The sequence below is a fragment of the Apus apus genome, chromosome 2 (genome assembly GCF_020740795.1).
Source record: "Apus apus isolate bApuApu2 chromosome 2, bApuApu2.pri.cur, whole genome shotgun sequence".
NCBI lineage: Eukaryota > Metazoa > Chordata > Aves > Apodiformes > Apodidae > Apus > Apus apus.
The window spans coordinates 8,703,753-8,817,054 of record NC_067283.1 but is presented as its reverse complement, the minus strand read 5'-3'; the positions used below and the strand labels follow the sequence as shown (position 1 = coordinate 8,817,054).

Here is a 113,302-nt window from a genome sequence, read left to right as displayed (position 1 = left end):
GACCGAAATGCTGGTCAGGAAGCATGAGGTGACCTTGACTAGATAATAGAAATTATATGAAAATGAATGCACATAAGAAGTAAAAACAGTTATTCCCGTGAGAAACTGGAGATAAGAGAGGAGGAATGAGTCCTCCAGGCACTAGCCACCCCCATGTAACCATCATGAATGTGGCATGCCCATGCAAAAAGCTTATTATGAAGCTAGGAGGTATCAGGCAAAGTATTTCCACCAGAGTTAGGGGAAAAACTTTGGGAAGCAGCACCTATACATAAGAGGGAAGGGGTTTTGAAGCTGAAGTTTTAATTTAGGATTAGAGTGAGTCTGGTGATGACAGAGATATATGAAAAAAACAGGGGGTTGTGAACTCTGAAAGATGAAGGCTCAGAGACAGGTCTTCTGCTGAAAGGTTGCCTGTCCTTTATGTACATTTACACTGGCCAGACACCCCAGTCATGGAAAAATAAGCACTCATTAATGCATCATGTCTCTCTAGGAATGTCATCAGGTTTCACAGATATATCTATAGTTAATACTTGTTATTTAGAGCAGTGCTTAGCTTGCGCTTACATGTCAGAAGAGATTTTCAGGACTGACAAGCTTAACCTACCTATAGGAGTAGGAGCAGTGGTTAAGGGATGGATGGAGGCATAGGTCACACTGTAGATACCCAGCCAGGTTCAAGCACTAGTAAATCAGGCACGTCAAACCCAAAGGTTAGCTGTTTGGCAGGCAAGAGCTCCAGACACAGATGTGGGGTGAGAATGCAGATCCACAGCCTGGATGGGAAGCCTGGAAGGGTTTGCTTATGGCCACTGTGGCTGCAATGAAGGGGCTGGTGTGCTGTGGGTTAGGAAGAAAGGTTATGTGACCTCCGTGGCAAAGGCACAAGGTAGTTCTGCTCCTGTCCAGAAGCATCCCCCCACTATAGAAGAGGGCACAGGGCTGCTCTCAATGGAGGGTCTGATTTTGGGCAGCTCCTGCATGGAGAAACAGAAGCCTCCGGTTTCTCTCCAGTGTGATGAAGGGTCCTTTGCCTGGCCAAACCTCCAAGTGCAAAAAACCCACCTCAAATATTTGTCCCCCTCCCCGAGCAGGTCTCTGTGCTCATCAGCATCCCTGCCCACCCTGCATCCTGCCCATGCCACTGCCTGCTGTGGGACCTGCTAAGCTCAGGAGAGAGCTCCAAAGCAGCTGGTGGAGAGACCTGAGACTACAAACCCATAATTATTTAAGATAAAATTGCATGTCCTGTTGCCACTTCATTTTCTGTTAGATTTGCTGGGTTAGTGCTTCACTCAGCGGGGGGAAGGGTGATTCCAGGGCAAGTGCAGGCTCCATGTTGGAGCCACAAAGCTGGGCTCCATGTTTGCTTTTCTCTCACAGGACCCATGTTCCTAGCAGAGGGTCCAAGCCCTTTGTCAACGGGGCTCTCCAACCCCTGTGCGGGAGGAATTGGGAACTTCCAATCCAACCACACAGCAGGTGTCCATTTGAAAGCAGCCAAAGGGAAACAGGGTAGGCAGGAGAGTGTCTGGGGCCCTTCCCTCATTGGGAATGTGGGTGGTTGAGCCATGGCCCCACTGCCCCCCAAGGAGGACACCTGCTCCATCCCCGCAGCCCCAGAACCCATGATACTGCCTGGCTCTGCTCATGTCAGCTCTGGTTCCCAATTCACTGTTTCTCACAGTTACTTTTCTCCTGTTCAATAATTTGCTTTAAGATAACCTCAGTTATTATTGAAACAAAACCCTCCCTTTTTCAGCTTCACTCCAGGTAAAGAAAATGACAATTAACCTGATTCAGTGGTGAGTTAATTCATTTAATCTCCAGGTGCCCTTAGTCTTGAAATTAATACCCCTAAAACACCACTAAATAGCATTCAGCTCTCGTCCTTTAATTATGTATATAATGAAGCTCATTTAGAAAGCAGCCAGCAGGATGATCATATTGCAGGCTTCACTCCTCTTTCCCCCTACCATCCAAATCACTTTTTCCAGGTTAGGCTGACACTCAGGACCTTGCCCACCTGCCCTGGATGTGGCCATGCCCATGGCTTGGGGTTGCTCTGCCACCTTCTCAACCTCCTTGCACCACTTGCTGACACCAGTCCAAAAAAACAGCCTGGGACAGCAGCAGGGCCAGGAAATACTCAACTCTGCCAAATGCAGAGAAGAGACAGATTTGGTGGACTTAGCTCATGGTGTGTAAGAATTTTCTCTACCACCTACCAGCAGGTAGAGAGGTTTCACTGGCAGCAATCACAAGTCATTCATATAATCAGAATGGTTTGGGTTGGAAAGGACCTTAAAGATCACCTAGTTCAAATGCTTCTGCCACGGGCAGGAACTTCTCCCACTAGACCAGGTTGCTCCAAACCCCATCCAACCTGGCCTTGAACACTTCCAGGGATGGGGCAGCCATACCATTCCTGGTCAGCCTGTTCCAGTGTCTCACCACCCTCACAATAAAGAATTTCTCCCTAATGTCTAACCTAAATCTCCCCTCTTTCAGCTTAAAACCATTCCCCTCTTGTCCTATTACTACATGCCCTTGTAAAAAGTCCCTCCTCAGCTTTCCTGTAGCCCCTTCACATAGTGGAAGGTGCCCTAAGGTCTCCCTGGAGTCTTCCCTTCTCCAGGCTGAACAGCCCCAACTCTCTCAGCATGTCCCCATAGGAGGGGTACTCCAGGCCTCTGATCATCTTTGTGGCCCTCCTCTGGACTCTCTCCAAAAGCTCCATGTCCTTGTGTTGGGGGCCCCAGAACTGGATACAGTGCTCCAGGTACTCCCTGTGTTAACCTTCCCCCCTGTGGCACATCAGCAAGGCTTCTGCATTCCTCAAACACTGTAACTGAGCAACAAAACTGGACTAAACTATTGCTTTCTGCCTGATCTCCTCTATAAAACCACTGAGTCCTCCATCAAACTCCTTCCTTCCATTAGCAAGGATTACATTAGACCTTGGGGAACCTTCTCCCCTGAGGCCAAAACCCAGTAAAAGGACTGAGGATGTACAGGTCTTATCCTGGTCTCCTTCAGCCTCAGCAAGGACTGTGACAGAGATGGCCAAATGCCCACAAAGGGGTTGCAGCCCTGCAGTGGTGGCAGCACATGGGACAAGGCTGTGCCAGGATGCCCCCACGCTGGAGGTTTGAGCTCCTCTATCACAGGGTGGCACACACAGGATATGTGGGCTCTCCAACCCCAGTGCAATACTCAGCTTTTTACTCTCACTTTGATTTTTGGCAAGTTAAGTATTTCCTTCTGGGGTTACTTTGGATGAGCATCTTGAGCAGGTCACAACTCATGCACAGGTCACCCACCTGCTGCCACCTCCACCTCTGGCACCAGGAGCTGGGTAACTGGCATCCCCAGGTGTTTCACTTGGTGTCCAAAGGTTGCAAGTGCCCAGCTCCTGGAGATGTGTCCTGCAAGGAGCCTTCCTGCTGCCACCCTGTGCTGCTGCAGACCACGCTTCCAGAGCTGGTTGCTTCCTTGACTCTTCCTTAGATTTCTGCCCAAAGACTTTGCTGGGGATGCCACAGGTGGCTGGAAAAATACAACCAAGCCCCTGTTTGGGTTCCACCCCTGTGGGCTTTTGTGAAGTTTGTTTTTCATGTTTGTTGTCATGAGTAACTTCACACCTTAACTCAGGAAGCAAACCCAACTATCTTGCAACTAAAATATCTTCATGGAGAAGGTTCCCATCCCATCTGTTGCCCCCTCTGCACTTTTAAAAATCCAAGGGATTTTAGTAGAGTCTTGGGAATTTTTCATTTGCTTTCAGGTTTTCAATGTTCCAGAAAGCTCACCTTCAAGACCTTGACCCCATGGACAGGAGCAGAGAGGCCAGTCTGTGACAGTCAGGGCTGTTACTGGGGTGGCCATGGGTCTTGGTGGTCTCTAATGTGCTGCCTTGTCATGGGTGCCCACTCAATCTCCTTCAGAGCCAAACTGAGGGGGAAGAAGCTAAGAAAGCAGCAGGTCACATCAATGCTGTATGTGCACTAAATGACCTGTTAGCACCCATGAGACCTCAGCCATCTACTGGGATAGTCATGGGTGAAATTCTCATCTCAAAATGCAGAGTCTCATCGGAAACAGCTACTTAAAAAAGGAGTAATGAAGCAGAGACTGATGAAAAGCCACACTGAGTTGTTCCTTCATTGCTGAGGCTCCATAAACCCTGTTTACACCATGGTAGCTCACAGCAGCCATCTGGTGAGCATGGCCATCAGCTTCTAAAGAAACTGGGTGAGTGATAGTGACAGCACTGGCAGGCTGTGGCCACAGCATCCTCCCACCCTCTCGAGCAGACCTGCAATTGTATCTGGTTTTGCCTGGGCAGTGCACAGCACTACCCTGGACTGGCTCTTGCACAGTACTAATTCATTTACTCCCGTTTTGCTGTATCCAAAGCGTTTGCATCCTTGTGAATGCAATAACTAATAAAGACACAGTGGCATTCAAGCCACCACCATTGTGCTCATTTCTGCGTCTCATTTCATGTTTGTTGCATGAATATGTAGAGTTTGATTTGCATTAAAAAAAAAAAGAAAAAAAAAAAAAAGAAAGGATTTCAATGTGGTCTGTGAGGATGGAAGTTTTGCACTGGAACCCTGCAAGTCCTTTGCTTCCCTGGATCTCAGTCAAGGTATTCACCATCTCCAGACTGCAAACAAATGCACTCATCATATCTGTTCCCTGCAGTTGATTAGAAAAGAAGGAAAAAAGTGCTTTCAGATCCTAATACACATCATTGCAATAAGAGACACAAGGGCTCTTGCTTTGAAATTAAAAGGGCATGAGCCACTCACTAGTTTTCATCAATAATGCAGGGAATATTTTGGATTTGGGCTCATCCCTGCGTTGAGGATGTCATGTCAAGGTTTTGAACCTCCCCAGGACCAGAAAGACAGGAGAGTCAGCGAGGGACATCACCATATAGAGGAAAAAACCTCAGCACAAGACACTCACAAGGGGTTTCAGCAACCAAGATGCTGGCACAGAAACTGTCAGAAAGGATCCTGCCTTCTCCTGGGACGGCCCCTTCATCAGCAGCATTCACAGTGTGAGGACCCATTTCACCTCGCTGAGAGGGGGTAATTATTCCTTGTCAGTTAGACTCAATCACTGAACTCCAAACAGCTGGTGGTAGAGAACCATTTAGCCTCATTTACCACCGTGATGGCCTTTTAGCTCTTCCACATTTCACACAGTCTCTGCCATTTTGCCCATAAATTCTCCTTTCAAAAAAAATTAAAAAAAAAAAATCATAAAAATTTATGAGGCGAGGGGGGGGGGTTGGGGGAGAAGGAAAGCATAAAATGAAGGCAGCTAATAGAAAAGGTACTAAAATTTTCAAATGAAGATGAGGTTACATACCCCCAGCTGTTTGAAGTGCAGTGATTGAGGGTCTTGCTGATGAGGGATGATTACATTCCTCCTGCTCCTCACTCCCAGTAAAGGCGATGTGCAGCCTCCCTCTGGATACGGCTCATTAACAGCAACACAGGGAAGACATGGGAACAACTGTATCTTCCCTGTTTTGATGTGATCCATGAATTTTCCTGACTTCAGTGAAGGAAAACGAGCCCTTTCCAATAATGTAGCAACTTGGAACAGGTGTATAGCAATAGGGACTGGGGGAGGTATCGTTTTGCCCAGAGGCCAGTTTGTGGCAGGCTTTAAGGTGGACAATATATAAAGAAATGATCTCCTCATTCAGTTAAACAGGGTGTGCCTTCCACGACTGTTTTTTTCATGCAAAAATCCAGGCTAGAAACAATAATAATAATAGAAAAGGGACATATTTACAATGCAGGGGTTCTCAAACAGCACTCTGGGCTCTATCAACCAACTCCCAATTAGTTCCCTGAGACCCAGATTTTGCATTGAGCCATTGTTTGCAGAAGCCTCAGTTTCAGTAACAAGGTTAAGAATTATAATAATATAATAAAAAGCATATTAAAGGAAGTTACAAAGACTAGACAGATATCAGGGCTACTGAATATCTGTAGAGAAATCTTAAGTCTATCCCAGAGCAAACTCATAGCAGACCCTCTGTTTTATTAGAGACCCGTCTAAGCACAAAGCAGTAAGGATTCAGATGACAAGTGTTGAGAGTGTCATTTGTAATTTAATTTTCTACCAGCTTTTCTTAAGGTGTTAGGGTTCAGGAAGATATGACACATCTTTAACAATGAGATCAAGCTGATGAAGTGAATTCTGCCTGTGTGCCAAATACTCGGTGGCAGCCACCTCTAACATCAATATTACCTGAGAGCATCCCATGCTCAGGAGTACCCAATGCAGGACTACTTTGCTCTGTGCACCCAGAAGGTGCCCAGACTCCCCATGATGAATCTTGGAAAAAACAAAACTTGCAGACCTCAGCCTCCCTTGTGATGAGGGCTGCAAGAGCAGCCAGACATCCCAACCCCTGAATACCTTGTGAATGCTATAAAAACAAATACAACATCTTCCTTTTACCACCTTCTTTGAAGCTTTTAGGTGTTTCCACAGCCCTCAAGCTCTGCAGAGTGGGATCCACTGTGGAAGGACCCAAGCATGGTGTCATGCACCTGACTTGCTGCATAGATGCATGAAGGAAAAATACCTGCAAAAATGCTCTCCCTGCATTCTTCCTAGCTTTGCTGCAAGTAAAGACTGTATGATGCTCTACAAGAATATCGAAGTTTCAGAAGACAGACAAATTTGTTAGTGACCCAAGAAAACAGAACTGGAAAAGGCTGCTGGGCTATTTAAGCCACTGTTGTCTTTAAAATCCTTTTCATGTAAGTAGAATTCACTCATTAGTTATTTAATGAAGAGTGGTTGTTAACTAGCCAACAATCAGTGGAACACAGGACTAGAATTAGAAGAAATGGAAATGCTCAGCTCTCAAGTCCTTTCCAGAGCATGCCCAATGATGACCCCATCTACACAGAATGATTCTCCCAGGTCAGCATCTTTAATTTTTTGCCAGTTGAAGGCATACCTTCCCCTGGGATCTTTTCAAAACAGCACGGATGGGTGAAAATGTTTAATGGATATTCAGCAGTTACCAGAATAGACGTTTGAAACCAAGGAGCAGTGGCACTGTGTGACCAGTCAATTCTCATTGAACCCATCTAAGGATGTTTTCTGTAGCTTAAGCCCTGCTCTTTGAAAGGCTGAACGTGTAGAGCAAAAGCAGAGAAAATCTTTGAAAGCTTAAACTTTCAAAAAAGCCCTCCCTAAAATAAATATTCACAAGAGGATTTCTACTTAGAATAGTAGGGAGGTGGTTGATACGGTTGCCATTTTGAAGTCTAGCACTACATCTTCATAGTACATACACACATGCTAATAGTTCAATTCTGGAAGTGTCCAACCCATCCATCCAAAAAGGCAGCTGTCTTCAGCTACCTGCAATTAATTCACTGCTCCTTCTCTTTTCTGACTGACTTTTATAGCAAAAATCCTTATTTATTAATACCAGAGTGCAAGCTCTTGTCCTTTGCAAGATTTAAATTTAATCTCACCTCTGTTCCAATTCTCTAACTCATCCAGTTTCTTTAAAATGCTCCTCCTCTTCCCAGCCCTCCCTCATGCATTCTCTCAACATGCTCAGTGAGCACGCTCCAACTCTTCCTGCCCAAATCATTACAACTTAATTAGGGTCAATCAAGACGAATTTCTGAAGCACTCCACCGGGCATCTTAAAACTTGATTTTAAAGGTTTATTTGTACCTCCCCTGGCCACTCCCGTTCCATTCCTTCAACAACTAGTTTTTAGCCCCACTGATTTCCTCAACCTGTTGCAGTTGTCAGCCTTCTGATTGTCAGAACATACCCTTGTGAATCATGCCTGCAGCACCTCACAGAATTGCAGTCTCATCAGCAGGACCCTGTAACTTCTGAAGACCAGAGGGATTGGGTCCTAACCTGATGGTTGATCCTAACCTGTGCTGTGCAATGGTTAACCCCTTCAGCTGATTGCTGAAGGACTGATGAGCTACTTCACTAAAACACAATTCATGCCCCATGACTGCAGGTCGAGAGGCAGGGAAAGGAGATACAAACACGCAAGGAGCCATAACTCATCAGGTTTTTTGGTTGGGCTTTTGTTTAAAGTTCTCTAGAGAGGAAGAGATGTGGAAGAGGTGATGCTGCAGGCACATGGATGGAGTGCACTCCTACTGCTAATTCAAAATAAAATCACAAGTTGAAAACTAAGTTGAAACTTGGTAAGCAAAGATGGTTACTCTTGCATTGCTCACTGTAAGATTTGCTGCATCACAGCCCTTTTATTACCTCTCTGAACTTTCTATGGTCACTAGGATGTCCTCTCTCTGGGTACAAGCAGAAACAATTTGGAGTCTCATCAGTCTGCCCCCAGGTCATGATGCTCTCTTGAGGTCTACCTCCAGTAGTGATGTGACACACTAATAATGCTTCACTGAAAATGTTTATGCTGGATCACAGGCAGCCACTTCCACTGATACCGGGGCAATAGTGGCTTGGTTCTGGTTTGGTTGGTTTTTTTTTTACATTTAACATTGTGAATAATTTTAACAGACTATTTAAAAGCCCTACAAAGTGCAAGGTGCCTGATTCACACCCCTTTTCTTGATACATAGTATGCCAGTGGAATTAGCTCTCATTTATGATGATATAACTGTGTTTAGAATATAACTGATGGTGACCATACTGAGCTTACCGAGAGCTCCTCTTGATATCATAATTTAAGATAGGCAATATTTGAAAGCAGAGATCTTTTATTTGACATGTCAGTACAGCTGCAAAGAAGCAGAAAAGCTTCTACACTCACAAGCTTTCCTCTTATACCCATGTTACAAGATCCTTGTTAGCCTCCAGACCCTCTGGACACTCACACAAGCACAAGGCCCCTTTACCACCACCTCTCCTCATTGCTTGTTTTGCCACCTGGGACACCTTTGCACATCTCTGAAAAAATCACAGAATTGTCACAGTTGGAAAAGACCTCTAAGATCACTGTGTCCAACCACCAAACACCGCCTGATCAAAAAAACAGACACCCACACAACCCACCACCCACTACAGCATGTCCTAAAGTGCCTCAGATACATGTTTCTTGAGTACCTCCAGGGAGGTGATTCCATCACTTCCCTGGGCAGGCTGTTCCAGTGCCTGACCACTCTTTCAATAAATTCTTCCTAATATCTAGTCTATACCTCTCCTGGCACAACTTCAGCCCGTTTCCTCTAGTCCCACCTTTATTTTCTTGAGAGAAGAGGCCAACACCCACCCCCTCATCACCTCCTTTCAGGTAGCTGCAGAGCACTATGAGGTCTCCCCTCAGCCTTCTCTACAATGCTAATGTCAAATATGTGACCATAATAAAAAAGGTAAAAGAATAGAGTATGTGAAGCTTTTTCAGTCAAATTTGAAATTCAATTGGGACATCAAGGAACAACAAAAAAAACATTATAAAGATTGAGTTTTATTGACATATTTTAGGTACAATAAATATCTTTACACGTTAACATTTTAAACATGGCATTCCATGTGAAAAAAACAACAACTCGTACATGAGATTGTCTTTGTGTTCCCATTTTTACATCCACTTAAACAGGTATGACAGAAAGATCTCTTATGCAAGTGGAGGATTTGGTATAGCTCAGTATTACATTTAAGAAATCAGCAGTAAACACTGTGTGCAGACGATGCTGTAGAAAACATGAGGCAGACGAACCCCCAGTGGAGTCAGTATGATACAGTCGGTTGTTGACTTTATATCCTCAACTGCTAATAAACAAACTCTGCAATCCAGATTAGAGCAATACATTTGAAATGATTCTCAAAACACCCAAATATGTACAGTGTTTAAGACTTTACAGGTTAGGAAGGATCACATTCAGTAATAGTAATAGGAGGTAGAATTGTGTCGACAGTGCTCGTATTTCTACGTGGCAATAAATTTTAAAAGTGCTATTACTATAACTGAATTCAAGAACAGAATTCCTGAAAAAGGGAAAAGGACAAAAGAGCTGTTAATCCTGTTTTGCCTGGCTTGCTACAAATGCTAGAGGATGTAAAAAAAAAATGTTTTAATTCTCCAACACAGGTAAAACTGTAAAGCAAAACTGTTAAAGTGATGCTCCTCCAGTGCTTGGGGATGGGCAGCACCTCCTAAGGTGTGATACCTGTAAAACCAACTTCATGAACCAAAGTCTGCAAAGGAAAGTACAGCAAGATGTGCTTTCATCAGAGTGGGACATCTAAGCTTCAGATACCCTCAAAAGAGCTGTAAGCACAGAAAACAGAGCAAAAGATTGAATGCAATGCATTCAGACTTGAAAAAGTCCAGAGAGATGAACAGGGAGTGAAAAGAGCAGTAAGGTAACAAGGATACAAACATCCTTGTGGAAATGGAAAAATGGGGGCAAATGAGGTGGAAATGAGGTCAAGCACAGGGTAGAAGCAAAGGGTACCACAGAAAAAAGGAAAGTTGACTTATTCTAAGGGCACTTTGTAGCAATAAAGTGTGTGTGATGGTACAGAAAACCAGCTGTGAATAAACAAGGGTTAGCATCTTGTCTTTGCTGTATCTGTAAGTGAAAACGGGTATTAATTACAAGTTGAACCACTGAAAGATGTTTCACCAGCTGAAAAAGAAATCCTGCAAATAAACGTTTTCGTTATTATACAAAAAGAAATGAAACTGTAAGGTTCCAAAGTCAGCCTGACAGACACAAGGAGAAAAAAATACAATGCATGTTGAAAACCATTAGATGCACACAAAGAAAATCCTGAACCACTGAACAAACACACCACTAATACAGCAGATTTTCAGTTGTGATCTTCCAAGTGACTACACACAAATTGTAATACAGCTACATGCAACTGTACACAGGTTCGTTTACAGATACATTCTTAATCTCTAATACCCCTTAAAATTAATTAGCTGGTAAAAATCACTCAAGCCAAGTGCTGTTACATTAAGTAAGAGCAGTGTAACCTGTTGAAAACCAGTGCATCTATAAAGCCCATTTCAAGTTAGTTAGAAAAATAAGTGCATCCAACCAAGAAATGCAAAAGCAACACAGGCACCTAAAAGACCCAGTGAGATTAACCTTCCCCTTCAGGTTTTCTTTAGTGCAATAAGGACCACTTCCCACCAAAATAAGCACAGAAGTAGAAAATGAAGGTGTGGTGTTTTTTTTTTTTAAATAAAAAACCCCAACCCTGCAAAAAGCAGTGTTATAAAGAACAAAATGATCCTTCCCAACCATACTATACCAGAAGGTGGTATACGTAAGGATCCAATATGAATCAGTGGTTTTGTACACAAGTCCCTGGGCTCATGTGGATAAGAAGTCATCCCCATCATTAAAAATCAGGTTACAAAAAAACCTTACATAAAATCCTTAGGATTTGATACTAATTGAAGATAAAATACTTTCAAGTATGGCACTTACGAATTAGAGGTGAAGGCATGATTTAAGGTAACATTGAAACAAATGCCCTATGTTACCCTAAATGTCCTTTATAATACAGCTAACTTGCAATCTGTTCAGTATTTGCTCCCTTCACATTTAATTTCTCATCCAACATGCTGCTAAAAAAACCCAACCAAAACAACACAAAAATAAGTATTAAAAAAAAAAATTGTGTCTCTGAATAGAAATGCCTTTTTGACAGTGAAGAGGCAAAGCCAGATCTCTACCTTTGTCTATCATGACTCACATAACACGACACTGTGCCAAGGACAAGAACAACACAATGCTACACCAGAGAACAAATCCAGGGTATTGCCTGAGTTAGACAAAAAACAGGCAAAAAAATTCCCCCCCTCTACCAAGAACTGAAATCCCACACCCTCCCACCCACCCTCTCATCCCAGCTACAAGGGCAACACACCCACACACACATACAGACACACAGCTGCTCTGTGTAGGATGGGAAGCACCTACGGCACCTTCCAGGAAAGTGGCACCATTTCCAGTTAAACAGATCAAAGATACTATGCTTAAAAATGCAAGAAACTCAGCACCAAGTCAAAGCTTTTTTCTTATTTCAAGTAACTAAATAATGTAAAGAAAAACACGATGAAGACCCTTCCAGGTTATTCTGACATAACCTATAGTTTTATTAAAAAAATGTCTGATCTATACCCTGGTAGTGGAAACCTGACATCAAAGAAATGAAATGCCAAGCAGACTGAACATTTTAGTGGCTTTTTCACATAAATTTGGAAATTTGAAGTGAATATTCAGGTTTAAAATGGGGAAAAAAACAGGTATCTGAAGATACTTCACAGAGGAGGTGCCAGTATTTACTTTTCTTTCCCAAAGTTGTATTGGAGATATAAATGGGCCAATATCCCTGTCCAAATTTATTCTCTACCACTAGTGGAAACATTTGCATGGCAGCTCCTCCAGCTATGAAGATGCTATGGACCTCTCCTCCCCCTGCCTAGCACCAGTGACACTGAGCTTTCCCAACACTTCCCATTGTTCCATCACACAGTGTTGTAGGTGCCACACCAGCTGCTAACCAACGTGTTACATGACCAACTCGAATTACGTTTAAAACCAAAATATCCCAGAACTTTTGAGCACAATATTACATGATAGACCTAATTTGTACTTGTACAGCACAACAGAACAACCCTAGAAGTCCCATGCCTTGGTCTGACAGTGCACTGTACCTCCCCTCAAAAGTTAAAGGACAGAGAATTTTTTTTTTAATGAAAAAAAGTAGAACATTCTACTAAAATACCACAGATCATATGGCCAACCCAATCTTTTAGTCAAGGCAAAATACTATTAGTTATAAATTAATTCTCCAGTGCTACAAGACGAAAACAAAATCACTTGAAAAAAAAAAAAGTTGGCTTCATATAATCACCTACTGGAGTTGCCTATTAAAATAATTATAAAATTATGCTAATAAAAACTGTGAACAAATAATACACAGATCAGGATATATGTATTGACTTACTAGCATCTTTATAAAAATTTGAAGATATACACAAAACACATCAACATTTATGGAACTGTATCCATTAAACTTAGATAAGACAACACAAAAAAATAACAAATAGCTAAGATGTGGTTGACTGTAAGCACTTTGAGTAACATTTTAATTTTAAAAGGTCAATATTTACATACTACATTAAATGTCTTTTTTTTTTTTTCATTTTGCATCATATTTTGAATGCTTGATAAAGAAAGAACAAGATAATGGTTGCAACAGATCTTCCAAGAAAGTTAACTTAAGATGTTCAGATTTAACTATATGCTGAAAAAGAACACAGCAAGAACACGTCCATCTAACTTTACCTCTACTTCCTTTGGGTTTTTTTTGGGAGGAGACAACAAATCTAGAAGAGCTGTATCATCCAAACTGATCATTGTCAAGAAACCCACGTTTATGTCAGGATTTGAGAACTGATCAACACGAACATTTTAACAAATTACTAACCTAATTGCTACTTTTGCTACTGAGGTTCTTTTAGATATTAGAGAGATATGGTGTCAACTCAGGTGTGAGTATGAATGTATGTATGTGTATAAAAAATGCATATAGACATACATACATATATGAAGTTTGCATACAGTAAGATACCCAGGTACTGCAAGAAGCAGCCAAAGTAATCACCAGTGATCCACCCACACTGTCTATGCACAAGAAATAATCTACTGCAGCTGCATTTAAAGAGACTGCATCTAGTCATTAAACAGGCATTGTGTACGTGGCCTCCTACACTTAAAGAGATCTGAGGCCATTTCACATCTTTATTCCAAAGCCACATAATTGTCTCAAAAAAAAAAGTTGTGTTTTTTTTTTTTAAAAGCCAACTGAATAAAAATGTTTAAAACTGAAGTTGGCTGAAGCTCAGCCTCTTTGGGATGGATTCAAAACCCAAAGCAGGAGCGTTTCTACAAACTTCTTTGACTTTTGAATCAAACCCATACTCTTAGGCTCCAAGAAACCCTCTAACCCCAATAATGTTTGCTGCTGACAGGACAGCTGATCAACTACAGATGTTCCTACTGCTGAACTCAGCTGCTGGCCTGTCTGCCTTTTGCATCTAACCCAGATTTCCAGACACGCACTATTATCGCTCCACTCCGAGAGGTCTTCCCAACCTTCTCATTATGGAGAAGCTGCTCCATAACAGTGGGATGAGTAACTGTTTAATGACTCATTGTAAAGATAAGCATTTATTTCTTTAAAGTAAAAACTACACAACTAGAGGAGGCAGCATAGGGGTCCTAGTGCTCACGGAGTGAGGAGTTAAAACAGCACGTCGCAGATCCCCTCGCCTGAGTCTTCAGGGTTGGCTCCCACCACGCACGTCCTGCTGCAGCTCATTCGTTCTCCTGGGCTTGGGTCTACCCTGAGACACTAACAGCACTTGATGTATAGTAATTGTGCTGGATGGTGTTAAGTATTCTGCATAAATGGGGAACTATACAGGTGGGTGTAAAACTCACTTCAACACAAAAATCCTCATGATCTCATGTGTCTCATCACTAAGTTGTAAATGGATTTAAAGTCTTAATTATTTGTTCCCAATGCAATTATTTCCAAAGTACTCCATTACTCTCTATTATTTCAGTTAACAAAGAGAAGTTTTGCCTAAAAGACTTTTGACAGTATTTGTTGATTATTTTTTCATTGCTTCTGCTTCATTGAAAATCTAGACCAAAACTGTTAGAAAGTCAATTAGGTCTTTGTGACTTGTTTACTGTTACACCTTCCAAAGGAATAAAAACAAAAAAATCAATGCTACTTTAAATTTCCTTAGTTCACCCTTCCAGACTTGGCATGCCTATTTTGGACCCCATTTGCAGCTGCTTCATTACATACCAGCAGTGTTCTTCTGTGGTCACTCAGGTAACAAACCTAGGTTTCTCTAAGTCCTCCCATTTAAATAGTAGCTGGAGTACTTAAGAGTACCCCTAAAATGAAGGATGAAGCAAAACCTCACAGTCTAAAAACTAAGGAAATGTTCATAAAAATTGGAATCCAATATAAAGATGACATTTTAATAAGTTTATTCAGAAGTAACTGAAAAAATTGTTCCTTTGGCAATACCATCTAGATGGTTCCAACCAAAAGGAAATATTACGGATTTTACTTTGAATAAAATATAAGCTCCATAATGTTTGCACATTATTTCTGGGAACTTCCACGTTCACCAGCAGATTCACAATGCCCTTACGGTCCTGTATTTATTGGGAACAACACATCAAACCAAGTCCTTTCAGTTACGGGTTTCTTATGGTTCAGCATTAGTCACAAAGTAAATCTCAAAGAAAAAAAAAGACTAATAAAAAAAGCATAAGGCAACCATGAAGCTCTAGCCCAAAAGAACTAGCAGGAATGCACCACTCTTCCTGTGTAACGTTTTTTAATGGAGCCACTAAATACCTCTTTTTCTTTGTATCTGGCAATGCCATTTAAAACAATCTAGTTACAACTTGGAGTTCACTACCCCACGATGCTACTAAAGGGCAAAGACCCTTGTTTTTAAAAACCAAGGGAAAATACAGCAGTGTTATTCCTACAACAGGGTTTTACGGTATAAGTGGAGTCAGAAGGGGAAGAAGGAAGTCTGTGTTGGAACAGAAAAATGCAAAGACAGATTTAACATATTTACAAAGATCCAAACTACAGTTCTCCAGTGTCACCTCCAAAGCTTCTCAGCATACTGCTAGTCAGTGAAGTAGCCCACACTTCAATCTACCCAAGAATACCTTCTGTGCTTTCAGACAGACACCAGAACTAATGGGTTTTGTTTAGAAAAGTGAGTTTTCGTTCAAATACCTTGCACTGAAGATAAGAGCAACCATTATCAAATATTCTTTGCTATGAAGAAAGTTTTTAAATCTTTCGATGTAAACGTTCTCTCTCAAGTCACTGTGGTCACACAGTAGGATCTTGAAGAACAGTGTCTACATGCATTGAAAGCATTTGGGGAAAAAAAATTGTAGTTCCATGTGGTTACAACAGAACATGAACAAAAAGAACAGAAATTCCACTCTCGCAGATCCTCTCAAGTTCAGCTCTTCTGGAGGACATCTTGCTGCTTTCTGTAGTTCAACAGAGCAACTAATGACTAAGCTGAAAGGTCTCACAACCCGATGGTTTTGCCACTGTGCTTCCTGTAGCTCCACAGTAGGCTTCTGTTAGTGTCATGGTTTCTCTCAGCAGACATCACTCAACTATCAGCGCCACGTTTATGTGGGACAGATCTATCATGTGCCTGTTAAAAGTTAAAAGAAATTTAAACCTGGTACATAAACTGATTCTAGGGGTGGAGAGCAGACAAGGAGGTTCTAAGAAGGTCGCTAATAAACAGATGCTTGATTGGATTAAGAGAAACATGGAGCAGAGGAGACGGATTTTATCTTTTGAAGGGAGGGAAGGAACCAAGGTGCAGCAGTGCTTAGTTATTTACCTGTGGAATTTCTGTTGAAATGCTAAAGCATGTGCTGGCTCCTTAAATTTTGCTATGGCTTTCCGTTGTTGAGGAAGCATCTGTAAACTCTGCAGAGACAAAAAGACAAAACCTATTTTTAATAATTACTCCAAGTTCTACTTTAAAAAAACCCTCATTTTGCACCAAAGTGATTGAAATTTTGCCACATTTCTTTCCTCAGAAATTTATTTATTTTCTCTTATTGGTGTCCAGGGAATGGAAAGAGACTTCTGAGACCACAGTCAGGGTCCTATCTGAAGATGTTTTGAGGTGCATTAAGCAACTGTAAGAACTGGAAAACCCAAACCATCACTCACTAAAAGCAAGGTAGCAGCTCTTCCATGCAGATGAACCAAACTCTGCAGAGAAATTCCCATCAACTCAATGAGAAACATTCAAGTGGGCAGAACTCAACTTCACACACAAGCTCCTGGAGTCATTCAATGTACATTAAAGGACCAGGACTTTCCAGAGGTTAAACGGGATAGAAAGAGGAAAAGTGGTAGATTTTGATCTGTAGACTGCATATCCTCATACTGTTCTACCAAAAAAAAAGTGGCTAGCTTCTGATGGACAATAACCACCACACAACCCCAATGAGATGGCTTAGGTCACCACTTTCAAGTCCTCCTAATAATGGGAAACCATGTAACACACATCTACCCAGACAAGTCCATCTGATACATGCTTCCCATATCATGAGACCAGGATTTCACAATGCTGTAACTATTAAAAAAACCCTATGCTGTATTGAGGTCTCCAAAACTACAGTATGCCTCAGCCAGGGCTTTGGAGAACTCATGTCCTTGCTCCCAGCTTCAGCAGCAAGTTCAGGCATTGCCAGATGATCCCAGAGAGCAGTTCTGTGGCCTTGGTAATGAAAAGTTATCAGACTTATTAAGATTGAAGTTGATTCTTTGAGTTAGCACTTCGGTTTCAACAGTGTATTTTTCAAAAAGACACCTGAGAAATTCGAGAAGATGAAGTTTTACAGATGAAGCAGGTACACACCCAACACTCAGAGAACATGCAACAAATATGCAGCATCACAGAATATTCAGGACGGAAATATTATGATCCTGTCATCCCACTGCCTGTGAATACAGGCCACAGAGATTTCATAGCAGCTACATAAAAAGAGATCTTCTGAAGGCTTCAATTGTAATTTTGAAGCTCCATGCCACAGTGATTCCAGTATCCCACAAGTTCTGGATATTTAATGGCCTATGCTGTAACACATTCACAACATAATTGTTCTGATTCAGCTTCCAATTGTTCTCACAGCTTCAGATGCAAAATTAAAGAATTACTAACATTCTTCTTTTCTGTGCAGTTCCTACATAAAGCCAACACAGTTTTGCACTGAGTTTCACATATATATATTCTTATATATACACACACATATAAATATGTATATATATACACACACACATATATAGGCACCTTAAAACTATTCTAGATTTCTTTAAAACCTCATGATGGATAACTATAGATACAATTCTCTGCTTCTGCATCTTGCCTGGAACTCAACAGCAACCCCCCACATTTGGATGATTCCAGCACTCCTAAACTTCACCTGCAAGAACTCTGTATCATCAACCAGGCTATTAAAAAAGTACTACATATCTTCAGACAACCAACTATTCCTTCAGAAACCACATACAAACCCACTCGTTGCTGCACTTTAAAGGTGACATACTTGGGAGATTTCTCAGTGAAACCTTTTTTTTAATCCAACTAATGTGTTTCCTCTTCATACAATCTTATGCAGCATTTTTAGCAAGATGTCAAATGCCCAGATGAAATTTGCTATTAAAATTCTTGTAACTTTTTGAAACAGGTAAGACTGATGTTGACAAGATGCTTATTTAACAAGAGTGATGGCACCCAAGAGTCGTATTTTTTTGTATCTAAGCTTGACAGTTCAGATCTAGGCTCTTTCTGTAACTTATCTACCTGTGACTTTGAATTAATATTGGCAGTAGTTACCTTGCACCTTCTTGTAACTGACAGGAAACTTCCCTCTCACCAGGAAAATCACAGAAGTTAAATACTTCTGTCACCCCTGTGATTTCAAAGTGAAAGCTGAGGAAAAGTTAAAGGATTCAGCAAACCTGAGAAGCATCAGCAGGTTAATGTGCACTGTAGTTTTTGGAAAGCTGCTACAATGGAAAGGTTTATCTAAAAGTCACTCCAACTTCTTACTTTCTGAAGTGGTATGAATGAGCTTTAGCTTTAAAAAAAAAAAACACCTCTTGGCAGATTTTTTTTGTTTTTGTTTTTGTTTTTTTTTTTTAAATTATAAAGCTCTTGTCAAGGTTAAGCACATTTTACCACCGAGAATATAATTATGCTGCACAAAGCACCAATGAAAGACCCTGGACAAAGCTCACTTCTGTGATTATCTGCTGGAGTGGGTGAAGGAGGTGCTGAAGTTTGTGCTGTCCTCCTTGACTGATGTTGCTTTACTGTCATTTATAGAACTGTAACTAATTCTCTTGACATCCCTTTCCTGGGTAGAAAAGAACTAAGGACTAAGTCAGTCCTATCACTAAGGACTAGTTTTGAAGACTAAGAATCAATCACAGCCAGTAAAAAAGATTTAGAAACAAATTGCTAAAGTCGAAATAAAAATCTCTAAATTGCAATTAAAAAAAAAAAAAAATGTTCCTTTCAAAGAACTTGAAACTTTTAATAGGAGAAAAACCTGCTTGAATCTCTGAAAGGACAAACATTTCAGAGAACAGAGAGACAAGAGGAGCTGGAAAAGAACCCAGAGAAGTCTCCCTTCAGCTGCACCCTGCACATCCTGCTGTCACCTGCTTCTCTCTCCTCTCCTGAACCACCTCCAGCCCTCCTGCTGGAAACCACGTCAGCCCTCACTCTTTTACCACATGAGATTCTCCCAATGTTTTATGCTCCAGGCCCCCATTGAGATCAATTGATGAGAAGCTCCATTAGTGACCTTTTCTACAATAATTGTGCTATTATTGCATTAATATTCTTGAGATGCACAGAAGCAAAATTTTATTTTGCAGCTTATATACCCATAATGATAATTATTAAGAAACTGCTCAGTAATTAGCATATTAAAACTTACTGATGCAGTGCAGACTTATTAGCAAAACTAGGCAATGTACCTAAATTTTACTACAGACACTTTGGCATGAATTAATAATGTTTATTGACTGATTAGCTTGGGTATTATGTCACAGCCTGTTCTTATACTGTATTACTGTGTTATTTTCCAAAGCAAAAAAATACAATAAAAACATTACATGTTAATACTTAATTGCTTTGGCAACAAGACATCAATTCTTGGATAAGTCTACTGGAAAGCAACTTGATCAGATTTAATTTCACTCATCAATACAGAGAACTGTGGGAACAAATAGCCAACCCATTTGATCCTTCACTGAAACCACTCGTTTCATAGCCCAGAGGTAAGGCAGTAACTTCTATCATCAGGGTCCTCTCAGCAACTGCAGTTAACATGTGTCTGTGTTTTAACAAGAGAGAGAACTCAAGACTGCAAAACAAAAATATGAACTAAGGCCACACAACCAATACTTCTCCAGTTAGAAACCGACTGAAAAAACTTAAATCAAACAGTTTTAAAACAAATTCTCAACCTTTACTGTGCTCAAACTATAGTAGTGAAAATTATGCAGAATCACTTCATGTTTGCTTAGATATGCTAGGTATAAACACCCTATTATTCAGGTATTAGAAAAGTTCTGGTTTTAACAATAAATCAGTAAGGCAACTATTAAGCTAAGTTGATATGAACACCATAGACTTTTAAACACTCTACATCTTTGCTGACAAACACTTAATATCTCAGCATGAACCATGATCCACATTGTGTTTTCAAACAACTCCTCATCACTTGTAAACACGAACATCAATCATTCTGCTGACAAAGATCTCTTGAAAATTTCTGCTCTTACTTTGGGACATTTTATTTGCATTACGATTTAAACTCCAAAATGTTATGCTTAACAACATAGATTGCCAAGCACAGAACAAGTAGGCAAATTTTTGCCAGAGGTCCTGAGCTGCTGCTATCCCACTCTGAGCAGATGGGTTATTGACTGGGAATACAAACTGGTGTTCCACTTCAGCAGAAACCTGAAGCAAAATAACTGCTTCCTGAGGCACTGGGATGGAAGATACAGATCTTGTGTTGAATGGAAAATGCAACAACCAACCAATATTGTATGATCACTTGTGCTTTTGATTTACAGTTTGCCTACAACTGTTTTGACACATACTATTTAATTCAACAATTAAAAAAAGCAACAAAAGAACAGAAGCTGATTTTATCTGCAACTGAACTATATAAACAGTGGCTAGAGAATGAAGACCATAAAAGGACCATTTCTTCTGCAGGCCTATCTTTAGGTCTGCACAGCTACACTGCCCTCAGATTTCTCATTTACACACACCCTGTAATTAAATCTACATTTTTACCATGTCAGGGAAAATAATACTGAAACAGCCTGCATGATAAGAGCAGCACAATAATCTCCAGTTAAGCTTCACTACAAAACCAAGAGCCTTGAGACAAGCAGCATCAATGAGGAGATCTCTTGCAGAAAGCAAACATCTTTGACAGCAAAACTCTTAAAGGTTACAGAGAGAGGAATAAGATAAAAGACAGAGCACTGGGAGATGGAAACCTATCAGGTACGAGTGAGAATGGGGCAAGCGCTCATGTCAATTATAGAAGACACATGGAAAATAGAAGTTTCCTTCTTCATTCATTTCACTGAAGTAAATAAGACTGCCCAATAGACTACCCATTCAGCTCATAGGTTGCTTTGGGAATAGGAGTGGCAGATCATATGAAGCTGTTAAATAGGGTCCAGCAAAAAGAAAGTGTAAACTTTCTCCAGTGTGTGATCCAACCTGCTCTGCAACAAGTTGAATAACAGCACAAAAGATGCTTTCTGAAAAGAAAGATCAAATTCAATTTGTTTCCCGCCCCAAATCAATAAATTCAGACACATCTTTATTATCCTCACAGTTTCCTGACACCTGAAGCACTTTTCCTAGGAGCAACACTTCCAAGCCATTACCAAAAGGCACAGAGGCTGAGGCAGAATGTATTTATTTTATCCTCAGCTGTTGCAGCTCATCTTTTCTGTTCCTCCTTCTTGCTTTTCTGCCACCTTTGACTTCCTACATTCCACCTTTAAAAGTGCACACCCTTCCATCTCCATACGCAAGATGATATGAGAAGAACAGATCTTCTGTCATTGAGATGTGCATCTCAAATTCACATACAGCAGGGCTGAACTGGGCTGGCTTATGATGAAGCTGCTCTCCTCCCAGCCCCAAGGATGAAGCAGGACTGTCCATGTCTTCTCCCACAACCAATGGAGCTGGCAAACACTCTTGGCTGAAAATGTTTTCACAGGCAGAAGACTACACAGGTCATCACAGCAGCCCTGCGTGCCTTGTGTGCCCTGTCACAAGAGAACCACCCTGCTGATCCTGGAGGACTAACCACGTTTTGGGCACTCTCACCCACGCACATTTGTTGTATCCACCAATAAAGCCTTTACACTAAAAAAACACTCCTCGATTTGTCAATGCAGACAGCTGTCTTTACCCAAACTAAACACTAGGTAGCACCAACGCTCTGCAAAGTGAAGAGAAGCATATCCACAAGGCAATTGTTTTCCCTTCTGAGACCAGAAAAAACCCCTACATTAGAGTACAACTCGTATTTGTAAAACTACTCAAGATACAGCTACAGTTGCACCATTCTCAGCACCTCTCAGATACAACAGTGGAGTTTTTTTGAGGTTCTTTTTCCCCTTTTTTTTTTTAACATCAGAATTTATGATCTTAATCTTCACAAAGCAATACTGAGATTTTGCACTGATTTTTTTATGTTTGCAACCGTTTGGTATAAGAAAATATAATTAAAGGTGATGATGAAACACCTCCACATTCAGTACTCAAATTATCTGGAGATCTAGCAAAATGACTCCCTCTACTTGCAACCATCCTAAAAAAAAACAGAAATAAAATCTTAAGGAGGCAGTAACTAGTTGCACACAACCACCTTTATACAGCATAAACATCAAATCTGGATTCAAGAGCACCAAGAAAATGCACTGGGTTTTTTATGACCTTTGCAACTTATTAGTAATCTACTTTGGCAAGTGGCTCTGGATGGATATGTACTGAATGTCACTGCTCCAGAGTGGTCCCTAGGAGGCTCTATTTTGATGGTGTGCTCAGAAATCTTTTGTACCTTCCAACACTTTGAAATGCATGATTTTATTTATAGTATGGAATTATTTCAGATTCAGCACTCAGATTTTACTGTTGGTGTATTATTTGTATCTGAAAGCTTATGCTCTCCATAGAGTCTGGCAGCAAATTTTATGTTGAAAGGAAGCACTTTTCCTGCTAATTTATTCATGTTTGATTTGTAAAATGCAGCTATGACTAAGGGGCTGTTCCTGAAGTCCCAAAGATTTTCTTCTATTCAGTATCTTGAGAATCTTAATAGTATTTTTTTTCTCCTATGTTAATAACAAAGCAGTTTTAATGAAGCAAGTATGAGAATTAGAGAGTCTTCAGCGATTAGGCAATAGATGGTATTTCAAAGTTCCTATATGGGAAAAATTTTCTCCATTCTAGGGTACAGAAGGGAAAAATGGTGAATTTCCAACTTCATCTTCTCTTATGTATGCTCAGCTGTTCTCAAATCCTGCCTCATGGAACCACCACATCAATGCAAGCTGATGGCAAAAGTGGCAACACTGAACACCATAAATTGAAGGAAGTTTTCAACTTCCCTTCTGAAGGTTTGCACAAAGTCCCTGTACCTCAATAGTGCTACTGACATGAAAAAGGTAAAACAAAAATCCAACCCTTCTGCACCCAGAAAAACAAAGTAATCCCCTCTCCACTGATAAGTTAAAGACTTTTTCCATAAACACACTGAAACTTTCTGTTATGCCAGCAAAGATCCTCTTCTTGAGAAAACACATGCACGACAAGCACAGTGGAACAAAATCAGGAGCCAAACTAATTACTTGGAAATAGGAGCTGGTGCAGGTAAATTGCTCTACAGATGCACCAGCATGAAAGGAACAGATTAAGCAGAGGTCCTGTACCGGGTGGGACAAGTGCTCATGATCTTTCTTGTTGTCAAAGAGTGAAGAGATCACTGGGAATTATCTCCTCCCGTTCTTTGGGAGCTATTCCTTAGTGCAGCCGTTCACACAATCATGTCTTGACTGCAGCAAAAATGGATACACAAGAGGTAATATTCAGATTTACCAGCTGTGTCTGCACATCACTGACTCACCTTCCCCCTCTTCTCGGTCGGTGTCTTTTGAACACCATCTGAATCAGCTAAAAATCTATGCACCTTGCCTAATTTGCAAAAAAGCAGCTAGAATTTCTCACTTTGCTGTTTGCTTGCAACAGCCACCTCCCCAAATCCCCCCTATTTCAGTTCATCATGCTGCAAGACTTCATCTTAGAAGATCAGAGCTCTGAGCTATGTAAGATCTTTCTGCTCTGGTCATGGCCATAACCTGTCCTTGCCATAACCTGTTCTCACACATGAAATCCCCAAAGCCCACCTGGCAAGGAAACCTTCCACCCACCACTTGGCTTTCTTCAGTGGCTCACTCCTCATTGCAAGTCACTTACACGAAACGCATTTTCAAAGAAGAATGAGGAAATAACCAAGTAGGATACCCCATCTCTATCAAAGCCTCCTGGCCATTTCCAGTGGCAGGGGAATTTGTACAGCACTGAGCCACTAGAATACCCACTCGTGCACTCCGAGATGTTGACCTCTTTCACAATCTAGCACCATCTGTATAGAAATTATTACTGTGAGCAGGAACAACAAAGATTTTCAAAAATTTTATTTCCAGTTCTTGCCTCACAAGGTACTTAAAATTGCTCCTCCCGCTTCTTCATTCAGTGTTTTAACACTTCTGTGGCACATCACAGTACCATGAAAAAAACCGCAAACAAAAGAGCTAAATATTGCACACGGTGGTCCCAGTCTCATATTCTTCCTACAAAAGGATCACATGTCTCCTGCACACCTCATGATCCACACTTTTGAATTATCCTTCGTTCCTAAACAAGCCAGGACATTTCTAGCCTTCTACCAGTCACACTCTGATATTCAAGTGAGAAATCAGCACAAAAGCCTTCTGCACTGTTAGCTAAATTCAACCATCTGTTTCCAATAATACTTCTACATCTCTGGTAAGGTAGAAATAGATGATGTAGAAACCATAATTTCCAAAGATACAGCTGATGTGGCTGCAAGAATCCAAGTTCTGTAGGGCACAGAGATGTACCAAATCTGACTGGAAAATTCATTATCACTTTTTTCCTATAAGCACACCCTTCTAAATTGACCTGTGATATTCAACTAAGACACCAGAGTTTGGAGTCTGTTATGAAACAGCAAGTACCAAATACACTTTTAGCATAACCTCAATAACTTCTCTCAATTGTGGGTATTTACTAGCACAGTTTCTATTAATTTCCTTCTAATATTCTCTGCAAGATTTAGCAAGTAAACCCTGAATAAATGTGCTTTGGAACTGTATGAATAATTTCTCAGAATACTACAGAACATGAAGGGACAAAGCATTTTGTGAGAGTATTTTTGCTTTCACAAACAAATTAATTCTCTCTGAATTGACAACATAAATAATTCAGCATTATTCCATTTACTAAACTGGGAAGAGGGGAAGCAGAGTGTACATCTTTAGGAGAGCATGTGTTTTGCAACAGAAAGATGATCCCACTCATAAAGAAGTCTTACAGAATAGTTCCAATTCATGCATTGCATTCTTCTGAAAACACTGATCCCCTCAAAAGGAGCACCCAAAATAGGAGTAAAATCAAGGAAAAATAATCCTTGTAATCTGTATGTTTCATTATTCATTGACTGCTATTTTCAAATGTATTAACAATGTCAGACAGAGGCTCCTAAGCCTTTCAGTGCTTAGATTATCTCCTGTTTTCCTCAAGTCAGTTTAACAGTTTCATGAGGCAGTTTACAAACAGAAGCTTCACAATGTGTGTTTGTGTTACAACCTTGCTCAGAGGCCTCACCCTGAAGAGAACTTTCAAAAAAATTTTAACGAGCATCCCTCAAAGGTGACAGTGTTTTCATCTGAAAAATTAGATAGCGATACATGGTACAAAATCTCCTCTGGGTAGTGGTCAGTGCTCTTACCCTGGGACAGCAATGACTGAAGAGGTAAATGTCACAAAAACAAGGCAGTTGCAAGTCAACAATAAAAACAAGGAGAGCCACCAAAAATACATTTGCTTTGATACGATCATTTGGCTTAAAACAACCTCACAGAACAGAGGTGCTCGTTGTCTAAGAAAATAACACAGATAGTACAAGACCTCCAAAATGAAGGAGACTCTTTGCAGCAGGAATGTGAGGATTAGCAAAATCCTACTGAACCTGCTGTGCCGCAGTATCATCACGTGTTTGTCTCTGCTACCAGGTGTAGCATGTGGGAGTGGGGCTGCCTTCAAACATAAATTACCAATAAACACACATTGTATTTAGTGTCAGGGAATTAATTGAGCTTTCCAGAATGAAAGCCTTTTGGCACAAAAATTATAAACTAAGGTTGACCTACCTGAATGGGTCCCACTGACATCAGCAGGTTTTTCAGTTGGACATCAGTAGTTGATGAAGAAAGCCCTTCAACTGACACAATACAGGGCTGAGGTTTGCACTCCACCACTCGCAGGTTCTGTTTATTTGGCATCAAGCGTCCTCGGCCCATCTGGCCTGCTACTCCTCTGCCTCTCCCGTGCATAATGACCTGCCAACAACAAAAGTAACAGTATTTTGATTTACTTACCTAGTGTTTCTGCTCACTGCGTTTGACAGATGATACAAAAGTTGGTGATTTACTTAAAGACTTGATTAAAGTACGTGTTGATTAAAAACAGCTTGTTTCTGTTAGCTGATCTGAAAGGCCACTTATTAACATATTCATCTGCTGCTTGTATAAATCTCTTTTAGAAGGACAGCAAGGTATACATTGGGTTTTTACATATAGATATATATATTGCACTGAGGCTAAAAGCCTCAGTGTTAGCACAGACCAACCATGCACTGGAGGGTCTCAGACCAAAATATATAACATGGTTTTCAACACTGCTCACATCAGCAGCACATGCTCAGCTCCCATATTTTGAGTAGGGCCAAAAAAACTCACTGGTGATCCCTCTCCCTTTTTTCTTCTCAGCCCATAGGTAAATTTAATGTACCCCACAACACCAGTAAACTGCTTCAAGAACCTCCTGTCTCTATTGCTACCAAATCATGGGTTGCTATCAGGATGGAGTACTTGCATATAGCAAATAATTTTAAATCAGTATTTTTTCAAGTCCCTTTCCCCCAAATCCTGTAGGATCTGGCACCACAATATCCTCTGCAGCAGAAAATGTGTGGATTTAATTATTGTAAATTAAAGGTTGAACAGTTGGAGAGAGGAAAAAAATAACAATGAAACAGGTTAAGAAAAATTAAACAGAGTTAACACTTAACATTGAGTTAACAACAGTTTCTCAATTCCTACTTGAAAAGCCTATGGAGGGTAATGACTTTTCACACCCTTCTGCATAAGCAAAGTTTATCCTTACATGAAGCAGGAAGATTATGGCCAACAGTTCAAAACCAAGATATAACTTAGAAGCCAAAATACCACCTATTTTCAGGGAGTGTGTCAGTTTGGAAATGCAGAGATGGCACACACCAGTGACATCTGAATCCTCTCCCTGCCTCCTCCCAGGGCACAATCAGTGCAAAAGTCCAGTTATGAGACCATCAACTATTTTGAGCTATACCAACTTTGAGGATCAACGAAAGAGCATCCTGAAACAGTTTCTGTGTGCTCCTACATACGCAGGAAACGGTCAGAATAAATGCTTAAGCACAACTTTAGAAAAACTCTTGGTTTTAAAGCCAGAAAGCACATTGGATACCATCTACTACAGTAGCTATCTTGGGACACATGCACTTCCCCAAGGAGTACTGTGCTGGCCAGAAAGTCAGAAGATTATACAACCTGCAGGCATCTCCAGTCTGTGCTGGGTACAAACAGGCCTCCCTAGATTAAAAGCTCTATATGCAATTATGCATCTGCTGGGTCACGCAGCCCTGCGCTAGCAATTGACAAACAGAATGCTAATTATTAATAGAGCAACACAGCTAGACAGTAAAACTTCTAGCAGCAATATGCATCTAAAAATCACCTTTTTAGGTTGATGGATTCCCTGGATGTTTTTGACTCCTTGAGGAGCTGGTGAATGGATCTGTGCCTGCTGCTGCTGTTGGTGCTGCTGCTGTTGCATTCCCTTTGTCAATGTGACCTTCCGCACTGGCTGCTGTTTCGGCTCCGGGGGTTGTTGAGGCCGCTGGGGCTGGCTCTCTGGGTGAAAAAAGCCAGCATCCTCTCCCCCCTGCTGAAATCAACAACACAACAGGCAGCTCAGTGTCCAGGCACTGCAAACCCTTGCCCTGAGCAACCTCCTGTCACATCCAGATCACTTGGTACACAGGGAAGACCTAGAGGTTTGCCTGCTAAAGCCAACGGGCAGGCATGTGCAAGGGCTGAGCCTGGAAATTGTGCTTCAGCCTAAAATCAACCCAATGGTCTCTGAAGAACAGTTTATTTTGGTCAGCTTTTATTACAATGTTCAGTAATGTCTTTTCATATACAAAGAAGCAAGGTGTTCTCACTTCTCTTTCAAAACAATTTGCCCTTTCAGGGTTGTATGTGAACTATGGTGTGCATTACTTTTTAACAACTTTTTTTTTTTTTTTAAGAGAGACATACACACTGTAGGAGAGAAAACTGAGAAGGCTGCAAGAACCAGGCCAATAACTCCACTAATCTTTAGAACTTCAGCCTCTCATTAGTTAAAAACTGGTATTTACTTTGAAGCACACGTTTATTCTGCCAGCTTCTATACCAGCAGGCTTTTAAGCAGTGTCCTTGAACACTGTTCACATTTGGAACAGTTTTTTCCCCAAGTTTTGTTTTGTTCAGTTTTACAGAGTTCTTATCATATATATTTGTAATCACAAACACAGTGAAACACCATTTTGGCCCCTTTCCACTGCATCTCAGTGCAATCAAGCACAGTAAGAACATAAACTGAAAGCACCAAGAGAGGAATTATTCCCTTCCACTGCCTCCATGCAACTAGGTCAACTTTTTCTACAAACAGAGAAAGGTGATTCTTGAATTTGTGTCCTGCTACCCAGATCAGCTCAGTCCCTGGAAAACATACCATGGACCAAGAAAACAGCATATCCTAACAAATGATCAGGTACTTTTGCATCTATGAAGTGCATCATATTACTGCAGTATCAACAGCAGTATGTATGTATGCCTTAACTGAACTCCAACTTTAGAACTCAAATACTAGTGAACATAATATCTGCACACAGAAGGCTTTGTCAAAGCCCCTAACCCACCCCAGGTAACCCTGAAATAGTTCTCAAATAGAAGGCATGTCTGGGGAAGCAAACAATAATAATTGTGAAAGCACCTTCAATTACATAGTTTTTTTTCCTTTCCCTTAAATATCCACAAGTGAATATTCTTTTTGCATCTGTACCATGACAAGGAGAAGGCTTCATATTTCTCACGGACAAGGAGAAAAAAATACAAGGCTGCAGAAGGAATAGGTTTATGGTCCAAGACTGAGATTATCTTGATTGAGAGTATAAATTATTAGGTCTCTACCAGGATTACACAAAAGTAAAAAAAAAAAAAAAGGAAACACTTCTAAGGATTGGTTACCACGTCTCCTCCCTATCATATGGAGATAAATAGTCTGGCAGAGGTGATATCTATAGGACAGTCTCATGTTTCTAAATTCACTAGTGCAGAATTCACATCCTTAAATCAATGCCTCTATTTATCCAGTACAGGCAGGCAACAGCTTCTCAAAAACTCAATTCAATCCCAGATGACTTAAAACTCCAAACAAATCAGCTTCATCACCCCCTTGCACCATCTACACCTCAAAAGTGTAATCTGTCATACGGAAAATCCTGCAGATCACTGAAGGGCTTTCATCCACAGTGTTCTAAGTAAGACAGTAACAGAAAACTGCATCTGTTTTTTTCACTTCCAACCAAATATCTATCTTCTGTGCTAAACTGAATGGCTACATGGGTTCATCTGAAATTTTATATAAAAATCATGAAAATTTGAGAGCAGTAACTCGTGAGAAATTATATATAAAGTTTTCCTTTCAGAGTCTCTCTCTTCAGTTGCTGCTTATAAATATAAGAGCATCAGCTCTTTTCTTCTGAAAAACCCAAACGTATGCACTTAAAACCTTAACAGGAAACCAGCATGACACCCTCCTCATTTCAGTATTAGTTCCAATATCAGCATCACTATAAGCTCTGTGCCCTGATCAGATAATTTATGCAACCTCACAGCAGCAGGAAGATCATAGAATGGTTTAGGTTGGAAGGGACCTAAGGAACAAAAACATTTTAGGAGAAATTTACACTTTGGTATTGGTCGTTAAAATCTAATCTCTACTAACTGGCTACTGTAAAAAACAACCATATGTATTTGCAACTATTTCCTTCCAAATGGAAAAGCCATCCCAGCATATCACAGGAAGCATCTGAGAGTGAAGCACTTGGGTACAAAACACAAACATGCTCATTACTGAAACTTCAAAAGCAAACAATAATTTCTCATAAAAGGTTAAGATGGCCAACAACCACCCAGTATTTAACTACCAAGCCAAATTAACACCAAATAAAACTCTGTAAACTAAACACACAAGTATAACAGAGTCAAAGACATAAGCACACAACATTTGTTCACACTGATGAAAAATTTTATGGGATTTGTTCCCTGTTGGGGTCTCAAATGCCACCTCCGGGTTTCACTGCTAGCATCATGCTTCTGCAAAAGTCTCAACAGTAGAAACATTTCCAACTGTTAATGAATTGATACATTCCAGAAATAAGAAAACCTATATAAAACAACAAAGAAAGTCCATAGGGTAAGAAAAGGTCAAGAAGCAAGGTCTGCTTGTTCCTGCAACAAGAATGCAGAAAGGGCAACTGGATCAAGCCCCTTTATACTACTGCTCTGAACTACTACTCTTTGAGATGACAGAGAGGAGAAGCAGAGATGAACCTCCAGCATCACTTTTGAATAGAGGTCAGTGAGTGAGCAACTTTGTGCTCAAGGACTAACAGTGCTCCCTGTAAGCCAGCAAGACAGTGCTTCCTGTGCCAGGTAGCCCTGGCTTCAACTGAAGACAAAATTTGGTGGTCTTTGTAAGAAAATGAGAACCAAGTGCATCTCCTAGGTCATTATGTGCCTAACAGGCAAAATGACAAAGCTTCAGGTAACAGTTTTTAGCACCAACTCCCTTTTGACTAGTTAGACATGACAGTGCAAGGACAAGCACTGTTCCAGCCAACACGAACAACCTGTGTAGCAGAATTTAGTGACAAACTAGACTCACTAACAACATCATCCTTTAAATTTCTTCTATACAAAAGACAATTAGTGGCTTCCTCAGGCACACCAATGAAGAACTAAGTGAAACAAAACACCCCCAAAAGAGCTTTTAGCACCTGGACTTAAAGCTATAAAGCCTCAGAACATGACTTACAGGTCACATGCTCATACGAGAAGATTAACATTTTAGAGGAGAAGATGCAGGACTGTAAAGATGACTGTACAAATGTTGACTCCTGGTTTTCACTCATAAGGTGCACAATAAGCTGCCAGCCAGAAAGTAGAACAAAAGACACAGCAAAGCCACAGACAAGCAGGTAAATGAGCTGAAACTGTACTGCAGAAGCTACTCAAACCAACATCTAAATCTTAGAAGCTAAATTGCTAGCATCTCCTCTACTTAAAACGTCCCAGCTCTAGCTCATTTGAAAGAATTTTTTTCTTTTCCTAAAGACAATTTCTGTACTGCTAACTTTTCTTTAGCTTACATCATTCTCCTCCCCAAATTTAAACCTGCAGCAATAGGAGGTATCAAAACGTTGTCTTCTCTTGTCAAAATACACTGTTATCTGACTTTTGCTATAACATTTTGGGATGTACAGGGCAACACTAATTTTTTCAGAGATTCATCTATCCATCATTCAGGCCTGCCTCATGCAATTTGATGCACAAAGTGCTGAAACCAGGTAGAATACTTCTTACTCCACCACAGAGGCCTGCAGTTGATTGATAAAAGATCTGATTTTATACCATTTTCCTCTAAAGTCCTCTGCAGAGAAGTGAATTTCCCTTCTTTCTCTGCAAACGAATAAAGGAAGAAATGTTTTTGCTATTGTCTACTGCTTAGATCTTGTATTACAAATAATTCTGAACTTCAAGTTCTGAATTTCCAAGTTTTATAAAAGGTCCACTTTCCTAACATGCAGCCAGAAAGAGGTCTTTTGGATGAAACTTTAACATTATTCAGTTCATTCTGGAGAAATGAAAATGCCTTTTTTTTAAGCATCAGGAGATCTGCTCAGGAAATGTACAAAAACTGTCTTTCAAGTTTCAAATACTGCAAGACTGTTAGATATGCCAAAACCAAGTTAATTGCAAATATTGTGTGTAATTAAACCAAATTCAAAAGACTGAAGCAAAAGGATTTGATCTACATGGTGAATGATTTTCCAACTTCTACTTCAAAACAGTCTGCACAGTTTGATCTGAAACTGGACTAACAAAAAAAGAGGAATTATGCAATTCAACAGCCATGAATTTAAGACCCTATTCCCTGACACTTATCAAGGCTGTTCTTCAATAGTGAGAATCTCTCACTATACATAAATATATGTAGTCAAGAAACATAAAGATCATTCTGTCCAATATGAGATCACAAATTCTAAAAGCAACATTTTATGAGAGACTGAATTTAGCAAGCTGAAGCTCTATCATAATCATGACAGTTTTACAATGAAGATGAAGTTTATTTGCCACCAACATTAGCAGGACAAATTTATTTATAACAAATGCTTTAAAATGTACTGATAAAATGCCTATTGATACTGTCAGAGCTGCTTGCAATTTGACAGATCAAATCTTATTTTCATTCTTAAACCCCATGAAGGAATGGTATCACCAACTTGCATTCTGTAGTGAGCAAATTGATTAATCCCCCTCTATAGAAATCTCAACTCTTGATTACACCTATCAGACCTTAAGCAGCATTATTCTAGAGTGACAACACTTGACAAATTCCCAAACCATTTTTCTCAGCCTTTGTGGCCCTGCTAGCTTGTATTAACCCTGATGAAAAATTAATTTTCCTTATCTTCTGCTAAACCCCAAAATCCAAATCCGCCAAACTGGCAACTCTTTCTGTAAAGGTATTATGAAAACCTCTAAAAGATTAATTGCATGTCTTCAGGTGACATTAAATTAATTTCTGTACTCGTGACAGACATTTGATACTCCGTACTGAGAGGACAGATAACATTGTCAGGATACACAGAAGGACAGTGGTGCAGTGTCCCAGGGCAGCCTCTTATGAATTCTCCTTTCGATAAGGCCATACTTCACTGTCAGTGGCACTGTTAGTGATCTTGCAGCCCACAGACCTCACTGCACAGGTTTCTATTAACTACCACAATGCTGTGTCTATCCATGTAATCTTTAAAAAGCTAATTCAAAATCACCCGATAGTAAAGGGATGCGTGTGCCGGATAAAGCACTTAAAGGAAATAAACTCAGGCTGATTTGTATAAAAATAACACAGAGTAGCCAAACGTTTTCATCTTTTCATACATGCACCATAACTCAAACTCTCCATAGCATGATGAAGGCTTAAATCTTGCAGGGAAATCTCAATCCAAAAATGTCTTGTAATTGATTTCCTTTAAGAAAGGAGAAACCGCTCATCAGTTACCAGTTTAAGTCAGTATTTCCAGAACTGAGTACCTCTACAGTATCACAACAGTTAAGAGGGGAAAAAAAAACCCTATCCTTTAGGTTATTAAATTAAGGAGAAATATACTGCAACTATAGTAAAAAAGACAGCTATGCTGACAGCTGTGATCCCCATGTAACAGAAAAAAAAATCAGTAAAGCAAAAAACATTTAGCTTAAGAAAGCCTATAATCTAATATACATGAGTATTTTCTCACTACAGTTAACAGAAATGTGTATTACAGGCAATTTCCTAATAATTAGCTATTTCTCTTCAACTGGTGCTTCTAATGCTTTACTACTTTGATATGGTCAGTTGACAGACTGGGGACCTGGGAATAGGAAGCCTAATCACTTGCCAAATATCCCACAACCAAGTGACATGACCAAGCACTGTGTCTGAACAGCTGAAGATCTGATTTCAATCTGTCAAATGCCAATGAGAAACACCTGGAGACCTTTCTTTAAAGACCTACTAAGACCTTTAGAAGCACTTTTTTTCAATTCAAGAATAGAACTTAATCTCCTGCTCTGCAGCCAGGCTAGAATGCACTGCTACATCAGACAACTCTCATTAACAACTGGTTTAAGAAACACTAATAATTTCATTTTGACTCAAGAGGACACAAAGAAATAAGCTACACCAGGCTACAGAAGTGGTAGAACAAGCAACACATTCCCCAGTCACACTAGAAAAAAAAAGACACTGTTGGTGCTGGCCAGTGAATTATGGATTATTTTTCCCAGAGTAAAACTTTTGTATGGGGCAAACTTACCTCAAACAAAAGCACCCAGGCTAAGCAATAAATAAATAAAATGCAGAAGCAGTCCCATTCCTGTGATAAAAAGACACTGCTAAGCTGCTTCAGTGAGCCATGATGTGATGCCTATCTTCTCTTCTGTGCCTAATGGTGTATGAAAAGTCAGAAAAGCAAGAGGAAAGTATCTTGTACAAAGACCAGCTAATTCCATTTAATCCTATGTACTAACGTAATTCTTACCTTAAGTATCTCCCTCATCTGTCTGACAGCAGAACTAAGGCATGGAGAAGGACTGGCCAGAGATGTTAAGAGGATCCTAGTCATACCCATACTACACTGAGGTTTCACCAGGAAAGACAGGAACACAACACAGTTGCTCAAATGTCAAATCACAACTACAGGTTTTTCTAGTACAACCACCCACCAGTTCACTATGAGAAAAAAATATAAAATGTGTCAAAGCTAAAGCAAAATCAAGGTTTTGGACTGGATACATAGAATAAACACTCTCAGAAGTACCTTCATTTTTATGTATGCAAAATATATGACATAGATGTCAATAAACATGTTTTTGAGCAAAGTTTCCTAGTTCACTTTTCAGTTGCTAGTCTGTGGGGTAATTTTTCTACAGAGAATTTTAACAAAGACTGGACATACAGAGAAATCACCAAGAGAAAAATTTCCATTTGGAAAATATCAGTGATTCAAAACTTTTGATGGCCCAAAGCTTCTTAAGGAGCACTTCTCAGCTGAATACCAATCTATGGCACAGAAAGCCAGCAGCAGATATTAGAAACCAGTACAACTGGAGCTTCTTTTCTTGTGCTTTGCCTAGTTTTTCTAGTTCATGTTCCTTGAAGCTTAAAACTAATGGCAAGTTAGTCCCTCTGGTGCCTTGCTCTAAGCTCCTTGCAGAATCTTGACATGGATAACCCATATCAACACCTTCCCCAACCACTTACAGTGTCAGGATTCTACTGACTCAGAGCCACACCTCTGTACTAGGAGGTTTATTCCCAGTGGTCAAACCTGAAATACCTTTTAACAGACATCTGTGACTTCTCAAAACATTAAAATGGACAAATGAATGTTTCTCCCCCACACTGAGAGACTGCATTCCATTAGATTTCACTTGAAAACTCTCTCTCTCCCTTTGTAATGTACTTTGATGGTGTTACAGCTGCCTTTTAGTAATTTCCTATCAGGAAACTGGGCTCCTAGATACCAACACTGTATAATAACACTTACAATGGCACAGAAACTCTCCTTTGAGACTTCACAAGAATGAAAAGTAAGACCAAAGGCCTTGCTTTCAGGGCGTTCAGGAGGAAGCAGCACTCTGCTTCAACACACAATTTAAAAGTCTCCTGAGGAAAAGGAGAAACCTGTTCTGCAGTCTACAACAGGAAATATTTTATTGCACTTTAGTTCCAAGATATCTGCAGCAAAGCTGAATTCAATTTAGGTAGGTATCTCTTCCCCTGTTTTGAGGGGGGAAAAAAGCACTATCTGGGTCTTGTCTGGTTGTCAGTCTTCTCTAGTCACCATGTCCTCTCATGCTCTTATATTTCAATTTCCCAGCAACCAAATATGGCCCAAATAGTACAGCATAGCCTGCCTCACTACCCCCAAGCCATGAAATATTCTGTCTCTATAGGGACCATCTTCACTGGACATGTGGGAAAAATGGGTTTATTGCCCATTTTCAAGTGGTTCATGAAAATACTATGCCTTTTTGATAACAGGAATACCACAGGGCTCCCTGATTTTCTTTTTAATGTTTGTCATGGTTAGATTATTTTTTTTTCTGCTTTTGGTCATTTTTTAATGTGGAATTAACAAATTAATGTCCATTAATGAAACATTTCCAGAGTGAAATCTTGCAGGTTGTGGCAGGCAGAGTCCTTTTTCAACAGCATTTCCGTTAGTACTTCAAAAGTCTTGCCCATTCTGATGATCTTTAAATGACAAAGATGGAACCGAGGCACTCAGATATCACAGTTTCTGCAGCTCCTTCAGCCACTGCTGACAGAGCACATATTATCCATTCATCCCTCCTTGAAATAGCAGGTATAAATAAACCACAATGCCATTCTCCTACTTCTTAAGAAGTAATAGTATGGTACGCAGTGAGAGTTTCTGTGCTGTTTCTCACAGCTGGTTGCAGTGCAGAGCTGGGTGAAGGGCTCCCTCAAGAACTTGTCATGGAAATGCCAAAAATCTTAGTGTTTGTAATTCCTGACATATTTAGATGAAAGGCGCTATAGAGCTTTCATGTCAAATATTTTAATTACACTTGAACATACACATGCAAGCAGAAATGAGTACAAACATTATGCAAAGTTGGTTGATAAGGTTACATTATCAAACAATGATTATCTCAATCAGTATCTTTTTCCATATTTAGAACTCCATATTAATCTCTTACACAGTTATTCTAAATATGAATAAAGTTGTTTATCTTCCATTTCAATTCTCATTTTACAATCCAAGGACATTTTTATGACAGGCTTCTCAAACAAAAGAACTTGCCAATTCTTTCTTCACACTTTTCAGATGAAGCATCATCTCAGGTTTTCAGGAATTATGATCAGCAGTAAGATACTGCTTCTAATTCCAACAGGAAACACTGAGATTTTAATGTATGTTTATATATATATGTATTTATGAAAAAAGCTCATTGTGCAGCTTTCCACTAAGACAAAGATTGGTGCGTTCTTGGTGCAGCATAAGAACCAGGATTTTCAGACCTTTGGGACAGACACACATCTCTTTGAGCATTCCAGGCCATTTTCTGGCTAGAGAGAAATCACCCAACAACAACATAAGATGACTGAATGATACAGAGACTTTAACATACTACAATTTCCCACTGAAACCTCCAACTAAACAATAACAAACATGTTCAGCACATACTTCATATAATCATTAAGATATTTAAGGTTATAGCTGGTACAAACCTGTTCTTCCAGGACTAAAGACACTTCTAATACAGTGACCTAAGGAATTCAGTTGCACTTGGTACTGGAACTATTTACCAACAGACTGATCCCAGAGAGCCCAAGGAAGACCACCATAAACAGCCAAAGTGTTAGAAAACATCCCCTACCAAGAGGGATTGAAGGATATGAGTGTTCAGAAACAGTAAGGAGATCTTTAAAGAGAGAGTCATCCATGAAGAGGGATTATTACACAAATACTTACCCACGTCTCCTGAAGCATAATACAATTAGTCAGATTTAAAACTGCAGCAAGAAAATGTGGTTTGTTCACTAATACAATTCTTCTAAAGGTACAGGTTAGACACTGGAATAGATGGCCAAAGAAATCTCCAGTAATGAGATCTCAGAAAAGGTCAGTCAAATCTGCCAGAAATGCTACAGAATTCATCCCTGCTTCAAGACTGAATAAAATATTTCTATGATCCTTTCACCCTTATTTTCTACCATTTTACGATCACATTCCTAAGTGATTTATTAGGGTGTTTCTTCCCAACAAACATTTCTACAGCCTCACTCAGTTTACTCTTATGTGTTTCTGTAGGATTGATTTCAGGCTTCTCACCAAGCCAGACAAATCTAGGATGCTTTCTTAGCAAAATATACTAGTATAAATACTCAGCAAATATGCTGAACTGTATCTGGAAAGGATGCCTCTGAAGACATGTTGCACAAACCATAAAGACAACTAGATCCTATAAAGGACCTCTGGGCCTCCATGAAAAAGAAAAAAAAACTCAAACAACTCATACATTAAAATGAATCTGTTAAACACTAAGCACTGCTTTATTTCCCAGGAACATACCATTTAAGGGAGTAACTAAAACTGAAAACTATTCACTGTACTGCTATTCTTGCCTAAATTACAGGAGTATTAGAAAAGGATGGGAACATTAGTATTGGAGGGTGAAGGCAATTTCTTTTTAAAAGTATCAGACAGTACCTAATGATGGTACTTCAGGTATGTCACATGCTGAATAATTCTCTACTAATCTTTTCTCCAACAAGCCATAAATTAAGGCACCTTATGCATCAGATTAAGTGGACAACATGTCCTGGAATTTAATTAGTAATTACTACAATTTAATAAAAATACTTTAAAAGCAAAATCCTCTCAAGAGAGAATATTTTGGAAACAGATGAAAGGCCATTTTACCTCAAGTAAGAATGCTTCCACCTGAAGGTCAGAGATCCTCAGTAGTACTGCAGTGCCCAGCAATACAAATAAACATAGTTTGAACCTTAGATTGGGAAAGATCCTGCCCTCAAGAGAATAAATAATTATCTTCTGACAGTATTTGTACACCCTAGATCTCAACAAGTACATCTTAACAAAAAGTATCATCAGCAATGCAGCACTATTTAATTCTGTTCTCTGGATGGTTCTATGAAATCTACAACAGTCCTTGCTACCAGCTCCTGTTTTAGGTCAATTTGCTGTAGATGCAGTTAGTATGGGTCTGGCCTCCATCAGCTTCAACTGACAGTTCTACTGACATGCTGTACCATGGTTAACAGGCTGAAAGTGATGGGTCTTTCCAGGCCTCCACTAACATGAATCTAGAAAGCTTAGAAAATGAACATGCTTTGTGTCTAATTGCAAGCCACCTCACTCATACATGTATAATCAAAACACCTTTGCACAAAAGAGCTTGAGAAGGTAAAAAGAGTATGGGTGATGAGACTTGAGAGTAACAACAGAGCTGCTTAATGGCAGAATCAAGTCAGTGCACAGAGGTAAGACATACTAGCTACTCCTTTGTCAAAAGGCAGGGAATTAGAGGAAGCACAATTGCATGCTAAGGAGAATGGTTATGAAAAATGAGATGTGGCTTTTGCTTTATATTTAGAGTTGAGGTAAAAAGCTGTGAAAATAAATAAAGCATGTGACAGGATTAAACACCAGAAGTTCAAACTAAATGTAATCTTCATAGTACTCAGAGTCCCAGTTTAATTCTTTAAAATCCTGTGAAAATAGACAAGACTGCCCCCCACCTGCTGCTCAAGTTTTTCTTTTTCCTTGTCTGGTCAAAGAAACAAAGTCACAGATCCAGCTTGTCACCGATTAAAAATTAACAAACTATCTTGATTGGTGTTAAACAGCTAATTGCAATGCTTGCTTTTATTCTTCCTCAGTTGGATGGAACATTTAAAATATCCATGGCAACGTGAAAAACGTAAAAAAGGCTACATGTAAAAAGGATACTTTTCCTTGCTAAAACCTTGGTAAGTGGAAGTTAAGAAGGACAGAGCAAATCTGCTTTTGTATACAAAGCAGGATTACACCTCCATTTAATAAAACTAATTGCTCTTGCTTACCATGAGACTTATCCAAAACAAAGTTTTCTGAAATAGAGAATCAGGATAAAAACTATTTAATTGTGAATGCTACTGTGGTCACTGATAACCATTTGTTACAAAGAGCTGCATACAGTGGTGACCGGCACAGTTTTGTTTCACCATGTAACAAAATGTTGTGCATGACTGCTTTATTCAATAATTCATGAACAACAAACCTGTCATTCCTCTTGCAGGCCACTGGGATTCCTGCAGACATATTATATATAAATATTTTTAGCTCAACATAAAATATTTCTTTCAACTTCTTGTACTTCATTCTTTTGTAGTTATGTCTGAGGAATTAAGACATCCTCCACACCAGGTTGTTAGCAGCTCTATGTTCTTAATAACGCCCTTTATTTTAATATTTTGAAAGACCACATAGTCATTAAGCAGTTCACAATTTTCAGTGTACTTAAGCTTTTATAAGCTGTAAAAAAACATTTATAAATAAGTAGTTAAGACTTTGGCTTCCTCCCATTTCTACAGAGTAAAGCCTAGCCTCAAAGGCCTTCTTCAGTACCTGTTAAAAAACACTGTTCACTTGATTACAGAATACAGCAGTTCTGCAACTTTCCCTAATTAATGCTCCAAATACTATAAGAAGCATTCTTCCAAAAAAACACCTTCAACGTATCAGAGCATTAAACCTCAGCACATCCTTCTTTCCTCCTTCAGCACAAACCTGAGGGCAGATTCCACCCTGATGACACAATCTTGGTCCCCTCATCTCTGTTTCTTTAGAGCCTTAACAAATTAACTTGTCTTTCCATTAAGACAGAATTTTTGGAGATACTCTCTAAGCAAAGCCCCAGATCTTAAATATACACACTGCCATCAAGACCAGCATTGAGTCCCCCACAACAGTGGTGCTCAAGGGACACTCTGCAGATAATAGACCCCCTCATCAAAAGATAAGAGAATCTCATTTAGATGCAGAAGTGAAATGGTAACATTTTAAACCCAGCCTCTAACAGAAAACACCTCCCTTCAATATGCTTCTTAAATTAGTTTCACAACATGCTTCCCAAGAAAATAAAAACAATCTTCCCTTGAGTACAGAAACCACATTAATACCAGCATCTGCACACAACTAAATTAGGTGGTTTCAACTCAAACAGAGCTGAACCTTAAAAATAGCCACCCAAATCCTTTTTTTCTGACCAATTACCAGACCTATCGACCTTAAGCAGAAGGAGCTCAGCAGAGGAATTTTTCAGCCTCAAGTTACAAATTAAAACTTAAAATAAAGTATTATTTCAGTACCATTTCAGTTATATCTGCCTGGCAGTGAAGCATTACAGGAAACATTAATTTCTGAATAACTGCTAATAACTTACAGTTCTGAAAATATAAAATCCAGACTATTAGGTCTGCTAACCCCGTTACCTCCCTCATCAGCTTAGGCCCATTTTTTATTTTGGGATTACACAGAACGAAACACACAAAAACAAACCACGATGAGACATACACATGAGATGAGCCTTGGAAACTTACCCCTCCTGACAACTTAATCACCCTGACTTTGCTGCCGACATGGGGCTCATCTCCACTACCACTGTTTGTCCGCTGCATAACAGTCCTTTTCACACCAGGTTTCAGTTCCTGGGGCCTTGCTTGTACGGAAGCCACTCGAGCAGTCTGTGGCGTGGGAGGCGATGCTGCAGCAGGTTTTGTGGGTATTACTTTCTGTGGGGTCTGAGGCTGACTCAGAGGTACTGTTCTAGTCTGTCTCAGCTGCTTCACTGGCTTCATCTGCTGTCCTTGATACTGCATATTCGATCCCACCTGCGGGTAATCTGTAGGTTTGGGTTGGATATTTGGAAGTACCATATCTTGCTTTTTAACAAGAAGTCTGTTTTTCACATTTTGCCTGGGCTGGAAGCCAGAATGGGGTATGTAAGGGCTGCCATTGGTGGGGTACTCCGAGTCGTCGTCCTCCTGCTGCATGTAGGACTGTTGTGTAGAAGGTTGTTGCTGCTGCTGTTGCTGCTGCTGAGCAAGTCTTTCAAGCAATTCCCTCTTCCTGGCACCAGCCTGCTGCTGCCGTCTCAGCTCCTTTTGTTTCAGAATTTCTTCTCTTAGGCGCTTCTGCTCTTCTATCTTCAAACGATACAATCTAGTTTCTTCATCTTCGTCTGGATACTACAAAGGAAAATACAAATGAATTTATGAAATTCTCAACAAATGTCCAGCTTCGTCAAAACAACAATTGTTGTTTCAGATGCTGTAAAGCTGTAACTCTCTGAGGAGGTTTTTAAATTATCCCTGACACCAAACTAAGGCTATTAGTGGAATGTATCTGCTGGTAAGGTTTATTGGCTATTCATTACAAACAGCTCAAGTCTGGTTTAGGACTTAGATATACTACTTCCTAGGGAACAAAAAAACAATAAATACCAGTTGAGAAATTTTATCAGACTACTAAAAAAAAAATATGAAGTTCTACAAATTGGAACTCATTTACAAGTTTCTAAAACCAATTAAACTATTAATACTATTCAAGATATCAAAATATGTTTCAAATGGAAAGTAACAACATGGAGGGAACCCACTGTCACACAGGTTTTATCTTGCTCTTTTCTGACAAAGTAACAAAAGGTAGGGTGGTAAATGACCTGAAAGGCCCTGATTAGAACTATTGATTTTTCTCACAGAATTTTCAGCCTGATCTCAAACTCATTTGTCACACAATAATTGGTTATAATGAACAGCACAAGTCAATCTCTCTGACCTTGAACTCGTGCACTCTCTTCAGAATCAAAATGTTGCCAAATGCAGTGTTGGAATATTAATGCTATACAGAGAATGTCTGTAATATTCCAGCCCTAGCCAGGCCCTTCTGAAAGTATTACAGACCATCAAATAACCTTTCTAAAGATTCTTAAACTTTGGCACAATGGGTTCTTATGAAAAGCTGTATGAAATGGGCAAAAGTCAAGGAAATACAGATTCTCGTCATCCTAGAAAATAAATCAAATTGCTCTTGTAATATGATCACATGCATTTTTCACTATTACAAACCTTACTTTTTAATTGTATTATTCCTCATTTTCAACTGTTGGAAATACTAAGTTAGAGAGTTTCAGAGACTGCTCACAGATGGTTAAAAAGCTTAACATTCAACTCAGGATATATTAACCACCTCTAACAAAAACAGGCTCTGGAAGTAACACTATTTTGCACTTTCGCAAATTACAGCAAAAAATGCTAAAATGTTTTTCAAATACTGGGAATCCACAAAGATGATATTTACCTAGCACTAAATGCGTGCAAGTTCTTGTCAACAAAAAGACTGTTTTCTGCATATACAGGATCCAAGTGTGAAACAATTTTTTTTAATTCAAGTGCTTTTATCTCTAGTACATCCCAGAATCCTCCACAGTCCAAGGGACAAAGCAGAACAGATCCAACCACGAAGCTGGTTCACAGCTGTCAAAGCCCACTTGTATTTGTACTCACAGAACACAGATGCACAAATCCTGAACACTGTTTTCCTTCAGATATAACTGCTTCTTCCCCGAGTGCCTACTGATAGGGACTGTTTCTGCAGTGACTAAAAAACAGGTGCATGTCTCCCACTAGAATTCCAGCCTACACAGTGGCTAAAGTAAGACTTCAGCAAAACTCAGTTTTAAATTATGTTTCAGTATGGGCTGTAGTTCTGGGATGAGGTCTAACACTGTCCTTTTCAGGAGAATGGATCATATACAAAAGGGTTCTGGTCTTCCTCTATACTCTTCAGACTACAATGGTGGTGATTAATGACTAATCACTACAACAACTAGATTACAGGTCTTCACTGATAGATGGTAACAGGAACCTACCTCTATAAAGTAAAATGGTCAGTAGTAGAAAACTCATTTTAAATTTTAATTGGAGATGCTGGATCATAGCAAAAAGAATACGAAACACACCAAGAGTAAAGGCCCTTATAAAACTCAGTAAAAATTTAAGACCCTTAAATACAGTTTGTATAGGATGACAAAATTCAGACAAGCTCCAGACAGGACGAGGATGTGCTGTTATGAGGGTCCTGATGCAATGAATGAACTCTTCACTATCTTTCAGAGGCAGTAAATACCTCAATTACTGAAACTGTCCAAACAAAAAACCTCTTCCACTAAACAAATTATTCACTTGCTTTGCTTTAGATCAGAATATTCTACATTTTATCTAAATGGGTTCTGATGCATGTCAGTCAGCACCAAATTTACTTTTGGAGATAGTGATGTATTTTTTTTTCTTTATGTTCAATTGAGGGTGTCAACACCAGAAAGAATCTGCATGAAATCAGCTCTTCTATCAGCTGTCCCTTACTATCAGAGACCTGTCTGCTCATATTATCACCTAACCAGTTCTGAAGGCCTTAGGAGATGTAGATCACGATCTAGTAAGTACAAAACACTAAATCAAAGGCTACATATAGCAGCACAGAGATGGGCACTTTGTGGCACACCTAAATGAGTCTTGCCACCAGACAAGGAATGAACATCCTTAGGGACTCTGACCAATACCCCTGTGAAGTACACACAGATACTGTGTGTTGTATACAGCTCCTCCTTTTACAGGAGGCTACAGATTACAGGGCCAGAGATGGGAAACAGTTCCCTTGTTTTTGTGACAGGTTTTTCTCTTGGGTTTGGGGTATATGTGGTGGTGGTTGCTTTTGTTTGTTGTCATTGTTTAGGTTGGATGGAGTTAAGTGGAAATTCTGATCTGTCTTTGAACAGTTCTTGAACACAACGTATTTCATCATAATTTGAAGGGAAGACCAAGTCTATAGGTTTTCTCCTGCCTTAAGGTCCAAAGAGGCTTTGATGGAAAATGCCAAAGAAAACGTTACAGGCTGCTTTTTTTAATCAAACAGAGGAGATGCATTAAGAAAAGCAGCAGTCCCACATCATTCTCCATGAGAACTCAGAATGGCACTGTTGATTGAGGAAAAGACAGCAAAGACATTCTCTAAAACAAGGGTTTAAGTTTTCTACTGTAATTTAGGTCCTTCTAACAGTAGCTTGACTGATTATAGTGAATAAAAAACCCCAACCCCCTACCTTTTTTTAGAGGCCTGCAGCCTTTACCACTTGCTAATAAAAATAAATGCAGAGTCCTAAGTCCCAGATACTTTAGTGTTCTGGATTGCTATCAAGAACAAAAATTGAATCATGGAACCAGGCATACTTCTGTCCCTAAGTGGAATGGATGCAAGGCCAGAGCAATCAAAACCGTTTCATCTGTGGCATTTGCATAAATCTATTCAGCAGGTTTACCTTCATTTTCTTCAGTGATAACATCAGAAGAAAAAACAGCTAGAAAAATTTATCCAAAACTCATGACAAGCAGTCATAAAAGGTAAGGCCAGATCCAAATTGTATCATTTAGCTGCTTGTGTTCAAAACTACAGTGCATCTTAAAGGCACCTACATACATGTCACATTTCACTTTACTGATGAGGTCAGCTCCTGAACCCTAAGGAAGGTATGAGTCACTCTATAAAACACAGATCTGTGCATCTTGGACAAACAGAGAATTAAGAACAAGTTCACAATCTACTTGGAAAAGCACAGTGCCCTCTTGCAATCTTCCAACTGGAAAGACTGGGTGAGAAGAATCTTCTAAGCACATGACAAGAGACACCATTATTAAAATTTAGAAATCAAACCTATTTATACTGGAGAAAACTGAAATTTAGAGATGTACGATTTTTCAGGTAGTTAATTTCCAAAAATAGGAGAAGGATTTAGATACATTTGCTCCAATAGCAATGTAGAAGCTATTTTCTACATTCCAAGTCCTTTGCGAAAAAGACAGCAACATAAAACCCAGTAACGCAACTTCAGAATGTACTGGACTTGGGAGAAAGGAATGTGAGGGTTTTATTTGGTAAATCAGGGACATTAACTGCAATATAAGTAGAAATATTAGTACTCTTATGATTATTCAGCATTACTTACTTCTCTCCTGCTCTTATCTCCAATATCCATTTCTTTTAAAAAGATTCACATCACCTTTCTACATTCTCCCTCCTTCCTTAAACTACAAGAATTCTTAACATTGCCTTAATTCTTCCTATCCTAAACTGACCACAACATGAGTATATTTTCCAATTTCATTGACAAAATGATTTCTCAGACTGAGGATAGGCAAGTTTAAATCTTGGAGAGTAACAGCTTTTCTAAATGGGCAGACATTTAGAGTCAGTATTTTGCAGCTTTACAGGATTCACAAGCACACCATTAGTAAAGCAGAAATGTAATTTTTCATCTTCTAGTCACTCAGCTTGCAAACCTTTCAAATATCTATTTTGAAGGTGAGCAAAACCTTTAACAGCCAATATTGTGGGGGTTTTTTTGGTGCTTCCTGAATGGTAGGGCATTGATAAAAACAGCCATTGACTCTTCAGGAAGAAGAATGCAAAGAAAAGTCTTAATAATGTTCCAGTTGAAGACACTTGCAAAATAACCTGCCCAATTCAGTTATGAGCAATACAGCTAGAAAACGTGACAGAGCTTGATTCTTTCTCATCTTCACAAAGGAAAAAAGAACAGGATGAAGTTAGCTAATTACAAGAAAAACATACCAAAAAGACTGAAAAAGGTTATAATCTGCCAGAGGAGAGAAATGTTACAACCTACAGTACAACAACAGTGAAGAATATGATTAAAAGCTTGGAAATGAGCATTCCTAGTACAGCAATGCTGTTTGCAGAAGTGCCAGTAAGCAGCACCAGTGGACAAGACTACTACAGCAGCACAGCTGGCAAGGGACACCTGCTGTTATACCACTGTCTGCAGCACAAGACTCTATTTCAAGTCTGCTTTGAAAGGTGAAGGGTTCTGTGCACGTACATATTCACACATTTCTAGTACTTGCCAAGTGTGTCTACAAAGGCTTTATTTTTATGATTAATAATAGGAAACTCTAGGAGATATTTTTTCCAAGGCAACTTTTTTCTTACGCTGTTTTGCAAAAAACTTACATGTAACATGTATCAAACAATTTTCAAGGATAGCTTTGACACAGAAATAAAAAGAAAGCTTTATTTGTAAAGCCAAGAATTAACATGAGTAAAATTAGTCTTATAAGTATGTGTTTGTCAGGAGATGTTTAAAATTTACAATAGAAAGAACAAGATAACTACTTTGGATTTTTTTTTGTGGTCTTTTTTAATTTCTTTTGATTAAGAGGAGTGAAAAATATTCATTCATTCTTCTAAACACTATCAGAGATATTTTGGAACTATTGTCTTAATTTTCATAAGATTAAACTATAAAAGAACTTTAAGATGTTTTAGATAGGGAGGCCTGTAGCTGATTTGCTTCAAAAAACTTACCTTACTAATGTCCTGAAAGACAGAGGCTTCTCTAAGAGGCATTGTGTTTTCTGTAACTCAGATTATTCCAAGAGACAGAATTGAGGGGAAGGGGATTACTTAAGTCATTTAAAAAAAAAAAATCTAATTTAAAAGCTGAAATAAGGATTTATGTTGGGTTTTTTTAATATTACCATTGCACAGCAAGTGCACAGGAGGTCAAACACTGCTAGCTATGGGTTTCTTTTGTGCCTCATTTGTGCAAATTAGTTATGACCATCCCTAATTCAAGTATGAGATGAAAAGCTAATCATGAGCTGCTTAAAGGGAAGACAGTATTATCACAATGAAAGCTTTCAGCAGTTGTTGGAAGAAAACCTGGTCCTTGAGACAAGATTCATGGTCAACTAAACTATAAAGATTCATAGTTCTGCTCAGAATAACCTGACACTCAGAAATTATACAGGGTGCATTTAGCCATCATGTTCCTCTGGTACCTCCTGTTGTTCAGAATTAACAGCACCACCAGTGCAATTCTAGTGACTCTCAAACTTAACAGTGCTCTGTGGAGTCTTCTCTAGCTTCCAGGAGGATCTGTGCAAGGAAACAGTCATCTGTTGACAATGCAAGGCCCAAAATACTGCCATCTAAGTTTCTGATTGTGCAGAGTACTGGCATACCAAACAGCACCATTTTCTCCAAAACAGAAAACTTGAGAGCTTCTCCTATTTCCCCTCATGCCACAAGGTTTCATAAAAGAGACACTTGCTTCTTCAAAAGCAAGAAGCTCCATGAATGATGCAGCTGCAACCTCCCGCACAAGTGCTTAAGACCCAAGAGGATACTGGGCAGCCTAAAGGAAAACAGTGTGAGGAAGGTGGCTCTGTTAAAATAGCCCCTTTTTTGAGCCATAAAGCATCAACTGAAATTGAACAGAAGAGGTTTGCTGACTTAGAAAACAGTGATTACTTGGAAAAAAAGCAAACCCAAACTAAAACTGATTATAATCCTGGAAGACAAAAGTGGACATGATAAAAATGGGCACGATGGGTATTTCAGACCTTCCAGAATATTTTTTTTTAATCAATTGAGACTGGCCTTGCTATCACATTAACAACGAAACTGCAAGTCAGAAGGGAGGCCTCTAGTGGCACCAAAAATAGTGGGTTAGGCATACTTACATTTCACAAATCAGACTAGAAAAGTTTTTATAAGGTGGGAGTTTTCTGTTTGGTAGGTTGTAGTTTTGTGTTGTGTTTTTTGGTGGGGTTTTTTTGTTTGTTTTGTGTTTTATTTGGTTGTTGTTTGTGTTTTTTTTTAAATCTTACCTCTGGTTCAGATTTTACTTCTGATTTTGCCTGGCCCACAGGTGTGATTGCCCTAGTTTTCATCTCAGGCCTTCCCTGCGAGTTTCCAAGAGCAGGCTTGGTGGCAGACATGGTGCTGGTAATGGGTTTGACCTGAGCAGCTGGAGTAGAGGGTCGCCTGTTGTTGCTCATTTCCATAGCATGTGATGGTGCTATTGGCAACTCACGCAAGTTGCTATTTCTTGGAGCAGTTGACTGTAGCTGCTGATTTGGACGCTTGACAATGTTTTGTGATGGTGTGTTCTGAAAAGCAGAAAACGAAAACACTTCAGACTTTCACTGCAAGCCAGACTAAAGAGTTCCCTGATTCACATTTTCGTTATTTAGCTAAGTTTGGGATAAAAAGCTTTTCAAAGAGGCACAGTATTTTCAATGTGAAAAGAAAAATCACAGAAAAGAGACTATTTCAACGATGCTTTTCTTTTAAACTAAAACAAAACTGAATCTCAGTCACATAACAGCTTTCTCAGAAATTTGCTTTGCTGTGTGGGTTATTTTCCTAATCAAAGTCATTATTCTGAACCACAGTTACACTGTCTTGAGCACTGCTTCAAGACTGTCATGCTACTTCAGCCTACCAACCAATAATATGCTGCACTGAAGCAAAGTCACAAGACATGAGTGGCACCACCCAAACCAGAAAGCTTATTAGCAGTGGTACAGAGAGGTCTTCAAATTGAGAGGCAGCATCAGAGAACTGGACACCCACACAACCACAGGCTATTAGCAGTTTTAAAATGTTACGAAGCAAACCTAACCTCCAAAACCATTTTACTGCAAATTCTTGGGCAACTGCAGCATCTCTTACTGGACTCAGATCAAGAAAAGTACTGAAAACTGGAAGAGAAAAGAACAAGGAAAAGATACATGTGCTATTTTTGGATGCAGGTTATAAAATGACGAAGGCAGAGAAGAAACAAATGGTGAAAGGCTACAGAGCAGGGTGGAATAAATGGGACTCACATGCTGGTGAGTTTTCAAACCTGTGCTTACATGCTTGTTACCCGTGCAGAACTACGGAAGGCAGCACTGATATATGTGGTACTTACATGCCTTGGCTTCATTGGACCCTGTCGTGGCTGACACTGCATCCTGTTGGTATTTGGCTGCTGCTGTGTGGCCGGCATATGAGGCCTGAACTGTGGCTGGTTCATGGGCATCAAGGGCTGTGGCGGCCCTTGGAGATGATGATGGTGTTGCTGAGGCTGCTGCTGGTGATGGTGTTGCTGAGGCTGCTGCTGGTGATGGTGTTGCTGAGGCTGGGGCTGTGGCTGAGGCTGTAATGGAGGATGCAAGGGACCCTTCACACGAAGAGAAAGATTATTTGGTTTTAGTTTCAAGGTAATAAACTCCTGAAAAATAGCTCCAGCCTCCCAAGTCCTCAAAACATCTGTAAGCAGCTATGGACCAGATCCCTGAGTAAAAAACAGACTGTTGAAGCTGTGCAAGGTAGTTCTACACTTAAACCTGTGTAAGTCAACAGCTATGGTGGAAAACAATAAATGCAAGGGTTCCTGCCCTCTTCTCCCTTTTCTAATGACTTCAAAACTGGTTTGAGTTTCGGTGGGTTGTTTTTTTTTCCCCTGCCATCACCAGACATCAGGATTTTCCCACAGACATTATGAAAAGATCCCACAGAAAGCTGACCGATCGTGCAGGGCCCTGCAGACCCCCAAACAATTACTCACTTTAAGCCGTGATTCTGCCCCCCCCGCCCCCGGCAGGCCCCGGCAGCCGGCCGGGCGCCGCATCTGAGCGGCAGAGGGCGCGCCCGCCCTGCCGGCAGGGCCGGGGCTCTCCCTGCCTCTGCGGAACTAAAGAACATGAAGGAGCCAGGGCCGAGCTGAAGGTCCCGGAGCATATCCAGAGAAGGGCAAGGAAAATGGTGAAGGGTCTAGAGCACAAGTCTTAGGAGAAGCGCATGGTGGAACTGTTCAGCCTAGAGAAAAGGAGGCTGAGGGAAGACCTTATCGCTCTCTACAACTACCTTAAAGGAGGTTGTAGTGAGGGGAGGGTTGGTCTCATCTCCTAAATAACAAGTGATAAAACAAGAGGAAATGGCTTCAAGTTGTGCCAGGGGAGGTTTAGATTGGCTATTAGGAAAAAATGCTTCCCCAAAATGGCCGTCAGGCATTAACAGGCTACCAAGGGAAGTGGTGGAGTCACCATCCCTGGAGGCATTTAAAAGACGAGCAGATATGGTGCTGGGGGACACGGTTTAGCGATGCACTCAGCAGTGCTGGGTTAACTGTTGGACTCACAAAGGTCTTTTCCAATGAAAACAATTCTATGATTCTAGCAGAAATACGTTAGCGCTGGCAAGTGAGGAGACAATCATTTTTTCAGGCACAGCAATCATCTGTTTCACACCTGTAATCTTAAATAATTCCACTTTAGTTCTGTTAGCCCTGTAAGCCTACATGGCAGCACTGGGCCCCTCTGCACGTCTCCTGCAGACCCTTCCTGCTGCAGCCCCCTACCTGCATGCCGGGTTGCGCGTGTGCGGCAAGGAAGGGCTGTCCCGGTGCCTGCAGGAACTGCTGCCTTGGAGGGATGAACGGCCGCGGGTTTGCAGAACCTGGCTGGTTGAAGTGGAGAATTCCCACAGGACCTTGAGGCTGCATGTTCGGCCGTACAGGCCGCTCTCTGGGAAACACTGGCTGTTGTCCTTGCTGATTAAACGCTGGCCCGGGCGGGGTGAACGGCATCGGGTTTTGGGTAGGGACGGGATGTGCACTGTTAAGAAGCGGGGGAGGAGGCGGTGGTGGGGGGCTTCGCTGCTCGAACAAGTGATGACTTGGAAACCTTGGATCTGTGTGAATCAAATAAGTGATGAAACAACAACCTCCCTGGAACACAAACAGGCTTTCCAAACATATTTTGATTTGGAAAAGTAACCTGAAATTCCTAGAAAGCAAAATCGTAGGGGATGTTTTAAGATCTATCCTCAAGGTTGTTTCTCTTGCTTCTGCCACTTTTGCGTAAGAGGAATTAATGCTTGAAAGGCCAGCACAACCTGCAATTTGCTGGAAGTAGTAACAATTTTTAGAAATTCTACTTCAATGAAACCAATGAAGCATTTCAGCACTTGTAGTTCAAACCACATAAGAACTCATAACACATTTGCTGGCCAGATATTCAGCAAGTTTTTACGTATTTTTTATAAAATGTCTGTAACATACATTATAAATACACATATTACATATATATGGTACATACCTATATCTATAAATACATATATACAAGCACTTCCTATCTGTCTGCTATGCTGTATCAATTCAGCTAACCTTAACAGATTTCTTATGGTACACACACTTTGCTGGCCATTTAAGGAGTTACTAGTGGAAACCAACATGCATGGAGAGTACTAGTTATCTAAATGTAACAACTTGCAAGAACTTTAATTGCAACAATCACTTCAACACTTACACTGTATAGCCACTTTACAAAAAGTGGATTTTGTGTATTATTGGCAGTGAAAATGCTTACCTGCTATGAAGAAAGGATCTCTTTCCTGAGGAGGTGGAGGAGGGAGTGGTGGTGGCGGTGGTGGTGGCCCTCTCCACTGGTCCTGGATTGGCAGCCTTGGAGCTTGGGAGAAGTTGGTAGGTACTGGTCCAGGTGTATGCTGCTGAAAGTCTGGAGGACCCTTTTTAATAAGGCAGAACTAAGATTAAGACTAAGATCCAGGAATGTATTATTGCTTGCTATAACTTTTTTCTCTTAAAAATACAATTGCTTTGAGTTATCCCCTATCATCTGTACAAATTGGCAGCCTTTACCGTGTCATTCTTTCACAATGGAAGAGATATTAAACCCAGTACAGTATCTTGGAATGAATTCACAATGTTTTAATAATCACTAGCACCACAGGAATGCCATTTCTTCTCAAGCTTATTGTAATCCATGCAATTATTGGCCTTTTTTCCCATTAATCCAAAAAAATCTGAATGTCTACTTTAGAAGACATTGCTGACATTTATCTTCTTAAACCATGCTATTCTTCACCATCAATTTAGTACCATGTAAGCTACAGAAATGAAGCAGCTTTCCTTAAAAGAAGGGGGGAAAAGGACAATTTATGGGATCCAGAAAATTAAAGAAATCATCTTTCAAAAAGTCGTAACCACAGAGTTAACAGTTCTCTCTATTCTCAAATTGGCATCTGAGGCATTTTAAGAAAGAGTGCAAAATGATCCTTCTTCCAATACATGGTCTTTTTCTTTAAACGTGACTCTTCACATATTGCAGAAAACAAGATGTTAATTCCAAAGCAGAACTTTGCAGAAGACACACTTAATTGAGTAATTCACGCTGAAGTTTTTTCTCTCATATCAAAAGCTGACAAAATGTTGGCAACCTCTGACAGAAGAAGCTTTGCTTTACAAAAATCAGATTCACAAGCATTTCCTTATTATGGGTGAGTAAATCAAATAAGTAATGAAAATAATCTATTAACATCCTTGTTTTCCTCTTTATATGCATTCTGAAATCAGTGATGGCATCTGTTCTGTGTATGTTTGATGCTCAATTTAAAGCTTAAAACTTGCAATTGCTGAAGACAAGCTTTTCAAAGCAGCTTTCAGAGCAAACACTTCCTGCTAGACTGAAATATGGTCTTCAGCACAGGATCACACAAAGTTGCAGTGGCTCATAATTTATCTGTTGAGCTGCCTGCACCAACAGTGCGCAGTCTCAGTCTATCCTATTTGTACTGCAAAAAACACTAGCATTTTAGGAAAAGGATTTCTCACACAGCAAAAATGGGTGTTTGCCCTGGAAACTGAAGTCTACTCACTGCTGAAGCAGCACAAGACAAAGCCACTTCACACCCTTCTACCAGCAAACACAACTGGGATTGGCAGTGCACACACATGTAGGCAACAGGCACTGAGGATCACAGGCATTATTCAATCCACCCTTCTTGAAAACACCTAAACTGGGCTATGCAAGATACTAAGACCTCTTATTTGGACGAGAGACTCTGACTACTTATTTTATGCCATTATACAGCCATCAACTCTAAATACTTTATCTCTAATTCCTAGAGATTAAAGCATCTATAGCCTGTTGCCTCCAAGTGAGCCAGTCTCCTGTGGGTATTCCATTCAGTAAAAAGACATTACATTACACTCAAGCATGACAGCCCTCATAACATATATACTGTTTGCTGGAGGAGCTGCTATGCTTCTGCAACTGAAGAGACGGCCTGCCTTGGAATTTCACAGGCTGTCTGCAAACACAGCAGTTAGGGGGAAGAGGGAGCTACTGGGGATGCAGAACGTGATATTTATTTGGGATGGAGAAAGTGACATTTGTTTGTCCCATCAAAATCTGTTCAGGCTTAGCTGAACAATGCTGTTCAGCTGCATTGTCCCTCCCTTACGTTGAGCAGGACAGTGCTGGCTGCCTGCCAAAAGAACAACTGAACACAAACATTGAGGATACTGACCCTTCACTCCCCAAACACACGTCTACCACCCCTGCTCATAGGAGCTGCCAGAGGTACTTTCAAAGTAAGGTTAAATGCATTCCCTCCTCCTGGAGGCCTTGGTGATAAAAGTTTATTTCTCAAAGTGCTGCTCTTACAGCCATCCTAGGGAATGTGCAACACTTCTGCAAGCTGCACAGCCTCGAAGGAGGCACCCAGCAAACCAACTCATATTTAGCTATTTTTCTTATTAGTTGATCCCTGGATGATGCATAAGGTCATCGCAACAGAGACAGGGGAGAAACTGGTTCATCAGGGCAGTTTCACACAGGATGTTTTTTACCTTGCATCTTATCTACATCACATACTCACAAGCACAATGCACTTGGGGAGAGAGAGCAGCCTTGACAGACAACCAGCTTTTTCTTATTTCCTCAGTTTTACTTGGAGGGTCCACATATTTGCCACCTGAACCAAAAGAACTGGCAGTAGTACAGATCTGTCTGGACTTGTTTCCAAGCACCAAATGGCACTGCAGTGACCACAGTCTCTTCTACTTCCTCCGTCAAAACTCAGTGTATTCTGCCCTGGTCAAGGTAACAGATTCTTAGCAGTATCTCCCCTCACTCCCAAACTTCAGTTTTAGTGCTAAACTACAAAATACAGCCTTAAGCTACACAATATACAGGCCTCTCTGCTTCTATGTGACTAAATTTGTAACCCAGTCTCAAGTATCTTCCCCATATTAATTATTTGTCCAATCATCCTTACTGCTTTCTTCATCCTGATTGCTCTTCAGATACATTTTCTCCTCCCCACTATGTCTTTAACTCTGCCCAGTGGTTCTTAATCGCAGTGCGGATCCAGCTTCCCAGCTCCCTGACTCCAAGCTTGTTGTCTTGGCTTGCAGCAGCTGGTCTGGAGCTCCTATTTATCCCACCCAGACCCTGCCTTTCTTGCCTGTACACTTAGTTCAGGCAATTCCCCCTTTTTTCCTGCCACTGTAGAAGAAAATGAGAGGACAGGTCTAAAAAGATTCTCTACTTGTATTTGAAATAAACACTTCTTCATATCAGCATTCCCTCTCCTGAAACCCATACGCTCATTATTATGCCCAGATCTACCTCATCCCAAAGCAGCCCTGAACTGCAAATGCATGGAAAGTCCTGTTGAACTTCACACAGCTCTTATGTATTGAAACATCCTCAGTACAGCCAAACTCAATTTTCTTCCTTGAAAAATTGAGCAGTAATTAAAAAAATACTGATTTGAAGCTCCCTTCAGTACCAACAGTGTCCATTCAGCTTAAGTTAATATTTTCTTCTTAACTGTTCTCTAAATACTTACTGATTTAAGACAAACTGTTATCCAACTGTTATTCAACAGCTGCTATCAAAAAAACCCCAAGAAAACAACAAATGCCCACCAAGATATATTAAGATAGAATTTTTTGCTCTAGTTTTATTAGTGGTTTATTTCATACAAGTATATCCCACAACACCAGTTATGGTCAAAAAAACATTCAAAACAGTCCAACAAAATCAGAGCAGAAGGAAATACTTGACATTTGGAACTCTTCCTCTTGGCCTCTCTATTTTCAGTCCCTCACAGTTAAGTATTCTGGGTTTTTTTTTCCACTTTTTAATTAAGATTGCAGTTAAACTTTGAGGATAGGAAGTTTTTAAAGATAAATACCTTCATTTCCTAAAGCCAACCCTCCTACATTTTGTGTTTAAAGTCACATGAAGATTCTTTTTATATCCTGCAAGGAACCTGTGTCCCTCACCGTCAGGATTTATTAGTGCTGTGACAGTAACTGTTCCCTGCCAGCACACTTCCTTCATGCTGGGCTTTTTGGAAACATAGAAGTTTCAAAAATGGCAAAACTACAGAAGTTGATACAAATCATTAAATCAGCCCACAGTAAAGCTGCATGCTATACAGGCAACTGAGTATTGCTAAAATATACCTGCTTATTTGATTACCTGAGCAGATTTTAACTTTGTGTATTTGACATTTTGAAGAACTACTAAAATATGACTGATCACATTCCTTGGCTGATAATCAAAGGCCAATCATGCAAAATTAATTGCAAAGGTATTTGTTATTTGCCAAAAAATGAATTACCAATATTTGCTTCTTAAAAAAAAAAAATTAGTTTGATCTGTGAAAAAGACTGACCTCTACTTTTTCTCCATAACCAGCTTTGCTTCTACTACTCCTAAAGGGTGAAATAAAATTTTGCCCTAAATTACAGTAACTTGAGTAGAGGGAAGCTTGTATTTTCAAATTTTTCATAGCTGAGATTTTTATTCTGATAAAGCTTTCAGGACTTTTATTGTGTGATGGATTAATTTGACACACTACAAGCAAAACTAAAACTCTAAGGTTCAAACTAGAACCACTACTTCTAGACACTTCTTTTAAAATAAAATCTGTAAACTGTGGTGAATATTTATGAGGCATTAGCCTAATTATCTGAAATGCCATTGCATTTTTATTATTTTCTTTCCAATTTAATTGAAATACACTGATACTACAGCTTCAGCTTTTACTTATGCCAAATTATAATCATCCTCAAAACAGTACAAAGTAATATTAGTTCTCCATTACTACTTATTTTTTTTTTGCTTAACAGTAGTTAAACTGTAACTCTGGGAGTGGATTCTTTTACCATTAGTGTTAAACTCCACATTCAGCAAGTATTTGCTGCTAATAGCCCCAAAGTGCCCTCTGGTATTTTGTAAGAAAGACCACTTAGAGCTATTTAACTTCAAAAATTAATGAAGAGCAGGTGCAAAAGCCAGTTTTCAAAATGGTCTATTTTTAATAAAATAAGCATACTGTAATGTTGATGCATAATAAATCTTTACATGCACAGTAGTTACTCCCATTTTTCATGGTTTTGCTATCCGGATGGTTTCAAATTACAACCAACTATTCAGAACATACATCAACTATGACTCCCTACCAAAAAAAATAAATTAACTGTTATTCCACCATTATCAGAGCTTTTAGGAAATTTCCCTACTTAATAGATCTCACAGTCTTCAAAATACCTATTTTTCAATTAATAGGTTTTGACTTAACAAAAGAGCTGTGAAGTTCTATATTTCAGTCCAACACTGGGGCCAACTCTGACTCTAGGGAAAGGACAAAATAACTATGTGCCTTTCCAGTAAGATCCTACAGGGCTGGTTCACATTCATACAGAAATGGTTACAAAGACTAAGCTGCCAAATGTCCATATGAGAAAGACCCAGCAGAGCACACACAGTAACTTTTTAGAAGGGTCTTCTCCCTTTCTCATAATTATTGGATTACACAGTGTCAGTATTATTGACTTAGTATGATTAATATTGATAATCTAGTATAATTATCAGATTGATTACTTAGTAAAAGCTCACCAAACTGCAAGGGAAGACACCTAAAATGGGAGTTTTTAGCTAGAATTAAAGCTAGTGGCACAAAAAACACAGAAAGAGAAAACAGCACAAGACCTGAAGCAGACATTGTGTCATCCCACAGCTGGCCTTGAAGTCCTTAACCACTGGACACATATCCCTTCACTAAACTGCAACCACTACCTGCAGCCCTGGTGTTAACCTATTCCAAACATTTGAGAGAAACAGTCATTTTGGAAAGGTGGAGGGCTCTTGAACAGCTTCTCAGTAAGGCTTTGTGGGCCTTTGTGGGGACACAGCTCTGGCCATTCTTTCTTTTGTTCTGTGGAAACAAAAACAACTCAAAGCCTGAACATGAAAGCAAGGTAATGAACATCAAGATTGTTCTTAAACTACAAAAAAAAATAATTTTTGGTCTGTACTTCTTTCTGGCTTTAAGAAGCATGTTGAATTCTATAATTTAATTTATCCTCATGTCATTTTGCTTTGAAAATCCTTACATACCATCCTTTTTTAAATACAAGAACTGAGGTCTAGAAGGAAATTACATTGGAAATAGGGGTCTGTGTGGATTTTCAAAGAGACACAGGCATTTTAGAAATACTTCAAAGGAGAAGATAACGACACACTGAAGTGCTACTGACAGGGATTTTATTGTCTTAAATCTTTAATTTTGTGAACTTTGCTATTGCAAAGAAAAAATCTACTCACTCATCCTCCCACACACACTGTAATTTACAACACCTCAGACTGACATTTTTATAGAATTTCACATGCCTGCAGGTTGTAAAATTTCCCCTTTTACTAACTTCCATTATTCAATATAGCTGAGGCATAACTTACAACTTATCAATCACTTTTGGAAAAAAAAAATGCAATGCAAACTTGTGTCTACAATTCATTAGAGTTGTGAATAGCTCATTGAACATGACTTTCACACATGCATGCAATCCCACCTTCTGAAAGAACAGGAGATAAGGTTACTTTAATCCTTTCAAAGAACTGCACTATTTTGCCTTCCTTTTATCCCTTTAAATATCCTTCCTAGTTAAGAAATTAACATTTTTCTCTCATACAATTCTTACACAAATTGTACTTTTACTTTTCTGCATCTCTTGTTAATTACATGATGTTATCTCCAATAATCTATTCATGAAGCACAGATAACTTTGGTTACCAATAAAAGGGAAAACTTAGCATAAATTGCTTAGCACAAAGTTAATCTTATAAAGCAAGGAATAAAGAGGATCTAACAGCTATTATATGACTTATCAGCTTCTCTAAAAGGGTCACTCTACTTTTTTTTCATGAGACTAATTAAATACCTTAACAATGTCATTGAAACTTCATGAATCTTTCAATAAAATACACCCTGCCTCTACAACATGTTTTCATTTATTAATCTCACTTAAAATGCAAAGAGCTAGGAGAACCCCATTGACATTTAAGCAGGGCCACTCAGTTAATTCTTTTTATATGGTTTAAATGCAAAGAATAATGACCACTATAACCTATGACAATAAAAACTATAGCCATCTGTCAAGAGATGTTAATCCTCTTATTTCAGCAGCTACTAGATTTTTTAAAAGCTTTCCTAAAATGCCTACCTTGCAGTGCAAGGAACTGATTTTTCATCCTCTTGTGTAGGAAGCTCTATTTCATGTATCTTGGATATGGTTCAAAAATTCTCAAGCAGAAATGTATGTGTCCTACAAATCATGGCCCTTCATATTGAAATTTCACAGTATTCTGATTTACTATGCACAGCATACAAAGGGGGCCAATAAAATTCAATGAAATTTTGTAATAAAAATTACTCAGATAGATCCTTAAATACAGTCTAAATTACTTACCTCCTGATAGAGGTCCTTGTGACCTCTATGACAATCACTGAAATCCATCAAGGTGAACAAGCACCATGATTTTTCCCACTATAAGACAACCTTATATAAAAAATAATAATACCTTAAATCCATGTCAATCAAGGACAAAAAGTTCTGACTGATCACAGAACTCAGGACAACAATCATATGCTACCCTTTTAAAGCTTCTGGAATATATTTTCTGAGGGGAAAGCACAAGTAGATAGCACGTGCTGGCTCAAGTATGCAGACTGCAACAGATTACAGTATTACAGGTCAGTTGAGTCAGAATGGGTTGATATTTTCCTCAATTGAGCCAGAAGTACTTTTTAATATTAAAATGTACCGCATAACTTGGACAAGCTTCTCTTTGATGCCACACAACTCCAAGAAATAATAAAGTGTGTTGGAAGGTTTAGGCACAAGTCAAGGTCTTCTGTAAGAAATCCTCAATGCCCAATTTCACTGGTTAAGGTCCCAAAATAGAATTCAACCATCATGGAAAACCAGAACAAGGAGACAAAGGTGTGGAATCCCTTGTTACATTGTGCATCAGCCAACTCACAATGAAATAGCTAAAAATAAGGATATAAGTAACACAGAAAAATTAGGATAATCCCCATCATGCTAAAATAATGCCAAACAGTTCAGGAGACTGAAGCTAACAATTATCCTGTCATAAAATCATAGAATGGTTTGGGTTACAAGGGACCCTGAATACCATCTAGATCCAAACACCCCGCCATGGGGAGGAACACCTCCCTCTAGACCAATACAAGCAGAAATTGGAAAGGGAGTATAAGGGACATTAGTACTATTTATAATGATGAACTCTCCCTTGAAACAAGCTAATTTCATAATCATCTTAAGACAATAAAATCTTCCTGCTTATTTTTTTTTGTGGTGAAAATTAACCAGTTTTAGGGATATGTAAAAAATTAGGGACACAAAAGTTTTGAACTTCCCCTGCTTTCAAAACTAATGAGATAAAACATCTCATAAAATTCATACCTTACCCTTGGACTTACCAGAGACTACTCCCTGCAAATATTAGTGTTAATTGACCTGGTGTATCTTGGTGACCTGAAAAGTCACCAATGATGAGAAACAACTCTGAGGTCAAAACTAAACTGGATCATGAATATTGAATTCAGGCTTTCTAGATTACACTAGATACTAAGCTTGAAGATGCAGTTACAGTTACTTTAAAAACAATTAGCAAACTTCCAAGATAAATACATGTGGTTTGGGAATGATACTTCTCCCTTCAACAAAAATAAATACTCTGACTGCTACAATATTGAACAAACAGCCAGCTTTACAGAAGACAAATGTTAGAAGTTCTGCTAACTTGGACTTTCATCTGCATAAGAAAATGACATTTCAGGCCTGATTATTTACTAGTTAAATTAGCCGATTCCCGATTTTTAATTCTGTAATAAAACATCTCAAAAAAGAGATTTTACACATCTCTGATCTCACAAACTCACTGATGCAAGAACTTTTATGTATCCAGAGCTCCCAATGTGCCTGCAGGTACTACCCGTGTTGTGTCTGAAGGCCTGGACATTTTTTCTTCCTTAGGTATCCTACAGTCAATCCATAATATTCCTCTAAATCACCTCATTTTATTGTAAGCAGTAGTGTATGACTTACTGATTCATAATGAATGAGGCATTTTTTTCCTTTCACATTCTAAAGAATTAGCAAGATCTGGACATGAAGAAGGTGAAAAAATATCAGATTGTATTTCTTTAATGTCATGATGTACTGAATTATCTTTTAAAATAACATTTTCTCAGCCCAGTGAAAATAGCTTAAGAGAACTATACTATCATCTAGGACTCTGTAACTTTTCATAAAAATATTTTACTTCTCCATTCAGTGTTTAAGCACTAGATTACTCTTACTGCATTGCAGAAAGAAGTGAATTGTGTATTTTAATTTGACTTCTTTATAAGTCTTGACTTCTGCAAAGTATCTCTTTAACAGTGCCTAATTAATGCCTACATAGCCACATACATAATACTGTGCCCTCTGCCTTGATAAAAGATTGTGCTTTGCTTACAAGGCTCAAACAACTTCAATTTCATACAAAAAAAATATAAAAAACAATGTACATACCTACATATGTATTTATATACATCTAAATAAAAACTTTTTTTACAGCATTCAAGCAGGTTGCCAAGTGAGTTTATGGAGTCTCCAACCTTGGAGGCATTCAAAAGCCATCTGGACATCATCCTGGACAACCAGCTCTATGTGGCCCTGCTTGAGAAGAAAGGTGGACAAGATGATGTCCAGGGATCCTTGCCAACCTCAACCATTCTGTGATTCTGTATTTAGCAGATAACGCAGTCAGGACAGAAGAAACTCTGGCATCATCAACATATTTAAAAAAAAAATAATTCTACAGCTCTGGGTTTCTTGGCCGTGCTAAATAGCAATCACTTAACAGAAAGGTATATGACAATAACTGCAAAATATAAATGGACAAGTTTTCTGTTTCATTTTAAAAATATCTATAGAGCATGTGCAGACTGGGGCTAGCATGACAACTTAAAGGGTTACTGCATTTAGAAACCATCTATTTTTCTCTTATTTAATAGCTGTTACCATCATGTTTAGCTGCTGCTGCTCCTACTGCAGATGGGAATTCACTGATATGATTAAATTTGATGGTATGATAATATATGGTAATCGTGATTAATCAGAAGCCCACTAGCAAATGGAGGATGTTGGGTATTATGTCACCTGCATTTTAAACTGCATTCCCTCTATGCCAGCCTGACAATATTTGACAGCTGGAGGGATCTCATGCTGCATCTGTTTGCTACTACTTATAGATCTGATAAGAGAAAGTGCCCATCATTCCTTCACTGTCTTAAGTGCTGTAATTACAGGGCTTTGCAGTCAAGTTGTGAAAACAGTGTTAAAAACTAAAGGTTTTTCCTAGCTGCTGAACAAGCTGTCTCACATCTGCAAGGGCTATAATCTGAAAGAAATGTAATTTGATGCAGCAGTCTCATTCAAACATGATTTGCATGAAATGCTGTATAAAGCACTATCCAAGAAATGTCAATCAACACCACCTGATACCATGTATCCTGTTAAATGAAAACAAAATGCTTTCTACACTACCTGTGATCTGCCACTGCTACACAGTAATAGAGTGAAAATTTCATTTACTATTACTCGTTATAGTAAATCCATAGCTAAAGCAGAATAATTGTGAGGAAGTAGGATAATCATTTTCACAAGTGGCTTTTATTTCCATTAACAGTTTCTCTCCTACGTACATATTGTTGCAAACACGTACTAGCTAAATATATCATTACTTACTAAATATCAGTTTAAAACAATTGCCTGTACTCAGATACAGGACTGTTTAAATTGCCCTTTACTGTGAATACTTTGGAATGAGAGTCACAGCCTTAGCAGCAGATATTAGAAACCTTAACTCAGACGTAGCAACTCATGACTGAATTTACAATGACGGAAAAACTTTGTCTTTCCCACAACACACCGCAAACAATATTGCAAGTAGTTTTGTCTTCAAAAGCATCTCAAACACTGCAAGAGGTGTTTACATAAAGGTAACCCCACAAATTCAGGTGCACTATAATATCCATTAAACTGACCCAAGTTTACTAAAATAGTGGTGCAGGCTGACCCAAGTCAGCCCAAGGACCACTTTGGGGGAAAAAGAAATGTGTATTCTATTGTATGCTTTATAATTAATTTATATAGCACTCAGAAACTGCTTTTCTAAGAGAAACGTTTCAGGCAAGTTTCTGCAGTTTAAGGGGAAAAAATAAAATCAAGTATTCTTTGGGATAAAGATGATTTTGAAAAGAAATTGTAAGGTAAGTTTCAAAAACAAATCATGTCAAAACACCCTGGGAACTGAAAAGACACATGATGTAGAATATTCACAAGGGCCTGAGGCCATTTTAGTGTCTTATTTTTTTAATAATGAATAAAACATCATTTATGGCATACAATTCAACTTTTCAAACTTCAACAGTTATCTGAAAGGCACCCAGTGCACTACGGTGCACTATCAAAAGAGAAAAGCTTTATATATTAAAAATATCAAAGCCTTCCTGGCGTAAATCAGTCAGGCAGACACCAGCTCAACCTCATCCTGTGCTTCGTGCCTATTCAGACTACTCCTAACTTCAGCTCTGAAACTCAAAGTTGACCATAGTTAATAAAATGTGTCTGTGGAATAAATGCCTGTTTAGCTCACACTACACACAAGATGTCAGGTTAAGGATAGTAGCTAAATAGGAATTTATGCCAGTTTTCCAAAACTTCTCCTCTACCCGCTCCGTCTCCTCTGGACACATTCAAAACCCACCCAGATGTGTTCCTGTGTGACCTACTCTAGGGGACCCTGCTCTAGCACAGGGGTTGAACTAGATGAGCTTCCAAGGTCCCTTCCAAGCCCTACCATTCTGTGATTCTGTGATTCTATTCCAAAGTGGGTATTACAATACTTGTTTCACTTTTTTATGTCCTTAAAAAAAAATTGCACAGACCCACCACATGTGAGTATTTATTCAGTGTTCATTAATTTAAATAAATAAGGTTTGAAGCCAAAAGTCTTTATAGATTTTTCTGCAAGCAAACACTGAAATATTTCAGACGCTGAATGTGATGGTGGGCTCACGTAAACAATGAAAATATCCAGTCCATCAACTTAGCTCCTAGTTTTGTATTAAGTAATGATCTGGCATCTGTAACAGTCAGTTAGCAGCAGCCTATATATAAAATGTTTAGTAATACCTCTTTCGTTTTCTATTTAGTTTCTTCTTCCCTTGTTTTACCCCATCCTTCTTCACAGAACACCAAAGTTGAAAGAGGAATTAGCCCAGATAACAAACACTGGAGTACAGGAACCACAACAGTCCCTCTTGTGTAACAAGAGAAACCACAAGTTCTGTACTTGCATTGGGGCACCCACAAGTAATAATTTGGTCAGAAAACATGTGAAAAGTTCAGAAGACCATACAACTAGTCTATGAAGGAAGTCTTCTTTCACCTTCCTTTAAATGGACCAGTTCCCAAAGTAGACTGTTATTTATGAAGTACTAACTGTGACACTGAGACAGGAACTCAGAAAAAGGCATCTTAACCACTTTAAAGCAGAGGCAGATGATTAAGCAAGACCTTCAGAAGGACTCTGCCAGAGGTTAGCTTAATCTGTTTAAACAGTTTAAAGAAAACATGCAGACAGTGCTTGCACAGTTCCAGGTTAATTCAAATACCTGGGAAAATATTAGCATCGACTAAGCTTGAAGATTGGGTTACTATCAACCACAGCCACCTGTGCAGTTTAGACAGCACAGAGACATTTGTGCAACTCAGGTCTTTAACTCTCAGTTACCACAAGTTCCCCACATTTCTCAGCTGTAACATGCCTTCAATCCACCATTTATTCAGTCCTAACCAGTTAAATACTGCTTTCAAACATTATTTTCACTAAGTCACCTTCCTTACAGAGTAAGAGAACTTTTTTGTTTGATTCAAGATTACTGTAAATGTCAAAATAACTCTGCTTGAGTAGATACATTCCATTATGTTCTTTCTCATACTTCCTCTCTAAACATTTCTGGAGTTGAGTTTTAAGAAGGAAATAACTGGACAATGAGCCCAACCCTGAAATATTAAAATTCAGATTCAAGGTTAAGTGAATTTAATCAATCCCAACTCCAAGCAGGTTCAATCCTGAACAACATCACCCTGATCCAGTACTACTTTATAGCTTATAATTTAGAACACACCAATATGCTGACATGCTCATTACAACTTTGTTCAACTCTTCAATTACATCCTTTTTCAGAAGGTTGTAAGAATTAACCATTACATGGTTACAACTCACTTCATTAGCCCTAAATTAATAACACCTGGTTTCCAATGGATTTATGACTTGCAATTGATTAGCTCTGATTGAAGCTCTTGCCATGCTCAGGACACACACAGGATCCCTGTGCTGAGGGGTTTCTCTCCTAGATAAGAGAGGAGGCAATTTTTCCTTCAGTTATAGCACTAACACCTTTTAGGTATCTCCCTTACGAGAATTTCATTACCTTTCATGTTTCCACCTCTGCCACATTCAATCAAAATAAACCATCCCGTTCTAAGTTAAAGGAAAAAGCAGGCTACAAATACTTAACTACCCACCCCCGTTTTTTAAAAACAAAGCAGCTAGAAATATCAGTTGACTATTATCCTTTGATTTGGCAATCCTAAAAACAAGACTAAATTTTGACTTATTACACATCCAGAGACACTTTCTACAACGAGGAAAAGGATGAATGAATTATAGTCTGCAATACTTCTTTGATCTTTTTCAAATGGCTTGTCAGCAAAGTTGTCAAACCACTGCTGTAAGTCAACATTTATGCATAAACAAGTGAATTATAATGGCACAAAGGCAGCTGACATGTAACAGCAAAAGAAGGTAGTTCTGCAAGATAAAACATTCAAGTCAAAGTAAATTTGACTTCAGCCCAAGAGCTAACACACTACATTTAATAAAACAAACATGAGATATGTACACAGTGACACTTATTTCCTAATCCTAATATGACTGATAACCTATGCAAAATTTATGAAGTACTTCATAAGGAAACTCTGTATGATACACATGGCTCAGTGAGTAATGGAAAGAGTAAGTAACTTTCTCAGTGCCATACAGCAGGTTACTAGATGAAGTAGAATCACAGAATATTTGAGGTTGGAAGGGACCTTCAAAAGATCATTGAGTCCAAACCCCCTGCCAGAGCAGGACCAAAAAAACTAGGGCAGATCTCTCAGAAAGGCATCCAGACAGGCCTTGAAAGTCTCCAGAGAAGGAGACTCCACAGTCTCTCTAGGGAGCCTGTTCCAGTGCTCTGTAACCCTCACAGTAAATTTCTTCCTTATGTTGAGGTGGAACTTCCTGTGCTCAAGTTGGAATCCTTATGCCTCGTCCTATCACAGGGCACAAGTGACAAGAGCTTGTCCCTGCCTTCTTGATGCCCAGCACTCATGTATTTATAGACATTAGATTCCCCCTCAGTCTTCTCCTCTCTAGACTGAAAAGCCCCAGGTCTCTCAGCCTTTCCTCATAAGGCAGGTGTTCCAGTCCCTTAATCATCCATGTAGCCCTCTATTGGACTCTCTCAAGTAGATCCCTGGGCAGCCCAGAACTGGACACAATACTCCAAGCGAGGTCTCACCAGGGCCAAGTAGAACATCCCTCGATCTGCTGGAGATACTCCTCTTAATGCACCCCAAGATACCACTGGCCTTCTTGGCCACAAGGTAACACTGTTGTCCGATGGATAACTTGTTGTCTACCAGGACTCCACGGTCCTTCTCCACAGACCTGCCCTCTAGCAGGTCACCTCCTCGCCTGTACTGGTGCATTTTGTTGTTCCCTTCCAGGTACAGGACTCTGCATTTGCTCTTGTTGATCTTGTTAGGTTCCTCTTTGCCCAGCTCTACAGCCAAGGGAATAAAAGAAACCTCAAAACAATCAAGGTGACCTGACCACAGTACTGGATCCTCATAAGCTACCCCTCCCCCTCCTCTCCATGAAATAAGAATTACAGTGACTTTTTGCTATTGCATTGTTTACATAAAAAGGCAGCAAGCAGTCAAGTATTTTTCTTCAGGCAAAAGAAGAAAGAGCCCTACCAAAAATGCTACATCTATTTTACTTCCCTTCAAAAACTGTTGTGTATTAAGATTAGCTAATTTGCAGCATGTCTCAACTTGCAAAGCCAAAAGTGGAAAGAATTAAAATCTAATTTCACAGTCAATTTTAAAAAAAAAATTAATTTCCAATTTTTCTACATGGATGTAAACACACTTCAAAGATGTCAATTACAATGACTTTACAAATACTCCTAGTCCTCCAATTTCTTCTACATCCCAAATTGTGTTTATTGGCAAAGCAATTTATTGTCAAAGGAAAAAAAATATGCAAGATGCTTGCTTTCATAAAAAACAATTAGAATTACTTAAAAAATGTTAATAAGATCTCCACGTAATACCACAGGCGGCTGAAGTAAACTGTTTCCTCTGAAAACTGCAGTATTTTTTAACAAAAAATATCTCTGCTTAAGGTGTTGATGATAAAATTATGCAACATGAATGTACTTAAACTGTTGTTTTACTGCTTAACCTTTTTATACTTCACAGAAAAAATATGGCCATCTAAAAACTCAGTTACTGTACAGAACACAGACAATACAATTCCACAGCTAGATGCCCTGCATGGAAAATATTCTGCAGCCAGAACAAGCAGGTATGCACATGGCAATCAAAAGTCACAGCATGTTTCTGAAATCTGTTTCTTTCAAATACATCTGATTTCTATGCAAGTAATTTTCTGTGTGATACTTCACAAACATCTACTTTCCCTCTTCAACACTGCACATATTAACAGGATAATTTTGTGTGTTTTATATGTTTGGGAAACATAACAGGCAGGCCTTTTTCTGAAAATATTTAAGGCAATATTGCACAAACTATTTTTTCTGTTGCTATTTAGATACTTTGCAAACCAGTTGAACTAAAAATTTAGGACAGAAAAATTGGAATGGATGAGAAAAGGTCTAGAAGCATTTACTCTCTCCATTCACAGTATTAAAAAAAATTAGTTCAGTGAAGCAGCTAAGTGCCTCGTTTGTTTTAGAAGTTAGAAACAGAAAAGAAAGTAAGGTCATGCAATGCCCTTCTCACTTTTTATATAAAAAAAACATGAGGATATTTAAATTCCTGAAGTAATTATAAAAATGATTGCCAATTTTTACAATAAATACATATTACTGCTTTTTAAGCTTAGGGATTATTTCAAATAGCCTTTTATTATATCAAATAAAATAAGGATTCTATTTATACAGAAGGAGTCAAGTAATAAAATGAAGCCTATATTCCTTAAGACAAGATGCATTCATACCTCTCCCACTGGAGAGACTGGTTCAACAATTTTACAGTTAAACAGAATTAATTCTACTCTCAAAAATCCATTGACCTTAAGCTTTTAACAAACATTTTCAACTGCAGAGTGTATTGTCAATATTTACAAATCCTTAAAATTATATTTCACTAGAACAGCTTTTATTTGCTATATTAATATTTCCTTGCAAATGTATGCTTATCCATATCAGAGAAGAAGAAACAGCTGCTACTCACAGGAAATCTCTGGGGTCCTACTGCAGGTCTTGGCTGGGCTGGAACTGGCAGCAAGGGCACTGAAACAAGAAGCACCTTTTAACACCATTTGTTTTACCTAACAGTTGTTGCTGTTATTTCCAAAAGCAGTTGCAATAAGAAGCTATTATTAAATTCTGCTACCTTCACCCTCTCCTGCCACAGTTCCTACAACTAACTTTAAGTAAACATTCCCTCCCCTGCAACATGCAACAGGGCAATTAGTATTCTCCTAGTTAATTTACGTAATTTAATTCTGCATTTTCCAGAATTGAATTGTTCCTTGCTGCAGGAAGGAAAACCAGAATACTTATTCAGCCAAAGATGTCCCTTAGAAAAAGCTGACAGAGACTCCAACGGTAATTTCATGTTTTAAATATAAGGATACATGATTAATTTGCCTTTTCAACTTCATGGCCCTCAAGATTTCCTAGGTATCTCCCAGTCTCACCACCAACCTCTCACAACAAGCATGAGAGGCTCTATCACTGTTCACAGGTGGGTAAAATGAGGCAGGCATTGGCAATTAACAGCAAACAAAAACTACTTAACCTGGCCTTGCCACCATCCTGTATATGCAACTGTGATCACAGTTTGTGTGATCACAGAACTGCTGATCACAGATGAAAGACTGCTATTTCATAAACAGACACCAAGAAGAATTAGGAGACCCTTTTTCCTAAAAAATAACCTCCAAAATTATCATTTCAGGGGGATTAACCTGGATGACTTAGCTACACAACTGCATTTCAAAAGATTAGTCACAAAAAATATTTCCCAAAACATTCAGTTAATATTATGGTGTAATGCACAAAGCATCCATTGCAGGAACACCCTGGGGACTTGATTTGAATCCCCACTACAAAGGGTAAGGAAAGATTTCCCATTTTGCAGTGCATTTTTTTTTCCTGACTTGTCCAAGTGGTTAAAATACAAATGGCCCAAAGTAGTTAAATTAGGCATTTTGAACAGCACTGAAGGTGTTTGCTCATTTACTGGAAACTTTTAGTAACGTTATTTTCTTCAAATTTTTTTTCAGCATTTCTGAAAGTGACAGGAAAACATTTCCCACACTGAGTTTAACATCAGTTTTGTAGACAATTACTGTATTACACTTCAGAGCAGAAAAGATGCTAAGAAATGCAGCTGGGTTAAGGGAGAAGTCAGGTGCATTTTCCAAGAACAAGAGTTTGCTAGGATGCCACAAAAATATGTTCTTTATTCTTGGTAACTGAGGCACAAGAACTAATGCATTAGTCGTTATTTTTAGTTTGCGTGCATGGTGGTTTCTACCCAGTTTTTTTAAGTACTTGTGGTTTTCTAGTTCAGGGACTGATGGGGTAAACTAACTGTGCCAGTCTTTCAGCATGGAAGGACTGCCTGCAAACTTTGCATCAGGTTACACGAGAACATTAGTTGAATAGTCTCATCTTGGCTTCTAATGAATATCTGTTGATATCAAACAGCCATGGCAACCTGGAAAAAATTGGCAGGGTGCTCTTGACAGACCTATGACTAAAATAGCTCATGTATTACTGGTCAGAGAGGCACTGCATAAAGTGGGAAATGTAGACAAATGTCAGTTGAACAGGGCACTCATGTCTATTTCAGTATCCTGCCTCTGGCAGTAGCATATAAAAATCTATTTTTTTTTTAAGCAAATGAATTTAATACTCATGAAAGACAGTAGTTCAAACTCTGTGCCCTTTCAATCCTTGGATACTTGCTGAAGCAGCAAAAAAGTCTCAAATAAGCCTTCATTTTCCTGGTGTCACATCTTCCACAGGTTTGAAAGTATGTGTAAAAATAATATATAGCATGTTGCTAAGACACTATTTTAAGAGGATTAAATTGGTTTTGGCTGTAAATTGCAAAGCTGTACCTGAAAAGATGAAGAAGCAATTCTCCTACTGATTATTTGTTCAGAAGTACAACCTGAAACAAGTTATTCGTGGTATAAACATGAAGGGGAAAAAAACTCAGCACCTGTATCACAGGCTGAATTGGTATTTCATAGCACATGTACAGTCCTCTAGTATTTGTAAATTATTATATTCAGGTTTGGACATGCACTCAGCCAAGAGTTACTGCTTACAACTCAGAGCTACTTTATAGAACAGGACAAAAAGAAGATAAAGCTGTTAATGGTTGGACCGGGTGATCTTAAATTTTTTTTCCAACCTAAACAATTCTATGAGTCCAATGGCACAAAAGGCAGAGCTGAATGGCAACTGAACAGAATCTGCAGCAGGTATGTGCAGAGGCTCACATAACCATTCTAGGGGGTTTGATAAGACTGAGCCCTCCTTAATAATTCATGATGCTTCAAAGACTAAAAATAGCAGACATTTGTTTGAAACAACACTGACTTGAAAGTAATTGTTTTTTTGAATCAAAATTCAAGGCTGGGCAGGGAGACAGTGACCACTGTTGAGCAATGTGCCTTTGAGACATCAAAGAAAGAAGTTAATGACAGGATTCTTCAGAAGGGCTTCAACTCATTTTCAGGCTGAAGTTGTTGGCTACTACTAGAGCTCTTATACAGACTATTCTATTCACAGAAAATTTTATAACAATTTACAGGAGGTTTGAGTCTATTTTAGAAAGTACTGATACACTCAATGCATTTCAAGACTAACTCAAGCCAAAAAGATTATGAGAAAGGATATTTCTACATTCTGCAGTTAGAAAAAGTGTCCCTGGTGCTGACAATTAGAAGCATGTGAGCTTAATCCTGCCATAAAATTAGAGAGGAACGAAAATGCCAGCCTACATTAAAACATGACAGCACACCATTAAAATTACCAGAACCCAAGTGTGCATATCATGCACTTCCAGACATGGCATTTTTGCCTTCTAGCTATCACATTTTCAACAACAGAATCCAAATAAACTTTGGATCTAACTACTGAATTCTCCAATGTGTAAAAATCCTCATGCATCTGGAAACTTATTCAGGCAGGAAGGGGCAGGACATCATGATGAAGTCAATCTGATCTTTCTCACTTCCTGTTACCCTGAAACAAATGAGGCTGCATGTGAAATACATACTAATGCTGAAACTACCAGTCTCTGTCTATTAGGGCTTCAAGCAGATTGATTAAACTGAGGAGGACTTAAGAGGAAATTTAGGATAGCTCTCCCTACATTGGAATTTCTGTCTACCATTTTCCTGCAGTGATGTTTAAAAATTCATCTTTGCAGGCAAATGCCATTGCATCCCTGAAGATGACTACCAATTTCCTACACATTTTACTTAGGTATGCAAATGTATCTATTCATGGAACATTACTGTACTGCTGCAAACTAAGAGACTGAGATGGCCACTACTCTCAGCCACTACAGAAGACTAAGCTTCCCATACACGTTCTCTAATCAAGAAGATTAAAATTCTACAGTATTGAAAGACTGCATTTAATAGTATGCTGCATAGCTATTAGAAATTCAGTAGTCTTGCTGAGGACTCCTTCAGCAAAATGGATGACACAAAGGTATTTCATGAGTCAGTTGCTATCAATACACATAGCAAAGTTCTTCCTCACTGAAACCCAGGTCTTAGACCATTCAAAAATGGATCACTCATTCTCCAGAGCTGCTCATTCTGAGAGGACAAGTCATCTTTTAACAGTCAAGAAATTAATGTGCACACAAAGTCAGCAGGTATACCATCTAAAAAAAGAAAAAGACTACAAATCCAATATTGATTATCTCCTAACATGCAGGAGGTTCACAACTTTGTTAAAATGAATATCTGCAAGTGAAGACAGAAAAAAACAAACTATGCTCAAAATAAAGCAACACCTCTGGAATACAGTGCCACAGACTGTAGTGCTGATAACAAAAAAAACCTCAGGCAAAAGAAAAAAAAAGATACACTGGTATAGTTTTGATGTTAGGCAAAAGCAAAAATCTCAGTAGTCACTGCTGGCATTAGGAGGAAACTTGTTCACTTAGATGCAAATGATCTGTTGACTGTTTCATGGGGAGAGCAGAGAAGCATCTAGAATACTCTGAAAACAATTTTTGCTTTTCATAAAATGAGAACTGTTGCTTTGCAAATGTTAGGAAAATGCGCAGAAGGCACAAATCCAAGAGTGAAGGACCTTTTGGACTGATTCCACATAATCTGTCCTGATGCATAATTTGGTGGGAAGCACTAATATTATTAGACAGGAAAAAGTGAAATAATCTCTACAAGGCAGCTACTATGAAGCCACCTCTGGGAAGCCTAACAGATCTGTATCAACTGGAGAAATCCTACCCTTCCAAATTCCTACCTTTCTTTGGTCAAAGAAATGAAGCAAAGATAGCACTAGCTTGGAGTTCTGCTTATTTGAAGGGGGGGAAATACAGAAAACCTAACAGTAAATACACACAAATATGTATGTATTTACTTTGCTTAGTCCCAACAGAACAACAAATCAGAGATATACAGTTAACTCTTTTTTAAGTCATCTTAGGGATTAAACACTTCCCAAGTAAGTAGTAATGCTAACAGCTCTGCTGAGAGCTGCCCTGAAAAGCACAGCCCAAAAAGTGCTTGTGCTAAGTTCCAGAAAAAGCATACTTGTAGGATCTGAACAAAGCAATCACAAATGTGGGACTAAAAGGAGAACTGAAGGCACGTATTTTGTCAAGTAAGGACAGCAGCTGGTACCTTTCACAGAGCAATTACAGTGCAAGAAGTGCCTCAGTGTACTCTCACTGAAACAAGCAGGTGGTCATCCTGTGAATGCTCAGCTGAAGCTGGAATGGTGTAGGAAATCAGAAACGGCAGTTCTTACCTAGTTTTGAAAACTGACATTTGCTACTGTCAAAAAGCACATTCTCTTCTCAGTTTCCATTGTTACTGCTCTTTGCAGGCTTCACAGTAGAGCAACAAAGATGATAAAGAAGTTGAAAAGGCTTTGCTATTTCAGCTGGCCACAGTCCCATATTATGTCTTACTTGAGGCAAAACATTTGTTTCAAGCTTAAGTGAAAAAATACCAGCCTGAAACACTTCTTCATTAAATGAGAAAAACTGTTGCATCCCTGGCAAAAAATGAGTCACACTCACATGACTGGGAAGGTGTTCAAAGCTCACCTTGAACAGGTGTCACTACTGTCCCCTTGAAATGAGGATTTATGTGTATGTTCTTCGGTTGTTGAGGTGTCACAGGAGGTGGAGTCATCATTATTCTAGGCGTTTCTATCTGAGGGGGCATATGTAGCCCTGGAGGAGGAGAAGAATGATGCTGATGCTGTAAAGGAAGCAGAGATTGTAACTGTTGCTGCTGCTGCTGCTGTTGTTGTTGCTGCTGTTGCTGCTGCTGTTGGTGCTGCTGCTGCTGTTGGTGCTGCTGGAACAGACTCCTAACAGGTTGCTGGTGTGTTGGAATTAACCTCTGTGAATGAGTCTAAAGTCAGACAAAAGAATAAAGTCAATAGGCTTTAACATTAAAATATCTTGACATAAACCAGCACAAAACCAAGACACCTTTGGAGAACAATTAAGGACAAATACTAACAGAAAAACTTATTTCCCATATCATCAACTTGAATGATTAAGAAACAGGAAATCAGCACAGGAAAGCCAAGTAACAATCAAAGACATCCATGTGAAGTACAGGATGGCAAAGAGCAAGGAAGCACACTGGGAACACAGACATTAATTCACTTATTTTTAACAGTGAAACCCTCTTGTTTCATATGTAGAGTTCTGCACATGTCACTGGAAATTCATCAACTGCAATAATGTATATGTGATGATTGCTAGAAATCTGAGCCCTAGTATCAAAACAAATTCACTAACTTTTTCTCACATATAGAATAGCCTCTCTGAGAAAACAACTTGTATTTTTACTTTTGTCACTAATGCTAGGTAAGCCAGATTCTTAAGATATCAGTGCAGCCCACCTACCCACACTGTCTGAAGAAAAAAAACTAAATATACCTTTTAGAGGTACCTTTCCTAGCACAGAAAAGTCTCTTCCTGGTCAACCTGCTCAAACACAAATGGCCAAGAGCAGTTATAATAATAAAAAAGTGTATTGTTTCTCTTCAGAGACATTCTCCTGCTTCTGTACTCACAAAATATCAGTCCTACCCAAGTAACTCCCAAATGGTAGTTCAAGCAGAGTCCCAAACAGGCAACCTTTTAGTAACAAAGATCTGACACATTTTTTTCAGCAGCCATATACATAAAGCAAAGCAGCTACGGAGTATGCACAGAAAGAAGATACTGTGATGAGCATCATCTGTTTACAACATTGAAGATCAAAATAACTAGCAAAGACTGCAGCAATACAGAAAAGAAATTGTTCCACCTTCACTGTTTTAAAAGCATGAAATATTCTAGTGCAGGGCTCTCAACCACTGAGATATCCACCGACTCCTGCTAGTGCTCAGCACCTACAGCTACTGCTGCTGGAAAAAATCCCCTTTGCCTAATACAGATGACCTTGCCCTGCAAAGACATACACAGGCTTTGTTCTACAATCTCAGCTTCCAGTACATTTGATGACAGTTAAGTAAAATACGTGTGGGCAATCTCTTGATCACACACTTGCTAGGGCTTTTTTTTTAATGGAAAACAAGTAACATTTACTAGTTTGTGATTCAAAGCACAGGGGAAAAAAAGAGTAACAAACCTAAATTTCATCTAAGTCCCAACATACTGGTTTATTAAGTGCTGATTATCTTCCTATGGTCTTATTTGCCTCCACAGTAGTATGGCAGGTATATAAATAAAAATCTTAGAAGTATCAGCAAAAATATTCGTTTGACAAAAGCCAAGAAATATTTTACAGAATCTTATTGTTTTAACTAAATTACTATTAGTAATGTGGGACTGAACATGTTTGCATGTTGCATGTAGAGGACTTTGCAGAGGAATCAGCTTTTTCCTCCGTCCTTATGCAAACCAGTTGGCAAGCCTGATTGTGTACTATGAGTCAACCACTACTTTTCAGTTGAAGGCCTTGAGATTCCTAAAGCTGAGGCACATACTTTCACAATCACCACATTACATAAAGCCCATCTTGCCTAAAAGCGCCCTAAAGAGCAAAAAGCACATGTAAAACCTTTGCAAAGATTCACAATTTGGAATGCACTTCACCGTAATTTCCTGAGTGTACATTCAAAGAATACTAAGGATTAAAAGGTACCATTGTCGACGGCTGGTTTGGCAGCAACGCAGGCCTGTGATCCTTCATTCTTCCCCTATCATTATTGTCTCTCCTTTGTTCTCCCATTCCATGGCACATAACAGATCCTCCTCTTCGACCTCCTCTCCTTGAGCCATATCGTCCCTGTTTAAGCTGCCTTTCTCTCTCTTCAAATTCAAGTAATGCTGCTTTGGCTTCTGCAGAAAGTTCTGTTACGAGAGACAGATGAAGAAACATATTTTAGCTTCATGCTGAAAAGATGGAAAATATCACTAAGAAAACACCTCTAGAACTTTAGAAGTATCTCTGCAACATAATATTTGTAGGCATTTTCATCTCCTTTAGGTGGCATGTTAACTTTTCATTAAAGACATCTTTAGAAGAAAAAAGCATGCAGATATTGTGTCTGTTGCACAGGCAAAAAGCAGCAGGTAAATGAAACAAATGTGGTTTTTATTAAATGCTACTGAAGTTTGCCTTATGCTGTAAGAGGAGACCATGGCTCCTCTCACATTTGTGTTATCTTTAAATACATCTCAATTATCTGCAGAGATGTCAGGCAGTATAATGAAACCCCTAGTAAACTTTACAGTAAAAGGAGATATTGAATCTTCCTTATAAACAGATTTTATCCTCCAGATTGTCTTGCGCATTAGCCTGTTCTAAAGGAGGACCTTCTGGTCCTGGAAGTATTTTTCTAGTATGCAACCACTTAATATTTATAGGGATTTGAACTTTGATTTGAAGCCTTCTTCCTGTCCACACCGGCAGTATGTTCAGTTCCTTCACAGACTTGGAAGTGTGAAAGGGCTATCATGGCTTTTAGTTGGTCTGCAGGAAAGCCAGACCTCTATCTCTTAAGATACGTACAAATGGTGCCATTACATTTCGAAGCAAGAGCTCTCCTCCCTTTCACCAAAGAGGATCCAAATCCTGTAAGGCATCCTGAGCATGCGGCAGGTGTAAAGTACTTTTTAATGAAATTAAAGAAGAAAGAATGGGCTGCTACAAATACAATTACTTCAGGGAACTGTGTTATTTAAGCTTGGGAAAGGGACAACAGGATTCTCCGCATAGTCAGTCCACAGAATCCTTGATAGGCAGGTACTTTTCACTATCTCTACAATGAAAACTAATAAATTGCTTTCCTACTTGCTCTACACAAAAGTTATAGAATTTTAAAGGCTGAATCTTTAAAGGCACAGCCCACCTATTCAGTTTTTCAGCCAGAAAAGTGAAACTGTGTCTAATACTGATCTTGGAAAAATATCCCAACCAAAACAGAAACCCCCCTGAATTCAAGCAGCAACTATCATAGAATCATAGAATCATTAAGGTTGGAAGGGACCTTAAAGATCATCAAGTTCCAACCCTCCTGCCATGAGCAGGGAACCCCACCTCTAGACCAGGTTGCACAAAACCTCATCCAACATGGCCTTAAAAACCTCCAGGGATAGGGCATCAACAACCTCCCTGGCCCACCCACTCCAGTTCCTCATTACCCTTAGAGTGAAGAATTTCTTCCTAATATCTAACCTATCTAACCTCACCTCTCTCAGTTTAAAACCATTACCCCTTGTCCTATCACTATCTTCTCTGATGAAAAGCCCCTCCCCAACTTTCCTGTAGGCCCCTTTCAAGTACTAGAAGGTGCTATAAGGTCTCCCTGCAGCCTTCTCTTCTCTAGGCTGAACAGCCCCAACTCTCTCAGCCTGTCTTCATAGCAGAGGTGCTCCAGGCCTTTGATCATCTTGGTGGCCCTTCTCTGGACCCTCTCCAACAGGTCTGTATCTTTCTTGTGCTGAGGGCACCAGAACTGCACACAGTATTCCAGGTGGGGTCTCACCAGAGCAGAGCAGAAGGGCAGAAACCCCTCCCTGGCCCTGCTGGCCACACTTCTTTTGATGCAGCCCAGGATGCAGTTGGCTCTCTGGGCTCCAGTGCGCACTGGCAGCTCATGTCAAGCTTCTCATCAGCTACCACCTCAAGTCCTCTCCTCAGGACTGCTCTCCAGCCATTCTCCCCCCAGCCTGTATTTGTGCCTGGGGTTATGCTGACCCAGGTGCAGGACCCTGTACTTGGCCTTGTTGAACTTCACGAGGCTGGCACTGGCCCACCTCTCCAGCCTGCCAAGGTTCCTCTGGATGGCATCCCTTCCCTCTCGGGTCTCAACCACACCACATAGCTTGGTATCATCAGCAAACTTGCTGAGGATACACTCAATCTCACTGTCCATGTCTCTGAAAATGTCAAACAGCATTGGTCCCAATACTGACCCCCGAGGGACACCACCCATCACCTGCCTCCATTTGGACATTGAGCCATTGACCACAACTCTCTGGGTGTGGCCATCCAGCCAATCTCTTATCCACTGAGTGGTCCATCTATCTGTCAAATCCATGCCTTGTCAATTATCATTACATCTATACATCTATGACCACAGAAGTGTCCTACCGGTCTTCCCTGAAAGCAAGATCAAACCACTAACCAGAAAAGAGGTGATAAGCAGAGATCTTCTTTACTCCCTAGCCTCTTCCAAAGCACAGCCAGATACTCACATCAAAAGGCCAACTCCTCCTCCCTGGCTAAGAGCTCGCGTGTGTTGTGACACACTGAGCCAGGCTGGACACTGCCATGCCCCCTGGACAGCATGTGCAGGGTGCTCCAGCTCCTGCCTACACCAAACCTGAGCACATGTCTCTGCAGCTACATCTGCCTTGGGTGGCTCAAACAGCAAGGGCACTTCAAATCCTCAAGTCTGAGAATCCCAGAATCTGCATTATCATAAATAATGCAGAGATTTACGACATAAATCACACTGCAGTACAGTTATAAAAAATACACATTTATATATACAATCTAAAAAGAGACAACAAAGATTCTCCTTTGTTCTTTCCTCCCCGCATCATCCAGACTTGCAGCCTGACTACACTATGTGCTTCTGCACACAGCACAACAGTGAAACCACTCTTTTAATCTTGTAGTCTTGTCCAAAATCTCAGTAACTAGTTAGAGTGAACATAAACCATCAAAGGACTTAACAAAAAGTACTACCACATCCAAGAATCATTGTTATCACTTTGCAAATTGCTCTGCACAAGCATAGGGGTTTTTAAGATTAGGTCTAGAGTATAGTTTAGTTTGGTGGTGCCAAGCAAAGCCATTTATTTTTTTTTTTCACATTCTTAATGGGTAAGTAAATCCAGAGCATAATGACATTTTCAACTCTGGATGGATTTCAACTACATGTGCTGAAAAAAGTTATGTATTTCTCAAAGATTACAAACTCAGTATCTCTAGATATTGATTGCATAGTTGTCCTACAATAACACTCCTTTAAACTTTTCAAACCCACTACTTATATTACCCTGGGTTAAAACAAAGGTTTAGGAAGAATCTGAGTTACATTTATGAGACTACTCTGTTTTACATAACTTACATATACAACACACACTTATTCTCATCCTGACTGCACAGTTCTCACACACACAGTTAATGCAGTGAATCAGCAATTATGTTTCTAGTGTCTCTAAGTGTCAAGATTAATTTCACTATTGCTGGTAATAAAATGGTTTCAAATGACATTTTTAATCAGCAAGTAAGAATGCACTCCTCCAATAGAGACAAGCTGTCACAAAAGGTCACCAAAATGTGACAGGATGGAAATTACGTTTGTAACTTCAACTGAAATGTTAATTCCTCTTTAAGTGTTTTCTCAAGTATGTTCAGATTTTAAAGAAAGGAGATGTAGCTCTGCAATGAAGTTACATTTTTAAACCAGTAGCATCTGTAAAAACCTGCTCTATAATCTCAAAAGCAGGCAGATATTTACATGCAAACTTTTTTTTCAGTTTAACTTCCCATCACATGGTCAATTACTTGGTCTCTATCAACAAATTAACATGATAAACTAGAATGAATAGAAACCATTTCAAAATGGCAAGACCGTATTTTTGCCAAAGTTTAATTTCAAAAAATGCTCTTTATCCACATTTGCATCACCTTTTCCTTATATCTCAAGAGCTACATCCCAAATCACTTACACTTAAAAGTAAGTCTAATTCAAACCACTTTAATCATAAAGATCCACTACAGTTCTCTCCTCACTGGTTGGTCTTATCCTTATATTAAACTATAGAGTAAACCCCTAGACACAAAAATACCTGCAATTATGTGCAGACAGGTAGCCCAGTGTACTCTTGTTTTTAAAATATTGTTTTGTAAAGTCACCTGCACCTTTTGTATAAACGAAATCTTGTCTGCATGTGGTGTGTAAAAATATGGTCTTACGGTTGAAAACACATTTTGAATGCACCTCAGCTAAAATATCCCTTGCTCATACAGATTCCTCTGTGCCTCTTAAGGCTTCCCTTCAGTCTTATTCTAATCAGACTCAATTCCTGATTATCAAAGCAATGCTGAATAAAGTCCCTTAATGCACACTTTGCCTGAAATTGCAAGTAAAAGGAGCTATTTGCTAAACACTAACAACAGATGAGAAAGCTCTTGACTCAAAATCATGCACTGACATCTCTCACAGCATGACATGGCCTACATGAATGCCACTGTGAAAGTCTGGTTCAGCCTCTGCAGCTGACTCCTTGCTGCTCCCTAACAAGCCACAACACCTTTGTTATAGAATTAATGCTTTTCCATTTTTTGTTATAGAATTAATGCTTTTCCATTTTTCCATGCATCGCAAAAACCCAAATTCCTTGCAACGAAATAATAGAATTAATAGGCTATGCAACTCAAGAAAAATCCTCAGAACTAGCATCCTTTGCAAAACAAGACTTTTAAGGTAAGATGAAAATTTAATCAGGCTGAGTTCCAGCAATCTAGGTACATGCTCCAAAATTCAGAAATACCCTGTTGTCTCAAAGACACTGACTTGTCTGGAAAGAAAGCAGAAGCATCCAGCTTCAAAGTTCACACTGCATGGCATCCATCTTAAAGCAATGCTGTGTGAAGAATCCATCCTTACAGTCTAGGAAAACTTGAAGTATCATCAAAAAATACATCTTCTCCCAGTGGTATCTGACAATTAGCCAACACTATCTGACAATTTGCCTTCATTACCACTCATCCCTCTTGCATATCTTGATTCTCTTGAAAAGATCAGAGCTCTTCCTCCTTAGTCTGAATTATTTTGGCCTAGTAGTAGAACTATGAGAATGCTACACCTTTCTGAAAGCAAGACTTAGTATCTGTCCATCTCCCTAATATCACCTTTTAATTTGACTGTTATTATTACTTATTTCCACCACCATAAGGCCAGCATGAAGAGGCAATACAGTTATCTATCCCCAGTAGTGCAGGCACATGCCAGAGAATTTTAAAAACCACCAGTATCAGATACTTGAGTACTCAGGACACATGAGAGGTCCTGAAATTCTCTCTCAAACCATAAAACAATGTGATTGTATTTATAAACAGAGCAGCTGCAAGAAAGTGGCAAATCCTCTGCTTCTTCTGAACTAGCAGTGGCAAATTCATCAGCTACACAGAGCAGTGCTCCTAGAAACAAATACATTTGTTATGCTACTCAAATATGAAGAAAATACACCCTTTCAGACACTACCTAAACAATCAAGGTGGTGCAAGAGATCCAGACTGTTTCACTTTAGAAAACCTGAATGCAGAAAACAGAAATTTCCATATTTTTCTAACACACCCTCAAGTAAGTTAAAATTTCACTAGGCTTAACCAACAGTAGGAACACAACAGGCTCATTAAGTGTGCTGTGTTCCTGGTGGAAGACAGCAAACATGCAGCTATTTCACAGCTGACCACAAGTAACAAGTCTTGTGTTTTCAAGGGAAAATCTTCCAAGGATCAAAGTCCAAAGGAACTCCTTCAAATGTGCTCCACCACATTACATAGTGAAGCACAGATCAGATAGTTGCTGCTTGAAAACATGACATCTTTTAAAGACATTACAGAAGTCTCAATGAACAAAAATCACATTCGTTTTCACAACACACGCCTGAACATTCCTCCCAAGAAGACAGACACTACACATATTACAAACGACCACATATGGCTTGGGACACCAGGATGCAGGCCAGGCTAAGTTAGAAGGTGCCCATTCTACCTTTTGCCATTAAAGTATTTTAGAGAAGTTTTAGCAAGTCTGTTTTTTACTTTCTTTTATTATAACTCTTCAAAACAGTCCATTGACACAAAAGCTTACCCAAAGTTTCTGGAATGTTTCTTCTTTCTCTTGTCACATCTGAGAGTCTAATTATTGTTCCTTCTTTCCGTTCAGTTTTGAAACGTAATCGTCCAGACTCTTCATCATCATCCTCTTCTTCATCAGATTCTTCTTTTGTTTCTTCTTGAAATTCCAGAGATTCAATAGCTGCCTGAATCACAAAAAAAAAAAAATCCAAACTGAAAAATCTGCTTTCTTGTGATCATTTGCATGTCAAAAGACTAAGCTTTCTTTGTACAAATTTTGCTGGCATTATACATTATTCTCATACATAACTTAGTGACCATTTAAGAGCTTGGTGATTTTTTTTACAAATGTAAAGATAGGAAGCATATAATAAATTATATAGTAAAATCTACAGAGAAAACCCATTTTGCTGCAACATTTAAGGGAATTTGGAAAGCCCACTTAGAACCACCATCAGATTAGGAGCTAGTTTTGCGTGCAGCATGACATTTTATCACTGAATTGACTAAGATGCAAACCTGAGATCCAGTCAGATTCAAGTAATAGAAACATTAAATCACTCATTATTTTTTTTTGTTAACAACTGTCAGTAGCATGTTGTTAAAACAAAAAACAAACAAAACCAGATAACCTTACACTCCAATTTTATTCATCTAGGTATGTATAACTGTACTTGTCTTTACTCTTTCTACTCCTTGAATATCTCAGAGTTTTAATTCAGCAATTGATGGAGAGAGTGAAGAACAGGATTGGATAAAATCTGAATATACTTAATTTGTATATTGGAATGCTACCCCCTTTGCCCTTATTTACTTTGCAGTTCTTTGCTATTTAGATGAAACAATGTCTCAAACGAAAATGAATCCCTCTCAATTTTCCTGTGCTAGTATGACAAAAGTAATGTTCAGAATGTTACACAAGTTATATTTGATTTCTGGAATAGAAAATTAGAAGTGCTCTAATATAGTATGATTTTCATAAAATATGTGGTTACTGTGTATTTGGTTATTTCCTGCACAAGCCTACTTGCTCATTTCTCAGAGCTTGCACATGCATTTTAATTCTTCGCAAAGCCACTCAATACATACTAACTTCTATGTTGCTTGAGGACAGTTTAAAAATTAGTGAAATACAATAAGCAAAAAATTGTTTAATCTTCTAATTAATCAGACTGGTGCAGTAATTTATATGAAAAAGACACATCAAGTGTGTCAGGCAGGTGAATGGACATCATGTCACAAATCAAGAAAATAAATGGCAGAATGGTGCAAGATTGCAAATTTCCTTATTCAGAAACACGGGAAGCAAGATCAGAGAAAGAACCTGGCAAGACAGTTCCTACTTTAAAAGACAGTTAAGTACACTGTATGAACTGAAGCTCAAAGCTACTCCAATTTTGGCCTGGTGAATAAATTATCTGTATACTTAGCTATTCGGCTTCAATGAGCTACTGATTTCAAGTTATTTTATTTCCTTTTCTTGGAACGTGTTTTATCCATTCCAGGCAGCCATTCAGGCACTACATCTCCTGACCTCACAAAAATACTTTAAGACATAACTAAGAGAATAGTCAAAGTTCACAAAATGCTTTAAGACTTGCTTTTAAAAATATATTTCCTTTTATAAATAACTTTAGCATACCATGAAATGCAGCTAAAATCAGACAGGATACCAGGCAAAAAAAATAAATCCTTCAAGACAAAGAAATTTAAACCTCAAAAGCAAACCCAAATTAAGCACAACCGGTCTGATTAACATATCCATGTGAAATCAAAGCAACTCTGAGGACAGGCAGTTGAGACTAGTGCAACAGAGGAGGGATGTTAGCAAGAAAAAAACACTACCTTGATTTAATGAAAACAAACAAAGATAAGGGAGAAAGACAGCGTTAGACTTTTACTTTCAGAAGAGGGACTCCCAGAAGAGAAAGGAAAAGCAGTATCTCTATCAAATCTATGATAATAATTTTACTATCCCAAAGTTTGTCTTTAAAAACTTTCACTTCAGGATCAGGACTTGGAAGTCAAAACTGGTGTGGCTGTTTTGCAAGACAAGCTCTCACTACACTGAGCTGCCTGCTCTCTTTTAAAGCATAATCCAAGGAGCTAAGGAAAAAGCAGGCACCAGGGAATGGCAGTGCTCAAGAAGGCTAACTAACCCATGCCCAAGCCTGATTACATGTATTATTAAGGGATTTATACTAGTTGAGATGGAGACACCAGCATGTCTGACACATCTGACCAACCATGTGTTCTCTTCATATAGCTCCAGGAAAGGTTATTAGAGCTATGGAGGACCATGCACACTTTGCCTGCAATTAGTTCCAAGAGTTCTAGCATGCAAGACTTCTTTATATCGTATTTTCCAGCTTCTAGTCTAACAGGATGAGCTGTTTTGCCAAGATGACAGTGTAAGAATGGATTCTGTACTTCAAAAGAAATCTATACAGGAAAAAACAAGTGCAAACATAGAAATCATACATGCTAGTACTTACAGGACTCTCTTTAATACTTGCTACCCATGAGTATCTCTGCATAGGCATAAACAGTCCTTGAAGAACCACTTGAGGTCACTTGACTAGACTAGCCAGCCAAGGCTTCTTAGTAGCTCTCCTCAAAGGGAGCTTAACATTTCCCATTATGACACCTTGCACAAAGCCAAAGAGCTTTGCTGACTCTTACTTATGAAGAAAAATAACGACCTTTCTTCTGTCACAAGGTCAGAATTTTCTGCCATCCTCATAAAGTAATAAGGCCATAAATCCCAGCCCGTGACCAGAACTCCATATGCTGGGTTTATGATCTGCTATAGAGCAAGAGTGAGTGCTCCTGCCCCAACAGCTTACCACACAGCTGCAGGACTGATAACAGACACAGCCAAGGAAAGCAGGAGAAAACACTAGTCAGCATGATAACTGCTGATCTTAACACAGCATTCTCCTGAACATGGAATTGTCAAGTGTCCTGGAAAGCTTTGTGCCAAAGAATGCTAGGATGTACAAAAGAGGTAAGTGTTGTAAAGGCTAAACCAGATTCCTTACACAAGGAAGATAACAAACGTGAAACAAAGAACTTTTATTAACCCTAGAAAATAAGCAGTGGAGTCTTCTACCAGACGCTAACACTGAAGCAGCAGCAATTGCTCAATCCTAAGGGATCAAGAAATAACAGAGCAGATAAGAGTCTGTTACACCTACTCCAAGGTCACCTCCACAGATGCAAAAAGGGAATAAAAAAACCCCAACCAAACCTAAGAGCTTCTAAATATGTTTAAGACTTGGCTGATTTCGTTTCCAGTCTTTACATAATTTTTTCTCCAGGCTGACAGGTAGGGTTTTCAAACTTGAACAAAAGAACTAAAACAGGTAAGTTTTGCCTAAACACAGATGAAGCAATTCAACACAGAGACACGAGGGCCTTTCCCCTCCCCCCCCCAAAGTCTGCATTTTATCATAAGAAAAGCAGTACACAGTATGAAAGGTTTCCTTTATTAAAGTCTTCATCATTACTTATCAGCATAATGAAAGACACGGTTTAAATCTATGCAATGAGAAACCCTTATCATATACTTCACAGATTAGTTCCAATATAAAACAAAAATAATTGTGAATTCTGATTATAGGAGGTTACATTTTTCTGAACATTTTCTACAAGTAACTAGTGATATTATTACTCAAAAAATATTTAGGATATAAGTAATGTAATTGATTATTTTAGCACACCTATTTGCTGCTGAAACTTCCAGGTACTTGCTTTTGCAAGGCAAAATATTTTCTGAAGCATTGATACATTTTTCAGGGAAGATCCGTGGAGTGTTACTTATTCAAAATCCAAATTCTAAGCACTGTTCCCAATCAAATACCAATTGAAAAAAGCATGACTCGAACCTGATCTGACCAAGGACACAAACTTTTCCTGCATCGTCCTCACATCTCCCACCTGAATGCCTTACTTCCCATATTCACCAGTTTCTCCCATCATCTTTCAGTTCCCAAGTCAGTCAGTCACCTTTTCTCTTGATTTACAAAATTTAATGTGGTAACTGCTTAAAATACAACACTTTTTTCCTAGCAGCTTGCTCTCAGTTATTCAGATGCCAAATTTCAATCAAAAAATAATAAGGTTATTTATTTGTACCACATCTATTACAGTTCCATTTTTGTGTTGCATTTTCTACAAGAGAATGTCAACAATTACCCTTGTTTACAAGCACTGAATGTTAAGAGACTTAAGGAGTGCTGTTATGTAACAGTCAAAAAGAGAACAAAAAAAAACCTATTCAGAGCTGGAGGCATGCATCTAACAAGGTAATAAACAGATTGTATACTTTATAAAGGTTCTCTCTCTCTCAATGGTAACCTTCTTTGGAGAATGCAATTGTGACCCTAACCACCAATGTAAATGAAATATTGAATAACAAAGAAATAAAAAGATTGGATACTAGAAACATGTAGCAACCTGCAACCCATTAGAGGAAAGTGAATAAAGACATAGGTATAATGTTGACATTACACAACACACAAGTTCTCTAAGAGCTCTACTAGCATCATCAATTAAAAACTTACATTAATGTTACCTTTTGAATAAAAGGAATTTAATTCTGAAAGGGACAAATTCAGACATTATTACTACAGAACTGTCACTAGTTCAAACTGAAAACGAAACTGTAATTTATTAAAGCCTTAAGTTCGACAGTAAATCCCAGCTACATACTAAATTGTACATGATGTGCAGCACTTTCAGCATTTCACTGACTGGGGCTGCAGCCAGCACAAACACATCAGTCTGCTGTCAACACACCATACGGAAAGTGTCTACAAACCAGTGAATTAATAACAAGTGCTTTAAGTGTTTCACAGTTCTTTGGAAGGGTAGATTTAATACTTAAGAAGTAGGGAACTAACTACATTAAGGTATATTTGGTGTAAGATGTCATGCTTGCAATGCAGGTGGTCCCTTTCAAAGCATCTCTCTTCACCTACCAAAGAATGCTGGTTTATTTTAAGTTTGCTACAACTAGAGTATCACAGCACACCCATTTGTTAGAACTTCACAGAAGAACAGTGCTGTGTCTTGGAGGAATTAATTTCCTGATGAGTTAAAGCTCCAAAGAGGGAACACACTGACTACGCTTCTCAGCAGGTAATCCATTCAATCCTATTTAATTAAGAACTGGAATAAAAGTAATATTAAAGCAGATTCCTGGTGGGGAAAGGAAAAAAATCCCACATCAAGAACTTGCTGCAAATTAATAACAGCTATGATACCACTCTTACAGTGAAAATATACTTGACAGTTTTTGGCATAAGCTTTATTCTTGCAAATGAAGGAACTAATCCTTTTTCCTAATTGAAGAATTAAGATAAATCTCACAAGAATTCACTCCCAACACAACTTCTTTCAAAACAACAAACAATCTGACTTTTGCCTTCTAACACAAAGAACTTTCCACGCTCATGCTCCTCCTCAGAATGGGATACCTGAGAATTGTATCTGCATTCTCAACAGGAGCAAATTATCCATCTGGATAGCATTCTAGCTATTAGAAATTTAACAGAGAGCATGCAGTATTATCATTCACCCACCTAGAAGGGTCCCTGAAATTTCTAATGTTGAAGCTAAGATTAAATATGGGCATTTTGTGCTCTCTCAAGGGGGAAAGGGGATCTGATCTGACATCAGGCAATATAGATCCAACCACAATTCATCTTATACAAAGAGTAATACTACCGATAACTCAGTGCTGACAAAGCTTCATCAGTTCTTACCCAGCAATATGGACAATTCTACAAATTCAAATACAAAAACTTCTAGTTAATTTAAGTTTCCATTACATTCACAACATACCTCTTCTGATTCATTTGTTATTGCCTGGGATTCTTCCAGCTCCTCATCAGCTGTATATTCTTCTTGCTCTTCCATTCCTTGCTCATTATATGACTGCATGTAATCTTCATCCTAAAGCAGTAACACAAAGTGAAAAGACACAGGCAAACTTGACAGAATACAAACGATTAAGAGATGGGATTTTTATGCACTGTTACTGTTTCCAGAACTAGAAGAGAAATATTGTGACTATCAGAACTGTCAAAACTGTCAATACGTCAAGTGACATATCTTATAAAGTATAATTAGCAGGGCTTTTAACTAGACAATTATTTCAATATTATCAAAACAGAACCATAATTTTCAGTTAGATCCCATCTACTACTGTTTGCCCCATCTACTTCTGTACTTCTATAACCTGCCATTACAAATTCATGTAGCAAACACTGCAGTACATTCTTACTAAAGGAAACAATAATCTATAGCACATATAAATTAACTTTAGATTTTATCCCATCAAAAATATAAACAATTAAAAAACATTTTGCAAGCACTTTAACATGAATGAGCTCAATTTTGAACAATTAGAAACATAAAATGAGCAAAACCTTTCTTAAATCTGCTTATATTTTAAAATACTTCACACATCACATACAGTTTTAATTAAGATTAAATCATTTCACCAGCAATTAAAGCCAATGCATGTTCTCTAATACGGTGTTTAAATTATATTGAATTATGCAGGTGACATTTTCTGAACTAACCTCCAATCTCTTTATTCAGGTTTAGACAGTTCTCAGTTACAAAAAGATGAACAAGCAGGACATCAATCACTTTGGGATATTAGCACCTTAAAGATGTCTTTAGCAGGTCAATAATCTTTTCACCTTCGAAGGACTTTATCAGATCTTGTCTAAAGCCTGGATAAAAGCTTTTGCATTAAGTACTTCCAACAATTGGCAGTGTATCTCCACCACACAAAGCTGTTTTCTTCCTTAAGGATACAATCCTCAAGGTCATGATTCTCAACTGCCTTCCAGCATAACAAAGGAGCATTACCTACCGCCAAACAAGCTGTCAACACAAACTTCCTCACAGCCTAGATAAAGAAACTGGCAGACAGTGATAATAGGTCTAATTTCCCCTCCTCCCTAGGGAGGTAAACAGATTTCAAATCAGTCTAAAACCCTATGCACGTAAAGCAATGTTATCTTTGAAGATACAATAGAAAGAAACTCACTGGAAATTCATCTAGGGGTTCATTGATTTCAAGGTCTAGCACTTCATCTTCTTCTCCATGCTCTTCCCCATATTCTATCTGGTCTTCTGTCAGGTCAGGATCATTGCCTTCATAATGTCCTTCCTCTGCATACTCTGAAGCATATACGTCAGGTGCTCCAGATTTGTCATAAACAATTTCATCTTCCCCTTGGTCATACTCAGACTCATGTTCTATTGATTGATCATTGATAGTCTCAGAGAGTTCATATGACGTAAGTAAGTTAGATGTAGAATTGAGGCTAACTGTGACACCTTGAGAACTATGGTACAGAGGAAAAAAAAAAAGCAGACATTGAAGCATAACAGTCAACTACTCCCAAAGACATAGCAAAACAAAGCCAACGAATAAATTCTCTAAGTTGGTGGACAAAATTATACCTTGCACACTATTTGTCTCCATGCTGTATTCTCATAATGCAGACTGTACTGCAGCTTATCACCAGCTGCAGGCTATTTGACCAGAGGAAATCAAACCAACCAGATGGTTTAGCAGGTCAAACTGGCAAAAGTCCTGCTTGGTAACCAAAGCAGACTGGATTCAATTTTAATTCCAAGACTAACAAAAAAATACACAACATTACTATAACTCCATCTGTTTTCCCAGTCTTTCAAAATAAGCTAGTAAATAATTTGTTACTAAATGCATTAACAACATTCCTTCATGATTATCTTGAATTCAAACTACGCTTTTACGACAGATTCAATATCCTATTCAAAATAATGTAAATTAGATAGTCAAGAACTGCCCTTTAAATGCCCAAGACATTCTGAATTAGCAACAGTATTGACACAGACACTGAAAGAAACAATCAGTATAAAAGCTGGAAAGATTATGATCTGGACGAAGAGCAAAACTCAAAATGTACTGTTTACAACTAGTGCCATCAGCATGTAAGAGTGACTAACCAACTGCAGGCCAGTTATAAAAGGGGGGGAGGAGGGGGCAAAAAAGCTCTCATTGATTTGAGGGCTCTGGCTAGAAGAAAAACAAAGATATATTTTAATTATTTATTAAATTCCTAATATTAACTATTTTCGTAAGTGTGGGGGAACAAGATCCAGACAGCTTTGAGCTATTTGCAGCTACCAGACAGTAAAGACTTAAAAAGGCAACCAAGACATTACGCAAGATTATCACTACCCTCCCAGCTATAGAGGCATAAATGAGATTAAATGGAGTTAGATGGAATAGCCAAAGGAGTGGAGCAAAGTGTTCACTCCCTGGCAATCCAACTGCTAAAAATGCAAGACTTGTCCACAGAAACCTGCTTCCACTGAGCACTACTATCACACTTCAGATACCTTTTCATCTCTTGTGCAGTTACATAGCCAAGCAAGGACAGTAACTGAAATTCCTCACTTTTAAGGGGATGGTCCAACCCTTATTCCTATAGGAAGGACAATAGCAGCCAATGGAGAGAATGAGGATCTGAGGTATTTTCACTACACCCTCATCAATCCAACACAGGGACAGGACTCCTTATTCTAATTCCAACCAAAGTAGAAAGGAGATCTCAGACATATAATATATATCTATATGTATTTTATATATATGTTTTTTATATATCTATTTATATAGATGTATTTTTTTTTTGGTACCCCTTCACATGGCATGCCTGCATAGCATGTAATAAGGAAAAGTTGGCAAAACTTGGCCACTAAAAGCACAAATGTTACTGCATCATGTCTGCATCACAAGCATCTTCCTTCAGTCCAGCTTGAAAAGTAAAATGTCAGGATGCTCATTTTGACCTGTAATGTCCATAATTCAGTTGTGGAGCTGTATCACCAGAGTTTTTACAGAGCAGGATTCTCAGTGAAGTCCCATGGAAGTGCCTGCTCAACTCTATTTACTCTGTATAAAATGTTCTCTGTGTAATAATATACAAATATTTAAGCCACAAATCCAGCCTTGCAAACTATGAGGTGCTCTATCTCAGGGTCTTAGGAGTTAAGATTTGTATTTTGTAAGATGGAAGAAATAGACTTTACAGGAGAAGGAAGCCTAAAACACTACCAAAGGCACAGAACAAGAGCTCTGTAAGTATTTATAAATAATTCTATATGCAGAGATGAACCAGGCTCTTCTTTGAAAGTTTTTTTTATAGATTTGAGTAAACATTAATTTGATTCAAATCAACAAAAAAATCATTTTAGTGAAATGCTAACAACGCTACTGAACACATTACATACACATCATTAAGTAGCTGGCTAAGCAAAAATAAGGGTATTTTAAATATATACCAATAAATCCAGTTTATTACTTAATAGTTATCAGTAGTAGTAGTCATTAATAGCTTTAAGTTAGCCAACACACAAGATTTAGAAAAGAGATACCGAAATTCTTGTTCCTCTTCATTGTCACTTTGCAGAAGATCATCATTCAGCTCTTCATCTGACAAGTCTGACTGATTCTAGGTTTCAGAAAAAGTCAATCAGGAACATAAAAATGGTTATAAATTTTTAACTAACTAGATACTGAAACTATTGAAACTTCTGAACATTGAGTATTTTTTATGAAGAATGCATTCCACACTAACACCATTATCTTAAATGAAAATACCTAATTCAACAAGAAAAATATGCTACTCAAGACAACAAATCTGAAGATATTTGTACAGGCTTATGGAAATGTACAAAACTCAAGTTTTCCTGGCTATCAACACTTTTCACTACGCATTCCCAGATAGAGCCAAAGATGACAACTCCCTTGAGAAGTACCAGGAAGGTGGGTTAGCTTTAGTGCTTTTATTTAAACACTTTGTGACCTTGATGCACTAGACAAACCAACAAAAAACAGTTACTTCTGGCTCTAAGGAGGAGAGATACTTAGGAGACTGGACAAAAGGATATTGTGATATGAAGAAAACTGAACATAATTAGCTTGTAACTGAAGAAGAACACAGAAGAAAATAACAAGCCTTTTCTGAATTCAACCTAATTTGTCAGTCATACTTCCAGTTGTTTACTTTTTTTTTAAATAAATACCCAAAAGGAAGAGATAACTACAGTTTTGCTCAGCAACATTATTTCCATCCCCTAAAGTAACAGGGGCAGAAAGGTCATAGAAGGGCAGATTTATCTAAAAGTACAGGGATGAGATTAAGTAGAAGCAACTACTTTAGCATAAATAGCTCAGGGAAAACTTCCTGAGAAATCTATTATTACTCCATCATATGAGCCCATACCCACAGATACTGCTCAGAGCCCTTTAACATGCGAAACTGAGAACAAGAATAGAAAAAGCAGAAAAACACATAATACATTGGGAGAGACCTAGTACTGGTTAGTACTCATACAGATAATTTTAATTTTTTCTAAGATGAGTTAATAGCTTTATCAAACCATGTTTCAACTACAGAGATGTATGCAATGTTAACTGCTTATAGTTTTAACAACTGCACAACACACATCTCCAATTCCTGTCCTCACAAAATTCTTTTATTTTTTTAAACCACTACACAGGACAAATGAACTTCCTATCTTTACCAGTGATTACTTACACAATAAATTTAATAAGCTAATTTCTAACATTTAGAATGTGACTATAAAAAACTACATTTAAACTCAGCTTTTATGAGATCTAGGTGTCTTAACAAATCTCTTCATCTCTGCCTAAAACTTAAAAAACACTTTTCTAAATTAATTCATTTAGCAGATGAAGTGGAGAAAGAGCCAGTTTTGATTTCCCAAACCGAAGCCCTGTCTTCTCCTGTAAATATCTGGTGAATCCATACATACATTTAGTTCTTTTCATAATTTTGGAAATAGGTATCAGAGTGATGACTCTATAGTAGACATGGAGGGACTCATTTATGTTGTCCAAAGCTAGCTGCTCCCATATTCTCCCTCACTGTAAAAGGGGAAATCCTCTGCCCACTCATTAGACAATGCACTAGTGGATTGTGTGCAGTGAGTGGATCTTTAATAGATGTCACTGTTTGCTCTTTAATTTACTCTCTGGTAAATACTTCTGGTATTTTGATGACTAACTTTTAACAAGCAGGAAACTGGCAGTTGAAGTGAATTCTCCAGAATTCTTATCAGCACTCAGGAGACAGAATTGGGTTGATGGGTTATTTTTAATTGTTGAATCAGTATGAGTACAGAGAATCTCCTTTTCGAACCATATGTTATGAGAAGAAATACTATCTCATAAAAAAAATATATTTCTAAAAGTTTCATTTTTAAAAGCCACACTTGAAGAAACAAAAGGAAACAGAAACTTGGATGCAGAATGCTCTGGCAACAGGGCAGATCTCAGAGACCTGTGGCTGTCAGGCTTTGAGGAGGTGACCGTAAAAGGCTATACCAAATAACTGAAGTGCTAAGTTGAAAAACATTCACATTTTAATATGTGTAATGATTCACCTTAATTTACATCTCCTACCTTTTTGCCAGTTAGTAAATCCTCTCCGAGCAAGTCATCATCAAGTTCACTGGAAAACATAACGAATTTAAGAATCTGAACGTTAGCAAACAGTAACAAGCATCATACAGGGTATATGCCTTAAAAAACTAACTTGAGAAGAACTAGGCCTGAGTCTGCACAAGTTAAAAAAGGATATATAAATATGTAAATATATATATATAAAAAATTAAACAATAGACCATACGTATTAAGAGCCCTGCTGCACAGTCATTTCTTTTCCATATGCTTTTTTCCTTCCATATCCTTCCAACTGTAACAACATGTAGACCTACACGAAGCGCAGGCATTTAAAACACAGCCGTCCCCACTCCGGATCCTTCCCTTCAAGGGCATTTGGGTATATTACCCAAACTGCTGTTCCCCATCTACCTCTCCAGGGGAAAAAAAAACAGTGAAGACAGTTATGTCCTGGTGGCAAAACTCAGACTAGGGGCCACCATGTGGCCCAATACATAGTTCAGCAAGGATGGACTGGGAGGCCAGATGGTGTGGGAGCCACTTTAGCCTCAATCTTGCATAAATACTTCATTCCCTCCTCCTCAAATTTAACGTAAAGTCAAGCAGACATTTGTAGGATGACAAAATCAGATGCATTTTTCACCATCTTTGTAAGTATGCCTAAGAACTCAGAAAGCATGGAAGTACCTGACTTACAAAACTTCTGCCATCACACGGTTTCTGTCCCATAAACAGGATGCTACAAAAGAACTACAGTCCAGACTAGTTAAGCTTTAGGACAACTGCTTAATCTTCTTCCTTCAAGGAAAGAATTACCTAGTGACAGGAATAAACAGATTTCCCTTCTATAATAAACACATACTACAGACAAATGCCTGTATTAGAATATACATGTCCTAAAACTAAAATGAGATGCCAGCAATTTGAAATCTGAGGTGTTACTCAAGCATGTGAACCTACTTCTACCTAAAATAAAAAAATCACACAAAAAGCCATACCTTAGATACTACCTAAAAATGACATAACCCAAAGTGAGAATGGGCTATATGAATGAAACTGAAATATCTTTAGAAGTTCCTTACTACAGAAAGTATCTTAAAATGAGGAAGACACAAATCAAGGCTCTAAGTTGTTTCTGCAGATAGATAAATCTTGCAGAGTTGGTTATTGTAGAAAAAAATGGGGAGAGAGAATGAAAATCTTGTGGGCTAGAAGAGAACAGATGATTTTCCAAATCAGCTCTAAATATCATGTTTATCATCAGTACACAGTATTTATCTACAGTTACTGATCTCAAACAGTTCCAGGAATGGCTGAACATTAACAAATAGCAATTGTTTTGTGGTCATTGCAATATTAAAGAAAAAACTGGGACATATAACATACCCTACACACCAAACAGCAAACTAACTGTATTTAAGCTCTCTATTTGAGACACAGAAAACTATGCAATACAAACTGCTTCAGAAGAATTTAGAGCCAAAACTGAAGTCAGAAACAGTCACTAATTTCTTCAGCTGCCAGTAATCCAACAAATGTACCAGAAGGTTTGAAGGTATTTCCTAGCACTGACAGCTTTTAATAAAACTGCACTAGACAATTCCAAAAGACAGCAAGAGCATGTGTTATAGCAGCATTAAAAAATGAAAAACAAGTTCAGATAGTAAAAATCAGATCAAAAAGGAACTGAGAACAAGAAAGATTAGATTAACTACCTGAACACAGGGCTATTCAACATGTTACTAAAAAACATTCTAGCTGTGATCTTTAAAAGAAAAATAAAAAAAAAATTTGGTCAATAGAAGTAACTGCATATGTGCTCTAGATTTTTTTTAAAGCTCTGGGCTTGTTACTTGATAGGAGAATTCACACTAGGAGACTAATGAAGCTCGTAACAGAAACAGAAGCCTTTTACAGAATGCCTTATATATGCAATGTCATTCAATATTTTATTTTGTAAATTAAAAGAAGAAAAATCACCGCTGGTAACTTTCTGAATTAACTAAGCAAGAGCAAAAAGCCTGTACAGTATAGCAGACCTAACTCAAGCTTCTTTTAAAACAGCCAAATCTGTAGCTCTCTATTAGAAAGAAGAGGGACCAGAGCTACCATTAAAAAAAAAAAAAAAAAAGTACTAAAAGATCTTAAGTTAGTTGAGAATCAGACAAAAGCGGGTGGTGGCAACCTGATACCATATAAAGCCACACTAAACTGGAATAGAAGTACACATCTGTGATAGTTCCAAAGGCAACTAACCTGCACTATCATCAAGACCACAATTCTAGGAAGTGAGGGTTAAGATGAATATGAGCACTCACTGCTCTTGGAAGAGAGACCCTTTTCCCCTCCTTCCTCATCTCCCAATACTCAACATTTCAACCACTGAATAAATTCAGCTCACCAAATGAGGAAAACAGCAATAAAAAAGACAACACAAAGTGGCAAGTTTTCCACCAGCATAGAGAAAGGAATAATCTCAGAAAAGAACAAGTGAATTTCAGTACAAGTCAACTACTGAATGGGCCCTGTCATCTCACAGGTGAGCAGCAGAACTGCATGTTTTTCCCAAACCTAAGCTTTGGATTAGTTACAGAGATAAGTGTATATACTAACAGACCATGCTAAAGACATCAGACTGGCTCTCTCTGGCCTCCAGTTTCATGAGCATGCATCATTAAACATGAGCAGTAGCAAGCACACAAGTGTTTCAGGACAAGAATTTGTAAAAAAATGTAATGGGAAAAATTCTCCAAGAACAATGTCACATTTGTACTCCCAAATAACAGGGGCCTTCCAACCCTCAGTTATCATGCCCCAGTTTTTGATAAAGGAAAGAGATCTGGAAAATCAAAATTGTTTCAATAACATGGGAATGGGACTCAATTAAGTAGCAGCACAGTAAGAGTTGATAGTTGATGAAAATTTATGGCTAGGCATAATCCCTTTATTCTCTCCCACAAAAAAAAAATTATTTTGGCTGCAAAACAAAGTACAAACAATCAAAAAAACAAGCCTAGTGTATTCATTGGGGTTTCTTCCACCTATACTGAATTAGACCAGCAGTTAAAAAAATCCAAGCAATTGCATTAGGTGACAACATAACCATGTGCAGCATTTGAAATTGCCCAGACAACTATTAAATTTAGCATTTCCAAAGAAAGCTTGGCAATCTAAAAAGAATTATGAATTCAGGTGAGGCACTGGCACAGAGAAGCTGTGGGTGCCCTCTCCCTTGATGTGTTCAACACCAGGTTGGATGGGCCTCTGAGCAACCTGTCTAGAGGGAGGTGTCCCTGCCCTTAGCAGGGAGGTTAGAACTAGATGATCTTTAAGGTCCCATCCAACCCAAACCATTCTATGATTCTGCGAATAATATTAAAAAAGAATAAAAATTCTAACCATGTAAGTGAAAAAACATTCTAATAGATACAATTGTAAAAAACATTTTCTGAATGATCAGCAAGACAAAACTCTGGAATTTCCAGACCTGCACCTGAAACCACTTCCCTGAAAATTTCACTAAAGAATAAACACTATGATTTTTGATCATCTGAAATTACATGCAGCTAATAACAAACACATAAATAAAACTTTCTAAAACTGAATCCTTGTACACTTCAAAGTCTCAGCTTAGTGAAAACTCTATGACCTTTCTCAAGTCCTATAAAAATAACCTTGCCACATGGAGATTACCACTGGCAAGAAGCTTTAAACTTCCAATAGAAGAGCGGTCTGACTCTTCCAAATTTTCTGAAGTGGGAATAGTAGGACAGCTAAATACAAACGTGACCAGCCAGCATATAAGACCCCACCTATTTATACCATGAATTCAGCAAAGGCAGAAAGTTCAGAAAATACTCTAATACAAAGCATTTTGCCAGTAATGTTGCCTTCAGTAGTTCTGAATACCCAGAGCTGGGGCTTGAAGGCAGCACAGTACAGTGACCCAGCCTGAAAAAGTAACTTGAATTACACTCTCAAACCAGATCAGTTCCTTGATGCAGATACCATCCAACCCACAAACAGCTGTGCTAGCATGACAGAGAGAAGGCACCTCTCATCAGCACACAGCAGAACACCCTGGCTAATGAGCTGCTGTACAAATTCCTTACTCACTCTTATTCCTAGAGCAATGAAAACTACCCGCTTCATCTATCAGAAAAGCACACAAGAAGAAACTCTGGAATTCAAATAAATGTAGAGTAGTTGATGCACTCCAAGGGCTCAGCTCAGTGGAAAACTACATTGTGTAACTTTTTTTTTTTTACTACAATCACTTGAGCGATTATTGGAAAAGACAAAAAACTGTTTGGAATGTGGTTTTTTTCCCCTTTTTACAGCAAAAACCACTAGCAAAGTCTGACCAAGTCTCTCTATTACTAAAATGGAATAATATTTAAAAAAAAAATAAAAACAAAACACAGAAAAGTGAGAAGTTTTCTCACAGAAAGAACAGGCAAGCTTAGCCAGCACTTTGATTCAAGTCTTTCCCAGCTGGGGTGCCTTCACATAAAGGATCATGCTCTTATATTCTCCCAAAAGACCCAAATTCATGCATACTTCTAAATCTTTACAACAGTCATATTTTTTCAATAGAAGCCCATCCCTAAACCCCATTACTCTCTCACAGTGTAAAAACTGAAGTAGAACTTCGGAGCATAAAAATTTCAAAGACTACTTTTTATTAAAAAAAATCAAGTTGGGCAAACTAAAGTACTAGCAAAATCTAACTATTTAAACCACTAAGATCTACTAAATATTAAAAAGGAAAATGAGGACATTAATTGCAAAGTTAATTGTACCCAAAAATACTTTGGTTTTATCCAATTTTAAATGGTATCTCTTCATAGCACACTCTATGTCCTCAGGCAAGTTTGTTTGGCACAACATAGCATCACCTGACACATGTAAAATAACCAACATCTTCATTAGTATCTAAAGATGTTAGAATACAAAATGCCAGAATGGGAAAATAGAGCAGAGTAATTCAATGTACAGAAACTGAACATGAAGATATTCTACCTACCTGTCCCAGTCATCATCTCCAGCTCTTCTTCTCCAAGACCTTTCTGCACCAGGCTTATCAAATTGATCAAAGTCATCATCTGTAAAGAAGGAGACTACATTAAATAATTCTTACCAAAATGAAAGATTAGTGAAGCAACTACTTGGGTGGGATTTGGGGGCAGGGGATGTTGTTTTTTAGAAAATGCAAAAATAATTTTGCACTTTCCATTTTAACATGAGCAAACTGGATAAATACCAACATGCTTCAATAATTTAAAAAAAACAATGTACTATATAGCTTCTCCTCACTACTGAGGTAGGAATGACCCAAGGAAAACACGCAGACCATGCGATAAATCACTGGAAAATGTTACCCACAAAGGTCATGCCAGAGACAGGAGCTTGCCATAAATGCATGGAACTCACGTGCAACACAAGCAAAAGGAACCACGTGTGCCAGATTGATGCTTGCCTTGGGGGCCACAACCTCACCTCAGAAAAAAAGACAGGGTGGTAGCAGCAACCCAAAAAAGGGGAGGGAAGTGTGGTGTGATGCACCATCAATTATCTCAACTGGGGCATTTAAAACACTAGAAGTCACTGAAGCAGGTTAGTCTGTGTCCTTAAGTATGCACATCCCTTCCAAGATAAAACTGGTGCTCTATATATTTCTCTCAAGAGGTATCCTCACTTTAGCCTATCAAATCACCAATTACTCTTGCATAGCTTAGTCTGCAAATTATAATTTTGCTACCTAAAAATACTAACACTGCTGTGTATCCAGGTATCTCATAATCTCTAATTTGGAAGCACATACCTTCAGAAATACTCAACCCACACTCTCCCATCATGTAGCTACAGACCAACAGAGAACACGCAACAAATTTAGTGTCTTTTCACACATTTTAATGACTTCTGTAAGAGTTAAGAAGGTGGGCAAATAAAAGTTATGCCCAACACATGAGGAAACTGGCTGCAGTTTAATGTTCTGCAATCCAGTCCTTACAGTCTGAACTGGTGAACACTAATATGCCATTTATCAAGTCACTCTCCTGATTCTATCAGCACTGAACTCTTTGACCAAAGTACAGTGCCAAGGATCAACTGTTTTCTTGTGTCTGCTTGTGGTTTTTTTTAATGAACCTTCACAACCAAATCTTCCTTCAGCTCTTAAATCTTTTAGTGATTATTCCCCAAATGAAATGACAAACTTACTTCTTCATATAATCAAAATACAGGTGCTAGTGACAAGTATAAGTTTGATAAGGAGGTAAAAACATGAAAAAGAAAATTCAGTTCTTGCAATGTCATTAAATTCAGAGCTTTCAAAACAGAAATGTCAATAATAAATAGCTACAAAAATATGACTGCTCAGTATGAATTACAATGCAACATGAGTCAAGTGTGACAACATTCTTGTTTTAAAACAACAGATAAACAGTTTTCCTGATTAGATTGCCCCTTTACTCCCTACAGATACTTTTATATTTTAATCAACTCCTATATTTAAACTAATATACATGGGCCAACACCACTGAACAAACAGTTTTACGTTTCTCTGCCCAAACATCTACAGATTGCAACCTCCTTCAATTTCAATTCCTGTAGTGTAGACCTGGACCCCCACTCAGCCAAAATCACAAACCTCTACCCTCCAGCTCTTCCAACACCCCCAAATTTCTCACATCCTATTCCTTAGTTATGAGCAATTCCTATCAAAATCCAAAGCTGAACAGCAGCCATGAAAAGCCCTTTTTGCATGTCCCCTCTAGCAGGGTGTATAAAAAAGCCTCAAAAAAGATTGGTTAATCCATGTGTAGTGACTGTAACTAATTAGAACTGCTCCATACAGGTCCCCACCACCTCCCTGTTCTCATCTTCTGTCTCCCTGACTTCTCACACACTTCCAATAAGGATCTTTGAGACAGAGGGAGCCACCTTTCCTTTTTATGCTTATTTGTTCTGTGACAGCTGACACTGACAAATAGCATTACAAATTATGCCATTTTGATGTTAAGTGTTGTCAGGACCTAAACCAGGTCATAGCTCTCCTTTAGAAAAGGAGATCACAACATTCACCCATCTACAAATAGCCTTCATTGTTGGCTCCTGGTGAAACAGCAAGCATTGAAATGGACACAGGCCTTAATACCTGCAGTGCGATGCGACACCTAGCAAACCTCAGTGGGACATCATTTTTTTTTCCTATTTCTGAAACTACACATATTTTCATTTATCTTCCACCTGTCTAGGCCATAACACTGGAAAATACCAGAAAATAGCAATCAGCATCTAACATTTATGGATGTTTCTCCATGAGAAACTCCCCTCAGTCAATGTTTGTGTCAAGCAGGGTTAAGTGCCTGTAAAACATTAACTTGCAGAGAAAGAACATCACTCAGCATCAGCTGAGCACAAAAAGTTTGCATTATTACTCTGTGGGAGGTGAGAATGAAAAAAAGGAGGGGGAAATCCAGGAACTTATTTTAAGCACAAAAAAGGTTGGAAGAGGTTTTGTGTTACTTCCAGCAGTATGGGTGCAGGCCAGAAAGGCAGCAACTGTTGCTAAGGCACACAATGCGCAGGCTACAGCTCCTCAGTTCAATTCAAGGCTCTCATGGCAAAGATCACCAAGAGGACAAGTGTGCACATCAGCTAAGTTTCAGCGGGAAGATTTTGACAGGTGATCACTAAACACACTGAGACCCCTGTCTAACTTCCTGGCAGCACCAGAAGGCAAAAAACCCAAAAAACAAACACCAAAAAAGCACTAAATGAGTAAGTAAGGAAGACAGACCAGTTATACAGAGAAACAAAGAAATAATCTATTACTTGGCTCTTTCCACTTCAGCTCTGAGAAAATCACCATTATCAAACCAACATAGAATTGGCAGAATGCTGCACAGACTGACTCTGCCTGTTCTGTTAGACCAGCCTGTCTCCCAAGGCTCTGGCCAGCTGTGAAACAGAATAAGCACAAAGACAGCAAAACACTTGCTTCCTCACACTAAAAGATTCCTTTTTGCTTTATACTTACCCTGGTGCAGCATCAGCAGTGCTGTTCTATGCAGCTTACTTTTAGGTTTTGTAATATATGCCCAGAATTGTTATCTTTTTTCCTGCTTAACAAGAAGATATCATCCGCACTGGCAATCCAGAAAATAAGTCATTTCTTCTTTGGCTATGTTGATGGGGGTTCCTAACTCTGTGGACTCCCTTTCAATAAAACCTTCACTAATAATTTTTCTCTGTAAAATGGAAGCCCTAAGCTACACAACCAAGTCTCACCAGCGTAGGAGGTGAATCAGCAGGAACACTGCAGAGCTCTTAACATCTTAAAATGGTACCAACGTAGCCTAAAAAGGTAGTCCTACGTAGCAACTGTTGCTAAGATGGAGCAGTTTCCTGCAATGAGATGGCCAAGACTTCTGTACCAGGAAAAAAATTTGGTGACTGCCTCCATGTTCCCAGAAATATACCTGCACGCTTTCTGGAACGTGAATCATATGTCATCCCATGAGCCTCCTTAACAGTTAAAAATTTTGTATTTTAGCTCATTTCATGAATATCAAACATACTATTAGTTTTAGGCATTGAAAAAGCATTCAAGATTCCTCCTTATCCAAGGATCCAATAGTTCAATAGATAAAAAAGTGGTACATGCTGTTTACAAGCAGGTCTTGTAACAAAGTAATTAAGCTGCACTGCTTTTGGGCAGAACAGGTAAGGGATCTATTAACCTTCAAAAAAAAGGAAAAAGAAAACTAGAAGGAAAAAGTAATTTACCACATGAAAAAAACATCACTTCTCTATGTTTAGATTTAACGATGAATGTAGCAAGTCCATCTTTATGTATCCCATTCTCTGATATCATATTTAAAACACTCAACATGAAACTTGATAGCATTTCAGGTGCAAGTCTGAAGATTAAAGCCAGCTTACCAGCTTATCTTTATGTCACAGTTTATTTCTACACAGTATTTTCCTTCATATTTCACTGCAAAATGTTACACAACATATAGGTATTATAAAGCCTGGATTTTCAGGAACAGAGTATACCGTTTATAAACAGACCTATGTTTCTGCCCAAGAGTTCACTTAATTTTGGCATCTCTTGCTATGTGTTGCAGAGAAATAACAGGTTTCATGAGGACCAGCCATGTTGGGAAGAAAAAAAAAAAAAAAAGGCTGGCAATGGTAACTGTTCTATAAGCACAAGTTAAATGAAAACTTCTGGTAACAAGCCACAACTGCATCTAACAGTAAAAGCACAAGGTCAACAGGAACTCCTGAACTCAGGTCAGTGACATAAAACCTAACACATTATGAAGCACACTGCAAATTCAGTCTCATTTATGATAGATAACCAAACTCTGTAGCCCATCATAAAAATCACATTCACCCCTACTACCACACTGTGCACAAGAACACACATGCACAAGTACACCACACAGTTTATCTGTTCAGGAACTGACATCATGCAGTCTTTATACCAGTAAACAATTACTCACAGAAGCCTTAAGTATTCAGTGACTAAGTATTTATTAACAACGTAACAATTGCTTAACATGTTCCTCAACTAGTGTATTTCATATTTACTCCTATAGGATAGTTTAGCTTCCTCAAAGAAATAAAGTAGAAAAAGTAATTTCTACAGGAAATGTTAGTTTTACCTTCTCAAAGCTAACTTTTTAAAAAAGTTTGCTATGATGCAAAGCAAGTCACTAGCAATAAGCAAGCACAGAATTATGATACACTGCCTAGAACTGAAGTTCTCTAACCACTGCTTGAAAGAAATAGTACTTTATTTTTTTTTAATACACTACATCCAAACTCAATCCACCAAGCCACAAGAACTCTTCCAAACTCTGTTTGGATTTGAAACGATATTTACTTTGGAATAACATTTTAGAAGTGTCACAGTCCTTGCTTCACAAATGCTGAACCGTGAATGAAGGCCAAGAGTTTAAATAAAATCCACATGAACTTAGATCCCAAATGGCTTTGGATGCTAATGAGAAACTGCAACTCTCCAGAAACGCTCCAGCATTATTTCACAGCCACCAAAAATTACAGTTAAAACTCAGGCTGCACTACAGCAGAATATAAGATTATCAATCACATTATTTAATTGGAGGTTTTTTCATCAAGTCAGCAACAACAATAATCAAAAATTATTCTGAAGAAGTTCTGTGTGATCTAAAATCTGAGGTTTAGTATTTGATACACTACGGCATGGTTTGGCTTTGGCAAAAAGAAAAGTGGTTCTAAGGCTATGTTAATTTAGAATACCTGAATGAACATTCAGAAGAGGATGACTTTCAGTAAAAGCTTGTCAAAGAAGCATAAAGAGATTAAAAAATGCTATGCTTTATAGCAAAGCTGCCTGGCAGAAGCTAGTTCAAATAGTAATGGGTTTTTGGCTCTAGTCCAATAGTTCATGATCATGTATCTCTATTTCATTAATTGTAATCTCTACAGGCCTTTGACAGAGATTTTCACTGTGAGCATATTCACTAAGTTATAGTGACCAGTTGCACCAGTCCACCTAATAAAGTCAGATGCAACATATGGCCAGCACTCCACCCACTTTCTAGGTGGGTGGCACAAATGCCAAAACCATTTCTAGTTCCTGTATGCTGCTGCTGAACAGCATGAAGCACAATAAATTCAAGTGAATTTGTCACACTGCAGACTTTTTACTACACCTTTGAACTGGATAGTGACCCACAACACAGAGAGAGGTGCCTGCTGTGCTAGTACTGTAAACTTTTTTCTGATTTTTATCAACAGGTTCACAAGAGGTTTTTAAAGTTACTACATTGGTAAGAGCACAACACCAGCCCTCAGATTACTTAAAGGGAAAGCAAGCTCATGACACCTTAATTTCAAGCTGGAGGAATAACGTAACAGGGTCAGAGGTCATGAAACACCCGTTCAGCTACTCTTGGTTCAGGACTCCGAGCATATTTCTATATGCAGTAGATATGCATAGATGGGGCTCTCTTCAGGTCCTCCTCCACCCCATTCTCTGACATGATTCACGCCTCAAGACATCTACATTCAAAGACTTCTAAGACCAGAAGTGATTTGATCTGGAAGGAAAAAAATGTTGAATAGTCTTCCCTTACTTCTGCATGACAGACAGTCAAGAAAGTGGCCCTTGCTTTGTTTTAGTGATGGTCTGTTGCTTACCCTGTAACCATCTCTCCCTATGTAAGATTAAAATCTATCTGTATATTGACTGCAGCAAATACCAAGAAAAAATTCATAATCCATACAACACAGGTGTTCTGTTACACTACAAGCAGATGATCACTAAATCATAGAACAGTCAAGGTTGGAAGGGACCTTGAAAGATCCTCTGGTCCAACCTTTTGTGGGAAAGGGCACCTAGATGAGATAAATTATCCAGCACCTTGTCCAATCACATTTGGAAAACCTCCAGTGATGGAGACTCCATCCTGTCCCTATGGAGGTTTTTCCAGTGATTGCTCCTACTGTTTTAAGCCTTTCTTACATCAAGTGAAGGTTCTCCTGGTACAACTTGTAGCTGTTGCCTCCTGTCTTCTCCAAGTAGCTGCTTGTGAAGAGAGAGTCTTTGTGCTCTTTGGATCTACCCTTTATGTTACTCAACACTCAACATGTTTGCTCTGGTTCTGTTTTTATATGAAAGTTTGAATCAAAGTTTGGGAGCCATTGCCTTAATCATATCAATGGACTAATTAATGAGCAACCATAAGCTCTCAAAGTCCCCTGTCACTACTAGCACACCCACCTCTATATTTCAATCAATCATTCTAGAATTAGAAAGAAGTTGAATATGGCTGCATAGCACAGGAACTTGTGAAGTAATATGAAGCTATGAATCACTCCCAAAAACCTCACAGACCACCACTTCTAAACCTTCCAGTTTATGTTTATGAAACCCGTCACCAAAAGAGCCTTTATCTTCACCCTTAGAAACCTTAGCTGCACCAACACCAAGTATCTGATCACAGAAGTACATATGAATATTCTTATGAATCAAGCCAGTATTTTCCAAGAGCCAAAAAAATTATCAGTTACCAGTGAGTGCACACATGCTGTCCAACAGATACGTATCATCTTCCTTCCACCAGATATATTTAAAAGTTCAGCTGACATTGTCATTTCTCATTTCATTTTTCAGTCCTGCAACATATCCTTACAGAAGATTTAAACTTTAATCTGCATCTTCAAAGCCAAATCTGTCTCGCTTTGTCAACTGTTCCCTTGCAATGTCATCAAATTAACACTTCATTTCATCTTCCAAGACCTATTCTGTACTACTTTGCCAACCACTTTTTTTTTTTTTTAGAAAACACTGGGACACCATTATACCCATATTTAAAGTATGTTCCCCAAAATTTTTAAAAAACTAACTAAAAAAAAAAGTAGTCCTACAGTTAAAACTTTAACTGACCAAAATAATTTAAGCCAAATAACCGCTTAGTCCTGGGCTCTTTTCCATTTGTTACTACTATTGCCTTTGGATAGTAGTACCTTTCCAAAGAGTTGCATATGCTTTAAACTGGATTTTTTTAAAAGTGTATTTAACAACTTCAACCCAGAATTTTCCTTGACTAATCACACAGACATAAGTGTGTGACACCTCTGGCTTTCTTCACTCAGGGAAGTGCTGCACAGTAATCATCTAAACAAACACTGTTTATAAGGGGCAAGGATCCTATTTAATTGGCCACCATTTATTGATAAGCACAGCATTCACGTTGAACAAACAACTGCTCGTGCCCTCTTAGTACAAAGGGATCCTAAATCAGGGTTAGACACAAATAGTACTTCACAAGAAAACAAAAAACTGTCTTGGAACTGCAGTTTCACCAATTCTGTATATGAAAGTATGCTGACTCAACTCGTGGCAGTTTCAAACACAAGAACCAAAATGCTTCAAAAGTGACACTTTTAAATTACTCTGTCCTCAAAACTACTGCAAAACCAACAACTTGAGATAAAACATGCACACAAAGTTTACTTCCACATCACACATAACTAACCTGAACCACAGAAAACTAGCAAAGATTTTTGTAAAATAACTTAAACACTGCAATATATTTAATACCATTAAAGCAATGGCCAAGATGTTAAAATATTTACTGTTTTACCAATCAGTGCTGTGCTTCCTAGCCTTCTTTCCAAACTCAATACCTAAATTAGGGAATTTGTTTGTAACATTAACCTTAGTAGCAAATGTAATTGCTTTTATGTGACCACTTAGGTGAGTGATCATGAGGAGAAGCCACACTCTTTTCCCTGCCACCTACTCACAAAAAAACAAACTAAAATCATCACAAACCTTTGCATAGACAAGGACAAGTCAGGCACCTGACAACTCTGACCAATCTTTATCAAAACTGCTATTGCTGGTGAAAGTAAGGCCCACTGCACCAGAAACAGACATGTTTTCTTAACTGCATCTCTTCTGAACACCCCAGTACGAACCCTGCAAGTTGTGCTTTTGATCACTCAATAAAATGTTCTGATTTGTAAATTTGCTTAATATACCAATCAGAACCACAGGCAGTTTTGAGTTGCAATTTAAAAAGCTGTGAGAAGCGTCCTTAGTCAAGAAGAGCAGTGGCACACGGGAGTCCTGGGGTCAAGCACTGACTTGATTTTACATTTCCCAAGGGAGGCCTGCTTTCGGGCAGTCTGTAAAATAAACTGTAACTACGCCTCAGATGAGAAACAAGTTAATCAAGCGGGTCACACACTGCAGCTGTACAAACTATGGAAATTAATGTCTCTGAATAAACACATCCATGCCACCCAGAGGTCCCACACCTGTAGCGAGTGATGAAGCTATTGTCTCCCCTTGACCAGGGCAGGGTCGGGGAAGGGGCAAAAGTTCCCATTACCGCATTTAGCCAACTCTCATTAGTAAGAGAGGAGGCCCTGGGGCCTTGAGGTGCCAGGGGAGCTCCTGCCTCCTCCCGGGAGCGCGGGGCCCATCCGCTCCGCGCCTGGCCGGAACCCCGCGCACGCCGAACGCGGGAGGCAGAGAAGCGGCGGGGGAGGGCGGCGCCACCGCCCCAGGAAGGCCCCGCAGCCCACGGCTCAGCCCCGCAGGCCGCTCCCCCGCCAGCCAGGCCCCGCGCCGCGCCTGCGAGCCGGCTCCGTCCCCCCAGGAGAGACCCCGGAGCCCCGCTCCCCCCCCGCCCGTCCCCAGGAGAGGCCTTCGGGGCCGCGCCACCCACCTGCGCCTCCTCCCAGGGCGGCAGCCATGGCTCTTCGCCTTACGCGGGCGGCGAGGGCGACTCCCGACAGCCACCCCGTGCCGCCCGCAGAAGCGGCGGGGAGCCGCGGGACGGGGAAGGGCTGGGATTCAGCGCCCGGCGGCGGCCCCTCCCGCCGCCCCTCCGCACGCACCCGCCGCAGGAGAACAACAAACTACCACAACATGGCGGCCGCCGCCGTCGCTGTCGCCGCCCCCGCGCTGCATCACGGGATGGCGGCCGGGCCGGCCCCTCCCTCGCGGGGCGGGCGGGCAGCGGCCGCCGCTGGTTGGTCAGACGGGGGCGCTCCCTCCGCGCATGCGCCGCGGGGCCCGTCCCCGGCGGCGGCGGCGGCCGAGCGGGCAGGGCGGCGGGGCGCGTGCGCGGGGGGCGGGGCGGCGCGTGCGCGGGGGGGCGGGGCCTTTTCCCGGCGCGGGAATGGGGGGGGGGGGGGGCTGCTTCCCGGCGTTCCTGCTCCTCCCGGAGGAGGGATCCGCAGATGCCCCGCGCCGGAGCGGGGGGCGGGTGGCAGCGCCTTCAGGATGCCCGGCTTGCGTGGGGCTGCGGCGGGGTTTCCGGCGGGGTTTCCGGCGGTTGCGGCTCCACCCCCGAGCTGCCGAACTCGCCTGCCTCTTCCCTGGGGGCAAAACGCCAACCATGAGTTACTTGGGTTAAAAGACGCCGTGGAAAGGACTTTGGGCTGTTTTAGGTGGGTGTGTGGCCCTCCCAGCTTTTAAGGCTTGAGGCTGTGGGGGGGTTTAATGCTTGTACAAACCAAACTGAAAGGCATCAGGCCAAGTAGTTCGTGCTTCTCCACCCAAGCATCCCTTGGGTGCGTGTTTTACAAGCTCAGTGCCATAGCCTGCTAAGTCCAGCTTCACTGCAAGCTGGCCCTTTCTGCGGGCACTTCCCTCCTGGCTCCCTAGCTACGTGCTCCCCCTCTCCTTTTCCAGGGATCCCACGGCTGCAGGGGACATCGGTTTGGATCTTTTTCCGATCCCACAGAAAAGTATTTCACCAAAAAGAGTTTTCCTTTTGAGTTTCCTTCCTGCCTCTTTTCCTAGCTTTACGTTTAACAGGAGAATCAGGATCATTCTGCACAGACTGGGTTAAAAACAAAAGTCTGAAATCATGCCTTGATGTGAAACAAACTTTGAGGTGACATCACTTGTGAAGAAGCCAAATCTGATCTAAAATAGCTTAATGGAGCCTACTATAACAAGACTAGTTCAAGTAAACGGCAAAACTTTCCCAGGTGGACAAGTCCTCATGGAAATAATTAACAATGTTAGTATTTAAATTATCGGCGTTATCTGATTAAACCCTCGCTATGAGACTAGAGAAGTTCTCATGTCACTTTGTTCTGGGCTCCCTGCAGACTTACCTCTGCATTGCGTTTGGTCTCGTTTTTTAGGTTTTCTTCCCAACTCTACAGCTAGAGGTTTATTCTTTACATTTTCCTACGAACTCGCAGCCAAATTTTTACTTCAATTGAGGAAGCAGACCATCAGCAGGCAAAGATTGCTGGTAATTTAATACATAATCCATAAGTCCAGTTTTGTTGGCCTGATGTGGAGGCAGTGAAATGTGAACACTACTACTGTCACTGGTAAAAAAAAAACAACATGGTGATTTCAGTGGGGCCAGGATTCCAGCCATCACTCCTTGGTATCTTCTTTCCCTTGGGTAGCTGGTTTGCAACACAAAAGGATTTCCTGGCAAGGGAGTGAGTTTTCCAGACCCTTTAAGGCTGGACAGAAAAGAAGTGTGTGGGATAAGACTCAGCCAGTCTCAGCAGCAGCCTGTTACAATTCACAGCTCTCTTGACATAATTTTCTGTATCTCTTCTGTTTGGGACTGGGAAATGAAGTGTTAAGCAGGATTCACAGTGAGCACCTTTGTGGTATTCAGTCATGTAGAAGAGTGTGTTTCATAGGTATTTTATGCTCTGTATTTTTTCTCCTTTTAATAGTTCATTTGATTTCCATGACTGACAGTCCAAAACCAAATCAAATTAGCATTGACTTAATGCACTGATCCAATATTAAAGAGTAACAGGATAGTTCACTTTTACTCTGTCAATATACAGACCCTTCAGCAGTTTTGCACAGCTCTGGTGTTCACAGATGTCTGAACTTCAGCAGGTGTGGAACAGGGGCCTAAACTACGATGGTGACTCATCTTCACTCAGGACATTCCATGAGTTCTCAGATTCCAGGTGCTATCGCTGCTCTGGATTCTGTATAAAAAACTCTGTGTGTTTCTCAGTGCTACCTAACCTGTGCTGTAAAATGCAAGTGTGCTCTTGTCTTTTCTGTAAATGAGGGTTAACGTACTTGCTGGTTCTGGAATCCATGAATTAAAATGACTTAATGTGAACTAATCATCATCAAATTTCTTTACATACTTTTGGAAGTTCTGCATAAATAATGTATTAGCCTGTGTGTCTTCTAAAGCAAATCCAGCTGCAGTTGGGAATGCAACAGATTGTCTTGCAAGGAGATTAAGCAAATAACTGAGCCAGAACTCAAGAAGCCTGTAATCCTGGTCCTGTACTTGCTCGCTGCATTACTGGGGCACATTGTCTTGCATCTGCTGCTTCTGATTTCCCTCTCTAAGCTAGGAAGAATGATGCTAAACCAATTTTTTTTCTGATTATTTGAAACCTTTTGTGTGTCCTGACTCCTCCACTTTAATCTGTTTCCACTGCAGTAGTTACTATCAGTCTTGTTTACAATAGCTTTGGATTTTAACATATTTTTTTTTCCCAAAATACTTAGTAACTTACTTTTTAAGCAGACATATTATTTTTAAAAATTTATTTACATTCTTATTTTTTTTTGCATGCACACTCAAATGGTTAAAAATCGCCAGTCAGAAATCCGGTAGAGCAAACTTCCAAATTTAATTCCACTAAACACTTTAATACAAGGGTAGTAAGAACAGTGTTGTCAACAGCAAATGGCTCCTAATTCCCTGAAGAAAATGTGCTTCTGGGTTACTTTTTACAGTTACCTATCCAGGTTGGATGGGGCTCTGAGCAACCCGATCTTGTGGAAGGTGTCCCTGCCCATTCAGAGAAGTTGGAACTTGATGATCTTTAAGGTCCCTTCCAACTCAAACCATTCTGTGATTCTATGATTCACAAGCTTTCATTCTAGTCTCACTTAGTCTGGCAAAATCAGACTGTTTTTTTTTAGCATGGCAAGCTGGCTGGGTTGGGTGATCCAGACAACCACCCGTAACCCTCTTAGGATGAACCTCTCCAAGTGACATCTAACTCTGAGGCACCATCTTCACTTCAAAGTTAAACCTGTCTTTGGATAAGTTGCTCCAAACCAGACACTAAACAGGTCTTGGGTTATTCCAGCAATATCCTGTGATGCAGCAAATGTTCTGTCAAATTTGACAGAAGTTTCTGGATTTAAAGTGTACAAATGAGAGATAGAAAACCAAATTCACTCTCTTGTGTGTGCCACTGGGCCTGATCTGTGACCTATTGACAGTGGCAGCACTCTTAGGAGGCAGCAGTACCTCTTCAAAGATGCTTTTCACCTGCTACACAGGTGAAAGATGCTTTCTCTTTGAGCATGTCCTTTGGAAGGGCACAGGCAGGGTAGGAAATGAGAAAAAAATTCAAAACTAATACCCTGCTTAAGGAAAGAGAACAGTATGAAGATAAAGACAACTAAAATATACAAAAACCACTGGCGGGATAAACTTTGAAAGACAAGATTCTGTGTTACAGCCTCTGAACTAACCATAGTTTCAGAGCTGCAGGCAATATTCATCTGCATCAGATTTCATTATCACTGTATTTTTTTTTTTTCTGTTTCCTCCCCCATTCTTGGTGCTTCTTTACCCACTTGTTGCAGTTTGTCTGCCTTGTTGTCTGCAATCCACTTAGTGCCTCTTACTTCAGCTGTAATTTCTTCAGAGCATCGTGACCTAAGGACCCCTGAAACAGCTGCTGGGGTGGAGAATAGTAGAGATTCTGTGGTGAGAAATGGTCTAAACAAGCCATGTGTCTGCCAAGTGTGTTATTTAATGTGTCATGTGTGGAGTCCTTAGAAAGCTGGTCACCCACCAGAAAGCAAAAACTCAACAGAATGCATACATTGTTAAACTATAGTGTAAAATACATTAATCACCTGCTCCAACTGGCTGCAGAGGCGTTGGGGCTGTAGCTTTGTATTCTGAATTGAAAGCAGCAAAAGCCTGGGTGTTGCCCTGGATCCCAGTGTTTACAATATATTTTTGGTATCTAGAGGAAAGAAACACCAGAGGAATTCAACTGTTAAACATACTATAGCATTCTATTTGCAACTTTTTTCCAGTCTGGATGCTGGAAATCTTACTGGCCAAGCTTTGCTTTGTTTCACCAGGAAGCCCATCTGGTGTCAGGGCAGCAGGGGAATAAGGGTGAAGCTGGCAAATGTAGGGCAGTCCTTCTTTTCAAGAATCACTCAGAATAAAGTAGAAAAGGTCTAGGATGTCCTATTTTTAGGCAAAAGGAGCAGTACCTCATGATAAACATATCAAAATAAGTAAAGGTTAGGAGTGTTTCTCAAGGTTTCCTGACAAGGGGCCAATATACGGCGTTGTTGGCCTTGCTCAGATGTGGAGTTTTGGGAAGGGCTTACTTTCTCTGGACACAGGCCAGGCTGACCCTTTCCACTCCATAAAGAGCAGAAAGAGATGTAACATCTCTAGACAAACCTCAGAGCACCACAATCAGCTTCTGTGACCCAGATTCTTGAGGTCCATACCTGTGAGCAGAGTCCCGTGTGCTGTGGAGCCCCAATGTATATAGAGAACATTGTCTACAGGTACCAAGTGTCAGCTGTCGTACCTGGACTTCCAGATCAGAGCTTATATTCCTAAGAACTCATTTTGCAGAAGGATTAAATCCTGTTAAAAGCCTTTGGGAACTACTGCAATGCAAATAATAGTAGCAATAATTATCTCTGCTTTAATTGATACTGTGTATTTCTCAAATGTCAGTGAAAATTTACTTTTCCAAGCCAACAACTTCTCCCCTGGAACTCTGCTGGCTTTACCAGTATTACACAAGGGGTGAATTTGGATCATTGTAGGCTCCTGGCATAAATTATCAGCTGTTGATTCCTTGCCCTTTAAAACTTGGCAAGCATACAGGAAGAGTTTGCCAGACATGCAAGAACTAGGTCTATGCATTTATGGGCAAATCCTTCGGGACTATGGACAGAAAGGAGTACAATTTGCTAGAAGTACCCAGCTGTGAAATCCAAGAACTCCTGCACACAGCTCTAGCAACTTAGAGTATATTTAGCCTGGCCTCAATACCCGTGGATCCTGGAAGCAATTTTTGTGCCCTCAGCTTTGTGAAAGCATGAATGTGATTGTAACAAACCCTGTAAATACATGGAGATGCTGTGTGTACTAAATATCCCTAACAGGGATGATTTTGGTTGGCATAATCTAGAGTTATTTTATAGTTACTCCTGCTTGTCCTCGTGGCCAGGAGTTGTCTCTCCTTGACATTGGCAGTGTAGTTCTGAGCATATCACTGGTTTAAACGTGTAGAGATAACACACTCCAGAGGTATCACCATCTTCAGTATGAGCAAAATCTGCATCTGGACCTTTTGTCTTACAGAGCACCCAAGAATTTTGATGCCATATCCTTCATGGACAGACATTTGTGTCATAGAACTACTACTGAGCTGTGTGCTCAGACACTCCTCAAGGGTGCTTTCTAAGGGAAGAATAAATGTTCTCTAGCTCTAGTCAGCTAAAAGTTAGATGCCTATTCTAAGCTCATTGTGTGAACCTTCTCCGTTTACTTACATTAGCTGGGCTGAATGGCAGCTCTTAGCTTTGGGAGACCTGTCTTGATAAAAGTGAAAGGAAGTGAATCCCAACCATACAGTCTCTATTTTGACAGTGCTGAACATTATTAGAGGCAGTAGCAGATCCCAAGCCTAAAATTTTCTACATTTATCAGGAAAAGACTCCTGGCTCGTAGATCTTCAGTGCATATTGCAGGATCAAGCCATTTCTGTGTTTGCTGGTTCTAAAGGGTAATGGGTTTTGGCTATGATGGAATCCTTCAGAG

The 113,302-nt window shown here is 39.3% G+C and overlaps 1 protein-coding gene across 5 annotated transcripts; it reads right to left on the bottom strand.

Annotated features, from left to right (window-relative positions):
- Positions 1-12,960: 12,960 nt before the first annotated feature.
- On the bottom strand, positions 12,961-107,413 carry RBM33 (RNA binding motif protein 33). 5 transcript variants are annotated; one of them, XM_051609282.1, is made up of 19 exons: positions 107,189-107,413; positions 97,972-98,050; positions 92,946-92,994; positions 90,893-90,969; positions 88,515-88,815; positions 87,296-87,406; positions 81,462-81,633; positions 75,269-75,477; positions 73,207-73,519; positions 68,104-68,162; positions 51,704-51,863; positions 50,695-51,026; positions 49,264-49,515; positions 48,176-48,457; positions 41,030-41,677; positions 27,755-27,964; positions 26,128-26,316; positions 16,445-16,533; positions 12,961-16,249 (listed from the first exon to the last, which is right to left on the bottom strand). In XM_051609282.1, exons 1-19 carry the CDS (start codon positions 107,214-107,216, stop codon positions 16,201-16,203), a joined length of 3,609 nt encoding a protein of 1,202 aa, XP_051465242.1. In that variant the 5' UTR covers positions 107,217-107,413; the 3' UTR covers positions 12,961-16,200. The 5 variants fall into 5 exon arrangements, with proteins under 5 accessions (XP_051465242.1, XP_051465243.1, XP_051465245.1 ...); XM_051609283.1 differs by having other exon boundaries at positions 27,755-27,961; XM_051609285.1 differs by having other exon boundaries at positions 73,207-73,363.
- Positions 107,414-113,302: the final 5,889 nt, after the last annotated feature.

Coding starts and splice junctions, on each gene's coding strand:
- RBM33 (XM_051609282.1), bottom strand. CDS start 107,216: ATGGCTGCCGCCCTGGGAGGAGGCGCAG. Junction 88,816..90,892: donor GAAGAGGAACAAGAATTTCG/GTATCTCTTTTC, acceptor TCTGTACCATAG/TTCTCAAGGTGTCACAGTTA. Junction 81,634..87,295: donor TAACAAATGAATCAGAAGAG/GTATGTTGTGAA, acceptor TTTGTGATTCAG/GCAGCTATTGAATCTCTGGA.